Source organism: Aquarana catesbeiana, linkage group LG08 (genome assembly GCF_042186555.1).
Source record: "Aquarana catesbeiana isolate 2022-GZ linkage group LG08, ASM4218655v1, whole genome shotgun sequence".
Lineage (NCBI taxonomy): Eukaryota > Metazoa > Chordata > Amphibia > Anura > Ranidae > Aquarana > Aquarana catesbeiana.
In genome coordinates this window covers 74070732-74214910 of record NC_133331.1, presented here as the reverse complement: position 1 = coordinate 74214910, position 144179 = coordinate 74070732, and the positions used below count along the sequence as shown (strand labels likewise).

General features: G+C 45.0%; 1 protein-coding gene across 1 annotated transcript; it reads left to right on the top strand.

Moving 5' to 3' along the window:
• The first annotated feature begins 67118 nt into the window (after positions 1 to 67118).
• On the top strand, positions 67119 to 131666 carry RIMKLB (ribosomal modification protein rimK like family member B). The gene is made up of 7 exons (XM_073595976.1): positions 67119 to 67294; positions 88841 to 88924; positions 118138 to 118354; positions 126473 to 126703; positions 126928 to 127014; positions 129058 to 129261; positions 131170 to 131666. The coding sequence occupies exons 3-7, from the start codon at positions 118186 to 118188 to the stop codon at positions 131664 to 131666; spliced, it is 1188 nt and encodes a 395-aa protein (XP_073452077.1). The 5' UTR covers positions 67119 to 67294; positions 88841 to 88924; positions 118138 to 118185.
• The last annotated feature ends 12513 nt before the right edge of the window (positions 131667 to 144179 follow it).

The following is a 144179-nucleotide window of genomic DNA, read 5'->3' as shown; positions in this document are numbered from 1 at the left end:
GAGGACGGAGCCCGCAGACACAGCGGGGGACATCGCAGGATCCCGGGGGACAAGGTAAGTAATGCTGCACCAGGATCCTGCAATGTAATCCCGAGTGTGGCTCGGGGTTACCGCTAATGGGACTGAATTTTAACCCCGAGCGACACTCGGGAAAACTGCCAGGGGGGCTACGGTCCTGGCGTGACCTAGCCAGTCTCCAGACCTTAAGAGTTGTAAACCCTCTGGCTTTTTCACCTCCTGTGATGCAGCAGCCCCCCAGAGTCCCCTCTTTACTTACCTGAACCCGGTCTTTCCAGCGACAGGGACAAGCACACCAGCTCCGCCCAGTTTCTCAGGTCCTGATTAGACAGATTAATAGCAATGCAGCCATTGGCTCTCGCTGCTGCCCATCAAATCCAATTACGTGGGGGGGGGGGCGAGTCCTGCTGTCTGTGTCAATGGATGCAGCAGCAGGACACAGGAGCGTGCCCGTAGCAGTGCCCCGAGGGAGGGCATCTCTCCAACGGGGCACTCGAGAAGAGGTGGAGCACCGCTGAGGGACCCCAGAAGAGGAGGATCAGGGCCACTCTGTGCAAAACCAACTGCACAGAGGAGGTTAGTATGACATGTTTGTTTGTTTTTGTTTTTTAAAATAACCTTTACATATCCTGTAATCCCATAGAGAATATGTGGAGGGAGCTGAAGGTTCGAGTTACCAAATGTCAGCCTGGAAACCTTAATGACTTGGAGAGGATCTGCAGAGAGGAGTGGGATAAAATCCCTCCTGAGATGTGTATAAACCTGGTGGCCAACTACAAGAAACGTCTGACCTCTGTGATTGCCAACAAGGGTTTTGCCACCAAATACTAATGCCGCATACACACGAGCGGACTTTACGGCAGACTTTGCCCGGAGGACGGGATTTCGTCGGACAATTCGATCGTGTGTGAGCTCCAGCGGACTTTGTTTTCTCAAAAGTTGGACGGACTTAGATTTGTTTCAAATCTATCCGACGGACTCGAGTCCGGTCGAAAAAGTCCGCTTGTCTGTATGCTAGTTCGACGAACAAAAAGCCACGCTAGGGCAGCTATTGGCTACTGGCTATGAACTTCCTTGTTTTAGTCCGGTCGTACGTCATCACGTATGAATTCGACGGACTTTGGTTGATTGTGTGTAGGCAAGTCCGTTCATTCAAAAAGTCAGTCGAGCAAAGTCTGCCGTAAAGTCCGACCATGTGTACACGGCATAAGTCATGTTTTGCAAAGGAGTCAAATACGTATTTCACTCATTAAAATGCAAATTTAATCATAACTTTTTTGAAATGCGTTTTTCTGGATTTTTTGTTGTTATTCTGTCCCTCTCTGTTAAAATAAACCTACCATTAAAATTATAGACTGATCATTTCTTTGTCAGTGGGCAAACGTATAAAATCAGCAGGGGATCAAATACTACTCCCCCCCCCCCCCCCGTATTAAAACTGGCGATTTTTCACCGCTGGTTACTCAGCATCCTCAACATAAAAAAATCAGCTTCCTCCAGCTGTGCGGCGCTGCGATCTTCCTCACCATGTGACCGATATGCTCTAACCTACTTTTTTTTTTTTTTGTGCTCTCATAAGATTGAATCCCGGGGTACATAGTTGTGTATTAAATAGGAGTTTGCAAAAACAATGTTTAGGAAAAAAAAGGTTGCAAAATAATAAAAGATGACAGGAAAAAGAAAAAAAAGTCGCCCAGCTCTATCCACATTGCATCGTTGTTTTAATCTCTCTGCAAACAGGAAGAAGGAAGCGCCATGCCGGTGTGAATTCTTCATTAGTTCTGCACTTTTGTATGCGCCATCGCAGTACACAAAGGGGAATCGGCGCGCACACGGCACACACAGCCAGTTCCAGCCAGTTTGATTGTAAAGCAGCTGACACTTTGCAGCATAAGAGGGAGGAGGGAGGGGGGGCACAGACACAGGGGGGGGGGAGAGGAGACAGACTGCATAGAGAACACCAGCAGACACAGGGATTCAATATGCATAGAGGAAATAGAACACCGCATGCGGAGAAAAGGAGGGACAGACATAGGACAGGCGGATGGATGGACATAGAGACATAGAAGGGTGATGGCAGAAAAAAGGCTGAGTAGTCCATGTGATATAAGAAAGCCATGCGGCCATTTCAGACGCCGTCTGTTCTAGTTGTGTGCGTTGCACTCTGCGGCGGATCCAGAAACCTGGGTTGGTTTGTAGATAGATGGAGAGGAGGGGGGGAGGAGAGGAGAGCAGGGAGAGGAGAAGCAAAGGGAAGAGAGGGCAGATGAGGAGAAGAGAGGGGCAGTAGAGAGAGGTGAGAGGAGGGGAGAGAGAAGAGAGGGCAGAGGTGGAGAAGAGAGGTGCAGTAGAGAGAGATGAGAGGAGGGGGGGAGAGAAGAGAGGGCAGAGGTGAAGTAAAGAGAGGAGGGGGAGAAGAGGAGAGAGGGAAGAGGAGAAGCAAAGGGAGGAGAGGAGGGATGGGAGAGGAGAAGCAAAGGGAAGAGAGGACAGAAGAGGAGAGGAGAGGTGAAGTAGGGAGAGGGGAGAGGGCTGGGAGGAGAGGGGAGAGGATAAGCAAAGAGAGGAGAGAAGAGGTGAAGAGTGCTGGAAAATCTATTAAAATTTGTGATAGAAGGAAGAGTGTGTGGGGTGTATTGGTAGATAGATGAAGAGGAAAGGAAAGATGAAGTAAGAAGAGGAGGGGGGAAGAGAGGGGAACAGTAAGAGGAGAAGCAAAGGGAAAAAAAGAGAGGAGAGGTGAAGTAAAGAGATGGGAAAGGAGGGAGGATGAGAGGAGAGAGGAGAAAGAAGCAAAGGGAGGAGAGATGGGAGAGGAGAAGAAAAAGGGAGGAGAGGAGAGATAGGAGAGAAGAAAAGGGTGGGGAGAAGAGGTGATGGGAGAGGAGAAGAAAAGGAAGGATAGGAGAGATGGGAGAGGAGAAGAAAAGGGAGGAGAGGGGAGAGGAGAAGAAAATGGAGAAGATGAGAGATGGGAAAGGAGAAGAAAAGGGAGGAGAGGTGAAGTAAAGGGAAGGGAAAAGAGGGGGATAAAAGGGAGGAGAGGTTAAGTAAAGGGAAGGGAGAGGAGGGGAAATGGGAGAGGAGAAGCAAATGCAAGAGAGGGCAGGAGAGGAGAGGTGAGGAGAAAAGGTTTTGAGGTGCTGAAATATCTCTTTTTAATGAGTGATACAAGGAAGAGTGTGTGGGGTGGATTAGTAGACAAATGGAGAGGAGAGGTGAAGTAAAGAGAGGGTGGAGGAGGAGAGCGGGGAAAGGATAAGCAAAGGGAAGAGAAGGCAGGAGAGAAGAAAAGGTTTCAAAGTGATGGAAAATCTATTGAAATTAGTGATACAAGGAAGAGTGTGTGGGTAGGATTGGTAGATAGATGGAGAGGAAATGAGAGGTTAAGTAAAGAGAGCGGAGAGTAGGGAGGCAGAGGAGAGGAGAAGCAAAGGGAAGAGAGGGCAGAAGAGGAGAGGGGAGGTGATGTAAAGAAAGGGGAGAGGAGAGGGGAGGAGAGGAGAGAAAAAGAAAAGGGAGGAGAGGAGAGATTGGAGAGAAGGAAAACAAAGGGAGGAGAGGAGAGATGGGAGAGAAGAAAAGGGAGGAGAGGAGGATAGATGGGAGACAAGACGAAAGGGGAGGAGAGGAGAGGGGAGAAGAGAAGAAAATGGAGAAGAGGAAAGGTGAGAAGAGAAGAAAACGGAGAAGAGGAGAGATGGGAAAGGTGAAGAAAATGGAGGAGAGGTGAAGTAAAGAGAGGGGAGAGGAGAAGAAAAGGGAGGAGAGGAGAAGAAAATGCATGAGAGGGCAGGAGAGGAGAGGTGAGGAGAAAAGGTTTGGAAGTGCTGGAAAATCTCTTTTAATGAGTGATACAAGGAAGAGTGTGTGGGGTGGATTAGTAGATAAATGGAGAGGAGAGGTGAAGTAAAGAAAGGGGGAAGGAGTGAGGAGGAGAGGAGAGAGGCAAGAGGAGAAGCAAAGGGAAGAGAGGGCAGGAGAGGAGATGTGAGGAGAAAAGGTTTAAAAGTGCTGGAAAATCTGGATCTGGATCTGAATCTGGAAAGTGGTGATACAAGGAAGAGTATGTGGGAAGGATTGGAAGATAGATGGAGAGGAAAGGAGAGGTGAAGTAAAGAGAGCGGAGAGGAGGGCAGGAGAAGAGAAGCAAATGGAAGAGGGGGCAGAAGAGGTGAAGAGACAAGGTTTCGAAGTGCTGGAAAATCTGTTGTATTGAGTGATATAAGGAAGAGAGTGTGGGGTGGATTGGTAGATAGATGGAGAGGAGAGGAGAGAATAAGTAAAGAGAGGGGAGGAGAGAGGGGAGAGGAAAAGCAGAGAGAAGAGAGGGCAGGAAAGGAGAGGTGAGGAGAGAATATAAAAGAGGGGAGGATGAAAAGGAGAGAGGAGAGAAGAAGGAAGGAAAGAAAAGGGGAGATAAAGGGGAAGGAAGGAGAAAAATAAGAAGTGGAAGAGAGTTCTAGTTGTATACGGGACACTCTGCTCCAGAGATTGTGGTTGGCTAAAAAGGTTTCGAAGTGCTTGGAAAATCTGTTGTAATGGGTGATACAAGGAAGACTGTGTGGGATAGATTGGTAGATAGATGGAGAGGAGAGGTAAAGTAAGGAGAAGGGGGGGGGGGGGGGGGGCAAAGGGAAGAGAGAACAATAGAGGCAGGGTAGGAGAGGGAGGTGAGGGAGTAGAGAGCACAGAGGGGAGAGGAGAAGCAAAGCAAAAGAGAGGGCAGGAGAGGTGAAGTAAGGAGAGTTGAGAGAAGGGGGAGAGGAGAAGTGAAGAGAGGGCAGGACAGGAGAAATGAGGGTAAAGAAAAGAAAAGAAGAAGGGGGGGGAAGGAAGATGGGAAAAGAAAAAGGAAGGATATAGGGAAATGAAGGAGATGAGTAGGAACTAGAGGAGGGAGTAGAGAGAAAAGAAGAAGGGAGAAGAGTAGAGGGAGGCTGAGAAAAAGAGAAAAGTACTCAGAACAGGAGAAATGAGCAGAGGAGAAAAGGGATACGTATATGAGAAGAAGAGGTAGGTAAGTGGACAGAGGGAAAGGAGAGAGGAAGTAAGCAGAGAAGTGGGAAGGAGAGGGAAGAGAAGAGGGAAGGAGAGGAAGTGAAAGGAGAGGGGAGAGAAAAGAAATGAGTGGAGAAGGGGTAAAACAGATATTAGTGAGTAGAGAAATTGAGAAAAGGGAATAAAGAAACATATGGGTGAGGTAAGGAGATAGGTCAGGGGAAAGGGTAGCTGAGATAAGGGAAGAAGAGAGGAGAGGTGAAATAAGGAGAGGAGAGGGAAGAAGAGAAGAAAGGAGAAGAGAAAATGAAGGAAAGGGGAGAAAATTAGGTAAGGTAAGGAGATGAGAGTAAAAGAGATAAATAGAATAGGTTGATAAGTAGAGTTAGTAGGAAAGGAGAGGAGAACAAAAGAGTAATCTGAAGTGAAAGCTATTTAGGAGAGGAAAAGGAAAGAAAAGAGAAGGGAGGGGAAGAAAAGAAAGGAAAGGAGAGAATGATAGTGAAAGAGAAGTATGGATAAATGGAAAGGAGGAGGAAGGAGATGAGAGGAGAAAGCAGTAGAGGAAAGGAGAGGGGAGAAGAGAGGAGAAGGGAGGCGAAGGGGAAGGACACATACAAAGATGGAAAGGAGAAGGGAGAAAATGAGAGAATGAAGGAGAAAAAAGTAGAGGGGAGAGAAGAGAAGGGGTGCTAAGGGGAAAGACAGATAGATGGAAAGGAGGAGGGAAAAGATGAGAGGACAAGAAAAAAAGAGGAAAGGAAAGAAGAAAAGGGAGTTGAAGGGGAAGGGCAGATAGATGGAAAGAAGAAGGGAGGGGATGAGAGGAAAAGAAAGGAGAAGGGAAGAGAAGAGATGTGAAAGGGAAGGACACAAAGATGAAAAGGAGAAGGGAGGAGAGGAAAGGAAATAAGAAAAGGGAGGTGAAGGGGAAGGGCAAATAGATGGAAAGGAGAAGGGAGGCTATGAGTGTAGAGGAAAGAAAAGGGATAGGAGGGAAGAAAGGAGATGTGAAAGGGAAGGGATGTAAGGGAGGATGTAAAGGAGAAGGGAGGAGATAAGGGAGGGGAAAGGCAAACAGATGAGAAGGAGAAGGGAGGAGATGAGAGGAGAGGAAAGGAGAAGGGGAGGAAGGAAGAGAGGAGATGTGAAAGGGAAGGACACAAAGATAGAAAGGAGAAGGAAGGAGAGGAAATGAGAAAAAAAGAAGAGAATGGAAATGAAGGGGAAGGACACAAAGATGAAAAGGAGAAGGGAGGAGAGGAAAGGAAAGGAAAGAAGAAAAGGGAGGTGAAGAGGAAGGGCAAATAGATGGAAAGGAGAAGGGAGAAGATAAGAGGAGAGGAAAAGAGAAGGGGAGTAAGGAAGAGAGGAGATGAAAGGGAAGGACACAAGCATGGAAAGGAGAAAGGAGGAGATATGAGGAGAAGGAAGGAGAGGAAATGACAAAAGAAGAAAAGGGAGGGGAAGAGCAAATAGATGGAAAGGAGAAGGGAGGAGATACCAGGAGAAGAAAGGAGAGGAAATGAGAAAAGAAACAAAGGGAGGGGAAGATCAAATAAAGAAAGGAGAAGGGAGTAGATACCAGGAGAGGGGGAAGAGAGAAGAGAGATAAGGGTAAAGAGTGAAGGATAGGGAAAGGGATACATAGTTGGGATTGATATACAGACGAGGAGAGGAGATAGGTAAGCAGGAGAGGAGTACAGAAGAGTAAACTGGTGGTAAAGTTGGTTGGCAAAGGAGGAAGCAGATGGGCTTGGTAAATATTTGAGGTAAATTAATAAGGTAGGTAGCCAGATCTACAAAGAGAACCATCCATGGAATGGTGGAAAAGGATGAGAGCTAAACAGATGGGATAGATCATAGAAAGACAAATCCACTGCTAAACCAATCGATCCACAGACAACTCATCTCCACATCTGTACCTGTTTTTCTGGATTTAAAGGACAGCCAGTACAGACAGCTGTTGGTGACTGGAAGGAAAACTTTCTGATAAATGTTATTTTTATAATTTGATTTCCTTCTGTGAGACGGATAGGGATCTGTGCGGAGGTAGAAGGCGTTCATAGCAGGAAATGTGAGGTTGTGATCGGGGCTCGCTGAACGCCAAAGCCAGACTTTTTATGGATGATTGTTTGCAGCGCTTTGTTTCCCTGCCCCGTGTATTCATCCAGTAAAAGCAGATCCACATACAGGAACCTTTCAATGTGGCTCTGAATGTTTTATGAAGATGGGAAAATAAAACCGAAATTCACATTAGAAATAAAGCCTGCGGCCAATTACCGCTCCGCCATGTCCGTGTCTAACTCTGGATGGTTACCAAATGGAACAGACACTGCAGGAAAGCTGCATGTCTGAGACAGAGATCTGCTATAGGGACAGACTTTTTGGGCCCTAAATTTTTTTGAGTCCCAGTGAGCAGGCCATTGAAGCAAAAACTGAAAATTATATAATAAAGTTTTTTCATGTATATTTTGCCTTCTGTTTTCATTGCATACATTATTTCAGACCCAGTGATGTCACCCAATGAAGACGGTTCTGTTAATTCATTTTGAATTAATTTTTTTAATTCAGGCAGTGTGATGACCTAAATATGACTGGTATCAGCCTCCTGCGGTCCCTGTACAGCAAAGCTCAGACTGGGAGAGGAAGAAGAAGCACAAGGAGCTAATCAGTTCTGAGTTGAGAAGAAGGATGCTGATAATACGAGAGAGCAGAGTGACCAGGGTCTTAATGCCCAGGGTTGGGGATGGCAGCTGATCAGTGGTCATATGACTGGTAGCCTGTGCAATCCAAAGATTTGGCTCAGGTGCAAACCTCTGAACCATTCATATCGGGGGCGTTACCAATGATGGGCACCATTCCTCCAACGGATAAAAAGAATGGGACATTATTCCTTCCACTGCCACTAATGGGGCACTATTCCTCCCACTGATACAAATAATAGGGCACTATTCCTCTTACTGATACCAATGATGGGGCACTACTCCTTCCACTGATACCAATAATGGGGCACTATTCCTTCCACTGATACCAATAATGGGGCACTATTCCTTCCACTGATACCAATAATGGGGCACTATTCCTCCCACAGATACCAAAGATGGGACACTATTCCTTCCACTGATACCAATGATGGGGCACTATTACTTCCACTAATACCAATGATGGGCACCAGTCCTCCAATGGATACCAAGGATGGAACATTATTTCTTTCACTGATACCAATGATGGGGCACTATTTCTCTTACTGATACCAATGATGGGCACTATTCCGTCCACTGATACCAATAATGGGGCACTGTTCCTCTAACTGATATCAATGAAGGGGCACTATTCCTCCCACTGACACCAGTGATGGGCACCATTCGTACCACTGATACCAATGATGGGGCACTATTCCTTCTACTGACACCAATGATGGGGAACCCACTAATGCCAATGATGGGATATTTTTTACTCCTACTGCTCAGAGTCTGACCACCCCCCCCCCCCCCCCCATTGGAGATTGGAGACCCCTGCCATAAAGTGTAGTTCTTCATATTTTCCAGGAAAAAATAATTGTGAAATTGTGTCCCTACCAGTGCTGCCAGCTCTGTCATCCACAAGCCAGGCTATTCTGACTCCTGCATGTCTTGTATGATGAAATACAACATTAAGGGCCCAGTTACATCCTTGTGGTGTGTTACGCATCAATGCAGCGCATCCTAATGCACTAAAAAGTGCATACACTTAGTTTAGCAATGCAGTGCACCACATTGCCTGGTGGTGCATTACCATCCATTGAGAAAGGTACAGTGGGGTGCTATCCAGACTATGCTTGCTGTAACCCAATTCAAATATGTGAGACTGGCCTAAAGAGTATGTAAACCCCTAAGCAGCTTGGCACCAAGAAGCCTTTTTCCCAACACACCTGTGATTCTACTGCCAACCGTCACTACAGGACGTAGAGTGACATAGGAACTATGGTGCCCCAGGAGATACACACTATCCCACACACCTATATCTAAATACATATTTGAAATACATACAAAGGATCCTAAAATATATATATATATATATATATATATATATATATATATATATATATATATATATATATATACACCGATCTTAAAAAAATATAGAAGCCGATTGGCTGCAGGGATCAGGGGCCTCTTCCCTCTCCAGGGAAAGAGACCTGCTAGCTGGAAAGAGATCTTGCGGCGGCGGCCATATTTTCAGAGCCAGAAGCTGCTTTCGGTGCCAAAAACAGCCTCAATTCCTAGGACGAAAGCAAAATCCCAGGATTTTGATCGGGATGTACTTAGATCGGGACGAGGGTCCAATTATCGGGATTGTCCTGGGAAAATCGGGACTGTTGGCAAGTATATAATCAGGTGCTCTAAAAATGTCAGTAGAGCAGTGTGTTTGGAGTGGGAGAGACATCAGCATGTTGAGAGGAGAGCGCCATTGCTGGATTGTGGCCTGCTGGGGTGAGCTAAACCTAATGAAAGTCTGTAGCTCTGGCTAGAGCTGTGAACTGGACACATAAACCTGTTTGCTACAGACTTAAAGTGTAAGTAAACCCCCCTATCATTTTCAGCCAGGGAAGCTGCCATTTTTGCCTCTGTTTAATCTACAACTGCCATGATGCTGCTCATGTGATCAGTTTAGACACCAGCCATTGGATGGTTTGACAGTTTGGTTGAGAGCACAACCAATGGGAGTGTTACATTTCCGGCACCTGCCGGAAATGAAACCGTTTTGTGGAAGCTGTGTGAAGTTGGCACCCCATGTTTGTAAAACCTGAATAAAAATATACCATTCGTTTGTGCCGCGTTTGTGCTGGTTTGTGCTGCAAAAATAAACGTTTGTGCCGCTTTGGTTGCGGAGATATTGTGCGTTATAGTTGCTGTAACCCCGCCCATTTTGCACCCCATGTTCCTGAATTTTAAAAACAAACGCGCCATTTGTTTGTGCCGCGTTTGTGCTGGTTTGTGCCGCAAAAATAAAAGTTTGTGCCGCTTTGGTTGCGGAGATATTGTGCGTTATAGTTGCTGTAACCCCACCCATTTTGCACCCCATGTTCCTGAATTTTAAAAACAAACATGCCATTCGTTTGTGCCGCGTTTGTGCTGGTTTGTGCCGCAAAAATAAACGTTTGTGCCGCTTTGGTTGCGGAGATATTGTGCGTTATAGTTGCTGTAACCCCGCCCATTTTGCACCCCATGTTCCTGAATTTTAAAAACAAATGCGCCATTCGTTTGTGCCGCGTTTGTGCTGGTTTGTGCCGCAAAAATAAAAGTTTGTGCCGCTTTGGTTGCGGAGATATTGTGCGTTATAGTTGCTGTAACCCCGCCCATTTTGCACCCCATGTTCCTGAATTTTAAAAACAAACACGCCATTCGTTTGTGCCGTGTTTGTGCTGGTTTGTGCCGCAAAAATAAACGTTTGTGCCGCTTTGGTTGCGGAGATATTGTGCGTTATAGTTGCTGTAACCCCGCCCATTTTGCACCCCATGTTCCTGAATTTTAAAAACAAACATGCCATTCGTTTGTGCCGCGTTTGTGCTGGTTTGTGCCGCAAAAATAAAAGTTTGTGCCGCTTTGGTTGCGGAGATATTGTGCGTTATAGTTGCTGTAACCCCGCCCATTTTGCACCCCATGTCCCTGAATTTTAAAAACAAACGTGCCATTCGTTTGTGCCGCGTTTGTGCTGGTTTGTGCCGCAAAAATAAACGTTTGTGCCGCTTTGGTTGCGGAGATATTGTGCGTTATAGTTGCTGTAACCCCGCCCATTTTGCACCCCATGTCCCTGAATTTTAAAAACAAACGCGCCATTCGTTTGTGCCGCGTTTGTGCTGGTTTGTGCCGCAAAAATAAACATTTGTGCCGCTTTGGTTGCGGAGATATTGTGCGTTATAGTTGCTGTAACCCCGCCCATTTTGCACCCCATGTTCCTGAATTTTAAAAACAAACGCGCCATTCGTTTGTGCCGCGTTTGTGCTGGTTTGTGCCGCAAAAATAAAAGTTTGTGCCGCTTTGGTTGCGGAGATATTGTGCGTTATAGTTGCTGTAACCCCACCCATTTTGCACCCCATGTTCCTGAATTTTAAAAACAAACATGCCATTCGTTTGTGCCGCGTTTGTGCTGGTTTGTGCCGCAAAAATAAACGTTTGTGCCGCTTTGGTTGCGGAGATATTGTGCGTTATAGTTGCTGTAACCCCGCCCATTTTGCACCCCATGTTCCTGAATTTTAAAAACAAATGCGCCATTCGTTTGTGCCGCGTTTGTGCTGGTTTGTGCCGCAAAAATAAAAGTTTGTGCCGCTTTGGTTGCGGAGATATTGTGCGTTATAGTTGCTGTAACCCCGCCCATTTTACATCCCATGTTCCTGAATTTTAAAAACAAACGTGCCATTCGTTTGTGCCGCATTTGTGCTGGTTTGTGCCGCAAAAATAAAACTTTGTGCCGCTTTAGTTGCGGAGATATTGTGCGTTATAGTTGCTGCAACCCCACCCACTTTGCACCCCATGTCCCTGAATTTTAAAAACAAACGTGCCATTCGTTTGTGCCGCGTTTGTGCTGGTTTGTGCCGCAAAAATAAAAGTTTGTGCCGCTTTGGTTGCGGAGATATTGTGCGTTATAGTTGCTGTAACCCCACCCATTTTGCACCCCATGTTCCTGAATTTTAAAAACAAACATGCCATTCGTTTGTGCCGCGTTTGTGCTGGTTTGTGCCGCAAAAATAAACGTTTGTGCCGCTTTGGTTGCGGAGATATTGTGCGTTATAGTTGCTGTAACCCCGCCCATTTTGCACCCCATGTTCCTGAATTTTAAAAACAAATGCGCCATTCGTTTGTGCCGCGTTTGTGCTGGTTTGTGCCGCAAAAATAAAAGTTTGTGCCGCTTTGGTTGCGGAGATATTGTGCGTTATAGTTGCTGTAACCCCGCCCATTTTGCACCCCATGTTCCTGAATTTTAAAAACAAACACGCCATTCGTTTGTGCCGTGTTTGTGCTGGTTTGTGCCGCAAAAATAAACGTTTGTGCCGCTTTGGTTGCGGAGATATTGTGCGTTATAGTTGCTGTAACCCCGCCCATTTTGCACCCCATGTTCCTGAATTTTAAAAACAAACATGCCATTCGTTTGTGCCGCGTTTGTGCTGGTTTGTGCCGCAAAAATAAAAGTTTGTGCCGCTTTGGTTGCGGAGATATTGTGCGTTATAGTTGCTGTAACCCCGCCCATTTTGCACCCCATGTCCCTGAATTTTAAAAACAAACGTGCCATTCGTTTGTGCCGCGTTTGTGCTGGTTTGTGCCGCAAAAATAAACGTTTGTGCCGCTTTGGTTGCGGAGATATTGTGCGTTATAGTTGCTGTAACCCCGCCCATTTTGCACCCCATGTCCCTGAATTTTAAAAACAAACGCGCCATTCGTTTGTGCCGCGTTTGTGCTGGTTTGTGCCGCAAAAATAAACATTTGTGCCGCTTTGGTTGCGGAGATATTGTGCGTTATAGTTGCTGTAACCCCGCCCATTTTGCACCCCATGTTCCTGAATTTTAAAAACAAACGCGCCATTCGTTTGTGCCGCGTTTGTGCTGGTTTGTGCCGCAAAAATAAAAGTTTGTGCCGCTTTGGTTGCGGAGATATTGTGCGTTATAGTTGCTGTAACCCCACCCATTTTGCACCCCATGTTCCTGAATTTTAAAAACAAACATGCCATTCGTTTGTGCCGCGTTTGTGCTGGTTTGTGCCGCAAAAATAAACGTTTGTGCCGCTTTGGTTGCGGAGATATTGTGCGTTATAGTTGCTGTAACCCCGCCCATTTTGCACCCCATGTTCCTGAATTTTAAAAACAAATGCGCCATTCGTTTGTGCCGCGTTTGTGCTGGTTTGTGCCGCAAAAATAAAAGTTTGTGCCGCTTTGGTTGCGGAGATATTGTGCGTTATAGTTGCTGTAACCCCGCCCATTTTACATCCCATGTTCCTGAATTTTAAAAACAAACGTGCCATTCGTTTGTGCCGCATTTGTGCTGGTTTGTGCCGCAAAAATAAAACTTTGTGCCGCTTTAGTTGCGGAGATATTGTGCGTTATAGTTGCTGCAACCCCACCCACTTTGCACCCCATGTCCCTGAATTTTAAAAACAAACGTGCCATTCGTTTGTGCCGCGTTTGTGCTGGTTTGTGCCGCAAAAATAAACGTTTGTGCCGCTTTGGTTGCGGAGATATTGTGCGTTATAGTTGCTGCAACCCCGCCCACATTGCACCCCATGTTCCTGAAGTTTAAAAACAAACGCGCCATTTGTTTGTGCTGGGTTTATGCTGGTTTGTGTCGCAAAAATAAACGTTTGTGCCGCTTTGGTTGCGGAGATATTGTGCGTTATATGTTGTCAAACCACATTGACTTTACACCTTGTTATTAAAGCTTACATACAGAACCTAAACTCAGCTTGGGTTTCCTTAATGTAAAGCTCCTCCCACTGTACTGGCACTGCACTTCATATTGTACCCTGAAAAAGGCACCTCTGCCGGGTTAGCCCCCCCATATCAAAAGTTTTGAAAAAATCTTATGCAGTTTGTTAGATCTTTGTTAGATCAGGTTAGATCAACCGTTGTTTGCGTTAGATCTCACACAGAAGAAGCGATATTAACAGTTATTTGCTGGGGGGGCTAACTCGTCATCAGCCCCCCCTTATCAAAAAATTGACCAAACAGTTAGCTATTTTGGAAGCAATTTGTTGGATCCGGTATGATCAAGTGTTTTTAACGTTAGATCTCACATAATTGGAGACTGATTAAGTGATTAATGTGGGGGGGGCTGGCCCCCCCTTATCAAATTTTCGGCCCAAAAATCATTCAGGCTAATAGCTATTCGTTAGATCCGGTAAGATCAAGTGGTTTTAACGTTAGATCTCACATCATTTCAGAGATATTCCACATCAAAATAGAGATATTAGGTGGTACATATGGACGGGCTGGCCCCCCTTATATTCAGCGCAATGAAAATCACACCCAACTTTTGCTGCGGCGCAAAAACTTTTCCTCAGCTGCGGGGGCCCAACTTATGATCCTGCACACAAGCCCACTGCTTTCAGAAAATACCCCTGACCTGAGCTCATCATTGCACATCCATTACAGATGCTCGTATGTGACATCACATACATCCCATACATCACATACATCACATACATGAACGTGGGCTGGATGCGAGAGGTGAATCAGTAGGATGAGTGTGCCAGGACAAGTAGATGTGTCTCATCTCTGCTTCCTTTTACCACTCTGCATATCACACATATCATAGATGAGAAGAGGGTACAGTGGTGGGAAAAATGAGCAGGAGGGGTTTAGATCTGGGACAGAAGAACAGGAGGGTACAGCCGTGGGGCAGATATGCAGGGGGGGTTCAGTTTTGGTGCAGATGAGAAGGAGGTTCAGTGGTGGGACAGAAAAGCAGGGGGGGGTAGAACAGTGGGGCAAATGTGAAAGGAGGTGTATTGGTGGGACAGATGAGCAGGAGGTTACAGTGGTGGGGCAGGAGAACAGGGGGAACATAGGTGGGGCAGAAGAGCAGGGGGTACAGAGGTGAAACAGATGTGCAGGAGGTACATTAGTAAGACAGATGAAAAAGTGGGTTACAGTGGTAGGGCAGATGAGAAGGTGATTCAGTAGTAGACAGAAGAGCATGGGAATATGGCGGTGGAGCAAATGTGCAGAGAGGTACAGTGGTGGGGCAGATGAGAAAAATGGTACATTGATGGGGTAGATGAGCAGGGGGGTTACAGTGGTGGGATAGAAGAGCAAGGGGGTACAGTGGTGGTGCAGATGTGCAGAAGGTGCAGTGGTGGGAGGGATGCGAAGGGGGTTCAGCAGTGGGACAGAAAAGCAGGGGGGTACAGTGATGGGGCAGATGAGTGGGGGAGGGGTTTAGTGTTGGGCCAGATGAGAAGGGGGTTACAGTGGTGGGAAAATGAGCAGGAGGGGTTCAGTGTTGAGGCAGATGAGAAGGGGGTTTAGCGGTAGGACAGAAGAGCAGGGGGGTACAGCGGTGGGGCAGATGTGAAAGGAGGTGCATTGGTGGACAGATGAGCAGGGGGTTACAGTGGTTGGGCAGAAGAGCAGGGAGAACAGAGGTGGGGCAGATGTACAGGGGGGTACAGTGACGGGGCAGAGGAGAAAGGAGGTACATTAGTGGTACAGATGAGCAGGGGGTTACAGCGGTGGGGCAGAAGAGCAGGGGGAACAGAGGTGAGACAGATGTGCAGGAGGTACAGTGATGGGGCAGAAGAGAAAGGGGGTTACAGTGGTGGGGCAGATGAGAAAGGGGGTTACAGAGGTGGGGCAGATGAGAAAGGGGGTTTCAGTGGTGGGGCAGATGAGAAAGGGGGTTACAGAGGTGGGGCAGATGAGAAAGGGGGTTACAGAGGTGGGGCAGATGAGAAAGGGGGTTACAGTGGTGGGGAAGATGAGCAGGGGGAACAGAGGTGGGACAGATGTGCGGGAGGTACAGTGGTGGGGCAGATGAGAAAGGGGGTTACAGAGGTGGGGAAGATGAGCAGGGGGAACAGAGGTGGGACAGATGTGCAGGAGGTACAGTGGTGGGGCAGATGAGAAAGGGGTTTACAGTGGTGGGGCAGATGAGAAAGGGGGTTAGAGAGGTGGGACAGATGAGAAAGGGGGTTACAGTGGTGGGGCAGATGAGCAGATAAGTTCAGTGTTAGGACAGATGAGAAGATGGTTCAGCAGTGAGACAGAAGAGCATGGGGTACGGTGGTGGGGCAGATTTGCAGGGGGTTACAGTGGTGGGGCAGTTGAGCAGGGGGGTACAGTGGTGGGGCAGATTTGCAGGTGATACAGTGATCTGAGGTGTGAAGGTGTATGAATTGGGGTTGATCTGAGGCGTGAGAGTGCAGGATGTTAATTTCTCACTACTAAAGTAGTTTACAGCATTTACTTTATAAAAAATCCTTTTCGTGATTGAGATTGTGAAGTTGACTTTTTTGTTATAAAATCGGCATGCTCAATTTCTTTGAAAACATTTTTCGGCACACTGCTCAAAAGGCTGCTTACCTCCTGGTCTATCAGTTTTTATTAAAGATGGAAAATGGGCTGTGGAGCAAGACCCGCTGTCGCCCAAAACTATTTTCTCATTTTCAATAATCAAAGAAGGTAAGGAAAAAAGGATGGAAAAGGTAAGAGGAGAGAAGGGGGGGAAGGTAAGGCTGGGGGGTGAAATGGCGTTGGTTCAGGATAACTATGGTGGTTTATCTGTCTCCCAGAAGTGGATCAATTTAGGACACGACCAAAATATGTGAAGTCGTGTTCCTCCATCCCCCTGGCATCTCCAACATTGGTCAGTAGTTGCAGGGTGAGGTACCACCTTGTTAACAGTTTATAGTTGGTCTCTTTAATTTTCGTACAAACCGATGATTTCAACGAAAATCTGAGGACATGTTGTATCTGAGCAAATGTAAATGTACGCCCCAGCTTACTTTCCCATTTGTTCAAGAACGGTAAGTGTGGTTGTTCAGCCGGACAGTTCAAGAGGGCGTATGTTTTGGATAGAGCCTGTAGAAGGGAACCCTCTTTGGAACAGTATGCTTCAAAGGACGTCAGGGGACGATTAAATCCCTGTGCATTAGGCAAAGTATTGAGAAAGTGTTGTAATTGTAGCGCTGTCCACAAGGAAAGTTTGTAGGGCTCATTAGCACTACTGTGGAAGGCCATTGGCCTCCCGTTAGGAAGTGGGAAACCTACCTGTTTGGCTTAGGGTCCGAAACATTTGCGGTTCCAGACCAGGGAGGAAGCATGGTTTTTCTATGATAGGGAGCAATGGGGAATCAGGGAAGAAAGCCGGTTCTGTGTGCTGACCTGGGAGCATATGTGGAGTGTCGTACCCATTATGGGGTGTGACTTCAGCACAGGCGGTAGTTGGTCATAGCACCACAGAGCCCCTGGCAGCAGAATGTCAGTCTGGGCCTGTTCCAGTTGTGCCCACAATTTAGAGCAGCGATGCCAAAATTTATTAATTTTAAGCTACTGCCACAGGGGCCTAACTTCTCATATAAAATAACGAATTGTTATGTATTTATCATAGATTAAATAAAACATCTCACTGATCAAACTGCAACAAGCTTTTATCCCTACTTACATTGCGATTATTACTGATTTCTGCCATGTGCATGCTAGGTTTAATGCAATAATAACTTCATCTAACAATTAACTACTAACTTGGATGTTGTTATTGGCAAAGAATATGAAATCTCTGAAATGATGTGAGATCTAACATTAAAACCTCTTGATCTTACCGGATCTAACGAATATCTATTAGCCTGAATGATTTTTGGGCCGAAAATTTGATAAGGGGGGGCCAGCCCCCCCCCACATTAATCACTTAATCAGTCTCTAATTATGTGAGATCTAACGTTAAAAACACTTGATCATACCGGATCCAACAAATTGCTTCCAAAATAGCTAACTGTTTGGTCAATTTTTTGATAAGGGGGGGCTGATGACGAGTTAGCCCCCCCAGCAAATAACTGTTAATATCGCTTCTTCTGTGTGAGATCTAACGCAAACAACGGTTGATCTAACCTGATCTAACAAAGATCTAACAAACTGCATAAGATTTTTTCAAAACTTTTGATATGGGGGGGCTAACCCGGCAGAGGTGCCTTTTTCAGGGTACAATATGAAGTGCAGTGCCAGTACAGTGGGAGGAGCTTTACATTAAGGAAACCCAAGCTGAGTTTAGGTTCTGTATGTAAGCTTTAATAACAAGGTGTAAAGTCAATGTGGTTTGACAACATATAACGCACAATATCTCCGCAACCAAAGCGGCACAAACGTTTATTTTTGCGGCACAAACCAGCACAAACGCGGCACAAACAAATGGCACGTTTGTTTTTAAAATTCAGGAACATGGGGTGCAATGTGGGCGGGGTTGCAGCAACTATAACGCACTATATCTCCGCAACCAAAGCGGCACAAACGTTTATTTTTGCAGCACAAACCAGCACAAACGCGGCACAAATGAATGGCACGTTTGTTTTTAAAATTCAGGAACATGGGGTGCAAAATGGGCGGGGTTACAGCAACTATAACGCACAATATCTCCGCAACCAAAGCGGCACAAACATTTATTTTTGCGGCACAAACCAGCACAAACGCGGCACAAACGAATGGCGCGTTTGTTTTTAAAATTCAGGAACATGGGGTGCAAAATGGGCGGGGTTACAGCAACTATAACGCACAATATCTCCGCAACCAAAGCGGCACAAACGTTTATTTTTGCGGCACAAACCAGCACAAACGCGGCACAAATGAATGGTGCGTTGGTTTTTAAAATTCAGGAACATGGGGTGCAAAATGGGCGGGGTTACAGCAACTATAACGCACAATATCTCCGCAACCAAATCGGCACAAACGTTTATTTTTGCGGCACAAACCAGCACAAACGCGGCACAAACGAATGGCACGTTTGTTTTTAAAATTCAGGAACATGGGGTGCAAAATGGGCGGGGTTACAGCAACTATAACGCACAATATCTCCGCAACCAAAGCGGCACAAACATTTATTTTTGCGGCACAAACCAGCACAAACGCGGCACAAACGAATGGCGCGTTTGTTTTTAAAATTCAGGAACATGGGGTGCAAAATGGGCGGGGTTACAGCAACTATAACGCACAATATCTCCGCAACCAAAGCGGCACAAACGTTTATTTTTGCGGCACAAACCAGCACAAACGCGGCACAAATAAATGGTGCGTTGGTTTTTAAAATTCAGGAACATGGGGTGCAAAATGGGCGGGGTTACAGCAACTATAACGCACAATATCTCCGCAACCAAATCGGCACAAACGTTTATTTTTGCGGCACAAACCAGCACAAACGCGGCACAAACGAATGGCACGTTTGTTTTTAAAATTCAGGAACATGGGGTGCAAAATGGGCGGGGTTACAGCAACTATAACGCACAATATCTCCGCAACCAAAGCGGCACAAACGTTTATTTTTGCGGCACAAACCAGCACAAACGTGGCACAAACGAATGGCGCATTTGTTTTTAAAATTCAGGAACATGGGGTGCAAAATGGGCGGGGTTACAGCAACTATAACGCACAATATCTCCTCAACCAAAGCGGCACAAACGTTTAGTTTTGCGGCACAAACCAGCACAAACGCGGCACAAACGAATGGCACGTTTGTTTTTAAAATTCAGGAACATGGGGTGCAAAATGGGCGGGGTTACAGCAACTATAACGCACAATATCTCCGCAACCAAAGCGGCACAAACTTTTACTTTTGCGGCACAAACCAGCACAAACGCGGCACAAACGAATGGCACGTTTGTTTTTAAAATTCAGGAACATGGGGTGCAAAATGGGCGGGGTTACAGCAACTATAACGCACAATATCTCCGCAACCAAAGCGGCACAAACGTTTATTTTTGCGGCACAAACCAGCACAAACGCGGCACAAACGAATGGCGCGTTTGTTTTTAAAATTCAGGAACATGGGGTGCAAAATGGGCGGGGTTACAGCAACTATAACGCACAATATCTCCGCAACCAAAGCGGCACAAACGTTTATTTTTGCGGCACAAACCAGCACAAACACGGCACAAACGAATGGCACGTTTGTTTTTAAAATTCAGGGACATGGGGTGCAAAATGGGCGGGGTTACAGCAACTATAACGCACAATATCTCCGCAACCAAAGCGGCACAAACGTTTATTTTTGCGGCACAAACCAGCACAAACGCGGCACAAACGAATGGCGCGTTTGTTTTTAAAATTCAGGAACATGGGGTGCAAAATGGGCGGGGTTACAGCAACTATAACGCACAATATCTCCGCAACCAAAGCGGCACAAACGTTTATTTTTGCGGCACAAACCAGCACAAACACGGCACAAACGAATGGCACGTTTGTTTTTAAAATTCAGGGACATGGGGTGCAAAATGGGCGGGGTTACAGCAACTATAACGCACAATATCTCCGCAACCAAAGCGGCACAAACATTTATTTTTGCGGCACAAACCAGCACAAACGCGGCACAAATGAATGGCACGTTTGTTTTTAAAATTCAGGAACATGGGGTGCAAAATGGGCGGGGTTACAGCAACTATAACGCACAATATCTCCGCAACCAAAGCGGCACAAACGTTTATTTTTGCGGCACAAACCAGCACAAACGCGGCACAAACAAATGGCACGTTTGTTTTTAAAATTCAGGGACATGGGGTGCAAAGTGGGCGGGGCTTGCATTAAATTGAATGTTTAATATCTCAGAAACCGAACCGGCACAAACGCTAATTTTTGCGGCACAAATCAGCACAAACGCGGCACAAACGAATGGTATATTTTTATTCAGGTTTTACAAACATGGGGTGCCAACTTCACACAGCTTTTTGTGGATGGGTTTACTTCCGCTTTAACTTTACCAGTGTGTGCAACTGTGTTACAAGACAAGCCTGTCGTTTTCCTGTTTGACTTACCTTTTTGCTAAATAAAGCTTACTTTAATTTTACTGGGCTGTCTCTGAGCCGGCTGTTCACCCCTCTGATTCCTTTTTGTAAATATTTTAATATATCTTTTCATGTAACAACACTGAAGAAATGACACTTTGCTACAATGTAAAGTAGTGAGTGTACAGCTTGTATAACAGTGTACATTTGCTTTCCCCTCAAAATAGTTCAACACACAGCCATTAATGTCTAAACCACTGGCAACAAAAGTGAGTACACCCCTAAGTGAAAACGTCCAAATTGGGCCCAAAGTATCAATATTTTGTGTGGCCACCATTATTTTCCAGCACTGCCTTTACACTCACTACTATACATTGTAGCAAAGTGTCATTTCTTTAGTGTTGTCACATGAAAAGATATAATAAATTATTTTTTAAAATGTGAGGAGTGTACTCACTTTTGTGAAATACTGTATATATATATATATATATTCTGTTCATCCAGACCTGAGATATACTTAGCTCTGCCACACAGTACAGCCAGTTGGATGACATGACTTGCAGTTGAAGAATACAGTAGTGCTCTTTCTCTGCCTCCAGCCTGCTATCTGGAGAGTAAAGGAGAAGCAAAACACTGATGAGGTCATCTTTCTGCTGCACCCCAATGCACATTGCATTTGTCACAGTGCAGTACTAACTTGTATTTCCATATGCTCCAAAAAATGCTGTATGAACAATTTTGGGCCCACACTGGTGTGTTGGGAAGCCAATTGAAATGAATGGGCTGCTCTAACGCATTGCATATTTAATTCCCACTGGAGCAGACAGCCCAGGCTTGTGTGAATGGGCCCTCAATGTGTTTTTCAGTAATACTTGTATAATTATTCAAAATCATTTTTTATTCCTAATGATGGCAATCAGAGCACCAGCAATATAAGCCAGTCAGGCTGTACTGCACACTGCTGCTACATGTTTCAGGCATTGGGGGAAGGGAGGTGATTAGGCAGCAGCCTTACAGGGGGAAAGCACAAGAAAACATTCATTCACATTCTAATGACATAGCTGGAGACAGGGAGGTGACAGAGGAAGCTGAGTAGCTCCTGGCTATAAATGGGGACAGCAATGTGTGAATCATTGTAACTTTTCAGAAGCTAACGAGGGTTCAGTAGATCTATTAACAAAGACAAAACCCTCATTGATCTGACTTCCAACTGGCTGGATCTACTTTGTTTTGTCAGACACACGTCATGTCAAGTCCCACCTGAAAGCACATTCTACATTAGGCCTCCTATTACCTTTGTGAGCCTCTCTGAAACTAGTTTCACTGCTTTACAAGGACATGACTTCAGGGCTGATCGCCAGCGGTGACCAGGTCCTTGTCCAACCTGTATGTATATAGCACTGCTCAAGCACTGCATCACTCGCCCTGCTGCTCCGTTACCTCTATACCATAAAAAGGGCGCAGGCCCCGTATGCAGACAGGAACATGAAAGCAAAAAAATATTTTTTGGGCTACTGAAGTCCTCTCATTGACTAGGGTTCCTGGTGGGGTTTGGTAGAACTAGTTTCAGAGAGCCATATACTGGTGGGGCTTATTAGAACTAGTTTCAGAGAGGCACACAGAGGAGGGTTCTCTAGCTCAGTGGTGCCCAACCACCGGGGTGTGGCCCCCTGCTGGACTGAGGCCCCTCTTCTGCTGGGTCTATGACCAGTTGCAGAACCCTTTAACCTTCCACAGTGCCTCCCGGCAACTATGGTGCTCCCCAACCTCCTATAGTGGCCCACAGTGCCCATTGACACTAACGCCTTATGGTAGTGTGCATTTCCGCAAAACACATTACATGCGTTTGTACAATGTGGTGGCATTCATTCTGCCAATGAACATGCTGCAAGGCGCTAACATGCGTTGCGTTGCAGTGTGCTTGCACAATTTTTAGTCAGCCTGTAAACAGCTGCAGTTATCTAGTTTGTCACTAGAGGGGCTCAGTTCCAGAATAGGGTCTGGTTACAGAAAGCAGTGTTGTATCATCAGGTGCTAGGCCCCTTTTAGTTAGAGCTCTCCTGTAGTGATGTCATGGGTGAGCCAGGGCCCAATTATAGGATAGGCTGGGAGGAGCCCTAGTGCAGTTAGTGCATGGGAGCCAGAGATCCAATCATCAGGCAGATGTAGCCAGCAAGTGGAGGCCCTGGACAAGGTTGGAGGCTGGGGAGAGGTAGACCTGCAACTAGAAGAGCTGGCTGTGTACTTCCTGATGGAGGTGGGGGCTAGGGCAGGTTGAAAAAGGCCTTTTAGCCCAGGGCAAGAGTTCCCTGGAATTGAGCTATTCCCCTGGAGGGTTTGGGGAAAGGTGTACTCGTGGAAGAGGTGACGGCAGAGATCTCATCTTAATGAGTACTAATTACCCCGGGTGGAGAGAGACCGTTTAAGGAAAGATGGCTTACTGGAGTGCTACATGATGCTTTCACATATGACTACTGCGGACTGTCCACTAAATGTGCCCTGAAAGAAGTAATTTGTGATCAAACACATAGGGCGGAATGGTGTGCTGATGTCATCATGTAAACCAGAAGTGATGAGAAAAATGCCATATTTTCCAGCTGGAAGTATTTGCTATTACGCAAACTGATTTTATATATTGCGAGTGTATTTTTAAGGGTTTTTATGCTTTGCAGTTCTGTCTCTCCTATGTCCCTCTAAATGATAGTTGGAAGGTGAGATGAGGAGGATAAACAGGATACTGTGGCAGTATGGAAGTGGCATGTCCCAGATGAGGATTTCACTGTGAGCCTTCATTGACTTCTCTTTAGTTACAGGGTCATACCCATTGGTAAGCCTACATCTGTTCCTTTAAGGTGGGGGCGCTCACAGGAAGTGGTGGATCTTCGTTCAGCTATATAGATTTTCTTGGCTATTTTTATGACAGGTGGAAACCCCTCACATTGAGTGGGGTACAAGATACAGACTCAGCAGAAGGGTCACTGTTCTAACAGCAGAGGAGCGGGGCAGGGGCTTTTGGCGCCAAAATCTAGACAATTGCAAGCCCCTCTTACAAGCCCATGCATTTGAATGGGCTGCCCTATTGCACCGCACATTAACATGTGATACAATGCGTAGGTTTAACGTACCGCAGCCAAACTGGCTGATGTGAATGGGCCCGTCCAACAGCATTGGTGTTTTACTGCCTATATGGTTTTAGCCCGTAAAAAGTTCACAACGATGTCGGGGTGACCTTGAGGCAATATGATCTTCATTGTGACCGTCATCTCACCTTGACATAAACCAGATAACCCCTCCATTTTCATTGTGTGTCCACACTCCATCAGCCCCGGCGCGGCAGCTGTTTACACCTAGGCTTGGCAGGAAAGTTATACATTATACAGTGTGAGGCTTTGTGCGGCTCCATCTACATCCTTCATCAAACAAAGCAATCTGCACACTCCAATACATCTGTAGGTGAAGGATCGGGGGGGGGGACTGAGAGAATTTCACAGCAAAATGACTGATTTCACTGTCTGAGTATTTTATTAGTAGTTTATTTATTGTTCTTTGTATTTGCGTGTGATTTTATAGGGTATTCTCTTATATAGAAGACTGATTTAAAGGTTGGGGTTTATTTTGTGTATACTTCATTTTATAGCATATTAGATTTTGTGTGGTTTTAGTATAGACCAGTGTCAGAGGCGTAATTAGAACTTTCAGAGCCCAAGTACAAGAAACCATGAAGGTGCCCCCCTGACCTCCCCTCCCCATTTTAGCCCCGGGCTTTCAGTTCTGGGAGGGCGTCTATGGACATCTTCCCAGAACTCCGCTTCCCGCTTGCCCCCTGGGGCACACATCCAGCATGCTCTGTGACTGCTGCAGATCACAGAGCATGGTAAAAAGTCAGCAGCCCTTTACCATGTGATCAGCTGATCACATGTAAACAGATTTGATGGTTATCAGCAGTCCTTTCTTCCCACGCTGTGTCTGTGTGAGGAAAGGAGAGCTGTTAACTGGCAGGACTGTCAGGGCACTGATTATCAGTGCAAAGCCATCAGTGCAGCCTATCAGTGCCCATCAGTGCTGTCTATCAGTGCTGCCTATCAGTGCCCATCAGTGCCTTCTATCTGTGCCACCTATTAGTGCTCAATGCCACCTATCAGTGCCCATCGGTGCTGCCTATCAGTGCCACCTATCAGTGCTCATCAATGCTGCCTATCTTTGCACATCAGTGCCACCTATCAGTGCTGCCTATAAGTGCTGCCTTTAAGTGCCGCCTATCAGTGCCCATTAGTGCTGCCTATCAGTGCTTATCAGTGCCGCCTATCAGCGCCCATCAGTGCCTCCTATCTGTGCCACCTATCTGTGCTCATCAATGCTGCCTATCAGTGCCCATTAGTGCCACCTATCAGTGCTGCCTATAAGTACCACCTATCAGTGCAGACTATCAGTGCCCATCAGTGCTGCCTCTCAGTGCTCATCAGTGCTGCGTATCAGTGCCCATCAGTGCTGCCAATCAGTGCCACCTATCAGTGCTCATCAATGCTGCCTATAATTACCACCAGTCAGTGCCCATGAGTGCAGACTATCAGTGCTGCCTATCAGTCCTCATCAATACTGCATATCAGTGTGCATCAGTGCTGCCTATCAGTGCTACCAATCACTGCCGCCTATTAGTGCCTCCTCAGCAGGACTCTGAGCTGAGAGGGTCTCTCTCATACAGCTCAGAGCCTGCACTGACAGTTCCCCCTCCCTCTTACAGATGGGAGAGGAGAGAACTAATCTGCTCCTTCTCCTCCTATGTTCACCATGGAAAGTGTGAAGCTAAGCAGCTGAATGATCAAATTCAGCTGCTTAGCTTCACACTTTCCGCAGTGCACACAGGAGGAGAGGAGCGGGAGGAGCAGATCAGCTCTCTCCTCTCCCATCCGTAGGAGGGAGGGGGAACTGTCAGTGCAGGCTCTGAACTATATTAGAGAGACCCTCTCAGCTCAGAGCCTCAGGGTCAGCAAATCCACTGGGGCCCCCCGACAGTGTCAGAACGCCAGGGCCCAGTTACAAGTGCAACTTTTGAAGCCCTGGTAGTTTCTGTCACTGACCAGTGGTCTCCAAAATGATGCTCTTTGTTTGCCTTTATCCAGCCCTTGGACAACTTTTCCTCTCAGTGATATGAGGCACCTTTTCTCCCACTGACACCAGCATCGAGATGCCTTTTCTTCCACTGACTCCAATATTCTTTCCACTGATACAAATGATAAGAAGCACTATTCCTTCCATTGACACCAAAGATGGGGCACTGTTCCGCCCACTGACACTAACAATTAGACACTATTCTTTCCACTAACACCAACAGCAGGGCATCATTTCTCCAAGTGACCCCGATAACATGGCACCAACAGTGAGGCACTATTCCTCCACTGACACCAACAACGGGGCATTATTCTTTCCACTGATACCAACAGTGGGGGACTATTCTTTCCACTAACACTAATGATGGGGTACTATTCTTTCCGCTGGCACTAACGATGAGGGCACTATTCTTTCCACTGATAGCAATGATGGGGCACTATTATTTCCACTGACACCAACGATGAAGCACTATTCTTTCCACTGAGGCCAACAATGGGGTACTATTCCTTCCACTGACACCAACAATGGAGCACTATTCCTCCTCCTACTGACCACAGGTGCTATGTCATCTTTCTACTCCCACTGACCACCAAGACAGAGACATTATCTGAACCCAGTGATGCTGGGGCTTTTTCTACTCCCACTGGCCACAATATGCCCCCCCCCCCAAAGTAAACTGGCCCTTTGTTTAGAAAGTTTGAAGTCCCCTGGTGTAGACTATTATATTTAGCAAATGTATAGAGTTAGCGCTAAATTATAAAAACCTGTAAAAAAAATAAATAAATAAAATTAGGAAGAATGTCTTATTCCCAGGTGTTATGATGATACTCTTGATGTGCATCTCCACCATCCAGCACCATAGAAAGTGACCTGTGCCACAATGCCACCAACAAAGGCAGAAATGACTGCTTACCAGCTCCAAATAACCTTTAACTACAAGGGGTCGTTCAAGCTTATGGCTATAGCGCACCCAAGGCCTTTGAGGGTTCCAGGAGCTCTCCTGTTCCTAGCGAACACCATACACACGGCCTGATTGTAACAGGGTTCACCAAAAAATATAAAAGAGCTCCACAATGTGTAAAGTCCTTAAAACCTTTATTCATGCATACAATAAATTGCACTTACAGCAATGTGGACAGAATATTGCCTTGTGCGTGGAGTGTTGGCCTGCACACATCCAAACAACCCATCCTTCCGGGACTCTAGGGTATTGGTGACGTCAGCTCATCGCTCCACCCTACATGTTTTGTCATAGCATGACTTAGTCCAGGGGCACCTTATGCATTTTATTTTATGCGTGAATAAAAGTTTTAAGGATTTTACACCACGTGGAGCTCTTTTATATTTTTGGGTGAACGTTGTTATGATGTGTTAAGGCATTCGCTAGGGACAGGGGAGCTGTGGGAACTGTCAAAGGCCTTGGCTGGGCTAAAGCCATAAGCGTGAACGACCTGTTGTAGTGAGAGGTTATTTGGAGCTGGCAAGCAGTCATTTCTGCCTTTGGTGGTGGCATTAAGGCACAGGTCACTTTCTATGGTGCTTGGTGGAGGAGATGCACATCAAGAGTATCATAACACTTGGGAATAAGATATATCATTACATTACTTGTGGACATTCTTCTTAATTCTAGTTTTTTATAATTTAATGCAACTCTATACATTTACCAATTTTTGACCTGTACATATGTCTTGCAGGAGAGTTGCTTACTTATAGTGTTTAAGTTATTGATTTTAGTGCAGTTTTTACACAATTTCTTTGTATTATTGTAGCACCCTCTACCAATAGGTAGGTGCTAGTAATAGAATTTTTACTAGGAACTGTCAGCACAGGCAAATTTAGGCAGGCCTATGCTGCAAGCTAGGCCTGTCTGTTTTGATCTGGGGGCTGGGAGTGGTCAGAGTAGAAGTGGGTGTGACCACCTGTGCTCTGGTTCTGAGGCGCCTCCCCTGCTTCCAGGGAGAATGTTCTGGAAGAGAGGCAGGGCCTGGAACTAGAAGTGGCAGGCAGCTCATGTGGGAGCCCTGACCAATCCCCAACTGGTATTGGCAGGGGGCGGGCCTCCAATATAAGCTGAGATAACATGCCACTGAGGGGAGATGTCGGCTGAGTGAAGTGGAGGATGGAAAACTAGGCAGCAGAAGGAGGGCACCCCCATCGGGTGCGCCGATCGCAGGAGGAGGCCCAGGGAGAGCTGTGAAGGAACTTTGACTCTACACGGTCATTGGCATTGTCTTTATCATCACACGGTGGCTGATAAAGAACTCCTGGTGCAGAAGGGCAGGTGAAGCTGTCGGAACATATGGTCCGGTCAAGTTCTCCATCAAGGACTCAGGGCAGTGAAAGGTCGGTGAGTGTTACCACAGTGGAAGGCTGGATGTGCCAGGAAGGCTTTGGGGGAACTTTGCTTCTACACGGTTATTAGCAAATTCTTCATCATTTACATGGTGAATGATGGGGAGTCCTGGATCAGAGGAAGAGACTGTGGGGATCTGTGGCCTGAGGGCACAGGATTTGCAAGCTGGGCTGGCTGGGAACAGTAGTCCACCATTCAAAGAAATGCTTCTAAACTACTAGGCCTCTGGGGAGAGGTCCTGCAGGCCTCAGGCTTAATAGTAGAGAAGCAACCACAGCCTGCTTGGGGACTTATTCAGAGTGGGTCCTTCTTGCTCAATAGAAGAAGATGTGACATTACTTCAGTTCAGGATAAGTTTGTGCAGGAGGAAAGAAGTTTCTGGGAAAATCATTTCTGCACGGTCATTAGTGATGTCCTCATTCTCTTCACGGTATTGAATGGGGAATTCTTGGAAGAAAATTGTCTGCGGGAGTTGAGCAGAGAAGGAGCAACAGTCTGCATGGAGATGGAGGAGGATAAACATAACAGTTACAGATGCACATCATATCTTCTAGCTCTAAATATGTTCTAGTGTGTATAATCTCTAAAATATGATGGCAATTGAAACATCCTATGGGCATCCCATGTACCCTTTTCCCCAACCAAGTTGTACCCCCCAATAAAACAAAAACAAAACCAGCAAAAGACTGTTCATTCATGTCTCTGCAAGTGATGTATGGAGTCTGGCACCGGGGTGAATTGGTGGATTGTCTGTTACTAGTGGCAACTACACTGATACATTATATTTAGTGTTTTAAGAAACTTTGGAATTCCAAACCTAGGATATCTGTCAAAGGCCCAATGGGGAATACTGTTATGCTGCGTACACACGATTGGAATTTCCGACAACAAATGTTCGATGTGAGCTTGTTGTCAGAAATTCCGACCGTGTGTAGGCTCCATTTTCCGACATTTTCTGTTGGAATTTCCGACAACAAAAATTTGAGAGCTGGTTCTCAAATTTCGTACACAATTCCGATGCACAAAATTCTATGCTCGGAATCAAGCAGAAGAGCCGCACTGGCTATTTAACTTCCTTTTTCTAGTCCCGTCGTACGTATTGTACGTCAGCGCGTTCTTGCCGATTGGAATTTCCAAAACATTTGTGCAACCGTGTGTATGCAAGACAAGTTTCAGCCAACATCCGTCGGAAATAAATCCACGGTTTAGTTGTCGGAAATTCTGATCGTCTGTACGCGGCATTACAGTTCCTACAGTAGAAACTTAAAGAGGAGCTTAATCACCATGGTTAATTTTGTTTTGTACCCCCTCTTAACTTTTTCGCTGGCTTATCCTCAAATAACATACTCACACATCCAGGGAATCCAGCGTTATCCTGCTATGATCTGCCACTACACCGCCGCACGCTAGACGCCATGCCACCATCTTTTTTTCTGACAAGATTGGGAGTCAGCTGTCTCTTCTGGGTTCTTGCAGCCGGCTCCTGATGACACACCTCTAAGTTTGATCGCCCCCAGCCGCTGTCTATAAGTTAATGCCTTCTAAAACATCTGACATGGATATGCCAGGAGGCTGCTGGAGCACAGGACATGTAATTCCAGCTAAGCAAAATTGAGGCAGGGGGTGGGCCAGAGCCCAACAAATCAAGCATTGTTCTGCTGGAATCTGCCACTTTGCTGCTGCACGCCATATTTTTTTTTTCTGAAGTCTGGTTGGAACTATATGACTATTCCAGGATTCTAATGCCCCGTACACATGATCGGACTTTCTGACAACAAAAACGTGGATTTTTGTTCGAAGGATGTTGGCTCCAACTTGTCTTGCATACACACGGTCACACAAATGTTGGCCAACCATTACGAATGTGGGAACGTGGTGACGTACAAGACGTACGACGAGCCGAGAAAAAGGAAGTTCAATAGCCAGTGCGGCTCCTTCTGCTTGATTCCGAGCATGCGTGAACTTTTGTGCATCTGACTTGTGTACACACGATCGGAAATTCCGACAACAAACTTTTGTTGGCAGAAAATTTGAGAACCTGCTAGCCAACATTTGTTGTCGGAAAATCCGATCATTTGTACAGGGCATAAGATTTGCCCCTTTTTCTGGACATGATTTGGGAGCTCCTGCTATTGTTTGCATATATAACCTTTGATTATCATTCTTGTGATACTGGGTACTCTCTTATGCTGTGATATTATTAATTATACCATTGGGATATGGTCCCCTTATTAAAGACTGTGTTCTGTATGATCATTGGTGGCCTTTTGGCTATTTCCAGGTGTCTTTACCTAAAAGGCAGTGGTCCCATCGTGTTCTTTTGGATGCACCTTCTGGGAAACAGGTTCATGGAGTAAAGTCCAGTGAATTATATTTCTTGATACCTTTGAAAAGATTTTGAGTGGGTTCCTTTGTACGGATTCCTTCACATGTGTCCTGACTCCTGAAGTAGGATTTCCGAAACACCTTGAGCCTACTTGTGAAATGTGTTTGAAATCTATGCACGCTGTGAACCACTAAGTGTAGAGTATTTTAACATGTTTTTGTATATGTTTTAAATGGAATTCAATAAAATAGTTCTTATGACATTTAGCCTTTTTATATATGTCCACATAAACTCCTCTGACTACAAATGGTGTGATGGTATATTTTTTTCTGAAGTCATTGGAAGCCAACTGCCTCTTCCAAGTTCTTGCAGCCGGCTCCTGGTGACACGCCGCCAGGTCTGCCCTCCTCCAGTTGCTACCTGTAAGCCAGTGGTCTCCAAACTGCGGTCCGGGGGCCAAATGCGGCCCTTTGCTTGCCTTTATCTGGCCCTTTGACACCAACAAGGGGTTACCATTCCTTCCACTGACACTAATGATGGGGCACTATTCCTTTCCCTGATATCAACGCTTGCCACTATTCCACCTCCTATTACAAGGGACTATACATCAGAATGACACCAACAATGGAGCACCATTCCTCTCACTGACACCAATGATAGGGTACTATTCCTTCCACTGATACCAACAATTAGCACTATACCCCCCTTTAATATCAAATATAAAGCATTGTATTCCATTGAAGCCAAAGCATTTTCTACCCACAATGGTCACACTCCAGAGAATCTGAAGGACAGTAAACTGGCCCTTTATTTAGAAAGTTTGGAGACCTCTGCTGTAAGCTATTGTCTCCTGGGATATCTGATGTGGCTATCCCAAGAGGTTGCTAGAGCAAAGAACATGTCATTTCGCCTGGGTGTGAATGAAGATGGGGTGGGCAGAGCAACAAATAAAAAAAACTGTGTAAAAAAAAAAAAATCTGCTTCTAAGATTGTGAAAGAGGATGGGGTTGAAAGGATGTAAAGTGCTTAGTGTTTTTGATAAGTGAAGGTCTCCTTTATATCCATGGATGGTTGTGAGAAGTTCATTTTTTAGGGTTTACATACACTTCAAACATGTAGACTGAAACTGAAAACGCTCATGCAATAGCCAAGCATTTTTAGGCCGGCTAGTGTTAACAGGTCCTTAAGCTGACTATTCATGGGGCTGAAGGGGGGTCTTATTGTTCAAATATGAATGATCTGATCCTTTGAACATCCCTTGGGCTAACCATGGTTAAGCAGCTGTCTCATGGAATGTGATTTATGGTAAGGCAAATTCCTCGTTCACATCTCTGAAGTGCCAGCACTTGCCAGTATATATTTCCACATGGCTGATGGGTCATCATGGTCAACATTGAGACCTTTGCTCTCTCTTCCATGAGGAACATAGTCGCAAATATGTGCTTCCTAGTTTGGGAAAAAAATAGGACAATTGGAAGGCAATACCGCCTGCCACCATGCCCCATAGATGTGAATGGGTCCGTGATGCAACCACCTCCAAAGGGTGCGGTTGTGGCGCATTGAAGAGGGATTTAAGGGCCTTTTCACACTGATACATTTTTCCTGCATTTTTTCCTACCAAGAAAAAGGCAAGAAAAATGTTTCCCTTTAAATGAAATGGGAATTTTCACACCACTACATTTCAGGTGAAGTGCATATGAAAAGTCCTGCATGCTGCACCTTTGGTTCCGGTTTTGAAAACTGCACCAAAAACGCATCTTCCCATTGAAATTAATGGAAATTGCGGTAAAATCGTGGTAAAAACACACTGCGATTTTGAGTCACGTGTACATTTTTTACAGGTGCAGGTAATGCAAAAATGCATCTGAAACACAGCAAAATTGTTTTAAAAATGCATGTGTGTTTTTACTGCGATTTTGCAACAGAGCAGTGTGAAAGTACCGTACCGTACCGTGCAGTACAAAAATTAGCCACACTCGAGAGTATATTTGAGAAGTTTATTGAAAGTAATAGTACACACACGTTTCGAGTGAATCGGAGGAATTTGTTGAAAGCTATTCGATCCTCATGTTTCAGCAGAGTGGCAGCATGTCTATAATGTGAGGATCGAACAGCTTTTAATGGGCCTTAGTCACATTGATGTTCCAATTATTTCTATGATTCCAGGTTTGTTACCATCACATCTATTCTTACAGCCCTGAGGAAGGGAGAAGCGATTCCCCCCCCAAAACGCATTGGATTTACATGTTACCTGTGAACTATTACTTTCAAAAAACTTCTCAAATATACCCTTGAGTGTGGCAAACCTTTGTACGGGGCACCGCTCTATACCCACCATCCACCAATAGGAAGCAATGATCACATTGGAAGGTTAGTCCAGTTGTACAATCTGACTCTCAGTGATGTATCTCAGTTGGTCCTTCCATAAACAGAGGTGGATTTTTTCGGTAGGGCCTCTCAACTCCGCTCTCATTCCATGGGGTAAACTTACTTTCATGCAATCAGGAAAAGTGTTTGTTAAGAACTTCCTACAGGTGATCAGAGGATCTTTGCCATTGAGTCAATTTCATTAATGTGTTAATGTTTGTTAACTTGATTCCTGCTAGGAGAGTTCACAGTTAGGGTTTATCTTCTTTATTGCACTTTTGTTATGCGCAGTTGGGAGGTGGAAGATGTTTTCTGACCAGAAAGCTGGACATAGGTCTACATACTGTAGCCCTTTGCTTGCCTTTATCCGGACCCTGGGGCACTATTCCTCCCACTGACATTAACAAATGGACATTATATCTGTCACTGACACCAACGATGTGGCATTATTCCTCCCACTGACACCAATGATGGGGCACTATTCCTCCCACTGACACCAACGATGGGGCACTATTCCTTCCAATGACACCAATGATGGGACACTATTTCTTCCACTGACACCAATGATGGGACACGATTTCTCCCACTGCACCAACGATGGGGTACTATTCATCCCACTGACACCAACAATGGAGTACTATTCCCTTTGCTTGCCTTTATCTGGACCCTGGGGCACTATTCCTCACACTGACATTAACAAATGGACATTATATCTGCCACTGACACCAACGATGTGGCACTATTCCTCCCACTGACATCAATGATGGGGCACAATTCCTCCCACTGACACCAACGATGGGGCACTAGTCCTCCCACTGACACCAATGATGTGGCACTATTGCTCCCACTGACACCAACAATGGGGCACTATTGCTCCCACTGACACCAACGATGGGGCACTATTCCTTCCACTAACACCAACGATGGGACACTATTCCTCCCACCGACACCAATGATGGGGCACTATTCCTTCCACTGACACCAATGGTGGGGCACTATTCCTCCCACTAATACCAACGATGATTGTTTGATCAGTGTCGGTGGCTATAGTGACCGGCATTGATCATTGTGTTCTGACGGTGGCGAAATCTCCTGCTGTCATAATACAATAGCATAGCAGGAGTGATTCAGTGTTGATGGGGGAATCAAGCAATTTTCTTTCCCTTGACTCGTGGTTAAAGGAAAGAAAATTGGGAGGCCATACAGTGACATCCTCCCAGAATCGCGCTTCCCGCGTGCCCCCTGGGGCACACAGCCGGGAATGTCTGCGACCGCTGGGTGTGTCACAGAACTGGGTAAAGGGGCAATGACAGCGGCCCTTTACCACGTGATCACTTCATCCAATGATGGAGTGATCACTTGTCAACAAACCGGTGCATGTCCAGTTCAGCCACCCCCCCCCACCCACACACCAATCGGTAAAGTGTGTGAGGAGAGGAGGAAGCCAATGCAGCATCGCTTGTGGGCTGGATCTGAAGTGCCCACAGTGCTTATCTGTGCCCATCCATGGCTCATTCATACCACATCAGCGCTCATCCGTGCCACATCTGTGTTCATCCATGCCACATCAGTGCTCATATGTGCCACATCCATGCCACATCAGTGCTCATCCATGCCACATCAGTGCTCATCCATGCCACATCAATGCCACGTCAGTGCTCATCCATGCCACATCAGTGCTCATCCATGCCACATCAATGCCACGTCAGTGCTCATCCATGCCACATCAGTGCTCATCCATGCCACATCAATGCCACGTCAGTGCTCATCCATGCCACATCAGTGCTCATCCATGCCACATCAATGCCACGTCAGTGCTCATCCATGCCACATCTGTGTTTATCCATGCCTCATCAGTGCTCATACGTGTCACATTCGTTCCACATCAGTGCTCATCCATGCCATATCATTGCTCATCTGTGCCACATCCATGCCACATCAGTGCTCATCCGTGCCACATCCATGCCACATCAGTGCTCATCCATGCCACATCAGTGCTCATACATGCCACATCCATGTCAAATCAGTGCTCATCCATGCCGCTCATCCGTGCCACATCCATGCCACATCAGTGCTCATCCGTGCCACATCAGTGCTCATCCATGCCACATCAGTGCTCATCCATGCTACATCCATACCACATCAGTGCTCTTTCAGCCACATCAGTACTCATTCGTGCCACATCCATGCCTCATTAGTGCTCATCCATGCCACTACAGTGCCCATCAGTGCCTCACAAAAGTGTAATAGGTAGTCAAATTAGATTTGAAATGTATGCCTCTAGAACACCTGATGGTGCTCCCTGCATGTTGGGCCTCTGTATGTGGCCAGGCTGTGTAAAAGTCTCACACATGTGGTATTGCCATACTCAGGAGTACCAGAATATATTTTGAAATTTTATTTTTGCTATGTACATGTTATGTGTTAGAAATATCTTATACATGAACAATAAAATGCGTTTTTATTTTCCTTCCACGTTTTCCAAAAAGGTGTGGAAAAAAATGACATGTTCAAAAGACTCCATCATGACTCATAGATTATACATTGGGGTGTTTTCCAAAATGGGGTCTTTTTTTGGGCATTTCCATTCTCCTGGTGCTCCAGGAGGTAGTTAAGAAATTAAATGTGTAATTTATGTCCCTAGAACACCTGATGGTGCTCCCTTCAGGTTTGGCCTCCCTATGTAGTCAGGGTCGGTTCACACATGGGCAACACGACTTTAGCGCGACTTTGTACCGCGACTTCAACGCGGCTTCAGCGCGACTTTAGCGCGACTTCAGCGCGACTTCGGCAAATTACGAGGCGACTTGAAGTCGCCTCCATGACAGGCGACTTCGCCTGTGGCCAATCACCTCTCTGGGAGGGAGGGGGGGAGGGAGGGGTTTTCTCTGCAAAGTCGCTTGACTTTACAGAGAGATCCGACTTGCAGGCGACTTACATTGAGTTGAATGGGTACAAGTCGCCTACAAGTCGGATAGAAGTAGTACAGGAGTCTTTTCTGAAGTCGGAGCGACTTCAGTAGTGTCAATTAAGACGCTCCCATTGCCTACCATGTTAACCTAAATGCAAAGCGACTTGGGGCGACTTGGGGCGACTTGAGGGCGTACAAGTCGGATCCCAAGTCGCCCCAGTGTGAACCGACCCTCAGGCTGTGTAAAAGTCTCACACATGTGGTATTGCCATACTCAGGAGGAGTAGTAGAATGTATTTTGGGGTGTAGTTGCAAGTATGCACATGCTGTGTGTGAGAAATAACCTGTTAATTTGACAATTTTGTAAAAAAATAAAATAAAATAAAAAATCTTCATTTTTCAAAGAGTTGTGGGAAAAAATTACAACTTAGAAAAACTCTTATTAGATATCTTGGAATGTCTACTTTCCAAAAAAGGGTCATACTAATGATTCTGGGTCACCTGATCACTGTGATAACCTCTGATTGGCTATCGTAGTGATCAGTCACTGTGAAGCCTGTCCCCATGTTTTCTCTCTCTGAATGGAGGAGAGAGATACATTGTATCTCTATCTCTTCTTGCAGAGAGAGAAAAAAAAATGTGTGTAAATAAATAATAATAATAATAATAATAAAGAATAAAATGCAAAAAAAAAAAACCTAGATCAAAGTTTAATTTAGGTTAGTGGCAGAGTTCTGTCCCGTACACACGGTCGGACATTGATCGGACATTCCGACAACGAAATCCTAGGATTTTTTCAGACGGATGTTGGCTCAAACTTGTCTTGCATACACACAGTCACACAAAGTTGTCGGAAAATCCGATCGTTCTAAACGCGGTGACGTAAAACACGTACGTCGGGACTATAAACGGGGCAGTGGCCAATAGCTTTCATCTCTTTATTTATTCTGAGCATGCGTGGTACTTTGTCCATCGGATTTGTGTACACACGATCGGAATTTCCGACAACGGATTTTGTTGTCGGAAAATTTTATATCCTGCTCTCAAACTTTGTGTGTCGGAAAATCCGATGGAAAATGTGTGATGGAGCCTACACACGGCCAGAATTTCCGACAACAAGGTCCTATCACACATCGGAAAATCCGACCGTGTGTACAGGGCATAAGTGTTAGGGTCAGGGTCAGTATTTTTTTGGGCAGATTTTTTATTTTTTTTTTTAATTAGTATTAGACCCCTTTCACACTGGAGGCGTTTTTCAGGCACTTTAGCACTAAAAATAGCGCCTGTAAAGCGCCTGAAAAAAGCCTAATCTGCAATCCCAGTGTGAAAGCCCGACTGCTTTCACACTGGGGCGCTGCACTTACAGGACGTCAAAAAAAGTCCTGCAAGCAGTTTCTCTGCAGCGCTTTAGGAGCAGTGAAGACACCACTCCTAAAGCACCCCTGCCCATTGAAATCAGTGGGCAGCGCCGCCGAAGTGGTGACGATTTGGCGGCGGTGTTTTGCGGGCGCTTTTTACCCTTTATTTGGCCACTAGCGGGGGTTAAAAGCGCCCCGCTAGTGCTCCAAAATGCGCCGCAAAAACGCCGGTAAAGCGCCGCTAAGACTAGCAGCGCTTTACCGCCGATGCCGGGGCGCTGGCAGTGTGAAAGGGCTCTTGTGTTTTAGGTAGAATAGAAAAAAAAATGTGCACTATTGTTTCTGGGCTGTACTACAGGTACCAACAACAACTAACATACACATATGTGGTATCGCTGTGATCGTCAGGAACAGGAGAATTTATTTTGGGTTGTTCTTTGGTGGAATGTTATAGTAGTAGCAAGAAATATACAGCTAGATTAAAAAAACTAATTATTTTACGATTTTGGGACAGTTTTCCTTTGATAATACAAAAAAAAAAAAAAAATCAGGAGATATCCATTACTATTTACCACCAAATGAAAGCCCAATTTGTCTTGAAACAAAACGCAGTATTATCCACCTGGATGCACAAAATAGATGTGATGATATGTATGGTTTTACTAACACATGTCAAAGTTGCAAAATTGTGCTGAGGCAATAAGGCGCAAAGGGGTTAGCTACTTGACCCATATGTCACTGGACTTCAAGTAGTTATACTGGGATGATATGCAGCTGCAGGCATTATCCCAGTACTGTTTTTTATAGAGCTCTCCTGTTAAAGCAGTCTTAGTGGCTAACTAGACGCTGCATTGCTTTTACAAGCAGTGGGAGGGGGATCTCCCAACCCACCAGGAGTCCTGCCGGCTGATCATAGAGCCCAGCAAACACCAGATAGGCTTTGCTGGGCTCTATGATATAGTAAACCAGAAGCAATGACGTCACATTGCTTCCAGGTTACCCGGATGTAAACAATGCCATTTTTAAAAAAATCAAAAGCATTTGATCTCACCGATCTTGGTGTAATCAAATGCTTTTAAGTGCAGTGGAGAGATTTGGGGGGATCTTATATACCCCAGATCTCTCCATAAAGAGTACCTGTCACGTGCCTATTGCTGTCACAAGGGATGTTTACATTTCTTGTGACAGCAATAAAAGTGTTTAAAAAAAAATTCAAGTGACAGTGTAAAAATTTAAAATAAATAAATTAAAAGTGCTCCTATTTACAAAGGCAAATGCATGCGTTGGTCCTGCAGGCATGCACAAAGCAATCTTCACACACATACAAGGTATCACCATAAACGTCAGCTCATGGGCAGTAATAGCACCAGACCTCTTGTGTAAATCTAAAGTGGTAACCTGTAAAGGCTTTTAAAATGTCACCTATGGATAGAAAAATGTACGTTGTTTGTTGCAGTTGCATGTTTAACCACTTAAAGACAAGCCTCATTTTGGAATTTAGTTGTTTACATGTTTAAAAAAGTTTTTTTTGCTAGAAAATTACTTAGAACCCCCAAACATTATATATTGTTTTTTTTTCCAACACCCTAGAGAATAAAATGGCGGTCATTGCAATACTTTTTTTCACACCGTATTTGCGCAGTGGTCTTACAAGCGCACTTTTTTTGGAAAAAACTCACTTTTTTGAATAAAAAAATAAGACAACATTAAAGTTAGCCCAATTTTTTTTATATTGTGAAAGATAATGTTATGCCGAGTAAATTGATACCCAACATGTTACGCTTCAAAAATGCGCCCGCTCGTGGAATGGCGTCAAACTTTTTCCCTCAAAAATCTCCATAGGCGACGTTTAAAAAATTCTACAGGTTGCATGTTTTGTGTTACAGAAGAGGTCTAGGACTAAAATTATTGCTCTCGCTCTAACGATCGCGGCGATACCTCACATGTGTGGTTTGACCACCGTTTTCATATGCGGGCGCTACTCACGTATGCGTTCGCTTCTGCATGCGAGCTCGTTGGGACAGGGCGTTTTGAAAAAAAAATTTGTTTCTTATTTATTTTATTTGATTTTATTTATTTTTACACTGTTTTTTTTTTTTTAAATATTTGGGTCACTTTTATTCCTATTACACGGAATGTCAACACTCCTTGTAATAGAAAAAAGCATGACAGGACCTCTTAAATATGAGACCTGGGGTCAAAAAGTCCTCAGATCTCATATTTGGACTTAAATGCAACAAGAAAAAAAAAATGTCATTTGCAAAAATGACATTGAAAAAATGTGGCTTTAAGAGGTATGGGTGGAAGTGACGTTATGACGTCGCTTCCGCCCTGCAGTGTCATGGAGACGGGTGGGGGCCATCTTCCCCTCACTCGTCTCAATGCACAGCTAAGGAACAGACGCGATTGCCTCCGGCGCTGCCGACGGCTCCGGTAAGCGGCGGAGGGCGCCGGATCGCGGCGGGAGAGGGGGGGCCCTCTCCCGCCACCGATAAAAGTGATCTCGCGGCGAATCCGCCACAGAGACCACTTTTATCTTGTAGCCGGACGAAAACGGAGATACCGGGGTTATGGCAGCTAGCTGTTGCCATAACAATGATATCCGTCCTCAAAAAAGGGACGTACATCAGCGTGCGGCGGTTGGCAAGTGGTTAACCACTTGCTGACTAGCCGCCGTCATACGGCGGCAGGTCGGCACGATCCCGCGAGCCGTCATAGCTATACGTCGGCTCCCTTAAGCGGGATAGCAGGCGCGCGCATGCGCTCGCTGCACTTGGGGGGTGCCGATGCTCATGACGGGCGGTCGTGATGACCGCCAGCCACGAGCGATTGCAGGCAAGAGAGGCAGAACAGGGACGTGTGTGTGTAAACACACACATCCCTGTTCTGTTCTGAGAGGAGATGCAGATTGTGAGTTCCTCATAGCTAGGAACCACGATCTGTCATCTCCTATAGTCAGTCCCCTCCCCCTACAGTTAGAACACACAGTCAGGGAACACAGTTAACCCCTTGATCGCCCCCTAGTGTTGATCCCTTCCCTGCCAGTGACATTTATACAGTAATCAGTGCAATTTTATAGCATTGATCGCTGTATAATTGTCAATCGTCCCAAAAATGTGTCCGATGTGTCCGCCATAATGTTGCAGTCACAATAAAAATCACAGATCGCCGCCATTACTAGTAAAAAAAAAATAATAATAATAAAAATGCCATAAATCTATCCCCTATTTTGTAGACGCTATAACTTTTGCGCAAACCAATCAATATACGCTTATTGTGCTTTTTATTTCCAAAAACATGTAGAAGAATACATATCAGCCTAAACTGAGAAAAAAATTAGCTTTTTTTAAAAAAAAAACTGAGGATATTTATTATAGCAAAAAGTGCAAAATATTGTGTTTTTTTCAAGATTGTCGCTCTTTTTTTGTTTATAGCGCAAAAAAAAAAACAAAACACAGAGATGATCAAATACCACCAAAAGAAAGCTCTATTTGTGGGCAAAAAAGGACGTCAGTTTTGTTTGGGTACAGCGTTGCATGACCGCGCAATTGTCAGTTAAAGCAATGCAGCGCCATATCGCAAAAAGTGCTCTGGTCATTGAGCAGCCAAATTTTCCGGGGCTGAAGTGGTTAAAGTATGACATGTCTGGTATCTATTAACTCGGCATAACATCATCTGTTATATTTCACCAAAAATAGGTTATGTATTGTGTTTTATTTGCATTAAAATTCAAAAACGTTTTTTTTCCCAGAAAAATTGCTGGGTAAATACTGTGTGACATAAAACATTGCAGAACCCACCAGTTTATTCTCTAGGGCCTCTGCTTTAAACCTTCAGAAAAAAAAAAAGTTAAAAAAAAAACTGCACTGCATACTAGCTCATTATGAAATACTTGCCTTAGAATGAGGCCCCCGTATCACAGGCCGGCCCACGCCGAGGGAGCTGACATTTTGCTCTCGGCGTGTATTCCGGGTTCGCGGCTCCATCGCTGTGAGTGGCCGGAGCCGCGATGGTGTCACTCCTGTGCCTGCGCGCCGGAGTCTTCTTCCCGGCAATGTCCGGTAACGTCTGCTGGACCTTCAGCCGGGCATTTACAGCGCATGCACCGCTGACGTCAGGTGTGTGTAAACCGTACAGGTTTAGGAGATATTCATTTTACCTACAAGTAAGCCTTATTATAGGCTTACCTGTAGGTAAAAATTTAAAAAATGGGTATACAACCACTTTAAAAAATATACAATGCTTGGGGGTTCTAAGATATTTTTTAGCAAAAAATACTGATGGTTACAAAAACAAAAAGGGCCAGAAAAGTGGATAGTTACTAATGTGGAATGTGTGTTTCTTACTAAAGAACATTATTTTTTTTATCAAGCTGTTATGGGTAACGTTCTGCTTTAAGAATGTATGGCACCGCAGTGCGCCTGCAAACAAGATGTTCATTTTTGTACATGATTTGGTTTGCATTCCTGCATTGCACAAGTGTGAACGGAGCCTAAAATGTACAGAGAACTATGGGGGGCTGGTAACATTATTGCGTTAAACAGTGCTAAAGTGTATCTAAACCCGAGAACAAAAATGTATTTGTTGCACCTTACCAGTCCTCAGATGTGCTGGATGCATTAGTTCTCCTTTTGTTTAAAGCGGAAGTAAACTCTGCTTTATATACAGCGGGTAAAATACAGTAAGTATTGAACACATCACCATTTTTCTATGTAAATATATTTCTAAAGGTGTTATTGATATGAAATGTTCACCACATGTCGGTAACAACCCATGCAATCCATACATACAATGACACCAAAACAAATCAGTTATGTGTAATAAAATGGAATGACACAGGGAAAAAGTATTAAACACGCTAACTGAAATTTATTTAATACTTTGTACAAAATTCTTTTGTTGGTAATGACAGCTTCAAGATGCCTCCTGTATGGAGAAACTAGTCGCCTGCATTGCTCAGTTGTTGTGATTTTGGCCCATTCTTCCACACAGTCTTCAAATCTTGAAGGTTCCGTGGGCCTCTTCTCTGAACTCTGATCTTTAGCTCTTTCCATAGATTTTCTATTGGAACCAAGTCAGGTGATTGGCTGGACTATTCTAGCAGCTTTATTTTCTTTCTTTGAGGCTGGGTTTGAGACATGGCTCACAGCAGGGGGTCCGGTGCGTCCCTGTTCTCCATTTCAGAGATGAATCAGGCCCGAATTTTTTGCCTTAATTTGGACCTGAAATGGAGCCAAGGACGCACAGGACTCCTGTGCAATCCGCTCTGCAGCCACCCTGGAGATGTGTGAACCCGGCTCTATTGAGGGCCGGTCACAGTCTCCTGTCATGTGAATTGGATGCAGGGAAACCCTCATCCAATTTGCACTAGTGTGAATCCAGCCTTAAACCAATTGAGAGTTTCTTTGGCTTTGTGTTTGGGATCATTGTCTTGCTGAAATGTCCACTCCCATTTCATCTTCATCATCCTGGTAGATGACAGCAGATTTTTATCAAGAATGTCTTGGTACAGTACATGACAGGTGTGCAGTCATGTTGGAACAGGAAGGAGCCGTCATCAAACTGTTCCCACAAAGTTGGGAACATGAAATTGTCCAAAATGTCTTGGTATGCTGACACCTTAAGAGTTTCCTTCACCGGAAATAAGGGGCCAAGCCCAACCCCTGAAAAACAACCCCACACCATAATCCCCCCCACCAAATGATTTGGACCAGTGCACAAAGCAAGGTCCATAAAGACATGGATGAGCGAGTTTGGGGTGGAGGAACTTGACTGGCCTGCTCAGAGTCCTGACCTCAACCCGATAGAACACCTTTGGGATGATTTAGAGCAGAGACTGTGAGCCAGGCCTTCTCGTCCAACATCAGTGCCTGACCTCACAAATGCACTTCTGGAAGAATGGTGAAACATTCCCATAGACACACTCCTAAACCTTGGGGACAGCCTTCCCAGAAGAGTTGAAGCTGGTTTAGCTGCACTGGGTGGGCCAACTCAATATATAAGACTGGCATGCCAATAAAGGTCATGTGTAAGGCTCCATTCACACTAGCGCGATTTTTGATGCATTTTGCATTTTGCAGAAATGCATGGGAATTTTTTAACATGGGTTCCTATGGAACATGTTCACATCAATGCCTTTTTGTACCTCTGCATTTTTGGAAAGGGTCAGGGACTTTTTTTCATGCAAAATGCAGCGTTTTGCATGTAATAGAATTCAATGGACCAGCATCAAAAACGCAAATGCACCGTTTTTGCAGCATTTTTACAGCGTTTTTGATGCGTTTTTGGCGTTTTTTTTTTTTTAACTGTAAAAACAAAAAAAAAACAAAAAAAACGCAAAACGTGGCAAAAACGCTGTAAAAACGCTGCTCAAAATCGTGGCAAGCATGACAAAAAAAACACCAAAAACGCTCAAAAGCAACATGCATGGATGTGAATCGAGCCTAAGGCCCCTTTCACACTGGGGCGGTGGGGGCGTCGGCAGTACAACAGCGCTATTTTTAGCGCTGCTGTACCGTCGTTCTTGCAGCGGTATTCGGCCGCTAGCGGTGCGGTTTTAACCCCCGCTGGCGGCCGAAAAAGGGTTAAAATCCCTCGTACAGCGCGGCTATAGCCGCGGTATAGCCGTGCTGTCCCATTGATTTCAATGGGCAGGAGCGGTGAAGGAGCGGTGAATACACCGCTCCTTCACCGCTCCAAAAAAGCGGTTTGCAGGACTTTTTTCACCGCCCTGCCTGCGCACCGCTTCAGCGTGAAAGCCCTCGGGCTTTCACACTGAACAAACAGCGGAGGCTGTTTAGGGGCGGTTTGCAGGCGGTATTTTTAGCGCAATACCGCCTGCAAACCGCCCCAGTGTGAAAGGGGTCTAAAGGCAGGTGTCCCAATACTTTTGGTAATATAGTGTACTTACCTATCTATTTACTAATGCTAGCAGCATAAGGATTACAAATAATCAATGTTGATTTGGAGAGTGAAGTTCCAATTTAAGTATGCATGCATGTAAAGGCAGATGTCCCAATACTTTTGGCAATATAGTGTATATTATATTTAATTGTTTTTTTGTTTTGTTTTTTCTATTTTTTCAGTTACTTCCTGGTTTCTGGCATAGGAAAATGATGCCATACATCCCAGGAGTCCTCAGGGGGTTAGGAGGGGTTTTCCCAGCTAAGCACACTCTCCTGCATGCATGCTTGAGCTAATGGCAGACGGGTTCCAGGAAGTACAGTAAATGCTGCATGAATCATTTGCCCCTACTCAAGATGGCCACAGCTAGAAATGCTAGGGGGTTGTTTTTCAAAGTGATTTCTTAACAAAATAAAGCATGGAGACATGGATGGATGGGGGAGTTTGAATATTAAAAATGAATTACCGTATATACTTGAGTATAAGCCGAGGTTTTCAGCACATTTTTTTGTACTGAAAGTGCCCCCCTCGGCTTATACTCGAGTCAAGCACTTTTCTGCAGCGAAAAATGTCATTTTCCGAACCGACTTTGGGGCCCCGTATCTCGGGGACACTTGGTGCTAGGAACCCCAAATTTGGTGTGCAAACCCAGTACCACAACATATCCAAAGCTGGGGTTCCTAGCACCAAGTGGCCCCGAGATATGGGGCCCCAAAGTCGGTTCGGAAAATGTCATTCTCTGCTGCAGAAATGTGCTTGACATTTTCTGAACCGAATTTGGGGCCACTTGGTCTTAGGAACCCCAGCTTTGGATATGTTGTAGTGCTAGTTCCACTGGGTTTGCACACCAAATTTGGGGTGCCTAGCACTAACCCGTGATACGGGGCCCCAAAGTCGGTCAACTGTGTCCATCTGCAGCAATGTCATTTCGGGACCCTTTGGGTCCAGAGACCCCAAATTTTGGCTGCAGCTAGGGGGCATCTAGGAACCCTAAACTACCGAGTTTGAAGTTCGGGAGACCTATGGCTGCAAATGGGAACAGTGATGCTGCAAATGGGCACAGTGAGGCATGCAAATGGGCACAGTGAGGCTGCAAATAGGCATTGTTGACCCTCTTTTCCACTTACAGTAGCTGCGCATTTCTCACCCTAGGCTTATACTTGAGTCAATAAGTTTTCCCAGTTTTTTGTGGTAAAATGAGGTGCCTTGGCTTATATTCGGGTCGACTTATACTCGAGTATATACGGTAAATCGTATTTTTGGTTTGTAGGGCTCAGGTGCAGATGTAGTTCCACTTTAGGTTCATTATTGCCCATGTGCCTTGTCATTTCTCAACAAAATAAAGCATAGAGACATGGATGGATGTAGAGGCTTGCTTTGAATATTAAAAAATAAAAAAAAAATAAAAATAGTGTTTTTGGTTTGTGGCGCTCACACGCAGTGAAGATCTGCTTTAAGATGCTGATAAAATAAAGGTTTTCCAATAGCCCCGTTCATGAGAATTCGACTTCTAATGAGTGGGAATGGCCACAGATGGATCGAAATTCGGCCACTCCCTGCTGAACCGGTTGAATTGCGATCCATCTATCTATCCTAACACTGTGCCAAGCAGAATCAGTGTAAGTATGCAAGTTCAGCTTTCAAATAGAAAACGAATGCAGTCCCATTGTAAGTTGCAACAGATTACATTTGGGTTTTTGAATGTGACTCAGTAAGTTTCGGTTTGCAGACATTCACCTATCCAGCTATAGCTTTCATGTGTCAGACGGTTTTAATGGATTTATACGATTCACTGTCTAGGCTGCTGCAGCCGAACACCCTAAGTGTGTCACTGTGCGCCTGCCTTATGTGCACAATACATGCCAAATGCAACGTTTCCACTTCGGAAGACGCTGTCCCACCCGATGCTGGGTGTGAGGCTTGTACGACGTCCCTGGCTTTTTACAGAGCCCACAGCGCTGCACCCAGGCAATAAAAGGATTACTGCAGCATCCAGCATTGTAAAAGAAATGAAGTGGGTTTATTAGTAGAACACATAATATAAAACAAATGATCCAATCAAAGTCACAAAAAGTCTATTGCGGGTATGGGGCAATAATAAAGCAAATGGAAATCTATGGAATGGACTGGAATGTAGTTCAAAATCAGTGTACAATGCCATCTGAAAGTGGGTGGGATATATTAGGCAAGTAAACATGCTGACCCTGAAGTCGATGTGTTGAAAGCAGAAAAATTTGTCATCGCAGTTTGTTGTGTAGCCGCAGACCAGACAGGTTGCCCGTGCTGACCCATGTCCAGAGCCAAAAGCACCTACAATGGGCACCTGAGCATCAGATCTGGACCACGGAGCAATGCAAGAAGGTGGCCTAGTCTGATGGTCAACAAGAAAATAAGTCCACACTTAAGAACTATCATAGGAAAAATCCAATAAAAAAGTGTCCATAAAGTGCTCCTTAAGTGGATTCATAAAACATCAGTGCTTCATTTGATGCTGTCTCCTACACAAAAAGAACTATACGCCTCTTAGCAGAAAGGCAGCATCCCAGATTATAGAGATCTAACACGCTCGCAGGGGCGGACTGACAACTCATGGGGCCCCCAGGCAATAGAACATTATGGGGCCCCCAGGCTTACAGGTGGCCTCCATGCCAGGAGTAAGTAACAAACAAAACAACACATACAGTACAGCAGTCAGGATGAGCGCCACGCTCACATCAGAGTCCTCCCTTACACCAAAGTCCCAACATTCTCCCTATACATCACAGTCCGCAGAGTCCTACCTTATGGCAGAGCCCCCAGTGTGTCACCTTCTATTAGTGTCCCCTTACACACACCTTTGCACCTTAGGCAGCTGGCAGGAAAAGGCCTTTAAATTAGAAAAAAAAAAATCCACTTGTTGCAGGCTCTGAACTGCGCAAGTGAGTCTTATGCCCTGTACACACGGTCGGATTTTCCAATGGAAAAAGTGCAATCGGATTGTGTTGTCGGAAATTCCGGTTGTGTGTGGGCTCCATCGGACTTTTTCCGTCGGCATTTCCGACACACAAAGTTTGAGAGCAACCTATAAAAGTTTCCGACAACAAAATCCGATCGGTTAAATTCCGATCGTGTGTACACAAATCCGACGCACAAAGTGCCACGCATGCTCAGAATAAATTAAGAGACAAAAGCTTTTGGCTACTGCCCCGTTTATAGTCCCGACGTACGTATTTTACGTCACCGCGTTCAGAACAATCGGATTTTCCGACAACTTTGTGTGACCGTGTGTGTGCAAGACAAGTTTGAGCCAAAATCCGTCGGAAAAAATCCAGGATTTTGTTGCCGGAATGTCCGATCAATGTCCGATCGTGTGTACAGGGCAATAGAGCCAGCGAAATAGTGAACTGCTGTGGTCAGCCTCAGATCTGGCAGTGGGGAGTGTGAATAAAAGCCATGCTTGATGTGTGCCACATCACCGCACAGGCACGCACCCAGACCTGATCCGAGGCCGGGCTCAGCAGTTCACCATTCAGCTGCCTCCGAATGGCAACAAGTGGATTTTTCACGGACATAAGATTGTTAGATCGACTTCTGTTTAGCGGCAGTAGGCACAAATGAAACATACAGTATACATACACACACATTATACATATATACATATAGACACCAGTGACAGCTGGTGCTCAACATTTTTTGGGGGGGCGCAATCAAACTGAAAAAAAAAAACCATCAGTTGCAGCCAGTGTACCTATCAAACGCAGCTGCCGTGCCCAAATGCAGCTACTGTGCCCATCAATTGCTGCCACTGTCCCCATCAAGCGCAGCCACTGTGCCCTTCAAGCGCAGCCACGGTGCCCATAAAGCGCAGCCACTGTTCCCATCAAACACAGCCACTGTGCCATCAAACGCAGCCACTGTACCCATAAATTTCCGCCACTGTACCCATAAATTGCCGCCACTGTACCCATCAAAAGCAGCTACTGTGCCCATCAAACGCCGCCACTGTGCCCATCAAGCGCAGCCACTGTGCCATCAAACGCAGCCACCATGCCATCAAACGCAGCCACTGTACCCATAAATTGCCGCCACTGTACCCATAAATTGCCGCCACTGTGCCCATCAAACGCAGCTACTGTGCCCATCGATTGCCACCACTGTGCCCATCAAGCACAGCCATTATGTCCATCAAGCGCAGCCACTGTGCCATCAAATGTAGCCACCGTGGCATCAAACACAGCCACCGTGCCATCAAACGCAGCCACTGTACCCATAAATTGCCACCACTGTGCCCATCAAACGCAGCCACTGTACCCATAAATTGCCGCCACTGTGCCCATCAAATGCAGACACTGTGCCCATCAAACGCAGCCACTGTGCCGATTAATTGCTGCCAGTATGCCCATCAATTGCCGCTACTGTGCCCATCAATTTCTGCCAGTGTGCCCATCAATTGCTGCTACTGTTCCCCATCAAATGCTGCCAGTGTGCCGTTCATTTGCCACTACTGTGCCCCATCAAATGTTGCCAGTGTGCCCATCAATTGCCACTACTGTGCCCCATCAAATGCTGCCAGTGTGCCCATCAAATTCTGCCAGTGTGCCCATCAAATGCTGCCAGTGTGCATCGCCCGGCACTTACCTGTCTCGCAGCGGGTCAGCTGTGGTGTCCTGCACCCTCCCCTATGTCTTCTTCCGTCCTCTCTATCAGGCGTCCAATCACAGCGCCTGACGCTTCAGCCAATCAGGTGACAGGTAACAGACACGAGCACCTGATTGGCTGAGAGGCAGTTCAGTGTTAGCAAAATGAATTCCTTCGCTTTGCTAACACATAGCTGAGTGAACAGCGAACGCCCAGCATGGCGCCCGCTGTTCACCTTTTTGGGCGCCTATTAGAGCCTAAGGTTCTAATCAGGTGCTTCCCAAAAACACCCCCGCCGCTGTAATTCAGGTACCCGGCGCCCGAAAAGGGACCGGACACCTGAATAGGGGGTGTCAGTGGCGACCATAGATAGATTTATGCAATGCATGAATCTATCTATGGTGATAGAGAGGTACCAGGAGAGAGGGGGCAGCGCCCATGCACCCCTTATGGACGCACCACCACTGATAGACACACAGTATACATATACACACAGACAAACAGTATACATATACACATAGACATAGACACACAGTATACGTATATACACACAGACACACACCATACATATATACATATACACACAATCACATACACACACCAGCACTTTTCACCCAAAAATCAGCCTAAAAGAAACACACTGCTGCCCCCATCACCTGGCATGCTGGGACTTGTAGTGCCCCAGCAGCTCACAGACACTTTAGGTGGTAATGCAGGAGGAGAGGACTGTGTATTGGTGGGCAGGTAATGAGTAGGGAGGTGTAGCAGAGATTGGGGGAGAAGTTCAGAACATCCTTCCTCCAGAAGCATGGCACTTCTCACACAGAAAATCAATCTAACAGCTTCAGAGACAGGAGGAGCCCTGCTAGAGGAAAAACACATCCTCCCCCTCTCTCCTGCTCACCAGGGTAAGTACTGACAAAAATACAATCAGTTCAGCTCAGCAAGCTTACCTTCCAGCAGGTTGCAGCCCTTCCAACACTGCAGGCTGTGTCCCCTCCTCGCTCTCCTCTCCTCCAGCTGTCAGCAATCTCCTGCTCTGAAATCAAAAGAGCCGCGGTGAGGAAGGGGGCATGTACACTGTGTTCCCAATGGCTGAGGAGGCAGTACAGAGGCGGGGCTGCTATAACCTCATTTTTTTAAAAACAAAATGATGTCGGCAAGGGACATTTCATGGACAGATGTAAAAAACCACAGATTTTTACATACCGTCCCTGCTTTTAGTGAGGCTGGCCACTTTGATGGGGCCACCTAGTGGCATGGGGCCCTCGGTCCGTGCCCGAGTGCCTGAATGGTCAGTCCGCCCCTGCACGCTCGTTTTGATTTAAGCCAGCTGAAGTGTTCCACTCCGGTAAGAAAGCTCCTGTATTCTGTGACATCACCACGTACCAGCCTGCAGGACAAGTTCTGGGGCTGTGTGTCTGTGTTTTGCCTTCTTACCTTAATTTTCTTGTAAGTGCAATAAGATACTTTTAAATAAATGACAATTTTTACATACAACACCATGAAGTTTCTCCCTTCCTGAAATCCTTTTTGTTGGAGAGCATCTATAGCAGAATGATCGGTGGAGCCAGAGATATATTAGAAACATATCGTATCGAGGCACGTACCTGGGGAAAAGATGGCACCAAAAAGCACAATATGGGAAGAAAACAAGCCGTTGGATGCAGTGTGATGCTTTGGGCAATTTTCTGCTGTGAAACATTGGCCCCTACCATTCATGTGAATGCTACTTTGACGCATACTACCTACCTAGATATTGTTGCTGACCAAGTACACCTCTTCATGGAAATAGTATTCCCTAATGCAGTAGGCTGTTTTAGCAGGATAATGCGCCCTGCCACACTGCAAAAATGGTTCAAGAATGGTTTGAGAAACACAAAAACGTGTTAGGCCATAGATGGTGCTATTTTCTTTCCTGCAACCAGGGGTTACAGGAAAGAAAATTACTCAATTCCCCCATCAACACAGTCAGTGTTGCTGGTGAAATCCCTCCGGTGGAGCTATTGTGTTCTCCCAGCAGGGAAAGCCCTGGGAGAACATAATGATTATTGCAAGCATTCTGAAAATCCAACATGATGGTTGTACCCAAGTTGATTGATGGATTGACTTGGGTACATTCAGCCTGCCCACAGATGGTTAGAATCTTGGCTGGCTCCTGCTGAACTATGGCCGGCTTATGGCTTCATGTACACACAGCCTAGTTTGACCACCGGCAACGGGAAAACACAAATTGTGGCGTGGTTTTGCCGCGGTTTGTGTTTTCCCGCAGCCGGCGGTCAAAACGTTCCTATCCTGAACGTGATTCATTCTGTGTTCAGTAGAGGGAGGTTTAGGGAGTTTGAAGTTCCTCTAACCGCAGAAGCTCCTAAACTCTGGTAAAAGCCTATCTGTACATTGACATAGAGGCTTTTATGGAGTTGAGTTTAGGAGCTTTGGCAAAAAAACGCCAAAAGCTCCTAAACTCAAGTTTAGGAGCTGTAGTTTACATGAAGCCTTAGAGGTGTTGGTTCGGCTTCCAGATTTTCCAGATCTCAATCCAATTAAGCAACTGTTGGATGTGCTTGAAAAACAAGTCCAATATATGGAGGCCCCACCTTGCAACTTACAGTACTTAAAGGATCTGCTACTGACAGCTTGGTACCAAATACCACAGCATACCTTCAGAAGTCTAATGGAGGCCATACCTCCTCGACTAGTCAGGGCTGCTTTGGTGGCAAAAGGGGGACCTACTCAATATTAGGTGGGTAGTCAAAAAGTTATGGTTGATCGGTGTATACTAAGCAGAAACACTCAATGCCAAGGGGCAGCCGCAAAAGCAGAAAAAATTTTTGGATGAATAGAAAGAAAGATAGAATTGTGTAATTTAAAGTGGTGTTCCGGCCGAAATTATACTTTTTAAATAAAAATACCCCTATAATACACAAGCTTAATGTATTCTAGTAAAGTTAGTCTGTAAACTAAGGTCTGTTTTGTTAGTTTATAGCAGTAGTTTGTTATTTTATAAACTTACAGCAGTCCGTGGCCATCTTAAGTCTGGGCATCTGAAGCCAGACTGTATTTCTTCCTGGATCTCATCCTTGCAGATCGTGCACATGCTCAGTGCAGCACAAGCAGTGTAATAGGTTTCATGTCAGGTTTCCATAGCAACGGCAGTGTCAGAGGAAGTTGCCACCCCTTCCCAGAAGGCATTGCAAACAGGAAATGATGCGATGGGCCGCGGCCAGGGAGGAGGAAGTGAAAAATGAATACAGCAGATATACAGTAAGTGCTAAGAAAAAAATTTAAAAATATCCAATTCGTTTACAGTGCACAGTTTAGTGAGGGATGCTGAAGAGTTGTAAAAGTGGGTGGAACTCCACTTTAAGTTCATTACTGCGCATGTGCTCTGTCAAAAGCAAGGAAGTAAACAAAAGGGAAATTATTCAGTTGATCTGGTCCACGTACCAGACCATGTTACCCTTCATATATTTTTAACAATGAAAGTACACATACTTTATGTAATAATAATTAACTGTGACTGTTAAAGTTTATATCCTTTTATTTAATTTTGCTGAATTCTCAGTATATACAACCTTTGTACTCTAAATAGAACAGGTACTGGGTGTTTACAAGCTCGTAATTTCTTTTACAGTTGTTTGAGATCAATAAAATGAGTTTAAAAAAAAGAAAATGGGAAATTGTTTTAGTATGGAGGAAGAAGTTACTTATTGTCTTACCCCCCCCCCCCAAAAAAAAATCGCAATTCTTCGCCATCCCAGCATGGGTCATGTGACTGAACATTGATGATGGATGAGCAGTGAGGGTGTAGAAATTCTAAACTCAACATCTTTGTAGCTGTTGGAGGAATTCTTTCCCTCCCATGATGTAAAATTGGCCGTGGTTTAGGAAAGGAATCTGTACTTTTTTGATTTGACTGCATATTTGGTAGGATTTAAATTATAATGAAACCTTCTACATTGGCCACCAATAAAAGGAGGCACAGTTGCAATGACCACCAATGTAAAGAGCCCTTCTACACTGACCAGCAATACATGGAGGCATGCTTCCACTGACTACCAATTTAAGAGGTCCTTTCTCCAATGACCACCAAAATATGGGGTCATTTTCCTCTGAGCACCATTGTAAGGAACGCTTCAACACTGACATCCAATATAAGGGATAACGATTGTAAAGGTGCCATTCTACCATGACCACCAATGTAAGAGGGCCATTCTACATCATACATCAAAATACAAAGGCACATTTCCAGTGACCACCAATGTAAGAGCCCCTCATTCGCTGACCACCAATGTAAGGGGTCCTTTCTCCAAAGTCCATCAACATAAGGGGCACTTTCCATTGCAACAAGGATGACCATCGCCAATGACCACCAATGTAAGGAGGAATGGGGTCACCTTTTCCTTGACCACCAGTGTAAGGAGGACCTTAAACACTGAAACTAATGAAAGAATGCACTTTCCATGGATCACCAATGTAAGGGGGCTCTTCTGCATTGAACACCAATAAAAGGAGGCACATTTCCAGTGACCACTAATGTAAGGGGTCCTTCTCCACTGACCATCAGTATACAGTATAGAGGCACGTTTTCACAGACAACTAATGTAAGATGTGCTTTCTCCAATGGCCACCAATATAAGAGGTAATTTTACACCAACCATTAGTGTAAGGGGCCCTTCAACAATGACATCCAATATAAGGGGCACTTTCCATTAACAACTATTGTAAGGGTGCCCGTCTACAATGACCACCAATGTAAGGGGGCCCTTCTACATTATACACCAATATACAAAGGCACATTTCCAGTGACCACCAATATAAGGGCCCCTTCTTCAATGACCACCAACATAAAGGGTCACCTTTCCCTTGACCACCAGGGTAAGGAGGCCCTTCAGCGCTGACAACTAATGTAAGGATGCACTTTCCATGGACCACCAATGTAAGGGGGTGCTTCTACATTGAACACCATTATAAGGAGGCACAATAAGGAAGCACATTTCCAGTGACCAATAATGTAATGGGTCCTTTTGCACTGACCATCAATATATGGAGGCTTGTTTCCACAGACCACTAATGTAAGGGACCCTTATACACTGTCCATCATGTAAAGAGGTCACTTCAACACTGACAACCATTATAAAATTTCACTTTCCATGGACCACCAATGTAAGAGTGTCCATCTACCATTACCAGCAATGTAATAAGGGGGCCCTTCTACACTGGCCACAAGTGTAGGAAGTCCTTTCTCCAATGACTGCCAATATAAAGAAGGCACTTTTCCACAGAACACCAGCATAAGAAGGGACCTTTAACACTGACAACTAATGTAAGCAGGCCCTTCTACACTGACAGTAAATGTAATAGGGCCCTTTAACACTAATAACCATTATAAGGAGGCACTTTTCCATAGACCACCAATGTAAAATGGCCCTTCTACACTGACATCTAATTTGGGGTGGGCCCTTCTCCATTGACACCTAATATAAGAAGGTCCTTCTACGCTGCCAATGTAAGGACTCTGTTGCCCACTGAACCCCAATATAAAGTGGCACTTTTCCACTGACCACCTTCATAAGGGGGGGGGGTGTTTAACACTGAAAATCAATGTAAGAGTGCACTGACAACCAATGCATTGGAGCACTACACTGTCCACCAATGTAATAAAGTGCCTTTTACTCCGACCGCCAATGTCAGGAAAAAACATAGTTTTTATTACCTCTGTTCCTTTTATGGTGGTCTTTATTATTTGTTTCATTTCATTATTATTACCTTTCATTAATTATGGTCTACATTTCACGAATTAAGGTCTACATTTCATGAATTATGGTCTCTAGAACAGAGGAATGGTAACAAAAATTACCTGTCCTGGGTTTCAAATACCTAGTAACACAATATTCTTGTATCCATTATTAAATCTGCGACCTATTCACCATTCTAAACAGTGGGCTGGAGATATAATAACTTCTCAGGAGTTCCCTGAGACCTGAAAGGTAATTCAATGATTCAACCACAGTAAACAGTTTATGAAATTCCCATCAAGGTGTCCAGGTTTCCTCCTACTATTTGCACAATGCATTGGCACTGGATAAACATGGGAACAGATATCAATTACAAAGTAATTAATGCAGCAAATGACAATTTATATAATAATCCATCACACACCATCCAGAGTCTGTATAAATTATATTTAGCAGGAATATCACTTCCATAAAAGAAGAAAAACACTTACAAAAAGTCCTACAAAGTAAACTGAAGTGCTTCATAAGCTCTATGGGATATATTTCAATTTATTTTAGGAAGGCTTTGAACCCAATGACATTGGCCATACAAGCCAGCAGCCTGCCCGACAATCTTTTTTTCCTTCCCTATGTATTTCAATTTATTTTAGGAAGGACCATGAACTCATTGACATTAACCTTAGAAGACCATGGCCTTACCAATAACCTATCTTTCCCTGCCTATGTTTTTCAATGTATTTTTAGGAAGGCCTGCGAACTCAGTGGCATCTGCCTGAAAATAGTGTAAACCTGATCAATAACCTGTTTCTTAACCACTTCCCAACCGGCTAATTCGGACATTTCTCTCCTACATGTAAAAATCTACTTTTTTTTTTTGCTAGAAAATCACTTAAAACCCCCAAACATTATATATAGATCTATACATAGGCGTGCACAGGGGGTGTGCCGGGTGTGCCTGGGCACACCCTAATCACCTCGTGTGGCACAGATTTCCCCTGCTGATAGTTCACCAAAGCCCCTAAACAGGGCTCCTAAAAAGAATTGTAAAAATAAAAAAATAAAAACCTACTGACACCATCCACTGCCCTACTGACAAGTCCCCTGCTCTACTAACAATGTGCATGTTTTATTACATTTGAGGTGCACACCCTAATGCAATAGGCTGCGCACACCTATGGATCTATATATATATAGATCTATATATATATATAGATCTATATCTATATATATATATATATATATATATATATATATATATATATACAATCTCACAAAAGTAAGTACACCCCTCACATTTTTGTATATATTTTTATACATTTTCATGTGACAACACTGAAGGAATTACACTTTGCTACAGTGTAAAATAGTGATTGTACAGCTCGTATAACAGTGTAAATTTGCTGTCCCCTCAAAATAACTCAACACAGCCATTAATGTCTAAGGCCTTGTGTACACTGCTACTGGTAAACAGACATTTAGGAGCTCAGCGTCATATCCAGAGGTTGTCTTTGGGAAATAGACGTATGAGTGCTGCCAGAGGTTGAAGGGGTGGGGGGTCAGCCTGTCAGTGCTCAGACCATACGCCAAACACTGCAAATTGGTCCGCAAGGCTGTCATCCCAGAAGTAAGCCTCTTTTAAAGATGATGCACAAGAAAGCCTGCAAACAGTTTGCTGAGGACAAGCAGACTAAGGACATGGATTACAGAAACCATGTCCTGTGGTCTGATGAGACCAAGATAAACATATTTGGTTCAGATGGCATCAAGCGTGTGTTGTGGCAACCAGGTGAGGAGTACTAAGACAAGTGTGTCTTGCCTACAGTTAAGCATGGTGGTTGGAGTGTCATGGTCTGGGGCTGCATGAGTGCTGCCAGCACTGAGGAGCTACATTGAGGGAACCATGAATGCCAACATGTACTGTGACATACGGAAGTAGAGCATGATCCCCTCCCTTCGGAGACTGGGCCACAGGGCAGTATTCCAACATAATAACGACCCCAAAGACACCTCCAAGATGACCACTTTGTTGCTAAAGAAGCCGAAGTTAAAGGTGATGGACTGGCCAAGCATGTCTCCAGACCTAAACCCTATTGAGCATCTGTGGGGCATCCTCAAACGGAAGGTGGAGGAGCGCAAGGTCTCTAACATCCACCAGCTCTGTGATGTCGTCATGGAGGAGTGGAAGAGGACTCCAGTGGCAACCTGTGAAGCTCTGGAAAACTCCATGCCCAAGAGGGTTAAGGCAGTGCTGAAAAATAATGGTAGCCACACAAAATATTGACACTTTGGGCCCAATTTGGACATTTTCACTTAGGGGTGTACTCACTTTTGTTGCCAGCGGTTTAGACATTATTAGCTGTGTGTTGAGTTATTTTGAGGGGACAGCTAATTTACACTGTTATACAAGCTGTACACTCACTGCTTTACATTGTAGTAGGTTTAAGTCAGGGCTCTGGCTGGGCCATTCAAGAACAGTCACAGAGTTGTTGTGAAGCCACTCCTTCGTTATTTCAGCTGTGTGCTTAGGGTCATTGTCTTGTTGGAAGGTAAACCTTCGGCCCAGTCTGAGGCCCTGAGCACTCTGGAGAAGGTTTTCGTCCAGGATATCCCTGTACTTAGCCGCATTCATCTTTTCCTCGATTGCAACCAGTTATCCTGTCCCTGCAGCTGAAAAACACCCCCACAGCATGGTGTTGCTACCACCATGCTTCACTGTTGGGACTGTATTGGACAGGTGATGAGCAGTGCCTGGTTTTCTCCACACATACTGCTTAGAATTAAGGCTAAAAAGTTCTATCTTGGTCTCATCAGACCAGAGAATCTTATTTCTCACCAGCTTGGAGTCCTTCAGGTGTTTTTTTTAGCAAACTACATGTGGGCTTTCATGTGTCTTGCACTGAGGAGAGGCTTCCGTCGGGCCACTCTGCCATAAAGCCCGGACTGGTGGAGGGCTGCAGTGATGGTTGACTTTCTACAACTTTCTCCCATCTCCCGACTGCATCTGTGGAGCTCAGCCACAGTGATCTTTGGCTTCTTCTTTACCTCTCTCACCAAGGCTCTTCTCCCCGATAGCTCAGTTTGGCCGGACGGCCAGCTCTAGGAAGGGTTCTGGTCGTCCAAAACTTCTTCCATTTAAGGATTATGGAGGCCACTGTGCTCTTAGGAATCTTAAGTGCAGCAGATTTTTGTAACCTTGGCCAGATCTGTGCCTTGCCACAATTCTGTCTCTGAGCTCTTCAGGCAGTTCCTTTGACCTCATGATTCTCATTTGCTCTGACATGCACTGTGAGCTGTAAGGTCTTATATAGACAGGTGTGTGGCTTGCCTAATCAAGTCCAATCAGTATAATCAAACACAGCTGGATTCAAATGAAGGTATAGAACCATCTCAAGGATGATCAGAAGAAATGGACAGCACCTGAGTTAAATATATGAGTGTCACAGCAAAGGGTCTGAATACTTAAGACCATGTGATATTTCAGTTTTTCTTTTTTAACCACTTACCTACTGGGCACTTAAACCCCCCTCCTGCCCAGACCAATTTTCAGCTTTCAGCACTCTCACACTTTGAATGACAATTACTCATGTAATACTGTACCCAAATGAATTTTTTGTCTTTTTTTTACACAAATAGAGCTTTCTTTTGGTGGTATTTGATCATTCCTGGGTTTTTTATTTTTTGCGCTATAAATGAAAAAAGACCGAAAATTTTGAAAAAAAAAAAAATTTTTCTTAGTTTCTGTAATAAAATTTTGCAAATTATTAATTTTTCTTCATAAATTTTGGCCACAATTTATACTGCTACATATCTTTGGTAAAAATAACCCAAATTAGTGGATATTATTTGTTCTTTGTGAAAGTTATAGAGTCTACAAGCTGTGGTGCAAATCATAAAAAATTGATCACACTTGATGTACTGGTGGCCTATCTAATTTCTTGCGAACCGAACAAGTCAGGAAAGTACAAATACCCCCCAAATGACCCCTTTTTTGAAAGTAGACATTCCAAGGTATTTAGTTAGATGCATGGTGAGCTTTTTGAGCACCAGGACAATGACATGTGACGCTGATGTGGCACTGATGACAGATGGCACTGATACGTGGCACTGATGACAGATGGCACTAATACGTGGCACTGATGACAGATGGCACCAATACGTGGCACTGACAGATGGCACTAATACGTGGCACTGATGACACGTGACACTGATGGCACTAATATGTGGCACTGATGACAGATGGCACTGATGACAGATGGCACTAATACGTGGCACTGATGACAGATGGCACTAATACATGGCACTGATGACAGATGGCACTAATACGTGGCACTGATGACACGTGACACTGATGACAGATGGCACTGATACGTGGCACTAATGACACTGATGACAGATGCCACTGATACGTGACACTGATGACACGTGACACTGATGGCACTAATATGTGGCACTGATGACACGTGGCACTGATGACAGATGGCACTGATGACAGATGGCACTAATACGTGGCACTGATGACAGATGGCACTAATACATGGCACTGATGACAGATGGCACTAATACGTGGCACTGATGACACTGATGACAGATGGCACTGATACGTGGCACTAATGACACGTGACACTGATGACAGATGCCACTGATACGTGGCACCGATGACACGTGACACTGATAGCAGATGGCACGTGACACTGACAGGTGGCACTGATGACAGATGGCACTAATATGTGGCACTGATGACAGATGGCACTAATATGTGGCACTGATGACAGATGGCACTTATACGTGGCAGTGGGGACAGATGACAGTGGGGACAGATGACAGATGGCAATGGTGACAGATGACAGTGGGGACAGATGACAGTGGGGACAGATGATAGTGGGGACAGATGACTGTGGGGACAGATGACAGTGGGGACAGATGACAGTGGGGACAGATGACTGTGGGGACAGATGACAGTGGGGACAGATGACTGTGGGGACAGATGACAGTGGGGACAGATGACAGTGGGGACAGATGACTGTGGGGACAGATGACAGTGGGGACAGATGACTGTGGGGACAGATGACAGTGGGGACAGATGACAGTGGGGACAGATGGCACTGACGTGACTTTTTTTTGTTTTTTTTTTTTTTACTAACCGCTGCAGTGGTTCGCTCTCCCTCCTCACACGCTGTCTCTGTGTGAGGAGGGAGAGCTGGCGATGAGAGATGATCTCTTATGTTTACATGTTGAGATCATCTCTCATTGGCACCGCCGATCGCGCTGAAAATGGTCGCTATGATTGGCTGTTTTCAGCAATCTGTGACTGGCTGTGTCCAAGGGACACTGCAGCACAGAACTTCCCCAATATGCGCTCACAGGAGCGCGCATCGCGGAAGTAAACCGGAGGATGTCCAGGGACGGCCTCCTGGCAATTAGCGTCCGCGCTGCAGCCGTCTTTCGGCTATAGCGCGGGCGCAAAGAGGTTAATAAATCTGAAAAAATGTCAACAATTCTGTGTTTTTTCTGTGAATATGGGGTGCTGTACAGTATGTACATTGAGGAAAAAAAATGAACTTAAATGATTTTAGCAAATTTGCAGAGGCCCTAGAGAATAAAATGGTGGGTGTTGCAAAGTTTTTTGTCACACAGTATTCGCACAGCGGCTTTTCAAACGCAATTTTTTGGGAAAAATACCCTTTTAACACAATATAATACCTATTTTTTGTAAAATATAAAAAGATCATGTTGCGCCAAGTAAAAAAATACCTAAAATGTTGCACTTTAAAATTGCGTCCGCCCATGGAATGGCAGTAAACTACGTACATAAAATTCTCCATAGGCGACGCTTTAAACGCCTTTTCAGGTTACCATCTTAGACTTACACAGGAGATATGGTGCTAGAATTATTGCTCTCACTCTGATGTTTGTGACAATACCTCACGTGTGGTGTGATCACCGTTTACATATGCGTGCTGGAGTAATGTATGTGTTCACATTTGCAAGTAAGCACGGGGGGGACGGGTGCGCTTAAAATTTTTTCTTCTTATTATTATTACTATTATTCATTTTATCCAAAACTTTTTTTTACACTGTCTCTAATTTTTTATTTTTTTTTGTATTAACTTTATTGCTATCACAAGGGATGAACATCCCCCTTATGACAGCATGGGCAATGACAGGTCCTCTTTATGGAGAGATATGAGGTCTATAAGACCCCAAATCTCTCCTCTGGCCTCCAATGCAGCCGATCAGACACAGATAGGTCTGATCGGCTGCTTCCCTGACCAGGCGGAACTAGAAGTGGCGATATACTCGCCTCTTGCGGTTTCCGGGGTCACAGAGAGGGAGGAACGTCAGTTCCTCTCTCTCTGTGCAGCCTTAGCCTCTGTTTGCATCGCTCTTGGGCTCCATGATCGGTAGAGCCCGGGAAAGGCAGCAGCGGGAGGGAGGGTTTGAGCTCTTCCGCCACCTGCTGAAGTGATCGAATGGCAAATCACTTCTGCAGTACAGGGAAATGCAGGCTGAAAGTGTTAATTTTAACCACTGCAAACTGAGGATGTCCGTGGATGTCCTACGGTCGGTAAGTGGTTAAAGGCATACTCCACCTTTCCAACCATGTTACCTTGCTGCATTCCTCAACCCATAACCTGCATTCCCATATACTTTACCTACTTGCCTACTGGGCACTTTCACCCCCTTCCTGCCTAGGCCAATTTTCAGCTTTTAGCGTTGTCACACTCTGAATAACAATTGCGCAGTAATGCGACACTGTACTCATATGACATTTTTATCATGTTTTTCACACAAATATTTCTTTTGGTGGTATTTAATCACTTCTGAGTTTTTTATTTTTTGTAAAAAAAATGAAAAAAGACAGAAAATTTTGAGGAAAAAAAAAGTTTCTGTTAGTAAATTTTGAAAATAAGCAATTTTTCTCCTTCACTGATGTGTGCTGATGAGACGGCACTAATGGGCACTGATTAGAAGATGGCACTGATGAGGAGGCACTAATATGCCGCACTGATAGGTGGCACTTGTATGTGGCACTGATAGGTCGCACTGATGGGCATTGATAGGCGGCACTGGCGGGCACTAATGGGTGGCTCTGATGAGCAAGCACTGAAAGGCAACAACGACTGGCATCACTAATTGGCACTGCTGGGGCTGTACTGTAATCAGGGCACTGCCCTGATTACCTGTAAATGTCTCCCCTGCAAGGAGATGCCGCTGATCGTCTCTCCTCGCCACACACTCCGTCAATGTGAGCCGAGGAGAGCCGATAAATGGCACTTCCATGTTTACATGTGACCGGCTGTGATTGGACACAGCCGATCACATGGGTAAAGAGCTGCGTCATCAGCTCTGAGATCGGGGTTGCGCCGTGTCCTAGGAACACAGCATGACCGCTGTGCTGCGCGCCCCCGAGAGTGGCGGTTCTGGGGCGCTGTCATATGACATTGTCCCAGAACGAGAGTGCATCCCGCCCGTTGTCATTTTACTATACGGCGGGCGGGAAGTGGTTAATCATGAGCTTTGACAACACCGCCCAACCTCTTCCAATGAATAAATGCCTTGCACTCACTGAGCAGATGCAAAGATTTCTCTGAGGCTGGGTTCACACCGCAGCTTGCTCAGGCTCACAGCAGGAGTCCGGTGCGTCTCCATTCACAGTTTCAGGTCCAATTTCAGCCCAAATTTTTGGCTGCATTCGGACCTGAAACAGACCAAAAGACGCACAGGGCTCTGGTGCATTTCGCACCGGAGCCGCTGCGGAGATGTGTGAACCGGCTCCATAGAGAGCCAGTCACAATCTCCTGCTATGCGAATTGGATGCGTGAAAATCCGCATCCAATTTGCTGTGAATCCAGCCTTAAGGCAGCTGACCTCCTGTGTTCACAATGCAGCAGGGCAGCCACTCAGCATGGGACCTGGAAGCTAGAGTGGATCACTGGAGTAGCGGTATCTACTACACTGATTTCCAGCTTGTAGAGGGATCTCATACTGTAGGTATACTATATATGTACATATTTACATTGATCCAAGCTGGACCAATGTAACTTTGTAAAAAAGAGATGCGCCGAATGGAAAAATTTGTTTTAAGTTAATAAATTTATTTAATCACAATCGTTATGATTTGTTTTCGGATATCGTTTTGTATACTCTGATTCATTTTGTATATTCATTCTTCCGAATCAATTTGTATTGAGGAAACTATTTTGGAAGATTGGCTATATTTGTTTTAATTTGTTAATTTGTTTTTTCAGGAGATTACTTATGTACTCTTTTGTGTTGGATGGAGGTGGATCCATCAGAATCTCAGAATCATAACATAACAAATGGAACAAAATTAAAAGAGAAGTATTGAATTTTTTTGAAGAATCAGACTTACCTAGCTGTCCCCCACCCAGAGACATTGATAAGGCAGTACAGCCAGCCCTCCTGTACTGGGCCTGGACCAAATCAGTTTAAAGGGGGGCCCAGGAATCTGCTGAGCAGGAGATCCAGCTGTACTGTCTTATTGCAGACACCAATCCTCTTCTGCCTCCCCTTGCAGCACTGCCAGCTTCTCCTCTTCTTTCTTCCTCTGGCTGCACTGCAGGGGGATTAGTTCTACTACATGCGCCCCTTCCATCTGCTGTCCGGTCCCCCCTGTGTGCCGCTTTCCCCCGCAGCGCTGCCAGCTTCCCTTCTCTCCTGCCGGAAGCTGCTGCGGGCGCACAGGGGGATGATTCAGGATGGAGAGCGGGGGAGGGGGCGGTAAATATGTAATTTTCTGGCCCCTTCCATCCTTCCATTCCTGAATGAACACAGCGAGTCATCGACACCAATCACTCCTGTGTCCATTCCTCGTTTTGCTTCAGTTTGTGAATGAGCAGGAAGCCTCGGAGCGCTGTGCAGCTGAATATACAGAGAAATCGACTGATAAATCTATGTTTTCAGTCACTTTCGGTCGAGGCAAGGGGGCCCTGTCAGGTAAGCTGTATGGGCCCCGCGATCGCTCTGTTCTCAGAGCTCAATGAGAAGAGAGTCTCTGCTCTACCCCGCCCCCTGCGCTCACTGGAATACTGGGCTATGGAGGGGGCGGGAGTTGCTGGCTCAGAAGCTTAGCAGCTCGACAAGAGGTTGAGCCAGGTGCCGGTCCAGTGTTGTGGGCAGATCCCGACTTTATTATTGCGATCTTGCCCGAGCCTGGACCAGCTTTTTCAGCCGACTGCTGAAAACAGGTGACAGAAGTGCAGAACGAACTATACTCCTGTGATCCACAGAAGTAAAGTCAAACAAGCTTTGGCTGTACAGTACTTCTCTTTTAATTTCAATTTAATTTGTTATGTTATAATTTGGAGATTCTGATGGATCCACCTCCATCCAACCCAAACTAAGAATCATCATCCTATTTCACTTTTATCCCTTACTGTATTTATTGTAATATGTTTCCATTTCATATGTACTGCATTTTTTATAATGAAAAACGTTAAAGCAACTTAAAAACAAAATGGATCCGAATCAATTTGGATCATTCGTTGTGTCGTTACGTTTTTGGGGTGATTCAAACGTTAAAGTGCTTCTAAAGGCTCAAGGTTTTTTACCTCCATTGGCTCCCACTGCTGTCAATCACAGCCAGTAAGCTAATGAGGACAGAGCAGGGGGTGGGGCTGAGCCATGGCTCTATGTGTCTTATGGACACATAGACCAGTGGCTTGGGAATGAGCATGCAGCGGTGTCATCAGGGCAAGCGGCTTTCTCTGGGTGCACTGCTCTAGGGGGAGGAGCGCCTGTGGGGGACACGAAAAAGAAGAGGATCGGAGCTGCTCTGTGCAAAACCACTGCACAGAGCAGCTATGTGTAACATGTTTGTTATTTAAAAAAAAAACAAAGCTTTAATACCACTTTAATATAAAGTCAGAATTAACAGGGGCCACCTTCACTACCCATAGGAGACAGTATGGGCCCCTTCCTCTTCCGAAGAGGGGCCACCTTCACTACCCATAGAAGAGACAGTATGGGCCCATTCCTCTTCCGAAGAGGGGCCACCTTCACTACCCATAGAAGAGACAGTATGGGCCCCTTCCTCTACCGAAGAGGGGCCACCTTCACGACCCATAGGGGAGACAGTATGGCCCCATCCTCTACTGAAGAGGGGCCACCTTCACTACCTATAGAGGAGGCAGTATGGGCCCCTTCATCCACCAAAGAGGGGCCACCTTCACTACCCATAGAGGAGACAGTATGGGTCCTTTCCTCCAACAAAGAGGGGCCACCTTCACTACCCATAGAGGTGACAGTATGGGCCCCTTCCTGAACCAAAGAGGAGCCACCTTCACTACCCATAGAAGAGACAACATGGGCCCCTTTTCTGTACTGGTGAGGGGCCCCTTTCATTATTTATAGAGGGGACAGTATGGGCCTCTTCCTGTACAGCTGAGGGGCCACCTTCACTACCCATAGAGAAGACAATATGGGCCCCTTTGCATACTGGTGAGAGGCCACCTTCACTATGTATAGAAGAGAGAGTATGGGCTCCTTTCCCTACCGAAGAGGGGTGACCTTTACTACCTATAGAGAAGACAGCATAGGCCCTTTTCACTACCCATAGAGGAGACAGTATTGGCCCCTTCCTGTACTGGTGAAGGGCCACCTTTGCTACCTATAGAGAAGATAACATGGGTCCCTTCTTGTACTTGTGAGGCGCCCTTTTCACTATTCATAGAGGGGGCAGTAAGAGCCCCTTCCTGTACTGGTGAGGGGCTCCTTTCATCGTCAATAGAGAAGACAGTATGTACCCCTTCCTGTACTGTGAGGGGCCACCTTTACTACCTATAGAGAACACAGTATAGGCCCCTTCCTGTACTGATGAGGGGCCCCTTTTACAACCCATAGAGAAGAGGGTATTGGACTCTTCCTGTACCAAAGAGGGGCTATTTTCACTACCCATAGAGGAGACAGTATGGGCCCCTTTCACTATCCATAAAGGAGACAGTATGTGCCCCTTCCCGTACTAGTGAGGGGCCACCTTCACTTTCCATAGAAGGGACAGTATGGGCCCCTTCCAGTACCAAACAGGGGCCACCTTCACTACCCAAAGAGCAGACAGTATGGGCCCCTTCCTGTACCAAAGAGGGGCCACCTTCGCTACCCAAAGAGGAGACAGCATGGGCCCCTTCTTGAACTGATGAGGGGCCCCTTTCACTACTCATAGAGGAGACAGCGTGGGTCTCTTTCCCTACCCATAAAGGAGGCAGTATGGGCCTCCTACCTGTACTGGTGACGGGCTGCCTTCACTACCCATAAAGATGACAATATGGACCCCTTCCTCTACCGATGAGGGGCCACCTTCACTATCCATAGAGAAGTCAGTATGGGTCCCTTCCTGAATCAAAGAGGGGCCACTTTCGCTATCCCATAGAGGTACTTCCTGTACTGGTGAGGGGCCCCTTTCACTAGCTATAGAAGGGATAGTATGGGCCCCTTCCTGTACTGGTGAGGGACTACCTTCACTATCTATAGAAGGGATAGTATGGGCCCCTTCCTGTACTGGTGAGGGACTACCTTCACTACCTATAGAAGGGATAGTACGGGCCCCTTCCTGTTCTGGTGAGGGGCCCCTTTCACTATCTATAGAAGGGATAGTATGGGCCCCTTCCTGTACTGGTGAGGGACTACCTTCACTACCTATAGAAGGGATAGTACGGGCCCCTTCCTGTACTGGTGAGGGGCCCCTTTCACTATCTATAAAAGGGATAGTATGGGCCCCTTCCTGTACTGGTGAGGGACTACCTTCACTATCTATAGAAGGGATAGTATGGGCCCCTTCCTGTACTGGTGAGGGACTACCTTCACTAGCTATAGAAGGAATAGTATAGGCCCCTTCCTGTACTGGTGAGGGACTACCTTCACTACCTATAGAAGGGATAGTACAGGCCCCTTCCTGTTCTGGTGAGGGGCCCCTTTCACGATCTATAGAAGGGATAGTATGGGCCCCTTCCTGTACTGGTGAGGGACTACCTTCACTATCTATAGAAGGGATAGTATGGGCCCCTTCCTGTACTGGTGAGGGACTACCTTCACTAGCTATAGAAGGAATAGTATGGGCCCCTTCCTGTACTGGTGAGGGACTACCTTCACTACCTATAGAAGGGATAGTACGGGCCCATTCCTGTTCTGGTGAGGGGCCCCTTTCACTATCTATAGAAGGGATAGTATGGGCCCCTTCCTGTACTGGTGAGGGACTACCTTCACTATCTATAGAAGGGATAGTATGGGCCCCTTCCTGTACTGGTGAGGGACTACCTTCACTACCTATAGAAGGGATAGTACGGGCCCCCTCCTATTCTGGTGAGGGGCCCCTTTCACTATCTATAGAAGGGACAGTATGGGCCCCTTCCTTTACTGGTGAGGGACTACCTTTACTAGCTATAGAAGGGATAGTATGGGCCCCTTCTTGTACTGGTGAGGGACTACCTTCACTATATATAGAAGGGATAGTATGGGTCCCTTCCTGTACTGGTGAGGGACTATCTATAGGGAAGACAGTATGGGCCCCTTTCATCACCCATAAAGGAGAAAGCATGGGCCCCTTCCTGTACTACTCATGGGCCCCTCTCACCTCTCATTGTGATAGTACACAGCACCCTACACGAGGTTTCCATGTTTACCACCCCCTCCTCCTCCCACCTCAGCCGCTCCGCCCATAGGCACTAGACCAGCCCCCCGACGTAATTGGAAATCCCTCGCTAAAGGGCGGCCTCCTTCCCCTTCGCCCCGCCCCCTCTAGCCGCAGCAGGCCGATCAGCGCTCGCCATGCAGCCGCACCCCCTGAGTCACTCCCTCCTTGCCCCGCCCAAACTCCACGGCTCCGCCCCTCTTCTTTCTCCACCATTCCCGCCAGATGGTCCCAGCCAATGGGTGGGGCCCGGCGCATGATCCGTCCAATGGAGGGGCTCCGGCGGTTTTGGGGGCAGGTGGGCGTGGCGAGGCGTGCTACGCGTGCTGGCGGCGGCGGCTCAGTCTGGTTGTGTGTGAGGCAGAGTGTGGACGTGTCTGTTAGGAGCTGTGAGAGCGCGTTAGTGTGTGAGAGAGCCCGGCGGGGGACTCCGCCCGCATCACTGACCGACCCACTGTGTGTGCTCCGTCCTTCACACGGCACAGAGACGGCGGGGTGAGTACCGGAGGAGGAGGGAGTGTGGTGGGGTGGCGGACATCAACACGTCTGTATTATTTGTCATGTGTGACGGGGGGGGGGGCGGTGTGTAAGATCCCCGTGTGATACCCCCAATACCATAGAGACGAGACACCTTCACAGTATAGACATCCCCATCACAACATGGACCCCCCTATATATAATATGGAGACCCCCCTGAGAGCGGGCACTGTACCCCAAATGTACACAGAGGGCTGATGGACATTCCAGGTTCTCCCCTCAGCATGGACACCCCAATATTATTGCTAAACACCCCAATGTCTGTCCTCAGTATGGACACCCCAAATTTGATTTGGGCACCCCACATATGTGGACACCCCCTGTTCTGTAGTAATTGGTATGGCTGCCCCCCACCGTATTCAGGGGTAGTCGGCATGGATGCCCCCCGTATTCATTATAGGAACCCCGGTATTCAGTGGTGCTCAGTGTAGACACCCCAATACCCAGTATAGGCACCCTTTACACCCCCCCAATATCTGCACTAATGTGCCGTCATCAACACCCCACTATTCACAAAAGGGACTGATATAGGCACCCCTCTATTCAGGATGGACTCCCCTGTATTAATACAGATATAGGTGGAATCAATATTGAGACCCCGATATCAGCAAAGACACCCAGGTATTCCTTTATACTAATATAGATCCCCTTTACACACACAGTGGAACATAGACACCCCAAAGTAATACATCAGTAGAGACACCCTGGTATCTTTGGAATAGACAATACAGGAGTGTATATAATCAATACCCCCCCCCTGTACTCTTATATATCTGCGACCCTGTATTCTCTAATACCAACATAGACCCCCAGGTGTCCAATGAATATCTGCACCCCTGTATTGCCTATTAGTCTGTCGGGATGCCCTGTATCCTCTATTGGCATAGGCACCCCTTAATGAATACCCATATAGGCACCCCTGTGTTGCTAATTAGCATCTATTTACAATCCCTGTGCTCTCCGTTATATCCATGTGGGTACCACTATACCCTCCATTATAGCACCCTTGTATTGCCTCATAACATTGATACGGGCACCCCTGTACTGTACATTGCCATGTGCACATCGTTATTGCCTGTTTATATCCATATAGACACCCCATATCTTCTGTATACATACCCGTGTGTTGGGTATTAGTGTCTGTATGGCCCCCTCAATATCCTCCATCAGATTAGGCACCCATGTATTGCCTATTATCAGCATAGGTGCCCCAGTGTTATATCTATTGATGGCCCCTATATATTCTTTACTAGTATAGGCACCCCCTCTATCGCTTATTGGTGTTAGTATGGGGCACCCGGGTATCATTAAAATCAGCATGGACATCCCTGAATCCTCCAGTATCTAAACCCATCTATTGGTTGGTAATCTGGATAATGGCACCTTTTATATCGTTCATCATTATAGACCCCCATGTGTTGCCTATTAATACCAGTATAGAACCCCCTGTATCCTCCAGTAGTATAAGTACCCCTGTATTGACTGGTAATCTAGAAATATGACCCCTGTATCCTCCATTGGTCCACACACCAGTTTTGCCTATTTATGCCAATATATACCCCCTGTATGCTTCATTGGTATAGGCAGACCAGCATTGCCTATTAGCCATGCATCCTCCGGAAGTATAGATACTCTTTGTTGCCTATATCAATATAGGGGCCTCTGTATCTGCCGTCAAATTAGCACCCCTTGTGTGCCCTATCAGAATATTTTTAGGTGGGTTCCCCATTAGGATCTATAGAGATCCATGTTGCCTGCATCTGTCTACCGATCTCATCTTCCATTGATCCAGGCACCCCTCCTCCTGTCCTCCCCACATGTGTCTATAGACCGCCTGGCTGTCACATTGTTATAACATTGTATCATTTGGCATCCCTTCGTCTGCATGCTCTCCCTCTGACCTCCCTCATTAGTCTCTATCTGTGTCATTTAACATGTATGTGAGGACTGGAGTCACAGCTATACATCGGCTGGTACCCCGTCTACCACTGCGTGTAAATTGGTGGCCCTCATCCCTCTGATTAGTATGAAAACTGCCGTTCATTTGTTCCTAGTCAGCAGTCGTGTCAAGTCTAAATTGACGTCTGTGTTTCCGCCCGTCAGCATGTGTGTTTTAAGTGTAAAAGTCCGCCTCTATATCTACCCCTCCCCCCCCCCCCCTCCATGAAGAAGTCGGCAGCATGTGTGTAAATGGCCTCCCATCTGCATGCATCTAATGTGAAAATTGCCATTGCTGTGTCACCATCAGTGTGATTTATTATCCTCCTCGGGTATGAGTAACATCAGCCTCTAATCTGGTGTCTCTATATCCCCCTATTCATGTATAAACCGGCTTTCTCTTACCCCCCCCCCCCCCCCCGGTCTTTCCTATACGTTGATCTCCTGTCTCTTCCTTTGGCGTTGTACGAATTTCCACCCCCCAGCCAACATGTGATTTGCATAAATCGTTAGTTTCGTTGTGTACATCCCTGTGCCATATTGTGCTATCCAGGGGATGGCAATTTGTAATCTAAGAAAATAATTTCCCTTGTATCCCCATCTGTACATGTGACGGCGAGTTCCATTCTCCCCCGGGGTCCAGAGCTCCCTTCCAAGCAGGAAACGCACACTGCGGACTGGAACGCTTGTCAGTGCAGCTGGAGCCATACGGAGGGAAAACTCTGTCCTCCAAATCCAGGCAGAGAAGGCCAGGGATATGGGGAGCAGGGTTGTACATTATATATGGGGAGCAGGGTTGTACATTATATATGGGGAGCAGGGTTGTACATTATATATGGGGAGAGAAGGGGGCAGTTGCAGCACCATATGACAGCATGGTACAGGCTTGGCGGTATTGTGTGTGGGTGAGCGGGAGGCTGGGTCAGTGCGAGGGAAGGAAGATGTGCTCTGTGTCTCTGTAGGATGACGTTGGAGGGAGGCTTTCTTCTGCTTTAGTTTTCAGAGAGGGGCTGATGATTACTGGGCTTACTTTGAGGTTTTAAGGGTGCTGGGAAGATAAGCATGGGTTTTGAGGGGTGTTAAAGTAGCTGAGATAATGGCTTCAAAGGGTTAATAAGCTGTGCGTTTTACAATTGGCTTCCTATTATGTTACATTGTACACACCTCTCAACGTGTGTGTGGGGGGCGGCAAAATAGTTTGTATTTTTTTTAAACTGGTAAACTCCAATCAGATCATATAAATTGGAATTATTTTAGTGATTAGGGAGTAACTCCACTTTTGTTGAAAGAAAAACAAAATCTATTCCCCTCTGGTACATTGCAAGAATTTTAGCAAACTTTGATGCAGATTCCGACCTTTAGTTATGAAGAAATAACTGCTTGTGTCCAGGTGCAAAGTGAATGGTAGGGTCTTTATAATCAGCTGCTGCACCTGCAGGACTCTGAGGAAAGTGGCAGGGTCTGCATCCCTTTAGACATGAATTCCTGTGTATCTCACCAAAAATAACTTTTTTTTTTTTTTCCCCAGGGAATGCCCAAAATCTGACTTGTATCTTAGTGGGAAAATCAGTGAGCCAATCACACAAGCAGGAAATTACTTATCTGGGAGGCGTCCTGTATTCCATCTGTGTGCAGAACGCCTCCAGGTTTCCATATTGCATTTTACAGAAAATTTAATTGCTGCAGATTCAAAAGGAGAGGTCATTTTTATTATTCCATTACAATGACTTGTATAGCAATTGTATATGCTCCCTTTGCTGTTTTATTTTCCCCATGAAAGTGGAGTTGCCCTTTAACCACTTCAGCTCTGTAAGGTTTACCCCCCCCCCTTTCATGACCAGGCCATTTTGAACATTGTAAAAAAAAAATTTTACTTTCTGCTATAAATTTAAAAAAAAAAAGAAAAAAAATCACATTTCTTCATTAATTTAGGCCAATATGTGTTGTGCTACATATTTTTGGTAAAAGAAACTCCCAATAAGCGTATATTGATGGGTTTGCACAAAAATTGGTGTCTACAAACTGGGATATTTTTATTCATTTTTTTTCTTACTAGTAATGATCAGTGACTGCGATATTGCGGCAGACAAATTATACACATAACTGACTCTTTTTAGGGATAAGTGCTAAAAATATGCACTGTCACTGTACCAATGACACTGGCAGGGAAAGGGTTAACTGTGTGTGGGGGGGGGGGGTTGTACTGTGGGAAGACAGATCTGTGTTTCTGCTTAGCAGAAACAGAGGATCACTGCCTTCCCTTGTCACAGAACGGCGTTCTGCTTTGTTTACATAGGAAGACTGTCTTTCTGCCTGTCTCTCAAACGATTGACGGGTCCCGATGGACATCACCTCTGCTGGATCCACTGGCTCCTGCCGTATTCATGCAGTAGATCTGTATGGGGCGGTCATGAAGAGGTTAAGTTAGGTATTTTTATATAGTGGTGTATGCAGTGCTCGGCATACTGTACATTCACACCAGATGTGCTGGGGTGTGTTTGAGCACATTCCCACAATGTATGGCAACCAAAAAATGGTTCCCTATGAATGTAGTTCACACCAGCTGATTGCTTTGCATTTTCCCGGAGATGAAAAAAAGTACGGCATTGCTCTTTTTTTTTTTTTCTTTTCAGTGCCGTACGTTCAAATGCGCATAAACACAACATACTGCTAGTCAAAAACAAATGCAACACGTGTAAAAGGCACACCAATGCGTTGCCAAAAAGGCAATGCAACAGGCATGCATTAATTGATGCGTTGTGTGAATGAACCCTTACCCTGCCTTAACATGCTTATCTCGCGTGCTTACATACAGTGGGGACAACTAACCCCTAATAGCATTAGAGTACCTGGTAGAAACACATGTAAGTGCAGGGAGAACATGCAAACTGTATGTAGGTGGTGTCCTGGCCAGGATTTGAAGCAAGGACTCCAGTGCTGTGAGGCAGATGTGCCAACCACTGAGCTCTCCCCTGTATATACCAATACAACAATAAATGTAAGGAGTGTGTAAGTGTCTACATTTTGCCTTGGGTTCATTTACTTAAACTGGAGAGTGTAAAATCTGGTGCAGCTGTCATGGTAGCCAATCGGCTTCTAACTTTAGCTTGTTCAATTAAGCTTTGACAAAAGCCACACCGATTTCCATAAGTATTTCCTGCACAATTCTGAAGGTTGGCTGCCCCAAATTTAGGCTGGAGGGTAGGCAATACTTAGCACTCTGGCTGTGATGAAACTACAAATCCAGTCCTACGTCGGCCTCTGGGAATCCATGCCTGTTGCTGACAGTGTTGCAATCCCTCATGAGGTTGATAGTCCCACAACAGCTGGAGTTCTGAAGGCTGCTTGCTTCTGGTTTACGGCTGGTGGTGTGTGTGTTTGATTCTGGAATAAGTCATGCTTTGCATATTCCCAATTTTAGTATTTAGAGCTTTTATCCCCCCCCCCCACCCCATCCCCCTTCCGGTTTGGCTTTTTGACTTGTCCATATACAACCAGATTTGAATTGTACAATCAGCCAGTTGTTGCTGAACTCGTGAAGTAAAGGGCTGTCCTCCTGTGTGCTCTGGCTAGTTAGATGGGTTATTTGGCAAGTGGGTCAGCATGCTGAAGTTGTTTGAGATTGCTTTAGTGGTTATATGTTAAAGCCCAACTTTGGAAAATACAAATAGACTACCCTTGCAGTGGGGCCCCACTCTAGAAGTGGTTGTAAACCTCAGACATGAAATATGAACAAAGCATATCCCTCTATAGTGTGTACTTGTCTCAATCCAGAGCACCAAGGGTTATTTCTGTCTGCTGCTTCATTCCACCATCAGCATGAATCTCTTCTGATGTATTTTCCTGACATCAAGAGAAGAAAGGTGACTTTGGAGGGACCTCCAGCCCACACCCTGTTGACAGACTCAGCTCTGCTCCTGTGAGCTGTGTGGAGGGGTGTGTCCCTTCTCTCCAATCAGCAATCAGAGCTCTCCTTATGCACTTTGTAGAGTGTCATTTCAGCTCTGTCCCCTGCTTTCTGAAAGCTCAGACAAGCTTTATAAATTCTGGACCTTTAAGGGCTGTAGATAAGACTGAGGATAAACGGGTACAACTCATGTAGGCGTATGTGTTTCATCCCTGTGCATCACCTGACGCTAGTCACTTCTCTGGGTAAATGTAAGTGTTCACAAGCACTTTTAACACTGCAGGATGAGTCATGAGGTGTATTTACCTTACTCCTTGCTCCATCTTGTGGCTGGGATATAGAAAATATATATATATTTATTGGACCACTCATAACCCAGTGTTTCAGAAAAACAACATGGCATAGTGATATAGATAGATATAGATATATGCAATTAAAAAAATCTATATCTAATTTTTTTTTAATTGCATGTAATGAAATGTAACCCCCTACAATGCAATTATTGTCAACAGGGGTGACAGCGTGTACATATAAACTCCTGAAGTATACATCTGTGTGTAATATGGGTCTTTTAAAATATTGAAACGGTTCTATTGGTTAGTGATTGGCTTCAACTTTTTAGTTTTTTGTTAAACCTGATAGGAGCTATTTACTAAAATATCCAGATTTTCCTGCAGTGATCATGGAGCGTTCTGTCATGCCTGGTGACCGGGGGCTTCTATAGATGATGTGTGATCTCATTCTATTTCAGTGACTCTATTGAATCGTCACACGCTGCAACTATTACGAAGCAGTTTCTGCTCTGTGGATGACTATATGGTTCAGTAAGTGAGCCAGTGACTTGTGGGAACATATCGTGAATTTAATATCGACTCTCCATTTTGCTTCAGCTGCTGAAAACGGCATTTTTTTCAGCAAGAATTCCAGTTTTTACTATGGCAGCCACCCACGGCTAATTATATGGCAGTTCCCTGGGTCTCTGCCACAAGAACCTGAATGCATTTGTGGGTGACAGGAGCCAAAGCGCATGCAGAGCAGTGCGGATTGTTGTGGTGAGGAAGATGAAGTACCAGTGCTGGAAAGGAAACCTGTACAAACCAGGTGCTGTCTTTTCTCTGCTCTGTATAAATTGAGTCCACCCAAAACTGAAAGTTCAATGTATGATGGCTGTAGTATCGTGACGCCACCTAATGGTTTGTGTTGGTAACTACAGCTATTATCACGTATATTACTTTGTGTATGTTTAGGTCTACAACACATGGGCGATTTTCCTGTGGCAAGAATCACCAGATTTTTGTAGCTAGAATGACAGGTGTGTTTGTGTGAGAATAGCGGCGGTTGCTCAGCCTGTGTAAAATAATGACCGACTCACAGCGTCGGTCAATGTTTGCATGTATAGTCGCACGGTTACTGCAGTTTTCCTGTGGTTGGGGGTGTCTGAGCCAGAACACAGATGTGATCAGACCCAGACAGCATTCTCTAACCACAGGTAACCCCATGGTGTCCAGTTATATGCAATCAGTAACAGCTGCTGTCAGGTGCTTGTATAAAGTAATGACAGGCTGTCATTACAGCCGCAACAATATGATTCTTGCCATTAGAATTCAGTGCACGTCAGTGAACGCCTGTGTGTGAGGCCTTATTTTGCTTTCACGGTCATCTGTACATGTCATGATCTCATTAAAGTGGTTGTAAAGGCAGATTGTGTTTTTACCTTAATGCAATCTAAGTATTGGGGTACATTTTCTGCATGCAGGGCCCCCCTTCTATATTCGCTCAAGCCCGATCCAGTGATGTACCTCAGAGCAGAGGCTCTGTCCCTCCTCACTAGCTCAGACAAGCAGTGGAAGCCATTGGCTGTCTATCACAGACAGTGAGGGAGGAGTGGGGGCCGAGCCCCGCTCAGTGTTGTAGGTCTTGCTATGGGGGCACTCGGTGGGGGGGTGGGGAGCCAGGAGTACCAGTGGGGGGGACAGGCAAGTACAAGTCATAATTCCACAACCTGACTTTTTTCCTTTGCGGTTGCTTCATTGGCTAGTGGGGTTTTTGTGGAGCCACTGTCCATCAATGTGGGGGTGCACTGGCAGCACAGCAACTATACTACAGACAGCTTTGTGGCCTGCCCAACTTTCCATCCACATGCCTCTGACAGGGGAGAGAGACCAGCAGGAAAGATCTGATTTGTAATGCATTAGCAAGGAATTGTGGAACATGTAGTGCCACAGGCGTCCATGGGTGTGCGTGCTCCCAGAATCGAGATTAGGGGGTGATCTGCACCTACAGTAGTGAGCTGTCCAAAGCGAATAAAGTCAAATAGGAGGTTCAATAAAGGTACTGAAGAGATTATGTACAATTAGAGCTTGTAAAGTCCCATTTAAAAGAAGAAAATAACAAACGTTATACTTGCTCTGTTGCAGTTGGTTTTCCACAGAGAAGCCCAGATCCTCCTCTTCTGGGGTCCCTCTTTTGTTGCTCCTCCCTCCTGTCAAGTGCCCTCAGTCAGCAGCTTCCTGTAGGGGAAGCCGAGTCACAGCTCCGTGTGTCTATTTAGACACGCTCCCTCTCCTCTGATTGGCTGACTGACAGCGGTAGGAGCCAGTAGTGGTGCTACTGTGTCTCAGCTAATCAGGAGGAGTGTTCCGGACGGCTTAGACTTTCATGGACATTGCTGGAGAGAGATGGGGCTCAGGTAAATAATGTGCTGTGGAGACTGCTACACACATTTTAGCTTAATCCATAGAATGCATTAAGATAAAACTTCCTTTACAACTCCTTCAAAGTGGTTATAAAGTCAGCGCCCCTGACTACAGCAATAACCCCCCCTTCACAACTGAGCCTGACCTCAATCCAGCACTGTGCATGAGAGCAGAGGCTGTCTCTCTCCCTCCTCGTTTTCTCACATATAGCAATGCTATTGGATCCCACTGCTGTCACAGTGGTTAGGGAGCAAGGGCGGGGCCGAGCCCCTGCTTTGTGTGTCTTATGGACACACAGAATGGCTTGGGAGCAGGCATGCGCGAGTGCCCCCATAGCAAGTATGTGTGTGTAATATATTATATTTTTTGTGTGTGATGATAATATACAGTATATATAATTTTTTTTTTTTCTCTCTCTCTCCATTCAGTTGCATCTGACGCTAAGCAATTCTATAGGCCAGCTCTCTGGGCACCATATGTTCTTGAGAGCCTTTTCCAATGGAATTTTCCTACTTCATCCCTCCCCAATTGCTCACGCTTGGTACCGACGTGCAGTATGTGATAGCCAATTTGCACACATACTAATGCCTATTTAGAGAGGAACCAGTGAACCTACCAGCATGTCTTTGGAGTGTGGAAGGAAAGTGGAGTACCCAGAGAAAATCCACACAGGGAGAACATGCAAACTCCACGAAGAGTGTCCTTGCTGCTATTCAAACCAGGAACTGTAGTGATGCAAGACACAAGTGCTAGTTATGAATTCCCCACTAATACAATATTTAATACTTGGTGTAATGCTTTGTAACCAAAATGCACTGAGGGGTTTTTGAACTTAGGACAGCTGGTTAAAGCTGGCTGTAGACTGTGCTATTTTCTTTCCTGCAACCCATGGTTGCAGGAAAGAAAATGGCTTTTTTTTTTTTTCTTTCCCCCATTAACAGAGGGAATCCCTCCTGCTGAGCCATTGTGATTTCCCTGTGGGGGGAAGCCGTCCCCGCCAGCAGAACAGTGACTATTACCAATGGCAATAATGAAAAGTCTTGACAGGCTGGGTGTGCCCAAGTTTATCGCTTAATCAACTTGTGTACAATCCGCCTGCTCATAGAGGGTTGGAATCTGGGCTGGTTCCTGCTGAACCGTCAGATTCAAACTATCTATGGCTTGCTTTAAGGGCAGTAATGAGGTCTTTATGCCTTTTTAAGAGTGGCTTTCAAGGACCCCAGTGCTGCAAGGCAGAAATGCAGACCATTCAGCCCCAAGTGCCCTTTTATCATTACAACCATAAAAGTGTGTGTGGTTTGTTTGTTTTTTTTTTGTTTTTTTTTTTAATGCAAGCAATGTAAAAGTACCTAAATGTTACCTAAAAGGTCACTGTAAGAGGTCAAATCGATTCAAAATTTAAGCAAATCGATTTTTTTTTTTCACTGCGCCGGTCCTGAGGAGCATCGGGCAGGAGTTTTTAGGCGGGGCTTTGGCCTAGTCCGCAAGGCCGGACGCCGTGGCCTCACCTTAAAACTCCTGCTCACAGCTCCTCGGGACTGGCGCGGTGTCCAAAAAGAAAACTCGATTCGTGAATCGAGGGTGTTTTTTTTTTTGTTTTTTAAACAAAATCGCAGATATATATAATTTTTTTTTTTTTTTTTGTGAAAATCGCCCAGCCCTAACTAAGCAAAGCTCAAACAGCAGCAGGAGAAACCCGGTGGGTGTACTGCAGCACTCTAGAACATGCTGATGGGAGAGAGCCATGTTCATCAGGCTGCTGCTTCTCCTTTCTCTGTCCAGTCACAGGCGGGGGAAGGAACAGGACCTGTAAGTGTTGGTGAACTGCAGCAGAGGGAAATTGGGTCTCCTGCCCTGCCAGGCAGGCCCATGCTGTGTAGTAGAGATGTGTAATTATTCAGTCAGGGTAGGCAATTACAAATCTTGTGTGTTTATCTGTTTGCTTTAGTTGAGTTTTAATATTAGATTTCGTTTTTAATGAATGTTTGAAAATGAAATCAGGTCCTATGTAGGGCATGTCTGCCTCTCCAGTATTTCAGTGTTGCTAGAAATTTAGCATTAAGTATTATAAAAAAATGCCCTCAGCTTTTGCTCAGAATTGTTCCAGCACATATTGAAGTAAATTTGCATTTTACTTTTCTGAAGAAAGCATGACTGCTATGATAGAAGATGATGTAGGTCACATGAATGTCCTGCAGATACTGCTGATTGATTCGCTAATAGCGGCAGTCGGCAGGGCATTAACAGCCTTTTAATAGGATGGGTGGCATTGAGCGCTGTAATGTCAGCATGCCATAGATCTGCTCCTCTATCCCAGCAAGGGGGCCGTAAGGCTGATCTGCAGGGGAGCTTCATGGGGCAGAAGTTCTGTAGTTGGCAGTGACCAGGCTCATGTGTTGGAAACTACTGTCTTTGCGTTTTGATAGAATCTGCTTTATGGCCTTTATTTAGTAAAGTGCAAGGTGTGCATCCTAGAAATCTTAGTGATACTAAAATGGTTGTGTTTTTTTTTTTTTTTTTCCCCCTTCTAACAAGTATGCCTATACTTGCCTGTTATGTGCAATGGCTTTGCACAGAGCTGCCCCAATCCTCCTTTTCTGGGGTCCCCCACCGGTGCTCCAGGCCCCTCTTCGTTGGGTGCCCCACAGAAAGCTGCTTTCCATGGGGACACCCGTGCAGGCTCGCTCCCGAGTCCCGCTGCTGCATCCATTAACAGACAGGGGGACTCGGCACTATTCCTGTCTCACAGCTTTTGATTGACAGCAGCAGGAACCAATGGATTCTGCTGTTATCAATCTGTTCTAAGAAGATTGTGACAGCAACTGGAGCCGCTGCTCTTGTGCACATCACTGGATCGGATGGGCTGCGGTAAGAAAAGGGGGGGGGGCTGCGCTGCAGCACAAAGTTTTTCACCTTAATGCATTGGGGTGAAAAACCTTAAGGCCCCTTTCACACGATCTGCCTGTGCGTTTTTTCAGGCGGGTCTGAGCAGGCCACCCATTGACTTGTTTGGTCAGGTGGATATCAGTGGAGATGTGTCCACTGACGCCTGCCATCTGATCCGACAAGATCCACTGAAAGCAGACGGGTGGCGATACGCTTGCCATTCGTCCATTGGATGAAAACTGACATGTTGACCATTTTCATCCGATCTTCCCATGACAGGTCCGTCCCTGCAGTAAGCATAGACGGACCTGTCATACGCCTGCTCAGCTGGGGATTAACAGCAATCCTCCACTAAGCTAGCGGAGCCCGCTGAGCGGATCTGCCCCATGTGAAAGGGGTCTAAGGCTTCAGAACCACTTAAAACTCCAAACAAGAAATGTAATGTATTGCAGCTTACCAAATCATTAAATGTGGTGGCTGCATTCTTTTTTGGCTTTTTTCCCCCCCTCTGTTTTCTGGCCAGTAACATTCCACCTGTATTGGTGAGACACAACTCTGGATGAAGGAGCACAGGGGGCAACTTCAGACAGTGGCATTGTCAATCGGGGGGAGGGGAGTGTTAGATGGCCTAGCAGATTTGGATACACTAACAGATTGAAGCCAAACTCCAGCTGATACTTTATAAGTGGTTACAGCAGCAGTGGGGTTTTTTTGTAAAGGTTTTATGAGCACTTCTTTTAAAAAACATCACTTACTGGCTAAATCACCAGATGAAAATAGAAGAAAGCCTAAACAAAAACAAATGCAGCCAACACATCTAAGAATTAGTAAGCTGCAGTATATTTGTTTGATTTTGGGGTTAATGCCATTTTTTAATTCTGTGCTGCCATGTTGATAAAAGTACATACAGTATGCTGCTCCATGGTCAGTGTTTCTCCATGGCTTAGTGTCTAACCTTTAGAAAGTGGTAGCTGGAAAGCAAACATTTTTCATCGAATTGACTGCAGTGCAGCCTGTCTGGCATGGTTCCCAAAGTAAATTTAGTTGTAGTTATCAAGCTGGATTGGAGGAAGGTTTTGCCTATGGCTGGATGCCAGTCATGCGTCTGGCTACTGCTGGGAGATGAGTGACCCTATGGTTAGGACCCCATCACCTTCAAATAAGTCTAACCATGGCCTTTCTGCTGCTCCTCTCTACTGGCATGGACTTGTGTGCTTAGGAGCTGAGGCACTCAGGATTTTAAATATAAAGCCTCTGCAGTTTGTATTTTTTGTGCAATAAACAGACATTTTGAGAATTTTTTTTTTAACTTTCTGCTATAAAACATCCAATAAAATTGTAAAACAAATTTCTTCATAAATGGGCCAATATGTATTCTGCTACATATTTTTGGTATAAAAAAAATTCCAAATAAGCGTACAATTGGTTTGTGCAAACATAGCGTCTACAGATGAAGGTGTGTTGGATTTTTTTTTTTTTTTTTGATTAGGACTTACATTGCTGCGATATTGTGGTGGACAATCTGACACTTTGTGGGACCCAGTGACACTAATAGTGATCAGTGCTAGAAATATACTTTCACTGTACTGACGCTGAAAGAGAAGGGGTTAAACATCTAGGGCAATCAAAGGGTTAACGGTGTGCCTAACCAGTGTTTGTGTGTACTATGTGAGCTGTTTTACTAAGGGAATTGATGGCTTTTCTTTCCCTGCTTTGCTCCGTCCAGCCTCTCTCCTCCGCAAAACAGCGGATGGCGGCGGACATCCATTGGCTGGCAACCGCTGATTGGCTTCTGCTGTGACAGCAGAAACTGTGCGCCTCCTACCTGGAAGTGCAGAATCGCGTATATACAGAACAGTCATCCTGTAGCAGTAAGTTGGCTGTGGAGTGGTCGTGAAGTGGTTATGTGGCTGTTTGCCCGGGCACATCTTGCCTTTACACAGCAGTTTGATGTACCCCTCACCTAACCATAGCTTTTGGGGTCCTCGGTTGATTATTGTGCTTCTGTTCTTTGTAATGTACATGTTCAGCCTTGCTAAGGATACTTGGAAAATATCCATAAAACATGGAGGCAGTTTTCAGCTCCTGGAAAAATCAGTGCATGTAAATTATGCAAAACAGAAGGGCGCCCGGTCTGTATGCCCACGTTCAGCTTATCTTTGATTTTCAGCTTGCGTAAACAAACCAGGCAGATGGTCATGCATTGCTGCTTACATAAACATCTGATTTTTATGGCTTCTGTACCAGGAAGGCTCCAGAATTAGTGGGGTAACTCCATGTCCTTGTAATGTCACCTAGTTATTGGGTAACCTGTTTCTTTGATAAACATGTCCTATTCCATCTTCTACGGTAAAGGGTAAGTTCTCCTTTTATCAGAATAGTGCCTATTCAGGTTGGGGGCGCCTGTAGATTAAAACAATCTGTGCAGCTCTGACCAAAGCCAAATAATGCCTTTGCTATAGGTGTAGGCCATCTACGCACCTCCCAAAGCCTAGCTGAAATACTCCCAGAGATGGCTTCCATCCTGTTTTTTTGCTAGGAAGTTGCTATGGCACTTCTAGCTGTAACTGCTCACCCTCCATCACATGAGGGAGCTCTAAAATCGTTGCAACAGAGGAGAAAGAGCATATACAAAGGGGGTTGAATTAGTTGAGAATGTCGTAGCAACAGGGCAGGACTGGATGGGAATTTTTCAGTCAGGCTTTGGAAGAGTATGTAAAGAGTGTTAATGGCTTACAATCTATAGCAAGGGTATTTTAACTTTGGTCAAAGTTGTACAGTTTGCTTTTATCTACAAATGCCCATTATCTGCTGCTTAGGCCATGGGTGTTTGACCTGCGTCCTCCCAGCTGTTGCAAAACTACAAGTCCCATGAGGCATTGCAAGGCTGACAGTTACAAGCCTGATTCAAAGGCAGAGGCGTGATGGGACTTTTAGTTACGCAACAGCTTGAGGACCCATGGCTTAGGCAGTTTTTTGGTAAAGGTCAAGTAATCCTTTAACCACTTAAATAACAGACCAATTCTGACACTTCTCACATGTAAAAATCTACCTAATATTTTTTTTTTTTTTTTTTGAACTCCAAACATTATTTGTCTATATCTATAGTTTTTTTTAGCAGAGGCTCTATAGAATAAAATGGGCGTTGGGATTTGGATTTAAAAAAATGCACTTTAATTTTATTGCGTGCACACACAATATAATACCGGCATTTTTGGTAAAATTATAAAACATGTTAAATTGAGTAAATGGATGTCTAATGCTTTAAAATTGCGTCCACCCGTGGAATGGCACCAAACTACGGTACTTCAGATTATCCATAGAGGACACTTTAAACACCTTTACAGGTTACCAGCCTAGAGTTAGAGGCCTGGCACTAGAATTATTGCTCTCGCTCGGGCTTCCGTGACGATACTTCAAATGTGTGTTGCGATCGCCGTTCACTTATGGGTGCAGGACTTGCGTATGCATTTGCACATAAGCACGGGGGCGCTTGCTAGCACATTATGTGACCCCCTGCAAATGATGCCTGCAGACTCTGGCTCTGTGACTGGCCGAAGCTGCGTGTCAAAGTGACGGCGGTGCACGGCGCTCGTGAAGAAACGGGGGGGGGGGGGGGGTGTTCACAGCGCATGAGTCGATGACATCATTGGTGCAGTATACAGTAAATGTCTCCTAAATGGCGCACATTCAGAATATATTTACAGTGCCTTAATAGGTAAGCCTTATTCTAGACTTGCCTATAGTTACAACTTGCAAAGGGAGGTTTACAACCTCTTTAACTTTATTGCTATCACATGGGATTAACCGCATTCCTTTATAGCGGCATGGGCCATGACAGCTCCTTTTTATAGAGGGATCTGGCCTCCAACGCAGCCGATCAGACACAGATCGGTTTGATTGGCTGCTTTTTCTGCCTAACGGCCAGGTAAACAGAGGTGGAAGTGACAAAAATCCTTATAGCTTCCAGTTTCTGGGGTCACAGAGGGAGGAATGACTTCCATTCCTCTGTAGTGTCGCCGCTAGTCCCATTACTCCGGGGTTTTGTGATTGGAGGGCAGAGCCTGGGACCGCCATCTTCACTATTAAGAAATCCAGGTACAACTTTATTCCAATAAAAATCAGGTGCACAATCCTAAAAGTATCCACATTTTGAGGGTCCAAAAACACCCCCTTAAATCAGGGCTTGATTTAAAGCCATGTGGATAGGTTGGAAGTGAATTGGAGCATTAATGTTTCTTCCAGTTGATTACAAGCCTCGGGTCTTGTTAACAGCTAGTTTGGCAGCTCTTCAGTGGTGTAGTGCTTCAGATCTTCACATTCCATTGTCTAGCAGGGGAGGAGACCTTATTTTTCACTGCCGCATTTCAGTGACAAATTATAGGTACTTGTATACCACCATCAATTTACACAGCACTTTACACATACTGTGCATTCACATTAGTCCCTGCCCTCAGGGAGCTTGCTGTCTAACGTGCCTAACATTCAGTCATACATGCACACACTAGGGCCAATTTAGATAGGAACTAATTAACCCACCAGCATGTCTTTGGAGTGTGGGAGGGAGAACACGCAAACTCCAGGCAGGTATCGCTGTTTGGGATTCAAACCAATGACCCCAGTGCTGCCAACAAAGGTCTCGTCCCTCCCCCAGCCTGTGATTGGGCAGTGAAAGGAGAAGCAGACTAAGCTACTGTTAGACCTCATACACACTATTAGATTCTCTGCAGATTTTTTTTCTTCAGATTTAACAAAACCATATCATGAGGTCAAACCTTAAAGTGGTTGTAAACTCAAGAAAAAAAAAAACAACCTGCAAGACAAAGGCATTATGAGCTAGTATGCATAGCATACTAGCTCATTATGAAATACTTGCCTTAGATTGAAGCCCCTGCAGTGGTCCTGGCACACTGCTCTGCCCGGTGACATATCTCCCGGAGTTATTTCCAGGTATCGTGGGCTCCAGCGCTGTGATTGGCCAGAGCCGTGATGACGTCACTCCTGCACATGCGAGCGGGATCCGCCAGTAATGGCCTATCGGCTGCAGCAATGGCACGAACGACCAGTTGCTTCAGTGCGCATGTGCTGATAACGTCAGCACATGTGGATACAGGGGATATCTCCTAAACCGTGTAAGTTTAGGAGATATCCACGGTAGCTACAGGTAAGCCTTATTATAGGCTTACCTGTAGAAAAAAGTGGTCTGTAAGGGATTACAACCACTTTAAAGCCTCGTACACACGAACGGATTGCTGGCCAACAAAGTGTCAGACTTTTGTCCGAAGGGCGTGTGCCAGGAACTTGTCCTGCATACAAACGGTACACAATTGTCAGCCAACAAACACGAACGTAGTGACGTACTATGTGGAATTTCAGCTATTGAGCGCCATCCTTTGGGCACCTTCTGCCAATGTCATGTTTGGTGAGCATTGATTCCGAGCATGTGTGTTTGTACTTTTGTGTGACGGACTTGTATACAGACGATACAAAAATCTGACAACAGACCGCTGTTCATCAAATTTACTAGCCTGTCATCCAACATTTTGTTAGCAGAAAGTTGGCCAATAATTGTCTGATGGAACGTACTTAACTGTCGGATTTTAGGTGAACAGTCTGTCATCACACAATTCCCTGCTGAAAATCCGATCGTGTGTACGAAGCTTTAGAGTTTCAGTTTGTATTCTATCAGGCAGGCCCTTGCACTACATGGTTTTGGTAAGTTTGAAGACAAATCTGCAGAAAATCTAATAGTGTGTATGGGGGTCTGACTCTGCTCTTTCTGTCAGCATGCTTCTTGCACTGCAGCACAACTGGTTCCTTGTGCTTATTCTCACCTTCCAAGTATGAGCTCTGCTGTACTGAGCCTGCAAGATGCTGGTACCAGGTCACATTTGTGCTGTTATTGTCAAACATTGAGTGAAGGACTCAATTAATTTGTCTTTTATATCTGAATGGAGTTCAGCTTTAATGTGTTGCACATTCGACATCAATAACATGGTACGCTTCAGTAATAGTAATGTCGCACACGCCAAGGTTCTGGTTATGAAATCCTCTTGGCTGGCACAGACCATATTATGTAGATTTGTACAATCACACAGCTTGCAATTATAGATCTTTTGGAAGGTTTGACAATAGTTTTATATAACCTTAACAATTTTTTGTGATTGATTGGTTCTTTTGTTCCCCACCCCCAGCATGGGTATAGATTTCTGTACAGTCAACCTAACCTTGTAATATGGGATATTAGAGCTGGAGACGTGTGTGTTTTTTTTTTTTTTTTTTTTTTTTCTTTTTTTTTCTTTTCCTGCAGTCAGTAGAATGCATCCGCTTGCTTTCTGAAAGGTCTGCTGGCTCCTGAATTAACTTGTCGGCACCTGTCTGGATTGTCATCCTATACTTTATCATGTTCAGCCGCTGTAAATGTGCGCATGTTACAAAAAGCAGAATTTTTTTTTTATGTTTAAAGCAGAATCAAACTTAGGGGAAAAAGCATAAAGATGGCCTTGGTGAGCCTCGTGTCATAATGTACATCATATTCACATCATATGGCAAACTTGACTACCAAGCTATCCCCTCTAGCACTGCGGTGTCGGCGCTCTCAGCCATTATGGAGAGTTTCCACCTTTTTCCGGCCTTCCTTTTTAGGTTCAAACTCTTAGGCCTCTTGATTGGCTGGGCCACAATGACGTCACTCCCACTCATGCAGTCTGATCCTGGTTGACAGATTTCATCTATCACAAGTTTTGCTAGTGCTGCTGCTCCTCTGAAAGGCGATTCACGATCCGCTGACAAAGCACCTTGTCCCCATGTTGATGAGGATAAGGGACTCTTCCCCACAACCATTGCCTAGTGAGTGTGAGGGTAGCTTACTGGAATCTGTAAGCCAAAAGACCCCCCCAGACCCCCCATATGAGTGTGGGTTAGGTACCCCCCCGCATTCCTCAAAAGTCAATAAAAACACAATTCAGTTTTTTGACAAGTCCTTTTATTTAAAATATTAACCACTTGCGTAACAGCCATCAGTTTTACTGTGGCAAAATGGCACAGCTGGGCGAAACAACGTTTCCTTACATCACCTTTTGGCCACTAGGGGTGCTCTTCGCCGGAGCATGTGCCTAGAGCCAATGCGGGAGTGATGACCACCGGGCACAGTTAACCTCTTCCATACCAGTGACTTTTACACAGTAATGAGTGCATTTTGATAGCACCGATCACTGTATGATTGTCAAGTGTCCAATGTGTCCTCCATAATGTCTCAGTCCCGATTTAAATTTTTTTACTAGTAAAAAAAAATTTAAAAATGTCATAAATCTAGCCCCTATTTTGTAGACGCTATAACTTTTGCGCAAACCAATCAATATACGCTTATTGCTATATTTTTGAAAAAAAAATTAGAATGCATATCGGCCTTAACTGAGAATTTTTTTTTTTTGATAAAAAAATGGGATATTATAGCAAAAAGTAAGATTGTGGGTTTTTTTTTCTAAATTGTTGCTCTTTTGTTTATAGCGCAAAAAATAAAACGCAGAGGTGATCAAATGCCACCAAAAGAAAGCTCTATTTGTGGGCAAAAAAGACTTAACCGATGAATCTTCCTTACTGCTGACAGGGATGAGTCTCTGTTCGGATGCTGGCAGGTGCCTGCTCCTAACACCACAAATCCCACACAAAAATGCATAATACCCATGTAGATGCAATTTTGATATACTTCTATTGAAGTCTAAGGACCACAAAATCGCACCAAAGTAGCGTGGGAGCCTTCCTCAAAGTCACAATGCAGCCGCGCTGCATTGATGTAAAAGGGCACCATTGGAAGCAATTTTGTTTCCACTGTCATGTGATTCATGCAACCCAAATCAAATCCGTGTGATCCAGGCTTGAATGGCTGTGCAGGGGGTGTGTCAGCACTGTTATCCCAGCCAGAAAACTGACCACGCTAGGATGGATGTGCGCTCATGCTTAGTGTGGTCAGTTCTTATGAGGAAAGCAGGACTGGCAGGAACACCAGGGATTTCACACACAGGAAGCAATGCAAAGAACAGGATACTTTCTCATATCGGGAATATGAAATGTTGGGGTAACATTCCTTAATTGTTTGAAACGTTTATAGCTTCAGTCTACAAGCTGATTTCTTTTCTTTTTTTTTTTTTACAAATTCCAACAAATCATAAAAACTGAAATCCAAGAAAGAAAAAACAATTGCAAAGTGTGAAAATGTAAAGCAGCAGGAGGAGCAAAGCTGCGTTATGTTTTTTAAAATGGGAATAAAAATGTAATTCTGACATCAATCAGGAAAATGGGAAATGATGAACATTGTGATGTGATATCTGCCCTGCAGAGAGAATTGAGGGGTAAAGGCCCCCCTGTGTACCGTCTGTCACTGGCTGTGTGTGAGCAGTATGAAGAAATATTTTCTGTGTACAGTGAACGGATCAGGACACGCTCTGTATTCTCCAGAATGTAAAGCCGGCTATACACATAGTTTTTTTTTTTTTTTTTTTTATCACTAAAGTTGAAAACATGCCAATTTTGACCCCATGAATGGCTGGAAAAAAACTTTAAATTTCCTTGAAATTCTGCTAGTGTATGGCCAGCATCTTAAAGTATATGTACCCATTTAGTTTTAAATAGAAATGGAAGGCCAAATCATTCTGTATAGATATAAACATTTTTATAAATACGTCCCCCCCCCCCCCCCCCCTTCCCTTCCCTTTTTTTTATAGGCGTTCACATAAGCTCTGTTCTCGGCTGCATTAGAACTGGGGGGGGACCAGCAGCACACTGGGCTTCCCAGTAGAAGGCTGTGCAGTGGGGAGATGTCAGGACTACTGTACCATGCCAACCGGTGCACTGTAATTGGGGTGTAATTAGGTGAACATTGACACCCACGTGGTTTTGAACTTGGTGCAGGAAACACACACAGAACATGGGTTTCCTGCACCGTGTTCTGCTGTGAACCGACCCTTAAAAAAAAAAAGTAAACGTAGCCTTTTAAACTAAACCCATCAATACTCGCCTTTCACAGGTGCCGACATCTTCCGGTTTCAAGATCTTTGGCTGTCTTGGCCAGTATGGTGTAACTCTTCATTCCTCCTTCTTACTGATCACCAATTCCCTCCTCTCCAGTGTATGGGGATGCGTCTGCCACTGACCTCCTCCCAATGGATTGGGGGTCTGCTGCTCTTCTACCAATGGATCGGATGGGGGGGCATCTGCCACTAACCTTCTCCCAACAGGTAGAGGTGTCCACCCCTGACCTCCCAACGGCCGGGGGGGGGAGGGGGGGGTGTGAGTGTCTGCCACTGACCTCCTCTCACTGAATTGGGCTGGGGGGAGGGGGCATCTGCCACTAACTTCCTCCTAGTGTGGCAGGGCGGTAAAAATTTTTTTTTTTGTTTTTTTTGCTGTTTCCTACTTGCTGATTATGAGGTCTCATGGGTTTCATAAAGTGTTTTTTTTTTTTTTTTTTGCAGGGGTTTGTTAAAACCCAGAAATATCAATGCACTTTGCAGGCGTATCCAGAGCAGTGCCACGGTTCCTTCAGACATCTTTTTTTTTTTTTTCCCCCATGTGTCCATCTTCAGACATAAAGATTTATTTTTTATAACTGTAATTACTTCAGAGGAAAAGGGTGTCTGATTGGCTTTCATTATTTCTTTTGTTAGATATTTGGGGATGTTTTAGTGATTGGGATATAGAAGCTCATCCTGTCCTCCAATTCGATTGCTTAGGTAGTATAAACTTGACATTTGGATAAGACATAATAATGGCCAATCCGGGCATTGCCGCAGATCAGCGGAGTCAGCCGTAATCTGAAGATAACAGGAAGCCGATAACGGCAGGACTATTGATGACAGCAATGGAAATAGATTGCTGAAATGTAACTTTTTAGCTGTCTGTATTGTCTGCTTCCTGTTATGTGAAGACCGTGTACTGGTGAAGTTGCTACATTGTAACGGGAGTTGTTTACCAACATGTGTGGGAATATTTTTATGTAACGCAGGATGTTGTGACTTAATTGGCTGCACATTGCATCGGCCCTTCGGCTCATTATTTTTCCTTTTCTGTCTTCTGCAGGTTTAATAGCTTTTAGAAGAATCGGTGTTCCCAAGTCTCAGCAACAGTCCAGGCTCCAGCCCACCCCTCCAGCTGCAACTCAATGTAGGTATATCCCATAATGCTTTACAAGTAGTTGGGGCATCTGTGCTTAACTTTTTTTTTTTTTTTTTTTTTCCCCACAGTAGTTTAGTGTCACTATAGTAACACTACTATGGGGGAGGGAGTGTTTATCAGGGATTTTTTTTTTTTTACTTTTAGTTGCTGTTAGTGATCACTGTTACAGCAATGTTTTCAATGTCGTAAATGGGTTACATAACAGCTGTGATTACTACTGATCTGTGATTGGTTACAGCTAATTACATGGTACTTTGGCCCAGGCACCATGCACATCTGCCTGCCGAATTTTCACAGCTGCCACACTTATGGAGTGTCTGATGCCTGCGACCTCTGCTGTTAAATTTGGTGGCTCTTGTGTCCAATGAATGGGACCATCATCTGGGAGGCATCCAACACACCTGAGTGTCAAATGTGAAGATGTTGCCTGACTCTTTGCTCGGCAAGAGAATGAAGATCTGCTGAATGGGTAGGAGAGAGAGATTATGGCTGAACCTATGGGCAGTAACCCCGTGTGTTTTGGTTTTTATTCTTTCCTGTGAAAGCCGTCCGACCAGCTCACTAGCTGCTGAATTGCTTTCAGGAGGGGACGTCCCCCTGAACCCTCTCGACGATGTTTCTTGGGCTTGCTGGTTTTTTTTTTTTTTTTTTTTTTTTTTTTTTTTTTTTTTTTACTGGCGCGCAAGAAACGAACCAATGGTGTGGCCTGCTGGTCAGAGGATGACGGCGAAAACACATTATTTTTTTGCTTTTAAAGGTAAGAGTTGATCCTTTTGGCCCCTGATCTCTCCATAAAGAGGACCTGTCATCTGTTTACATTCCTTGTAATAGGAATAAAAGTGATCGAAAAAATGTAAATTTGAGGGACAGTGTAAAAATAAAATGAGATTTTTTTTAAAAAAGCGCCCCCACCCTTGTGTATGCTTCTGCACGCGAGCACGGATGTCGCACACGCATATGTAAACGGTGTTCGCACCACACATGTGAGGTATTGTCACGAGCGAGAGCAATAATTCTAGTGCTAGACCTCTAACCATTAACAGGTAACCCTTGATTTTTTATTTGTCGCCTATGGAGAGTAGTTTGTCGCCATTCCACGGACGTGCACGTTTTTAACCCCTTCCCGCCGACCGTACGCAGATATGCGTACTCGGCTTTCCGGGGTTATACCAGGATGATGCCCGCAGCTGCAGGCATCATCCCGGTACCGTTGTTTACTGCGGGCGATCGGCTACCCGTGTATAACAACCGATGCTGCTAAAAGCCGCTCGGCTGTTTTACCGGAGGAGCGGGAGGGGACATCCGCCACCTCCCGCCGCTGTTACCGGGCCTCCCGTGCGATCGGGAGGCCCGGTGTCCGTTCGGCTGCCTTCGGCGGCTGGGGGCGGACTGGAACGAAGCTGCGAGCGGCTTCGTTCCAGCCTTCTTGTTGTAAACGCGGAAGCGACGTCATGACGTCACTTCCCGTTTACTCGGCTGCCAATGGCGCCGAATTTTAAAAAGTACACAGTATTCAGAATTGCCGTTTTCGGCGATCTGAATACTTTGAAGTGTAAAGGAGGGATGGGGGGTCTTTTAGACCCCCCCATCCCTCCATAAAGAGTACCTGTCACCACATATTACTGTCACAAGGGATGTTTACATTGCTTGTGACAGCAATAAAAGTAAAAAAAAAAAAAAAAATTTTAAACACAATTTATAAAGTACAAAAATAAATAAAATAAATAAAAAAAAAAAAAAAAATTTTTTAAAGTGCCCCTGTCCCCGCGAGCTCGCGCAGCGAAGAAAACGCATACGGAAGTCGCGCCCGCATATGTAAACGGTGTTCAAACCACACATGTGAGGTATCGCCGCGATCGTCAGAGCGAGAGCAATAATTCTAGCCCTAGACCTCTGTAGCTCAAACCTGGTAACCGTAAAAAATGTTTAAAGCGTCGCCTATGGAAATTCAAAGGTACCGTAGTTCGTCGCCATTCCACAAGTGCGTGCAATTTTATAAAGGGTGACATGTTTGGTATCTATTTACTCGGCGTAACATCATCTTTCACATTATACAAAAAAATTGGTAACTTTACTGTTTGGATTTTTTAAAATTCATGAAAGTGTCACTTCCAAAAATTTGCGTTTTAAAACACCGCTGCACAAATACCGTGTGATAAAAAATATTGCAACAATCGCCATTTTATTCTCTAGATTCTCTGCTAAAAAAATATATATAATGTTTGGGGGTTCTAAGTCATTTTCTAGCAAAAAATACGGATTTTAACTTGTAAACACCAAATTTCAAAAATAGGCTTAGTCATGAAAGGGTTAAAGCATGATTTGTTTGGTATCCATTTACATGGCTTAACATCTTTTTATATTTTACAAAAAAATTGTATTGGGTATGTTTTTGTTTAATTCATAGTGTATTTTTAAAAGTGTTTGAAAAACTGCTGCACATGTACTGTCTAGCAGAGGGTCTCTGGGGTGTATGTATTCTAGCAAAAAATACCAATTTAAACTTGTAAACAAAGTGACAGAAAAGGCCTGGTCTTCAAATTATTAACCAGGTTTTCTTTTGCAGGCTTTTCATTTTTAAACCGGTAAATGTATAGACAGAGATGCAGTACTGCCATTAAAAAAAAAAAAAAAAATTCCAGGTGTGGATATTTTTTATAGATGTTACATTGGTCTAGCTTTAAACCCATGTAACTATGTATATACCATACCTGGCTGATGAGCCTTCAAGCTGGAAATATCTGTAGACACCGCTTCTATTGATTTCCACTAGCTTCTGGATCCTGTGCTGAGCCTTTGCCCTGCTGTGTTCTGAACACAGGATGACAGGCGCCCTTCAGAGAACGCTTTGCATTTTCTGAATGAAGGTGGGGAATATGAAATTACCCGCCCCACCTGTCCACATATTGTGTTTTGATAGTATTTGTTGGCCTGAAATTTAGCGATTAATAAATCTGATATCAAGTTTACATAATGTCAGATTAGGAGCAAGGTGTGCTGCCTGGACTGTCAAGTACAACGCTGTTGCCTCTGTTTTTAATTACAACTAATCTCCTGGGAAGCCGCTAAGCAAACACCTTTTAACGTGCAAACTCTTATATGTGCGATTTGGTCACTTGTGACACGGGCTGGTTAGGGACCTTCATTTTCTACCAGTAAAGTGACAATAAATCTCAAATCTATATAAATCTGCTACTTAATGGCCCTGTAATATAGTTTTCACTTAATAGTCTTTCTGCTAACATCCTCTGTTGCCTCCTGAACTTCTCCTTTTCCCCCTCACTTCTGTTTGTTTGGAACAAGCAGTGCACATTAGCTGTACAAAAAAATTGTCCACTGCTCTCACCTATAATTGGCCCTTACAGCAAGGAGAATTGGAAGGCAACGTATAACAAAAAAAGACCAAGGTAAAAATCCAAGGAGAATTCCAAGCTCTACTTACCGACCAGCCTGCGACCAACCAGGTTACCCTGCATGTTTAGGAGAGATTCCTTGTACCTTCAGATGAGCTTGCCTGTAGGTACTGGTGATCAAGCGGTGTTTACTACCGCTTTAAACATTAGATTGTTAGCACGCAGTAAATTGAAAGATCTAGGGCTGGTTCGGAATGATGACCCTTTCCTCTTCTGAGGGGTTACAGGAAGCCAATATATTGTGGCTTTTAGGTGCTTATAAATTGGACCTTTTTTAAAAGTTAATGTTTTAATGTGTTCACAGCCAGACTAAAATTCTGTCTAGTTTGTGGAGTTGAATTTTTAAATCTTTGTCAGACCTGACTGATGGACTGGATGGAACAAGCTGTAAAATGATGGTACTACCAAGCATGACACAACGTTCACATGATTGATTCCCTTAAAGTGGATGTAAACCCAATGTCATCCTTTCTAAACTACTGCCATAGGGGTTACCTATGAGGATATACATGCATCCTGCATGTATCTTTACCTGTCAAATGTCTCCCCTCTGTCTGTTCTTAGACCCGAAAAACTGCATATTCTGTGGGTGGGTCTGTTGTCTGGAGCTCGGTGGGTGGAGTCATGTCAGTAGACTCCCCGCCCACCTCTACACTCCCCTTGTCAATATGCATTTTCTCCTGTGTATTTCTAACACTAAACTTCTGCTATGATCTCTAACATCCAGTGAAAAGACAGAAAAGTAACCACATGACTTCAGCATGCCAAATCATGCTGAGGTGTGGAACAGCCAATCCTTGCAGAGCTGCTGAAGAAAGGAGTGGGAGGGGATTAAAAAATACTGCATGTCTTTTAGGCTAGTGCACGAGATATGTAAATCACCTGTCACTCACAGCAAGGGGGAGGATTTGACAAAGTTTTTCTGTTTGTCAAGATTTATCTCACTAAACAATAAGAGGATTGCTCAGAGATGGATTACCTCTGTGGCAAGACTGGGCTCAAATGATAGGAAATCTTATACTCTACAGTTTGATATTAAAAAAAAAAAGGGTTTACATCCACTTTAACATCTTTGAAGGCAAAGGTCACATGTTGCACTCTTAAATAACAGCATGATTGTATGCAATTAGAAAATTCAGATTTCTCCTCCCTATCAATACTCTGTAGTTCAGCCACAATTCTGTACCACAGGTTTATCAAGACACTCTCTGAAGGTCCCAGTGTTCAGAACTGTAGATAATAGGGGTTGATTTACTTAAACTGGAGGGTGCAAAATCTGGTGCAACTCTGCATAGAGACCAATCAAATTCTTACCTCAGCTGCTTCAATTAAGATTCAAATATGGAAGCTGATTGGTTTCTTTGCAGACTTTGTGTAATTCAGTTTTTTTAGTAAATCAACCCCAATGTATAAAGCTGAAGTCTCGCCTGATTGGAGATGTTCGGTTCCTAGTCCCGAACACATGTCTGCCAGGAAGCTGTCACCTGTACTGGACCAATCTGTGGCCAAGGCATTCCCCTCCCCACCGCTGTGTGTGTATACACATCCTGTGTATGCATGCAGCTGCAGAGCGCATAATGCCCCAGCTGCAGTTTAGTCCAGTACAGATGACCACTCTCTGGCAGGCATAGGTTCAGGGACTAGGATCCAAACACACCCAAGCTCATCCCTAATGCTGATGCTCGTTTGCAGTGTGCCTTGTAGAAATATCAGCTGCAATATGCAGTTTTCAAACCATATCCGACCCTTTAAAAGGTTTCTTGGGTGATGTTACACTGTTCACTACCTGCTGCACAGCGGAAGGTGATCTTGGCCACTGTGCCCAGAAAAGCCTGCTGAGTAAATACATTTCACAACTAGGTCATTTAGATACCAGAGACCTGCTTGGCACAGTGTGGCTACAGTGTATCACCTATAAATATTTCCACATAGTTGTATGCAATCGTGAAGATAATCTTTGTTTCTTTATCGTACATCATGGGACACAGAGCCTAAGTAATTATTGGGTTATGGCCACCTTCAGGTGTTGACTAGCGGCTTTAATCACATCCTCCATCCAAGGGGTTAGGAAGCGTGCTAGATTCCCCTTCCCCACCTCAAACCCTTTACCAAGGGAACAATGGGCACAGGATGAGGTTAATACCTCAGGCGATCACGTAGAAAAACAAGCCAATTTTTCCTCTGCGGAGGAAACAGTTGATGAACCTTATGTACCATCAATCTCTCAGATTGTGAGGTTGCAAACTTACGGAGATGGTTTGTTCCACTTTCATGCTACCCCTAACAGAGTCAGCTGAAAGTTCGGTCCCTTCCTTGGGTTCTTTAAAACCTTTACAGCCTTTTTTTTATGCGTTTTTGGTCCATGCATTACTGGAAAAGCTTATTTATGCTGAATGAGATCATCCAGATAAGCATTTTCTCCCTCCAAAGTGTTTCTCAGTTCTCTATCCCATGGAGGAGAAATTCACAAAAGATGGAAAGTACCAGCAGTAAACGCTGCGATTTCCAGCATCAATAAAAATTTAACTTGTCCAGTAGACAATGCACAAATGCTTAAGGATCCAACAGATAAGTTGGAATATTTGTTAAAATCCTCTTTTCCTGGCAGGTGCCGTTTCTCAGCCTGCAGTCACTGCAATAGGCATCTGTCAGTCCCTAAAGGACCAGTTCAAAGAGGCCCTTGGAGGTCCCTGCACAATGGGCCCGTGAGTTAGCCAAACTACCAAAGGCGCTATGTTTTACCACAGACGCCATGAAAGACTATTCACCAAGCGTCCCGCCTTGCGCTAAAACACATGCGTAGGACCCTGTGGTTAAAAAGTTAGTCATCCGAAGCATCTTGCAAAAAAGCTTCTGACTAGTTTCCCTTGTCACGGGGAGGATTTGGTCAAATACATCCTAATGATTTTTTTTATATTTTTTTATTTTTTTTCCCAAAAGAAGGTATGAATGTCCTTTTTATTTAAATGGACTCCTTCCCCTGCACCAGGGGCAGCTGCCTCTAGGCAGTGGCGACGGCCTCCACCGTCAGACTCTAGAGGAGAAAACATTAAGCCCTTGTATACATGATTGAAAATGCGTTTTTCCTCCGCCCTGCAGGGCCTAGATGGAAAATTAGCGACGTTAACCGAATCAGCTATCCAAAGTGATAGGAAGCGTGTTAGATCTCCCTCCGCCCCCTTAGACCCCTTATCAAGGGAACAGTGGGTAGAGGATGAGGAGTTACCCTCGGGTCATCAGGAAGAAAGGCAAACTGATTACTCCTGCGGAGGAGACAACTGGAGTTGAACCTTTTTTCAGCCTCGCAATCAGATTGCTGGTACAAATCTTAGAGATGGTTCGTGCCTCTTTCAAGCTACCTCAAGTAGAGTCAGCTGATCTGTTTCTTCTTAGGTTCCTTAAAACCTTCACTGCCTTTTTCATGCGTTAACTTTACATGTACAGATCCACACAGAAATTCAACAGATCCATTCTAGATCTGAAAGAATCTAAATCAGTTCCTGAAGATTCGCTCCTTTCTATGGAGTCGATCAGGTCAATGGTTTCTATCCTACAAGGAGGAAAACTTATGGCGTCTATCGGCATCAGGGATGCTTGTCTATATATTTCCCTCTCACCAAAGGTTTCTGCAGTTCGAAGTAGAACAGCATTACAGTTTGTAGCCTTGCCCTTCGGGCCAGCTACAGCACCCCGGGTATTCACAAAAGTGCTAGCACCACCTCTAGCCAGGTTAAGGGCACAGGGTATAAACAGTCTTGGCATACCCAGACGATCTATTGCTAATAGACCAATTGGTGTTTGGAGTAAGGTGTACACATTACAACCAGTTACCTGGAAAAGTCTGGGTTGCGTTCTCAACCTAGAGAAGTCTCCCTTAAAACAGCTAAAAAAAGCTGGAGTATTTGGGTCTGATCATAGATACAGCCCAGAAAAAAGGTGTCCTTGCCCAGGCAAAAAACAACTCCATAAGAGTTGGTGCAGAGGGTCAAGTCAAAAAGAGATCCCTCCATTGGCCTTTTCATGAGGTTGTTAGGAAAGATGGTGGCTTCATTCGAAGCAGTTCCCTATGCCCAGTTCTATTCGAGACTGTTGCAAAACAGTGTTCTATGTGCTTGGAACAAAACGATCCAAGCTTTGGGCTTGCCAATGCGGCTGTCCCCAAGGGTGTCCCAAGGCCTCAATTGGTTACTAAAGAATCTGCTAAAAGGTAAATCATTCAGACCACTTAACTTGAAAGTGGTAACGACAGAGAAGACAACTGTCCAAGGACAGTGTTAAAGAACTAAAAGAGCCTTGCCCATCAATCATCCTAGAGATTCGGGCAGTGCATCTGGCTCTGAAAGCCTGGACTTCCAGGTTAAGGGATTGTCCTGTCAGGATCCAATCCGTCCGTGCCACGGCTGTGGCCTATATCAATCACCAAGGGGGCACCAAGAGTCTCTCAGCGCAGAGAGAGGTGAACCATATTCTAACTTGGGCAGAAAGAAATATTCTGTGCCTATCGGCAGTCTTCATTCTGGAAATGGAGAATTGGCAGACGGACTACTTAAGTCGCCAGCAGATTATCCCCAGGGGACATATTTTCAGGCTGTTTGTCAAAGATGGGGGGACCCCGGACGTAGATCTTCTAGCGTCCAGTTCAACATAAAGTTAGTCAACTTTGTGTCCAGAGCAAAGGATCCATTCACATGCAGAACAGATGCGTTGGTGATACCGTGGTATCAGTCCTCACTGATCTATGCATTTCTCCCTATTCAATTGCTGCCTCGACTTCTTCTTTTCAGGATCAAGCTGGAAAGAAAACCGGTAATTCTGGCAGCACCAGCATGGCCCATAAGGTCATGGTATGCTGAAATCGTAAAGATGGCAGTGGAGGATCCATGGTCCCTTCCACTAAGGCCAGACCTGTTCTCACAGGGGCCAATATTCCATCCTACTTTACAAACGATAAATTTAACGACCTGGCTATTGAAACCCACATTCTGAAGAAACGTGGGCTTTCCGGGTCAGTTATCTCTACTTTGATTAAAGCAAGCAACCCAGCTTCCAGAACTATACTTTAGAGTTTGGAAGGCTTATGTTTCCTGGTGTGAATCCAAGGGTTGGCACCCTCAAAGATATATCATAGGCAGAATTCTTGCCTTTCTACAATTAGACGTAGAGATGAAGTTGGCCTTGAGTACTATTAAGGGCCAAGTCTCAGCCTTATTGATTTTATTTCAGACTGCTTGCTACGCATTCTTAGTCCGGGTTTTATGCAAGGGGTGATGCGTATTAATCCGCCAGTTAAATCACCTTTTAAGCCCTTGGTACTTGAACTTAGTTTTGTCAGTGTTACAAAAACAGCCATTTGAACCAGTGCAGCATATTCCCTTTGTCCTTCTGACAAGGAAGCTGGTATTTTTGGTTGCTATTTCCTCAGCAAGGAGGGTTTCGGAATTGCCTTTTTCTTGTAAAGAGCTATGTTTGATTATTCATGAGGACAGAGTGGTGTTACACCCTTGTCCAGGCTTTTTGCCAAAAGTGGTTTCAGGTTTTCACCTGAACCAAGATATTGTCCTGCCATCGTTTTTTCCAAAACCATGTTCTAGGGAAGAAAAGTCACTACATTTGTCTTGATGTGGTGAGAGCAGTGAGAATCTATTTAAAGACAACTGCTCAGATTCTTAAGACTGATGTCTTACTCTGCCAGAGGGTCCTAAGAAAGGACAGGCAGCGTCTAAATCCACTGTCGCTAAGTGGATTTGGCAAGTTAGAATTTAAACTTATAATTTAAGGAGTAAGATTCCCCCTTTTCATGTTAAGGTGCACTCTACGGGGGTGGTTAGTGCTTCTTGGGCAGTGCGTCACCAGGCCTCCATGGCTCCAATCTGTAAGGCCACAATTTGGTCTTCAGTGCATACATTCTCGAATTTTATCAGGTGGATGTAAGGAGGTATGAGGATATTGCCTTTGGGCACAGTGTGCTGCTGGGGGTACACTGTGGGTTGTCTCTCCCTCCCCTCAAGTAGCATTGCTATGGGACGTCCCATTAAGTAATTAGGCTTTGTGTCCCATGATGTATGATAAAGAAAATAAGATTTTTATTACAGCTTACCTGTAACATACTTTTCTTGGAGTACATCATGGGACACAGAGGGTCCCTCCCCTCTTTTGGGATTTAAGTATATTGCTTAGCTACAAAAAACTAATGTGCTCCTGGAAGGAGGGGTTATATAGGGAGTGAACTTCCTGGATTGGGTATACCAGTGTCAACACCTGAAGGTGGCCTATAACCCATTAACCCATATAACCCATTAATATAACCCATTAAGTAATTAGGCTCGGTGTCCCATGATGTACTCCAAGAAAAGGATTTTACAGGTAAGCTGTAATAAAAATCCTATAAATGTATGTAGTGAGGAATTTTTACACTTTAGAGTTTCATGGTCTCTTAGCTCGTTAAAGCTGGCTGAATACAAACGCACGTGGCAGCACAGCAGTGATCCTTATTTTTTATTAAATAGAACGTCTGTCCTGCTGTGAACACAAGAGTTTGGCTGCTCGGCACAAGCGGCATTCAGAGAATTCTTTCCATTTTCTGAATGAATGCAACGCATTCTTTGATTGGACGAAGTGCAGAGGTGGGGACAGTGACGCTAACTGTCTAGGTATTACTGGGGACATGCTTCAGGGGACTGCAGCCCCTTTACAAATATTATTTCTACATTTGTGCTCCTTACAGTCCGTTTAAACAATTTACTGAAGATACTCTTCTCAGAAAGATGCATTAAAGTATCAGAGGGAAAAAGTAAGATGGTGTAAAGGAACCAAACCATTTATCTACTATAGAACAGTCAAATATTTCTACTTCACTGCAGTGCATAAGCAAGGAAAGCCTAATGGTCAGCAGAGGCCCCGAGGGCTCCACAGTAAGTTTCACAGGACTGTAGGTTGGCCACCAGGGCTCTAGAAAGATCATATTCAGTAACAAACCACTCTTAATTCTACCTTACTGGAAAGATGTTTGTCGGTCAGTATGTCAGGTTTGGTATGTGCATGGCCTTGAGCGCTGTCAGCTGTTTCTGATAAGTTCACAATTTGGGTTTGGGAAGCGGAGCATTTGGCATTAGTGGTTTTTTTTTTTTTTTTTTTTTTTTTTTTTTATAAACCCTTTCTGTAATTGATTTATAGCCAAGCTCCAGGAGTTCAGCCACTTTCTAATGTTCTGAATTACTAGGGGTTAGAGTTCTAAAGGCAAAGGTATGTGGTTTTTTGTTTTTTCAATCCATACTTTTTATACATTAAGGTATATTTCCCCCCCTTACCTGAGAACAATCTCCATCCAGCGACGTCAATGAGAGCAGAGGCCCTTTCCCTCCTCATTGGCTCAGGTCAGGGGGGCATGGCAGTCAGCGGTGATGGATTAACCAACTCTCTACTCAGGGAGCTGTGAGAACCAAGGGTTCGGTGGTGTTGGATCGCTCGGTTCTCAGTCTTAGAGCTGGTGGGGGTGGACTGATGCTGCATCCACCTAGGCAAGTACGATTCTTAAAACAAAACCCCATACTTCTTTTAAACAACTCCCAGCAAATAAAAAGATTTGTCTAGTTCTGCACTAAAAATGACAAAAAATCTCTGCACATGAGTTCGGGTTGAGTTGGAAGATTGCACTGTGTGTGACCCTACCAGGCTCTATTGCAGTGCAGCAATCAACAGGTTTGTTGGAAGATGGAGACATTTGGGTAGCTTGAAGGCAATGCCTTAGTAGACCGGTGAGCTGACCACAGACCTGAGGTGGAGAGCTGGTATAGCAGTATCTCCTTTCGTCATGATGCAGTTTGGTAAATATGACTCTTGAGGCAGCTGGGCAGAATGACACATTTTGGCAGATATGGTGAACGTGTAAATATTACAAACGTGTATAGTCATTTGGCTGGAGGTACTTTGAATTACTGCTGCTTGCTAGCTCCTGGTAATCCGTGTGGTTAAACCTGCATTGTAGGTTTGCCGCGTTACAATCCTAGTAGATCTTAACGTAATCCACTCGGCATGGTTTAGGACTATATACACACCTACTGAATGATGGGCCAGCTGCCAGCAGCAGTGTGTAGGGCTCTTTGATAACAGGAAGTCATGTGACGCTGACGAGGATTTGCTGCGGATGTCATGACGTGCCCGTTCAGTAAAAGCCAGGCGGTAATCTTGTTGTCTTTGTAATTGAGGCTCATTGATGTGTGTGACGCCTTCATACGCTGCGCATGGCCTCTCCAGGTTCCCTTCTGCCCCCAGGGCAGGGAGGTGTGTCTCTCCAAAATTACATGAAACGCTGACACATAAGTGAGAGCTTTTGTGCATGAGCTTTCTGGCTGCTTTAACGTGCTGTAAGCCTCACTTTTTAATTGTTGCTGTGTAGTCACAAACTGAGATGTGAATCAGGGCAGAATAATTGGTGGTAGTTATAGTAAATACAGGGTCCTGGATTTAATATCTGGTCTTCTAAACTGCTAAATACCTTTTCTCATCAGTATATAGCAGAATGGTGAAATCGCAATAAGCGTATATAGATTTGCGCAAAAGTTATAGCGTCTACAAAATAGGGAATAGTTTTATAACCTTTTTACTTTTTAAATTTTTTTACTGGTAATGGTGGCGATCTGCGATTTTTATCGTGACTGCGATATTGCCGCGGACACATCGGACACTTTTGACACATATTTGGGACCATTCACATTTATACAGCGATCCGTGCTATAAAAATGCATTGATTACTGTATAAATATGACAGGCAGTGAAGGGGTTAACACTAGGTGGTGATCGAGGGGTTAACTGTGTTGCTAGGGAGTGATTCTAACTGTAGGGGGCGGGGACTCACTAGGGGAGGAGACCGATCGGTGTTCCGCTGTACTGGGAACACATCATCGGTCTCCTCTCCTCTGACAGGACCGTGGATCTGTGTGTTTACACACACAGATCCATGGTCCTGCTGTGTTACCGGTAATCACGGGTGCCCGGTGGACATCGCGGCCGCGGGGCACGCGCACCGGGTGCCTAGTGACACGGCGGGCGCGCGCCCCCTGGTGGCCTAGGAAAGCGAGGACGTCATATAATGTCCGCCTGCAACTAGAGCTGCGCCGCCTGGCCATCAATTGACAGCCGGCGGTCGGCAAGCAGTTAAAGGATAAGTCCACCCTAACATTGCTACATCTAGAGACATCCACAATATAAGAAGAAATCGCTATACATTTTTTTTTTTTTTTTTTTTAGCCGATTCGGTCTTGCCTCCAGCAGCGGAAGATCTGCAGAGGACACAGCCAACAATGGCTGTAAAATTAATGGACAGGGACGTCGTCCATAGATTTACTATGGGGCTTCCATTAGCTATGTCCTCTGCACCTGCCTCCACAGCGAATCTGACAGCCCAGTTTGGGATCGGGTCAGATCGGCTTAAAAAGTGTGTGTGTATATATGTGTATATATGTGTGTGTATATGTGTGTATGTGTATATATATATGTATATATAGATAGATAGATAGATCTTTCTACTTTACAGGACTAGTCTTAGATCATGCATGTCTGTATAGCCGCGCTGCCCCATTGATTTCACCGCTCCGAAGATGCTGCTAGCAGGATTTTTTTTTCCCGTCCTAGCGCACCGCTCCAGTGTGAAAGCCCTTGGGCTTTCACAGTGGAGACACAGCAGCGGCTGCTTCGACTCGGTTTGCCGGTGCTATTTTTAGCGCAATAGCGCCTGCAAACCGCCCCAGTGTGAAAGGAGTCTTAAAATAAGTGGGAGGTGACACATTCATAAATCTACATGGTATATCCCTCCCCCATTGTGTTTGGCTGGTTAGTGGGCATGTAAAAGGGAGTGGGCTGTCATTTTCCACTGTGCATACACCCACATGTGACTCTATAGTCACATGGGCTGCTCAGATGTGATGGATTGCCGCATTGCATGAGTGAGAATTCTCATGAAGCTATCCTGCAAATATGCCAGTACATTGTTTTGCTGCTTAGTGATTGTAAAGGCTTGTGTGTGTTTCCTATAAAAATAAACATGTTATACTTGCCTGCTCTGTTGCAGTGGATTTGCACGGAGCAGCCAAGATCCTCTTTTTGGGTGCCTCTTCTGTGATCCTGGCCCCTCCCTCCCGTTCAGTGCCTCCAAAGCAAACCGCTTGCTATGGGGAATTCGAGCTGAGTCACAGCTCCCTGTGTCCTTTCAGATGCGGAGCCCTGACCCACCCCTGCCCCCTCTCTCCCCTGATTGGCTAGCTCACTTTGACAGCAGGAGGAGCCAATGGCGCCGCTGCTGTTTCAGCCAATCAGGAAGGAGCATCTGACGGCTTAGACACTCGTAGACATCGCTGGACAGAGGGACCTCAGGTAAGTGTTGGGGGCTGCTACACACAGAAGACAATGAATTAAGATAAACCTGACTTTACAACCCCTTTAAACAGGAAATCTATGCAATGTCGCATTCCTGCTAAGGATCACAGATTGCTGCTTTTACTAGTAAAAACAATAAAAAAATAAAGTCCCTAAATCCCATAGTTTGTAGACTTGGGATTGTAGACTTGCATGACCGCGCAGTTGTCAGTTAAAGCGAAGCAATGCCGTATCTCAAAAAAATGGCCTGGTCATTAAGGGGGAAAATCCTTCAAAATAGTCATCGCTAAGGAACTTTCATGAGGATTAAAAATTGTAAAGAGGTCCACACATTAATGACAAACAATATTAAAATGTGAAGAAAATTTATTTTGCTCCCCCATGATAGAAGCCCAATTTGTGGGCATTACTCATGTTGAACTCAGTTGTGGTTTTTTTTTTTTTTTTTTTTTTTTTTTTTTTTTTCCCCCCCCCTGCCAAAGGATTTGTATGAATCCATCCAATGATGAGATTTCCACAGCCCTCTCACTCCAGAGCTGTTTTTTTTTTTTCTCCCTGTTGCCGTACAGTAAGGGTTCTCTCAATGGTAGACTCTGCCAGTGGATCCGCCTGCTTAACAGGGGAGCTCTCTGCTGGTGTTCGCTAAGCAGGCGAATGACAGGTCCGCTCCGCTATGTAGAGCTGATGCAGCCCACTTTTTTTTTTTTTTTTCTAGGGGCAGTCAGATATAAACGGACCCTTTGTCCCTTTACATCTGACTGCCATTCAATTCAATCCACCAGACTGATGGAACAGGTCCCTCATCCGTCTGTTTTTGGCTGATGTGATCGAATGTTGGGGGTGTAAACACAGGTCAGTTTACATCCGCCACTCCATAGAGTGTCTTTGGCATCACTTCCTCTCCAGCTGTGGCAACTGAATTGCCTCTTGAAACAAGTCTCAAACAGTAAGGAGAGCGTTTCCTTCAGGACAGACAGGCAGCCTTTTAGCAATCCTGCCTGCAACTTCAACCAGCAACCGAATTGCTAGCAATGTCGTGAATCTGACCTCAGCCTGTTACCAGGTCTTGTCCTCCTTCCAGCCTGTGCCTGAACAGAAAACAGAAGATTGATGATCTTATGTTATCGTTCTGTTCTCCCTTCCATTCAGCATGTACCTTGCAGCACATGAGCACTGCCACACATTTTAGTGGCTTCTTTGTTCCCCCTCTACGGCTTGGTCTAAGTAAGCTTTGATGTATAGACTACAAGAGGCTATTAAGTCAGGTTCAGGTACTTAAATCTGAGCATAGCCCCCATCCCCCCCACCCCCCATCAAAAGATGGCTGGTCCATGTCCGCTCCACTTACGCAGAACACACACACACACACACACACACACACACACACACACACACACACACACACACACACACACACACACACACTTCTATGGGTGGTCAGATGTAAATCTACCTGTCTGTTTACACCTGACTGCCCTCTGTCTAATCCGATTCAGTAGACTGAAGGGTAATGGATCTCCGTCCATCTATTTTTAGTAGACAGGTTTGGATGCCCGTTGACGCCTGCTGCTCCATAAAGGTGATTGGACGATCAGATCAGGTCCACCTGTGTGAAAGTACCCTTACACCGCTTGCATTATAAGGAAATGCCTTTAAATTGGTCACATGCCTGCTTTGTGTAATGGTTTTGTACAGAGCAGCCCTGATCCTCCTCTTCTTGGGTCCCCTGCCAGCGCTGTGGGCCCCACTCCCTGCCAAGTGCCCCCATAGCAATCTGCTTGCTGTGGGGGCACTTGCGCGTGCCTGCTCCCGAGCCGGCTTTCTGCGTTTATAAGGGCGCGGCCCACCCCTACCCTCCGCTCCCGTCTCACTGGCTGTGATTGATGGCAGCGGGAACCTATGGCTCCTGCATCTCAGCCAATGCACATGGTTGGATCGGTTTTAGGCAAGTATGAGAGGGGAGCTGCACACTGAAGGTTTTTACAGTCGTGAATGTATGAAGGGTAAGAAGAAGAAAACCTTCAGTCTTTACAACCACTTCAGTGATGTATTAAATGGTTGGAGCTGCATCAAAGTTGTTCTAAAACGGACAACGAAGATGCCTGTCATTCGTCTATTGAGATGAATGGGACCTTGTCGCAGCCATGAGAGACAAGCTTTCCTCAGTTGTGGTGCTGCGATGTGAACTTGCCATTTGACAAAGTGGTAGGAGAACCTCCTGCATGCCTGCTAACTGCTGCTATAACTGCCCTCTGCATAGCGATCCGCAGTGATGGGGATTTCAGAGGGCAGTTAAGTATTATCGCCGGTGTGAAAAATGCTAGCAAAGGTTTGCACAGCTTGATGGTTTTTTTTTTTTTTTTTTTGGGTACTCCAGCACTTTCCTTTTGTAATCCATAGAATATCAGAACTTGAGTGGAAACACACTAAAATGTCTTTACAGTCCATCTACAAATCCCCCCCCCCCCCCCCCCCCGGGTTATCTTCTCCAGACTTTAAGTACAGTGAGAATTGCCTGGAACTGCATTACTAACTGGCAAAACCAGAAAAGGTTCAACTTCTGAAAGAAATATTTGTAATCAAAACAAACTTGTTAAAGTGTAAATCTCTGTGTGCTGAGGGACTGAACTCAGCGACCTCACTTTATCTGGGTTATACTAGGCCATATGTGCTGAGCAGAGGCTGGAGATAGTTTGATTACTGATTGCACGTGGAACACGCCATTTATTGCTTCAGAAATGTCCTGTGGAACCCAGTCACCCGACCATTCGTTTCAACAAAAACGCTCCCAGGTTATGAGCATTTTATGCTGTGGTTGCTTTGGGTGGGGTTTTTCTTTGACCTCATTGAACCGCTGACAGGTTTAGGAAAGTTGCATAGGACAGAAAAAAAAAACCTTTTATTGGAAGGGAAAGAACAAAATCCCCTATTGTGGACTTTAAAGGCACGAAGAACTGTTAGCAAGATTATTCAATATAAAAAGTACAAAACATGTTAAAAAAAAAAATATGTAATGGGACAGATTTACAGTGCTGTCATCATATCATAATATAAGTGATGCATAAGGGAGTCTTGCACCCGACGCCTTTCAAAGATGTGTATCTCTCCTTCAGGGGAATAGTTCAGCAAGAATATTTAATATGATATAATGAAGTGACAACCCTTGCAGATTTAAAATCATATGGATGCAGAAAGATGCTCCCGGTTTGCTTAAGCTGGAAATTTAAAAGAAATGGAGTGCCTCAAAGGAAGGGAGGTGCCTGGCCCAAAGTTGCTGACCCAGCTCCCCCCACACACACTAACCGACCCGGAAAGGGGGGAGGCCAGAGGACCCACTGAGGCCAAAGAGGAAGAGACCCTATAGTGCTCTTTGACTGTTCGCTCCAGCATCCAGAGCAAGACTGGTGTCTTAACCCCCTGAGGAAGATACAAAATTCCCTTGTATTGACACAAGTAGTGGAAGGGGACAGGACGGCACGCTTAGCAGATCAGCTGTTAGGAACGATCAGCATACCATCCCGTTACTGGCCAGTTTCCACCATTCGTATTTTGCTTGATGTAGAATGGCGCACTGAAGTACCTGGATATTGTGAGTACCTTGTGTAGGACTTATTTTTTGGTTCAATAAATTGTGTAAGCATACTACACTGAAATCCCTTTTTTAATTGATTTACTGAGGCACATGAGTGATTGATCCAGGATCCGGGACGCACTGTTGAACCCAGTAGTGGATCCAAAGCGTGTATTGACCAAGAGCTTAACAGCAAGGTCACACACCTTAAGGTGAACCTTCATTACATGGGGGGGGGGGGGGGGGCACCTGAGTGAGAACACAGCGTCTGATTATCGCATCACTTTCACAGCATACTGACTCGCATGGAGTGTGGAGCACCTGTAAATTGGATCAATTTGAACTTTGCACAGTGCACCTAAGCACTTTTATAATTCCAGAATTTCGATCCATTTAGATTTCCACTGACTTATTTGCTTTAATATTTTTTATCGCTATATAAATGCACATTGTCATTTTATTATTTGGCTATTAAGCACCTGTCTTATATATTTTTCTTCATATATTTTATACATTATTATTACCACGGTGTAGAGGAGATATTTTTTACCAGTTCAGAGGATTTTTGCTTATACCTTTTGATAGCGCAGCGTTTTTAATGTGATTTCTCCCTCACCTGCTAGCTGTTACAATATGAATATACCACGGCCTATTCATTTTACAGTGTTTGTGAATAGGAAATCTACAAGTACCAACAGCATTTGCGGCTCTGTAGTTCCTAATGAATTACCATGGTGCTATTGGGCGCTGTGGTAGTTTATTGAGCTTCCTGTCACAATTGTTTGACTAACACTAGAGCATGCAAAATCTGGTGCAGCTGTGCGTACACCAATCAGCTTCCAGGCTTTTTTTTTTTTTTTTGTTTTTTTTTTTTGTTTTTGACAAAGCTTAATTGAACAAGCTAAAGTTGGAATCTGGCTACCGTGCACAGCTACACTAGATTTTGCGCACTCCAGTTTTAGTAAATCAACCCCAGTGTAACTGCCTGCCTGGGTACAGCCAGATAAAGTCTGGAGGACCGTGGCATTATACCCACATCATGGGGGCAATGCTTCACAGGTCCCTAACAAGAAAAATAAAACATATATTTTTTACCTGCAAAAGTGCGTGTTTTTTTTTTTTGTAAAGGTGAACTTGTCCTTAAGGGTTGTCTGGTTCTGCATTGGAGAGCGCACAGCAGAGCTCAGTCTTGCTAAGGTAAAGGCAGAACAGGAGGGGTGTGGGAGAGCAGAGTTGACAAATTAGCTCATGAGTGCTGCTTCTCCTTAACCGTTTTACTGCCCATGCTATAGAAACTACCAGTGGAGGCTTTTGGGGGGGGGGGGGCGCTTCCAGCAGCTTCAGCGGTAAGACTCCATTCACACTTGCGTGACTCCAAAGTCCTTCAATTGCACACTCTGGATTAAAGTTGCATAAAAGCAGCGTTGGCACCTTTTCAAAGTCGCACCAATTTTCCATTGAAAAGAATAGGCTGTGACTTATATTGCGACTTTGATGTTCATTGAGATGTGAATTGAGCCTGAATCTGGCAAGCTGACTGTCAGATGGACTGTGATCTGGCTGCGGGATCACTTCCTCACACCCGTCACTACCAGTCCCCATCAGAGGCCCCTACACATGAAAACATTGGTTGTGCTACACATTGTATGTCACCCTGCACTTTGTGGAGTGAGTAATTCTAGGCCCATTCATGAGCAACTCTAAACTGCTGGCCTGGAGTTTTATTTTCTTTCGTTCATTGACGGACACAGCTCCTTTAATTCTTGACCTTAGGGTTATCACGCCACCTTCAGGAGAGGACTAGGCAGAACATTTAACACATGTAGTAACAGCAAGACTGCACAGCACCGCCCAGGTGGGTGGTCCCTCTGGCTATAGCCCCTCACCCTGCTTCCTGCAGCTCCAGTTTTTTTTCTGCCTAGTGTAGAAGGACCTGGCTCCCTGAGGGGACCATTGGCCCTGGGATTTTTTTCTACAACTTTTGATCCTGTGATCTACAATCAACAGCCGGCTGGGTGACAGGCTGGATAATATAGATCCTTGTAGTCTCCCCAGCCTGGCCATTGAGCGTGAGCAGACCCTAGCTATGCAATGGTTCGGCCACGACATGCCCCTTCTGCTCCAGAGGCGGCCGGTGAGCTATATGCTCCGGGGCACACATGACCGGGCTACTGCTGTCAGTGTGCCGTGGCCAACAGCCACCCCGTACTGCTCGGGTGATGGGTCTGTAGTGGAATGCGTCCAGCAATCCCAACAGGAAGGGTAAGTATGGCTCTCCCTGCCTCGGCAGGATAGAGCAGCTGGGCATTCCCTGGGAGGTCGACTAGGGGGTTTCCAACTCTTTTCTCTCTCCTTATCCCTCATTCCCTCCTCCCCGTTCTGGGACCGCTGTGTGACTGGGCATGAGGTGCAGTGTCTGTACCTAGGCCAGGGGGGCTGCGCTGGCTGTTAAGGCCAGTTTTTACTTTTCTTTCCCTTTTTTTTTTTTCTTCGCTGTGAGGTGCCTGAGTAAATTTACCACAGAGGCCGCCGCCATTTTCCTGTAGTCTTATGCAATGTATGGGCTGTCAGCCGTTTTCTAGAAGGTTCGACAGCCATTTTCTTGGTGCTTTTCTTGTGTTGACGGCTGGTGGCCATTTTATTGTAGCCTCAGCTCATTTTTACCTCTATTGCAGGGTCTGTGTACCTCCAGAACAGCGCGGTTTTCACTCTGAGCACTTTGTGACTAAAACAGGGCAGAGCGGTCAGCGGCAGCACTCGGTCAGGGTGGTGAGTCCTGCGGAGGGGCCCCTCAGTCTGTGTGCCGCTAGGAGGGTGGGATTTGTGTACCTTGCCTTAAGTCCCTAAGTTGTGGCAGGTGAGTGAGGGTCAGCATGGCGTCAGAAGCTGGCGCTTCTTACCCAGACATCCTGCTATTGCAACCGGCTCACCTACAAAAAATGCGGTGCCTATGGACGCTTTGTCGGCGGTCCTGGAGACCTTTGTTGCCAGGGTGGAAGCAGCGTGCGGGTGCAAGGGGGGTAAAAAACGCCCCCTGACACCACCCCCCCGTCTTCTGGGGAGAGCTCTGATTCAGACTCTGGTCCCGTGGTGACTGGCGGCCCCTGTTCTGACATGTCAGAGGATGCGGACCAGGACTGTTCGGACAGTGAGAATGACTGTCTGGGTTAGCGCAGGAAAAAGCGCTAGTAGGAGCACTTATCACTGCGGTGCGGGATACCCTGTAGATACAGGATGCAGCAGGAACCTCTGCTGAGGTGGCGGTCCCTTTTGGGTCCCACAAACCAGCCCGCATGCCTGAAGTTCATTGACGGACACAGCACCCACCCCTCCTATTTATGTTTGTACTGCTTTTTGACAAACTGAGCTGCAGGAAGCAGGGTGAGGGGTTATAGCCAGAGGGACCGCCCCCTGGGCAGTGGTGTTCACCACACCACTTTTTTACATGTGTTGCATGTTCTGCCTAGTCCTCTACTGAAGGTGGCGTGCTAACCCTAAGGTCAAGAATTAAAGGAGCTGTGTCCGTCAATGAACTTCAGAGAAAAGGATTTTACGGTGAGTACAAAAATCCCTTTTTTTTTTTTTTTTTTTTTTTTTTTTTTTTTTTTTTTTTTTAAGCTTCGCCTTTGGAAGATATAGGGTACTGAAGTTTGTCACTACTTCACAGGTGCACGCAATTTTAAGGTTTGACATGTTTGGTATCCATTTACTCAACATGACCTCATCTTTTATATTTTACTAAAAATTGGGTTAACTTATTGCGTTTTGAGTGCTTGAAGACTAACTTTAGTGTATTTTCTTTCTTACTGAAATTTTACATTTCCTATACTGTTGCATTAATGTCATTAAAAAGTCTAAACACTATTTTATAGAATGTCTGCTTTCAGAAAATGTTTTTGGGGGTTTTATGTAATCTTCAAGCCTAAATGACTTTAAACCTGTGCACAAAACTGCTGGAAGTGAAAGGGTAGTGGAATTCCAGGCTAAACAGAACTAGTCCTAAAAATGTTCCCTCCTCCTAACTATGCAGACTAACCTGTGTAAAAGATGCATATACTTATTTTGAGCCTGTCCCAGTATTGTCCTGTGATCCTACTCCCCTGTGCCAGCTGTGGAGGCTCCAGGGGAGTAGAGGGGTGTGGGGACAACGGATGGGCCATAGGAGGCTATGGATGACGTCACCACTGCCAGGTATTCCAGACATCGACTGCTGTCTCCACTCCCTTGCAGCCATCGTTGGCTTGCACAGGGGATCACATGACTGGACAGGGGTGGGCTGAAAATAGGTAAGTATATACACCTTTCTTACACAGGTTAGTCAGCATAGGTGTTAGGAGGTGGGGAGGAGGAGCTTTTTGAAGACTAATTGGGTTTAGAAGTCTAAACCTTGACTTGATTTCTACATTAACTGCCCAGGCTGGGGGGGGGGGTTATATCCTGTACGTGTTGCTAAACTATAGGGTGGAAGGGCAAAAGCCTGTCCACTGTGTGGCAGTTCAGTGTAAATCAGGTCGGGATGGACAAATACTGTGTTTTTATCTGTGTATATAGCAGTTTGCCTGGGTTTCAGCTTTAATCTGGCACGACCCTGTCTGCAGATCTCTCGGATTCAAAATGCTCAACGGGTTTGTCTGCTGCGATGAAGCAGAGGGCCCCCAGCCAATAAAGTAATGCAATGTGCTTAACTATAAACACTGCATTCTTGCAACATGGTTAGATTACCCATAGACAATGCGAAGAGCGTCTTGGCAGAAGGAGATGAATGTTGGCACTCTTTGGGGGACATTTTTTAGGCACAGTGCCCACCTAACCCACTGGTTTTGATACACCATTCTACTCCAGATTTGGGGAGGATATATGGTGCCCAGAACCAAAGCCAGTGCCCTATTTGTTACAATCAGTAGGCTTTTCCCAATCCAAACCTAAAGGGTTGGATCTTCTAGTAGGGTGACTCCATAGAACAATGAACCTTTTTAAAGAGTGAGGGGCACTTAAGTGATCTGGTAACAGGGCCACAATGAAATATGGGATTTTACTAACCCCCCCCCCGACCCAGAACTACAAATGTAAACCCTTGCTGTCCTAAGCCCCTATAAGACTGCTTACACATTGATGTGCTGAGGTTTACTCGCACCACAGGTGCAGCTCAGTGCACCTGCGGGTTAGCTGCATTCTCTGCTGCTGGCATGGGCTCCATGCACTCTAATGCTCTGGGATGGCGTGTCCACAACCCATTGATCACGATCTGGGCTTTCTGACCTGCCATCCCAGAGCAATGGGCATGTGCTTTCCTGGTTTGAGGTTGTAGGCCACATCAGCGGACTATGGGTTGAGCACCCTTTCCATAGAACATTCAGCGATGACTTGTCACCTCTGTCTGCAGTGGACTACTAAGGACGGTGCTACATTAATTTCTGTACGTCCTCTATGGACTGAAGAAGAGGGCATTGGCTAGCCAAAAGCCATCCTTGATAGTTGTGTAGGAATTTTTGGTGCGCTTTAATGTTAGCTTACCTGAGGGTGGACCCTCCTAGACAACATTGTTCAAACGCTTCATGGCTGCTTTAATTCCAAAGAAGTAGTATTGAACTGCAATTACTTCAAGACCACTGAAAACTGATATTTCGATTTCATGTTGAGTATGGTAGAGGTCTTTCCTTAGTATCTATATGATGGCAGGAACTGACCATGCCACCACCTTTGCAGTTTAATTCTTCCTTCTGGGGTAGTCTTCTTCCTCTTGCTGCATCCTGCATAATAATATAAGCTGATGGGTAAATCAAGAACAGAGAGGCATAATCCCCTCTCCCCACCTTAGAATGTCTGATGGCCAGTGGGAAGCTTGAAAGATCTATTGATTGGAGTTGCTCAGCTACCAGAGAGATGGGTGATTAAACTTTCTGCTAGGAACTCCAATATAGATTTGGACTCCAGTAACCCATTAAGGTATTTATAGATATATTTTTTTTCTTTTTTCATGTCAGTTTCGTGGCACGGATGGTGCTGTTTGGGGTGGGAGGCAGGCGGTGATTTACAAAGCCTGGAGTTGAGATTGAAGAGCACTGCATCTGCTTGGAGGATGGGACCTGCATGTACAACGTGGCTGTTAAATATCTTCTCTGTAACCCTTTATTGTCTTTGTATCCCTTCGTGCATGCTTCTAGCATGGGGGGAGGCAGACAATCGTGGTGGGGGGGAAGCTGCCTGGCAAGGTTAACCCCCTCCCTGCCACCGCCTTGCTTACAAAAGGCTATATCAGGTTTCCAGGCTCCTTGTCGACACACATGGTGGAGGGGGTGGGGGGAAGCTGCCTGCATTGTGTTTCAGCTTCAGGGACTGTTGAGACAGGAAGGGGCTGTCTGCCTTCTTTATGTCGGGGAGGCTGGGCTTTGTCTACGGTGGTGATCCCGCCAGCATTGTGCTGGTTAGCAATGTGTCCAGGGCTACAATCTTATTCATTTTTTTTTTTTTTTTTTACTTTCTCCCCTTCACAAGAGCCTTTGTATCGGCAAGGCAGGGGGTGGCTGCTTCCAAGCATCTTTCTATACTGTGATTAATGCTTTAGGGCCCTGCCTGATGAGGAGTGGACTGGCTTGTAGGGGTGTGGTTGCTTCCAAGGGGAGGGGGGGATGCTGCAGAGTCCCTGCATGTCTTTTGTGTGGCTTATTCCAGGTTTCAGGCAGGATGGATGGGGGAGGGGGGCGTGTGGCTGCCTTCTACCATTACACTAAGTCCATTGTCTGCCCTCTTGCATCCTTTTGCGGCTGGGGGCTGTAGAACAGCTGCGTCAGCACCGGCAGCCTGCGTCGCAAAGAAACCGAATATCATCAACTGTAAAATCCAGCATTTTTCTAACCCAATGTGAAGCCTGCCTCTAACGGTCTATATGGGCAATATACCAATCAACTGCTAGCATTACACACTTCCTACTAAGCTTTATTTAAAGGAAATCCTGTACTATCTGTTCAATGAATACACAATAAAACGTAAGTCATTTGTTAGCGTCACACATTTTTTTTATTCTGTTCCAGATTCCACTTTAATATACTAATTTTATAACTTCTCTGTAGCTTCCTGTATATTGCACATTGCATTTAACTTAAGCTAAAGCACTGCTACAAGATCAATTTGTTACATCAATACACAGGGTATATTTTTACATTGCCTAGCGCCTATTTTTAGCTTGCCTGAGCTAGCAGTTTCCCCCTTTCTGAACAATGACTTTACAGGGAAATGCTGTATCGGCCTGGTTTGCGGACTGATGCAAAGATAGATTACGATTATACAGGATTTATATAGCGCCAACAGTTTATGCAGCACGTTACAATGTAAATGGGGGGAGGGGACGCAGTATGATTTCAATACAGAGGGGAATAGGAGGGCTCTGCACATGGGGCTTACAATCTATTTAAAAAATACATATAATTTTAAATTCTATATTTAAAAAAAAAAAAAAATTTGTGTACTGTCTGTGGCAGGGTTTTTCCTTTTTTTTTTTTTTTTTTTTTTTTTTTTTTTTTTTTTTTGCACTAACATACAATTTTACAGGACAAGCTTCCGGGGTATGTCCCCTTCAAGGTCCCAGCAGTACTGATTTACAAAAACTTTAGCAGAAAGTTAAAAAAAAAAAAAAAAACAATCTGAGGGAAAGGGGGGAAAAAACACACACAAATGTACGTGGTAAAATAAATATAGTTGATGGGATAAGACAGAGGGAGCGCTATAGACTTATCACTATTGTCAAAAGTATTGGAAGACCTGCTTTTATACGCACATTAACTTTAATGGCGTCTTATTCCGTAAGGTACAATATTGAGTTGGCCCACCCTTTGCACCTATAACCGCTTCCTGTCAACAAGGTTTAGGAGTGTCTACGGGAAAGTTTGACCATTCTTTCAGAAGCTTATTTGTGAGGTCAGGCACAGATGTTGGATGAGAAGGCCTGGTTTGTAGTCATCCTGAAGGTGTTCTATTGGGTTGAAACCAGGACTCTGTGCAGGCCAGTCAAATTCCTCCACCCCAAACTCACTCATCCATGTCTTTATGGATCTTGGTGCACTAGTCCAAATCATTTGGTGGAGGGGGGATTATAGTGTGGGTTTTTTTTTTTGGGGGGGTTGGGCTTGGCCCCTTAGTTCCAGTAATAGAAACTCTTAAGGCGTCAGCATACCAAGACATTTTGAACAATTTAATGCTCAGAACTTTGTGGGAATAGTTTGTAGATGGCCCCTTCCTGTTCCAACATTACTGCACACCAGTGCACAAAGCAAGGTCCATAAAGACATGGATGAGCAAGTTGCTGCAATACCACTCATTGGCTACAAAGATTGAAAACCACAGGCTTGGACTAGCTAAAAGCTGCCCTAGAGCCAATGCTGTCCCAGCCAGAAGGGTGAAATGTCCTTCATTCTACTCATCCTGCTGAAAGATCTAAAGAATATATTCACTTTAGAACAAAGTGCACATGTGGTATTTCTCTCTGACCTAGTTGCACCCATTTCCCCCTCCACAGATGCCAACTTGCCTCAGTCTGATGGCCAAGGCCTCCAGTATTTACATCCAGCGCTCAAGAGTCCCTGTCCTGGCCTGTGCCTGCTCATTACAGCCCCAGACTTCTGAGACTTTTCTGACTGTCTCCTGTACTTGGTACACAGCTCTTTAGAAGTCTATGGGGTTGTAATGTGCAGGTGCTGCTAGGATAGTGAGACTTGCCACCCTAGATGCAAAACATGTAAGTGCTCATGCCGTCTCTTCTGGTCATGCCTGCACAGTAGAGCCGGAGCTCTAAAACGCAGGCATGGTTCGAGAGAAGACTCCTGGATGTCAGCCAAGGAGGCCATTGGAACTGGATCATAGGAGAAGTGAGGTATGGGAATACAGTGAGGAGGAAAAAGTATTTGAACCCCTACTGATTTTTGTACATTTGCCCACTGACAAAACATCAGTCTATAATATTGGTAGGTTTATTTTCATTGAGACAGAATAACAAAAATCCAGAAAAAGAATTTCAAAAAAGTTATAAATTTGCATTTTAATGAGTGAAATAAGTATTTGACCCCTTCGCAAAACATGACTTAGTACTTGGTGGCAAAACCCTTGTTGGCAATCAGAGGTCAGATGTTTCTTGTAATTGGCCACCAGGTTTATACACATCTCAGGAGGGATTTTGTCCCACTCCTCTTTGCAAATCCTCTAAATCATTAAGGTTTTGAGCCTGACGTTTAGTAACTCGAACTTTCAACTCCCTCCACGTTTTTTCTATGGGATTAAGGTCTGGAGAGTGGCTAGGCCATGACAGAACCTTAATTTGCTTTTTCTTGAGCCACTCCTTTGTTGCCTTGCCTGTGTGTTTTGGGTCATTGTGCTGAATACCCATCTACGACCCATTTTCAATGCCCTGGCTGCGGGAAGGAGCTTCTCACCCAAGGTTTGACCGTACATGGCCCTGTCCATCGTCCCTTTGATGCGGTGAAGTTGTCCTGCCCCCCTAGCAGAAAAACGCCCTCAAAGCATAAGGTTTCCACCTCCATGTTTGATGGTGGGGGTGGTTTTCTTGGGGTCATAGGCAGCATTGCTCGTCCTCCAAACAAGGCGAGTTGAGTTGATGCCAAAGAGCTCGATATCTGTCTCATCTGACCACAACACTTTCACCCAGTTCTCCTCTGAATCATTCAGATGTTCATTAGCAAACTTCAAACTGACCTGTGCTTTCTTGAGCAGGGGGACCTTGTGGGCGCTGCGGGACTTCAGTCCTTCACGGCGTTGTGTGTTACCAAGTGGTTTCTTGGTGACTGGTCCCAGCTGCCTTAAGATCATTGACAAGATTCGCCCGTGTAGTTCTGGGCTTAATCCTCATCGTTCTCATGATCCTTGAGACTTTGCATGGAGCCCCAGACCAAGGGAGATTGACAGTTATTTTGTTTCTTCCATTTGCAAATCACACCAACTGTTACCCTCTCACCATGCTGCTTGGCGATGGCCTTGTATCCAATTCCAGCCTTGTGTAGGTTTACAATCTTGTCCCTGATATACTTGGACAGCTCTTTGGTCTTGGCCATGGTGGAGAGATTAGAATCTGCTTCTGTGGACAGGTCTTTTATACAGGTAACAAACTGAGATTAGGAGCGCTCCCTTTTAAGAGTGCTCCTAATCTGTTTACCTGTATGGAAGACACCTGGGAGCCAAAAATCTTGCTGATGGGTGATCAAATCCTTATTTCACTCATTAAAATGCAAATCAATTTTATAACTTATTTTGAAATGCGTTTTTTTTTTTTTTTTTTTCTGGATTTTTTTTTCTCTTACTGTTAAGATAAACATTAAAAATAGACTGATCATTTTTGTCAGTAGGCAAACGTATACAAAATCGGCAGGTAATCAAATAGATTTTTCCCTCACTGTATATATTAAAAAAAAAAAAATCATACGCTCCTAGATGGCTGCAGCATCGATCCTAACTGCACCTGTCCCCACCAGCTCTACTCGGAGAACCGAGCGACTAAACAGTGCTGATAGCTCAGTTCTCCCCTCTACTCTCAACAGGGAGCGATGACTGTTAGCGACTCTCTGCTCCTCCAGTGCTCATTGGAGTGCAAAGCTGTGGAGGGTGTGGCAGAGGCTGGATCAGGCTTTGAGTGGCACGCTGAGAGGCAAAGCCAGCTGCCAGTCCAAGCTATCTGGGTGCATTCCTACATTAAAGTCAGGATCTCGCCAGAGCTTGGAGCAGCTGAGTGACTGCTAAAGTCCGCTGTCTGCCGAAAATGGGTTAGTTACAAGAGTGCAGAACTAGAGCTCTGGCCCTACTTCTCCTTTAATGCTTCTGAACTATAAACCCAAAGCAAGCATGCTATAAACTGGTCAGAATTAATATACTTGTGCTCCGTCCCAAACTCAGTCATGAAATCAAAACAAATGGGATGCAAGTAGACAACTGCCGTTCCCAAAAGGAGCAGTCAGCAATGGCAGCCTACATTCCCAGACTACCCATAGACACAGGTGTTTAGGAAAAAAATACATATTAAGAATGGCCATGTTTCTCTCTGGATCACAGGAGGTGCAGTTCATTTTTGCACTCCTGTGACCCGATTTAAGGTAACAGCTGGCTAAAGCCTGCTGTTGGCTGATGTCACTCAGCCGGTCCTGGCTCTGGAAAGATCCCGACCATATGGACCGGCACCTGGCTCTGCCTCTCAGCAATCCGCTGATGCAGCATTCACCTCGGTGACTATAAATGTGTTTTAATTTAAAAAAAAAAAATTAACTTCTTTACCTGAAATAAAAGGTGTTAAGGCATCTGCCCAGCCTTGACACTATAGGAACAATACTGATGAGCCTCTTATGCAGGCAAACACCACTTGCCTAACAGAGTGGGCACATGGCTTATTCGCACGACAGGTGCTTTCAGTCAAGATGGAGAAGCTCTGTGGGTTAAGCACTTCCAGTTTTAGGATGTTTGTATTATTGACCACAGAGAATGCCCAACCGTCACCTAATCATTGCAGCAAGCCAGGTATGGCTACCCCAAGACTGAAGCATGGGCAGTGAGACGTTGGCTGTGATCATCCTTGTTCAACTGAGATGTCTGTGGCCCATGCACACTGAATCATTTTCTCCCTTTTCTCTGTAGAAAAGACTGGTTACTCCCAAAGATTTTAGTGTATTGGAAAACCTTTGTGTGGTGATTAGAAGTGTGCGTTTCACTTTAGATTGTTGATCCAGGGCGTATCTAGTTGCCTTTGGGATAAGGATGAATCCCCCCACCGTCTCAGCAGTTTGGCTTAGTTTTTGGTTTTGCCCAACTTTCCAATTCTGCTTTTTAACAAAAAACCTTGTTTTTCTATATTTCAGACCACGTCCTAGGGCGACCTCCGTCTGTACATACCAGGGCCTTTGAAGATGTGCAGCTCCGGACGTATCTGGTTCCTGACAGACAGAAGGATAAAAGATGACTACCCTCAGCAGGAGATACTGCGAGCCCTCAAAGCTAAATGCTGTGAGGAAGAGCTGGATTTCCGATACCTGCTTATGGATGAAGTGGTCCTGACCATTGAGCAAGGCAACCTCGGTGAGTTCATTGTGCAGTTTTTGGTAAGACCCCCTAATTGTTTACACCTCTGGTATGTCTGTTGCATTGCACAGGGTCACTATCCTAACATGCCCTGTGTGGGTGGAGGATAAGTTGAATAGGTGGGTGTGCAAGAGGGGCGAACCCCTCTCCCAAGAGCCCCCCAATTGTAGAGATGGTGGTTTAGTGTGATTTGAGTTTTTGCAGTTTGGTATGTCAATCTTTTGTTTTTTACATTCTGAGCCTGGGGGGGGGGGAGATCAATTCACTGTTTACTGATGACCATTATCGCCAAAGGTAAAAGTGATGAGAAGTCAAAAATTAGTTGCCCCCAGAACAAGAAGTGAGGAGAAATCTCAGTGTGGACACGAGTTTCAGGGACAACTGACTAAGAGGGGAGTTTACCACCACTTTGGGAGATTTCCTTTAACTCCTTGTCTCTAGGACAAGTGTATGGAATGGGATGCGGACATCCACCACTGACCCCATTGAATTTTAGTAGGTGTTCCTGGGACCTGAAAGTGACCTGAAAATTGTTTCTCGGTTTCCTTTTTGGGCAGAAAAGTTAAAGGCAGTCTTAAACAGTCAACTTCAGCATGGTATATTCAGATACTTTTTGTACATGATGCCCAGCAGTTCCCCACGTCTAGTCACTAGCTTGTTTACAGAGTTGGTCAGCCGTTAACCATGGCATCCCTCACATTCCGGAACTTGGCATTTTTAGAACCACAGCATGCTTGAGTGCCTTTGCCTGTCTTCTCCACACCCCCCTCCACTTTGCCAGTCTTAAGCCCAGACTCTGCACTCTGCATTCTGAAACACAGCCAGCTGTATGACTGAGTGGAAAATGCAGGAGTAGCATCACTGTACCACAGCCATACCTTCCCCTCTGTATAAACCTTCTACCAGCTGTCCCTGGAAGAATGAGGAATCAGAGCAAGACGCTCTGTAGAATGTAATTGCTGTTTTCTGAAAGCATCGGTGGTTGGTCCGCTTGGCCTGTTATCTAATGCAAAACTTTTGTTTCAAGGTCGCACATTTGTTTGGTCACAAGGTTGGCTTCTTTACTAAAGCTGGAACGCCGATATTAAGTTTTTGAACTTCAGCTGTTTTTAGAAAGATGTCCTTGCAGCTGATGATAGTCAAGTGGAGACTATTCTGTTCATAACGGCACATGGAAATTCTGTGTTGGAGTGAAGCTGTAGTGAGTGTTTAGTGAGCATTTACGCTGTGTAGTTGTAATGTTTGTTTAAACCATCCCTTACTCTAGGGGAAAAATAAACTGAGAGCTGTCACCCTCTAACAGAATATTTGTCCAGCGTACGACTCCAATCATTGTGCTCGTGCAGAGCCACCACTGGTATCCAACACTTCTGGTTTTAGATGGGGTCTCCCGCAGATCTCTGTATTTAACTAACTGTACCATCTACTGTATCCCTCAGACACCTTGGTGAAATATCAGGGGTCTAAACTGATCTATGATGTCTCACTTGAGATAGAAAATGAGATTGAGGACACAGTCCTCATTCTCGATCTCTGCAGCTTCAGCTGCACAGAATGAACAGGAATGGCTCTGAAGAGGCTCCTGTCCACAAACTAAAGCATAGCAAACAGTCTACTATGCTTTAGTTAAGAATGAACAGTGTGAGTGGTTACAATCACTCACTGTGTTCCTTCAGAAAAGGAGGGGGCCGGTAAAACACATATTTACTGACCCGCCGCGCTCCCCATCCTGAAGATCCCCTGCAGTGGCCAGCGGGATAGGAGGGAAGACCACTGATCCCCTTTCCTCTGACAGCAGCAGAATGCCAGCAGAATAGAGGGTAGGAAAGGCAGGCTTTTGGCTTTTGCTGGAGGGAAAAGGATCGGTTCCAGTAAATGCCGCTGCTTGCCGTGGGTTGGCAAGGAAGGGTCACAGTCTACCAGTCACCTGCTCGAAAAAAAAATCCATGGGTGCCTGACCCACAGATTCTTGCCTCTCCAGATCGTCTATCATTCACAGCCAGCTAACAAATACCCAGTGCTTTGCAATATAGGGGAGCATGTGATCTCTTACCAATGTACGGTGCTTCAGCACTGTCACATGATGGAGGGGGAAAAGTTACCACTTCCTTTTAGGCACTAAAACTGGACATTCAGGATTTGGCTCTCTAGATCCTCCTACAGCCTGCTGACCTCTGTAATTTGTCCTATAATGCCATGGAGGTCAGCTGAAGGAACCAGTGAGGCGGGACCCAAGAGCTTGATGGTCCCAGAAGTGTCAGTTTCTAAGTGTTTTTCGAGGGACCATTTCTACTGGAGGGAGCTGTTTGGCATATCTGGCGGGAAAGTTAAGGCCTAACTCCAGGTTTACAATGACTAGTTTTGATCAAGCTGGCCCTTTTTCCTTTTACTAACAGATGTGCCTGCTACCGACAGCTGTGTAAACTGTATGTTGCATCAGCTGCATACAATGCTGTATTTTGGCAGCAGGATAGAGACTGTATCTCTCTTTTCTGGAACAAAGTCAAAGGTTTGCTCAGCCATCCACTAGAAGCTTTGCATTGTCTCAATGCATATAAGGCTTCCTCTGATTGGCTGAGGCGGACGAATGATGTAACGTTCCCCACCTCAGAGGAAGCTTTGTATGAATTCGGAAAGTAAAGCTTCCTGGGAATGGCTGAGCAGCGTTCAGGGAACAGGATAAAACTGTCCTGCCAGAGCACAGCGCGGTTTGCTTTACGTAGTTGAATCTACATACAGTATATTCAACGCTCCCAGCAGGGGTGTGTGGCAAATTTGTGTTACTGATATGTAAATCTAGACTTTGTCAAAAGTCAACATCCAAAGCTGGCCACAGATGGATCGAAATTCAGCTGCCCAAATTTTGACCCAATGAATATGAATGGACTGGTTGTACTGAAGTTGATCTCTCGACTATTAGATCTATCAATATTCTATTCTGACAGCATGGAAACCTCCTGCTGTCAGAATACAATAGCGCAGTGGGAGGGATTACCCCAATACTGACTTGGGTGGTTGATGGGGGATTCGAGCGACTTTCTTTCCTTTAACCAGTAGTTCAAGGAAGAAAAATTGCATAATGTATGGCCAACCAAAGGCCTCACTGAGAACCCATATGGAACCTAAAGATGCCACTCAAGGCTCTAGTAGGCTGTTATCCTCTACTGCTGGGAGTGCATGCGGGGAAGAGCTCATCTTGGCTCTATGAAGGTCAGTGAAGGAAAGGGGAGAATGCCATTTTGTAATGCCCATCTCATATCGTGTTTTGTTATTGAGATGGTTGCTGCTATCTTGCCTTTTAGTATAGCAGAATGAAAATTAAGCCCTGTACACACTAGCCGAATTTAGGGAGTCGTCGGCCGGTTCAATAAAAACTGTCCGACATTCGGTCTGTGTGTATGTCAGTTGGTCCGACAGAAGCCGGCTAGGCTTGGCCAGTTTGTCAGAGGTGCATGCTGGAAAACCAACAGCCTCTCCCCCCTGTCAGAACAAAACAGCTTTGCAGAGGAGATTTCTATACTAATATTGGATGGTTAGTACAACGGCTCCGACTGGAGTATGTACCAGGCTTTAGTCAGGCTATCAAGGGTAGCCTACAAACCAGACACTGCTGCCCTTCCTGTGATCATCCTCTCTGCATAGGTCAGAACCCAGAGGGAGACTGAGATGAGGCCTTAGGCTGCCAGTGAAGGAAAGAAGAAAATCCAGAATTCCACACGTTACACAAACCCCATTTATCAAGACCAGCTTCGGCCTACACCTTCCACACATTTTGCCCCACGCAAGAGCTTATGCATGCCTGAAACGCATCGGGATGCACAGCCTGGATGGTGTCTCGGCTGAGGCTGCTCTTCTGATGGGTTTTGTGTTGTGCAGCATTCAGGATTTTCTCCTTTTTCTCTGCTATCAGCCTATGGCTTCATCTTAGTCTCCCTCTGGGCTCTGACCTATGCAGAGGGACGACTATCACAGGAAGGGCACCAGTGCCTTTGGTTTGTAGGCTGCCCTTGATGGCCTGCCTTTATCTTCATTATGCTATGCTAGAGGCAAGATGGCAGCAATCATCTCATCACCAATACACCATGATTGGAGAAAGGCATCACTAACCCTCATTCCTCCTCCTCTGCATAGGCAACAATCAAAAGCACACGGCTAAGAATTTCGGTAGCCACCACCCAAGTGTGTTGCCCCGGGAGTGATTGGATTGTGCCTCAAGGGCTCACATCTGTGCTGTGGACAGCACAGACACTTATCAGTCATGGTACTTGGCGTCTCAGTGCAAGAGTCTGAATGTGTCCCTTTTGGCTGTGTCAGCACATCCCAGCCATCTCCCTTCACCTTTATCAATCTCTTTTTCTGCTCCGACAAGGCTTTCCTCCCATCAGCATTCTGAGCACTGCTCCCATCAGCTGCAAGCCGTACAGAAGCTGCATTGCGGCAGCCATAAAAGTGCAAATGATGTGAAAGCAGGAAGGGTGCCTCTTCCTTGTAGTTAATGCAGCAGAATGCTTCTCCTTGCTGTGCCGGTCTTGGGCTTTTTTCTTAAAGGAAACCTGTTGTGATTAAATGATGCATGTGCTAGTATGAATACACAAGGTGCTGCTTATATACATGGCACTTGTCAAATTTCTGCTTCATTGTACTAGGGGCCCCAAAGCAAAGCTCAGCTTGACCTGGTCAGAGCTTGGGCATAGTGACCTCGTGCTATGCGGATGCTGCGCAACAGGTCACAAAGGTGCCTGTATTGTATTCTGGGATGTGGAGAGGCAACAAGGGTCAGCATTTGCAAATTGCTGCTTTCAGAGTTTTGAAATGTCAAGTTCTCATCAGAGTGTGGGTTAGTCTTTGAACTTGGAGGTTCAGTAACATGTTACCACGGGGCGATCTCTCGAATACTACAACCTACCTAGGAACGCCCACTCGTCAAGACTGACACGCCCATCAAGGCATTTTGATATTTGAATAATTCATTCCAAGTGCCAACCTACTGCTGCATCAAGGCTGATTGCTCCTGAGTAGTATTGAGGGAACTGATTTTCAGATGGCTATGTACATCGCCTTGCTGGCCCCTCCCCACCACCCATGATCTGCCTGCATTGCATAGAGAAGCACAGAAGGTATCTAATGAAACTGAGTCCAGAATTTATACAGCTTGTGTGAGCATTCAGAAAGCAGGGAGCTGAAATTGCTCAGTGAGCTAATTGGAGGGAAGGGACCCACCCCCCTGCACACAGGAACAGAGCTGAGGCTTCCAATCACAGGTTGTATGCTGGAGCGCCCTCCCCTGTCACCTTATCTATGGTGTCAGGAAAACTTGTCAAGTGATAGAGGAAGGAGGCAGTAGACAGAAATGACACTTGGTGCTCTGAGCTGACAAGTACACACTATAGAGGGATATGCTTTGTTTATATTTCATGTCTGAGGTTTACAAGTACTTTAAACTTTGGTCAGAACCTTTCAGTTATTGGAGAATGAATTGGCTATGGTTACATAGGTTGATAGATGCAACTCCAAGTTCGACTGACCAAAATCATTGGTGGGCATGCCGATGAGGTCATCCTTCTGCTATCCCCTGCTGTAAGCATGTGCACAGCAGCAGAGCCCTGATTGGCCCAGAGTGCCGCCACTCCCTCTCCCAGTCTGAGCCTTTCAGTGCAATATTGGAGGCCGATTATCAAGACCTATTTAGGTACTCAAGCTGGCCCTTTTTCCAGATTGAGGGGTATGATTAAATGTTTACAAACCCAGTCTGAAGTCAATGCTTAAGCTGTTGATAACCCACCTAAAAACATGTCAGGCAGCAAAACCGGTGGTGCTCCTGGGGCTTACAATGTTTGTGTTAATGGCATGCTCATGTCAGACATCTCTTGGCCCCCCACTAATCAATAGCCAATAGGATCAGCTTCCAGTCAGTTGACAGCCAATCACAGTTGTCCCAGGATCACCGATCCTTCGCCCAACCAGGAGTTTTGAACTTTTTAAAGGGATGCCGGGGCAGGAAGGGGTTAAATCTGCACTTGTTTCAATGGTTCATTACAATCCGGATGCAGAAATGATTCACAAAAACTTTTTCTCACCAACAAATGAGGATTCATCTAGCACAGCTTACAATATAGAGGCTTAGTGGGGACACAGGAGCAGAAGACAAAGTCAGAGGTCACTGAGCCCACAACAATGGAAGGTTTAGTCCAGGCCAGGGCGGCAGCTTCTTTCTATTAAAGCATTTTTGCATGGATGTGTTGGAAGAGGCTTACGTGCCGGTGCATTCTCTATTATATGAGGAGGCTGACCGGCAGTTTCCTGTTTGAGCGCTGACCTAGCAATCACTTTCTTCTTGAAATTCCCATGCACGAGAGAGTTAATCAGTCTTGTGGCATCTGACTGCAAAATCCTGCGTACACACGCACACTACGCCTGACCTCGGGGGGGCCTCCGTGTGAACTCACATTTCCCCAAAATGGGAATTGTTTTGTAAGATCGTCATCCCCCCGTGGTCTTCTGGGTAGCCAAGCGCTTTGCTTTCTAACAATTGTTTTCGTTGGCAATTCTGCATGGAAAAAATAAACAAATACATTTCATCTTCAGAATTTTTAAAGTAGTGCGCTTCAGAAACGTAGACATGAGAACTCGGAGGAGGAGATGGGTCCAAAAAAGAGCAGTTTTCTTTCTCATGGAAATTTTTTAGTGAGGAGTTTTCCTCCAGTGGAAAATTTAAAAACTGCTAGATTTAGTTCATTTGCATATTCATGAGCCATTAGCTTTGCTTTTTCCCTTTTTTTTTTTTTTTTTCCTTCCCTGAAACCTACACTAACTTTATAGGCACGTATATATGTGGACACCTCGCCAAATCCAGTTCAGGTTTTTCTGGTGGAGGTTTATTAAAGTAATTCCAAAGTTTCAAGGTGTTTTACCTTCACTGTACAGCAGCTCCTCCTCATATTGACCTAAGCCCCCATCTCCAGCAAAGTGTACAAGAGCCTTGGCTCTCTGGGGACTCTCTCCCCATTGGCTGAGACTGCATCGGAAGCCATTGGTTTCCGCTGCTGTCAATCACAGCCAATGGGGAGAGGGGGCGGGGCCAAGCTACAGCTCTGTGAATACACAGCCAGGGCTCAAAGCGCACCTGCTTGGGTGCCCACATTGCAAGTTGCTTGCTCAGGGGGCACTCTGTAGGAGGGAGGGGCCAGCTTGGGACTGCTGGGATGATCAGGGCTGCACAGAGCAGGTAAGTATAACATGTTTGTTTTTACAAAAAAGCCTAGTTTACATGCGAGGTTGGGGGGGGGGGGGGGGGGTGGACGGACCCCGTGGTTAAGCCATGCTTTTAACAGCCACTTCAAAGGACCGCGACCCCCTTAGAGGCAAAGGCTAAGGGCGTACGCATGCCACTTTGCTTTGTGGCTGTGACAGGAATATCACCCCTCAAGTGAATAGGGCTGCTGTGCAAGTTTCCCGCAACTGCATGCTAGTGCGAGGATCAAGGGGTTAAAGCAGGTGGTACAACATATAATCCTTTCACTGCCTGTCAAATACTCTCTGAAGATGGATGTGAATGCAGATCACTCTTCTGGGGTGCACCTCGTGTGCTCAAAACCTTACTCAAGCTTTCTGGCACTTTAAAGTAGAATTAAACCCTATCATTTTCAGCCAAAGAAGCTGCCATCTTGGCCCCTGTTTAAGCTGCAGCTGCCATGGTGCTGCATGTGATCAGTTGGGACACTGGCCATTTGACAGTTTAGTTGAGGACACAAGCAAATGTGACAAGCCCCTTTCACACATGCGGACCGTTCATTTTTCATCACTTCAGTCTTTTTTTTTTTTCAAAGAGGGGCTGTCGTGGAGGCGTTCCAGCAGTTATATGGGAAATTCTTGTCCCCGAAGCAAAATTTAAGTTGGCCGAACACTGATCAGCCATTCACAAGGACCTTTGTATTTTCTGGATGATTACAAGGCTTCCTCTGGCTGGGGTGGATTGACATCATTCAGTTGCCTCTCCACCTCAGCCAGTCAGAGGAAGCCTTGTAATCATTCAGTCTTGGGGCACGGGTTTCCTGTGTTTAATGTAAGCTCTGATCTTGACACAAATTTAAAACTTTCCTTTTTCTCTTTTCGCAGGCCTGCGTGTGAACGGAGAATTTGTTACGTCCTACCCACAGGTTGTGGTTGTCCGTGTGCCTACCCCCTGGGTGCAGAGTGACAGTGATATCACCGTCCTTAGACATCTGGAGAAGATGGGCTGTCGGCTAATGAACAGGCCACAGGCTATCCTCAACTGTATAAATAAGTTCTGGACTTTCCAGGAGCTGGCTGGCCATGGTGTACCCCTGCCTGATACATTCTCCTACGGTAAGTGTCTGCTTTGGTCTGGATGCTTTGCCCATGCAAAATCAATTTTACAGGAGTATTGTTCTTTCGACTTGGCAGAAAGATAATTTAAACTTTTGCAAAAAGTTACAACATCTTTATTAGAAATTCTGTTTCTTCTGAAAGCTTAAATTTTTTACTAAAGGGGCCTTTTTAAAGAACAGTGGTCTCACTACATTTATACTGATATTTGTTTTTATTTAAAGGTGGTCATGAAAACTTTTCAAAGATGATCGATGAGGCTGAAGTATTGGAGTTTCCTATGGTGGTGAAGAACACTCGGGGTCACAGAGGTAAGCGTATTAAAGCCTCTGGTTTCCTGGCTGTGTGGAGACATCTTTCTGGGTTAGTTTACAGAAATCTGTTCCCCTGCTGCATCTACACTGGGATCTAAGACCACTGATGGGTCAGACTTGAGAAATTAACCGGTGACTGTCAGTCATCGGCTCTGTTCTGCCCCTCCCTAGCTAGAGTGTTGGGCTTTTGGAGGGGGCAGCAGTGGCTGGCTGAGGCTCTCAGCAGCATGTGGAGGGGGCTGAGGCAGCTCATGGTCAGGGATCTGGGTGGATCCGGACATAAGTCAGGATCTCTCCAGAGCCTGGACCGGCTTTAGGCCGCTGTATATGGGTCACAGGAGTGCACAACTAAATGTACACCCGTGACTCACAAGAGAAGCAGGGGGCCAAAAGAGCTTTGGCCCTAACGCTCCTTTTAATGGGGTAGACATTTGGTCATGTAATCCCTGCTGAAAGGAGCAATCCGAGTCACATTGGCTGATTACCTTTTCATCAGAGATAATGTGACAAGTGCCTTGGATTTGGTTATATGATCAGCATACTGCCATTCTCTCCCAGAAAAGGTGAACACTTCAGCTTTTCCATCCCTTTTTTTTTCCTTCAATCTTCTAAAATAGCTGCAAATTAACTTCAAATTCTTAGGGTTTTTTTTGTTTTGTTTTTTTAAAGTGTTATGCCAGGAAGTGTTACAGCTTCCTGTATAGCTGTGATTAACTGTCACTTTGGTTGGGAGTCCATCCTGCTGGTTTCCATTTGTTATTGTGACCAAGAACTGTGACAGCTCAGTCATGGGGTTCAGGGAGTTTGAGCATGTGGCCAGTACTACATGGATGGGTATATATAGCCCACCTTTTGCTGCCACGTGTACAGCGGGTGGGAAAGGGGTTAACATTTATGCTTATATTCACTGCTGTCAGACTGGCTTCTGGTGAAAAAAGGCATTTTGAAGGTGTCATAAAATACCTGAAGCCATTATTATACATGCCAGCTCAGTCAAGATAATACCCATCTCTGTTTTAGCTGATTGTGACTGATATTTGGGGGTTTCTGCAGTGAAATGATAAAATAGAGATGTAGAGCTCCGGATCACAATTAAAGTCAGAATCCTATATATAGGCATTTTTATGTTTGTGTTTTTTTTTTTTTTTTTTTTTTTTTTTGTTTTGTTTGTTTTTTTTTGGGGGGGGGGGGGTGCATAAGTGGCTCTTCTGTAAATACAAAGCTTCCTCTGATTGGCTAAGATAGGCCAATGACGTAACTATCTCATACTGAGCCATTCAGAGGAACCTTTTGTATCTGGAAAGTTTGTATCTGAAATATAGTTAAATATGGTGGCACTTATTCTAGAATGTATAAAACTTAGCCCTTTTGATTTTTTTTTTTGTTTGTTTCTCCTATATGGTGTTTCTTGTGGAATCTATTGCGTGTTCTTTGGTCAAACTGGCCATTTTTTGACTATCGTATATTTCTGAATTCTTTGTCTTTTAAACTTTGTACTGCGATACCAACTCAATAAATTGTAACTCAATTGTAAATAGGGGGAAAAAAAAAAAAAAACCTCACTGTTCAGAAAATCTTTTACATTTGCTAGAGAACACATGCTTAAGGGGTTCCTTGAAGCTCCCATTAGGGCACTGGTTCTCAACTCCTGTCCTCAGGACCCACTAACAGGCCAGGTTTGCAAGATAACTGAAATACATCACAGGTGATCATTTGCTGCTCAGTGATTGCAGTATTCTAGTCTGCATCTCCCCAAGGTAATAATTAAAATTTGGCCTGTTAGTGGGTCCTGAGGACAGGAGTTGAGAACCACTGCATTAGGTCTTTAAAAAGGATGGTGGAATTCATAGTTGAGCGAAATACTATTTCCTATACAGATAGCTTTGTATAAAGTACATGCAAGTTTGCAGTAGATGACCAGAACATCATTGCATGTGCTCTTTTATGATCCTCTTTCTTTAGAGGGCTGAGCACCTGTTGGTTTAAGCAGTACCTTTTTTTTTTTTTTTTTTAATGTCTTTGTATTTTTTTTCTTTCTAGGTAAAGCTGTGTTTCTAGCTCGGGACAAGCACCATCTGGCAGACCTGAGCCATCTCATCCGCCACGAAGCCCCGTATCTGTTCCAGAAGTATGTACAGGAGTCTCATGGACGGGACGTTCGAGTCATCGTCGTGGGTGGTCGCGTGATTGGCACCATGCTGAGGTGTTCTACAGATGGAAGAATGCAAAGCAACTGCTCTCTAGGTGAGCAAGGACTGAGCGCAGCGTGCGTTTATCATACAGGCTCATTAAGCAGTCTGACAGCTGCAGTGACTATTAGTTGCCTGTGGCAACTAATGGCCTTCCACATAGGCGAATTGTGGACTTAATTCTCATTTAGCATAGGTTAACAGAGGCTGACTTTTTTTTTTTTGGCATGTCACTGTTTACTTACCGGTAAACCTGAACCAAGCTTGCCTTTCATTACCTGGCATGGCTGCACGCTCCTTCGAGAGGAGAGTGTCAGATGATACAGATCAGGAGTGGAGCCATATTGGCTTAATTAACAGATGTACAGAGCTTGTGTCTAAAGGTACTAGACACTTGTTAAGTGACTGTTGCTTTTTGTCCAAGGGAGAAACTTATGTGTTAGAAAATAGGTTATCTTACCTTTAGCAAATATGTATTGTTAGCATCTAATACTGCTATCCCTGACATAGCCCATTGTTTCTGCTGTTTGTATGAATGGTGGCTACCGTGCTTGCCCCCTTTCCTTGGGCACCAGTCATGTAAAATCCCTGCAGTAGCTGGCTGCAGTTGGAGCACCTGGGAGTCTCAGGCTCCTAGTCTGCCCCGCCCTCTAGCAATAAGTGATGGCAGAGCAGTGTGCAAAAAATGTGGGTGGAGTCAGAAGGCAGACTGCCACAGCCTAATGTGCCACAAACTGGCTGACAGTCCCTCCTATTGAATGCTTAATTTTCTATTGCCTTATGTTAACTGTGGTTTGATACAGCGGTGTTTAACACTAAAGGTCATGTTGGTGCTTCCTCCATCCCTCCCTGTGAGGGAAAATACAAATAACACATTCAATGTTACTTAAGCAAAGGTAAATAAGTGATGGTGAGATTTTATTTCTAAACCTCCCAGGGTTTAGCTTTAGGTATTGTAAACTGCTGAAATACAGGCAGTCAGAGGTGTCGGCACATACTAGCAGCTTTCGGTAAGCTCCACTTCACCCAGTTGACAGACTGTTCCGGTTTGGCTATCTTCATCACTTCAGGATAAGGCTTGGGATGGGGCACTATAATTTCCATGGGGCACTACGGGACTGTGGCACTATTCCTCCCACTTTGGGCACTAAGGGAATGGGGCACTATTCCTCCCACTTTGGACACTAAGGGAATGGGGCACTATTCCTCCCACTTTGGACACTAAGGGAATGGGGCACTATTCCTCCCACTTTGGACACTAAGGGAATGGGGCACTATTCCTCCCACTTTGGACACTAAGGGAATGGGGCACTATTCCTCCCACTTTGGACACTAAGGGAATGGGGCACTATTCCTCCCACTTTGGACACTAAGGGAATGGGGCACTATTCCTCCCACTTTGGACACTAAGGGAATGGGGCACTATTCCTCCCACTTTGGACACTAAGGGAATGGGGCACTATTCCTCCCACTTTGGACACTAAGGGAATGGGGCACTATTCCTCCCACTTTGGACACTAAGGGAATGGGGCACTATTCCTCCCACTTTGGACACTAAGGGAATGGGGCACTATTCCTCCCACTTTGGACACTAAGGGAATGGGGCACTATTCCTCCCACTTTGGACACCAAGGGAATGGGGCACTATTCCTCCCACTTTGGACACCAAGGGAATGGGGCACTATTCCTCCCACTTTGGACACCAAGGGAATGGGGCACTATTCCTCCCACTTTGGACACCAAGGGAATGGGGCACTATTCCTCCCACTTTGGACACCAAGGGAATGGGGCACTATTCCTCCCACTTTGGACACCAAGGGAATGGGGCACTATTCCTCCCACTTTGGACACCAAGGGAATGGGGCACTATTCCTCCCACTTTGGACACCAAGGGAATGGGGCACTATTAATTTACGGTAATTACCATCTGCCCCGCCACCCTCACAATGTTTTTATTTAACAGGAGGTATCGGAATGATGTGTACGCTAAGCGAGCAAGGAAAACAGCTGGCCATTCAAGTCTCCAACATCTTGGGAATGGACGTGTGCGGTATCGACCTGCTGACCAAAGAAGACGGCTCCTTTTGCGTGTGCGAAGCCAACGCCAACGTGGGTTTCATCGCCTTCGACAAAGCCTGCAACATGGACGTGGCCTCCATGGTGGCCGACTACGCCATCTCTCTCCTGCCAAGCCGACTGACCAGACGAATGTCCCTCCTCTCCGTCGTGTCTAGCGCCAGCGAGACCAGCGAGCCGGAGCTCCCGGGGGGAACCTCAGTCTCAGGAGTTGACGTGCCCGCTCCACTGCATCATCACGACGCCGGAGACAGCATGAGCGCCAGCTCAAGCTCTGTGGACAGTGATCCTGACACTGCCACGGAGAGGGAGCTTCTCACCAAGGGATCCATCTTTAACATGAACCAGCTTCTCGCCAGTGAAATCAAGCTTTTGGTGGAATAGATGGGATTTGGGGGGGGGGGGGGGGGGTGTGAAAAGTGGGTTGGGAATGGGGGACGGGGAGGAGGGGGGGGGGTTGGGGGGGGGCGCCTGTTGGGGTCAAGCACGTGTAAATATTGACAGGGCCATTACTGCTGGTGTTGAGGGGTGGGTGGGGAGGGATGGATGGGGGGTTAATACCGGATCCCTGTTGTAAATGAGGCTGCACCACTGATCTATGAGTTGGGGAGTGTGGAAGATGGGAGGTGGGGAGACTTCTTCCATATTACCTTGGACATGATGTTTAAAGGGGAAGTATATCGGCATATTTTTACTATAAATAGTTTAACCAAAATTTAAAGGTCAAATCCTCCCAAAAATTGGTGTGACCCCTAGCTGGCTTGTTAAGTCTCTAGATCGTGGCCTCCATCACCTTCCACCTGTGGAAAAGTCCATCAGAGATGGGGTTACAATAGTAATAAGGAGCCAACCTGCAGTACAGGGTATTATCTGAGATCCTTAACAAGCTCTAGGGGGCAAAACCATATCCACGATACTGAAGTCTGTTTTGGCTCATTTAGTACTTTTTATTCTCACATACAACTACAGTTTCCAGTTTGTATATGAATTTATCTGCTGCGGCTTGAGCATTTCCGCTTTCGGAAGAGTTAAGTCGTTGGCTTTGGCATGTCATTGGGTGTGCGTGCTTCTTTTTTTTTTGTTTACAAGACGTGCGTTGCAACTTTTGAGCATTACCACACCTTTTGGGGTGTTATTTTTTTAATAGTTGGGTTATTTTATTACTGCTTCTCCCAAGATTGAGTTGCATTTGGGTGTCTCGTATAGCTTAAGTACCCTTTGACGCTGTCACTTGACAAGACCATAGGCGCAGATGGCTGGGGCGACCTTGCTCATTGTCACCTTGTTCTGGCAGGAGTCAAGTTTAGGTGTCATAGTTGGAACAGCTCAGTTTATAAAATTCCCATTTTTCTTTCACTCCTTGAGAGTTAAAATATACTTCACCTTTATACAACAGGTGTAGGCAAGAGAGCATGGTCTTTATCAAATTTGAAGGTATGTTCGTGACTGTCAAATAACGTGTCCATTAAAGGGACCTATTCCCTGAAATTGAGCCAGTTTCAAGCTAGCGAAGAGTTGGGTGACCTTTTTTTGCTCTCCAACTGTTAAGGAATGCCATAATTAAGATGAAGGTGCTTGTTATAATGTGGATTAAGATCTCAGAATTGCTATGAAAATTGGTGGATAGCTTGTCCTCTGGGGAAGTGTTTCTACTCTTTCCACTTAACAAAGGGAAAGCTTGACCACTAAAATGTAACGCCTCAGCACTCATGCTGTCCCACGTCCGATGGTGTATGTGTAGTGCCCAAACGGATGCTGCCCTCCTCAAGGGGGGTAACTTCAAGCGTCACTGTAAAGAGACACGAGGGTACAACCTAGTGCATGAACGACACCAAATGTATAACAAGTGCCATAAAAACATGCGGTCTGAGGGTCGGCTTTCCAACCGTAGCTGTTTTGGCATTGCCTAAGATGGAGTTGAGTTTTGATATGCTTGTACCTTCTCGTGTTTGTTTTTGGCACAGTAAAACTTGGTGGTAATACACCAGATGTTTCCAGGTGAAAGAACTTTGATCTGCAAGTCCACCAAACAGCTTTCACTTGGTAACGAGACACAGGAGGGTGCAAACGCCTAATGCATTAATGCAGCCCAATTTTATTGTATAAAAAGTGGCAAAACATGAGCTCTGAGGAAGGGGGTTATGTCCCCGAAACGCATTGGCTTTCCAACCACAGCTGTTTTGGCATTGCCTAAGCTGGAGTTGAGTTCTTGTATGTTTTGTAACTTCTCATGTTTGTCTTTGGCACAATGCAATTTGGTAGTGGTAATGCACTAGGCGTTTGCGCCCTCCTGTGTCTTTTTACTTGAATCTGTTTGGGGTACTTGCAGTTTAAAGTACTTTCACCTGCAGAGGATCTGAGGGGCTGTTGAGTTCTGAGTGCTTATCAGAAATAGTAATGACAAGATGAGGCTGGTTATGAGGGTAGGTGCTGCCATAGGACCAGTTGGGGATCCATAGCAGCACAGCTAACCTACTTTTTCATCTCAGCATGGCAGTGACAGATGAGGAGTCAGGTTTCGCACAGCTCCTGCCATGAAAGGCAATGCTAAATGTCCACCCTGTCATTAAATGGGAAGAGTTTTTAACTTTCTCTTTTGGAATCGCTTGAAAAGCAACCCAGAGATCCAGGAATAGCACTGCCTTGTTGGCACTTGCTCATTAAAGATTTTATCAAACCCATCCTCCTATCAGACCTTAGTCCACATTGCTCCTTTTATGACCACTTTTGTGCAAGTCTCAGTATGCTTTGTCCGCCACTTGGGCTTCCTTAACATATGGATGGCTAGAGGTTAACCAATGCCACTTGTTGGGCTTCACCACCTGACCTGCTGTCTTTACTCTCCTTGTATTGCAAGGTATGTTCACTGTAATCTGGAACAAGGACTTGGGCATTCTAAAGAAGGGAGATTTCAGTATTTTGGCACGCTGGGCACTTAGAACAAGTGAAAGCAGTAGGTGAAGTGGCTGGAGAGTTATTTTTCATCCTCCATTTTATCCTCCTGACTCGCTTTGTATCTAGTAATGACACACTGAGGCCGGGGTGGCCTGTTCTTCTGTATCCCTTCTACAAGTTGCATGTGCATGAACAGGTATTCGACTATTGTTACAATAATGGCGTACAAGGTGCAGGGAAAGATGGTTAACACCAGCAGCTGTGAAAGCAATATTCCTAACAAGCATATGGAGGCTTTAAGATTAGGCAAGGATGTAGGAAGTCTCCTCCTAGACTATGGGTGGGTATCCTTGGCACTTGGTTGGGTTGAAAGTACAAATCCCATCCTGCCTGTGGTGATTGATGCCTGTGGCTGTCAGTCTTACAGTATCTTTGGGTTTTGTGGTCACTGCTGGAGTACTGATGTTGCCACCCTGTTCTAGACCTTTCCCTCATTTGATACCCTTACACAGAACATTGAGCAGTATTATATGTACATAACATGCAGATCTTGTCTATATAAGGCGCTTGCCAGTCTTCTCTATTCCAGTCAGACTGTTTACTGCTTGAATGTTACATATTGTGGGTCCCAAACGCAGTAATTCCTCAGCAGCTTTAGCCTTTTAATTATCGGAACCTGCTTGCATGAATATCACTTGGTAGCTTTTCTGGCTTGACAAAGACTTGCGATGGTTCCTCTCTAGGATTCGGCAAGTGGTTTGGTTAAAATTTCACATGGTTCTTTAATACCGCATAACTCTCAACCTTAAAGTGGACTTGTCATTTAGTCATATGAGGTAGCCATTGTGTGATCTGGGGTAGTAGCCTATTGAGGTAAAGGCATCACAGTACACAGTGGGATTTGTTCCTGTACTTGCGTTAACCCCTCCATGGAGTTGCTTTTGACACTCCAGGTGTCTATCGGTGTTATTAAACCATCCAAGGATGGCACCCTCTACCATCCACGTGGAAGTTCAAGTTGCTTGTGTCTTGTAAGGTATCTCCCCCCCCTTTTTTTTTTTTTTTTTTTTTTTTTTTTGGTTTAATGGAACCCAATCCAATGTTGGTATGTTCAGACTTGACACACAGACTTGTGTATGGCCCCCTTGGTGCACAGAATACGACTTTTTTATATTGCCCCTCTTGGTGGCATCACCAGTTCTTGAGAAATCTAAATCACCAATATGGCTGCCTCAATTATAAGAGAAAATTCTAGTGTGATAACATGGTCAGGTGGGTAAGATGAAGTAGGGGTGTTAATTTGACCGACCTCTTGGCCCTTGGCAAGCGATCAAGTGGTCTCACGCTTAGTAATAGTAGCTTATGCTCCCTCCATTGCTCACCACTTGTGTGCAAAGTAAATCCACTCGAATCTCCTGAAGTCCAAAGCATGAAAAAAATCACATCAGATTATTCCTTTACTTTGCTAAGGCTTTGGGGATGGATCTGATTAAGACCCCTTGTTGACCTTGCCCACCTCCTGTATACATTTTTATGGATCTGTGCTTCAATCATTGCCTGCTTTTTGATATACTTCCCTCTTTTTGGCTATGTCCTCCCCTTGTTTCATGAAGAACCTTTTGCTGCTCATTACAGAAGAACTTTAGTTGGCTTCTTCTCTTGAGCTGTAAAGCTGGACTTGTTTGGGTGTTTGAATCCCTTGGGAGAGGAGTAACATCTGAAATGGGGTCTGCAGCAAGCGATCAGGTTCTCCCTTACATTGGAGGCTGATCAAGACCCTGTTCTCCTTAAGGACACTTATACCCATCAAGGGTAGCTTGGGGAGTGTAGTAGAAGAGGGAGTTGCCTAAAAACTTGGCAACCTCATAAAAAAGGTCCACTTACCTGCACCAAAAGCAGCCTTATTCTACCTTGCCGAAACTCCTGTACTGCTCACTTCAGGTTCCCTGATGCCCCCCTACGCTATCCCTTTCTTTATATATATATATGTATATATGTGCCCACAAGGCTAATTGGTTTACTTGTGTGTAATGCCTTTTACCACCAGTATGTTCCTGAGGGCACACTGCTTTAGTCCAACCTCATGTCGCAGTGTCACCGGCTGCAAAGGAAGTTGCGCTCCTTTCCTCACTTTCATTTAACCCTGTTACTGCTGCCGTCCTGCAGTGAAAGCGTTAATAGCAGTGTTACATGATGCTGTTTTTATTGCCTTTTGAAATGTGTACATTTTTGTTTTTTCCTTTTTTTTAAAAAAAACCCGGATTGCTGCTTTTTTATTTTTTTTGTTGCACTGGATGGAGGGCCTGAGTGGGGACAAAGGGAGGAGGGGGGGATATAGTTATGAGGCAGGCCAATTTTTAAACCGTTCCTGTTTCTCCTTTTACTGCTAGGCACCAGACCCATTCATCAAGCTTGGCATGTGTTGTCTTTATACTGTGGAGGAAGCTATGTTAGGTCTTAGACTTCCATTTTACCATGTCCCCATAATGTAGTATCTGGTTTCTAGTGGCCTGAATTTTGAACATTTTTAAAAGTAACAAATGTTTTAAGAAGCCAGTGGTTCGGAGGCCTAGGTCTAAAATGCAATCTTTCATTAATAAGTTCCAGTTATATGGTTACTTCCCATCACCATTAATCTAGCACTCGTACAATGGTTTCTGATATGATGGTAATATTTGGGCTTTTGCTCTCCATACACCCTGGTGTCTTCTGGAATGATGGCCATCGCTAGCAGGAAAATTGGGCATTTTAGCATTTTTACCCTTTGGGTCTGGTGCAGCTCAGCAATACATGTTACTTTTATAAAAGCAATGAACAGACTATAGGGTGTTTGGAGATTGGCTGTTACTCCATAATGTTTACACTTGTGCAAGAAGGGACCTTGCAATCCTCCAGCAGAAGTCCTTCCATTCATTGCCTACTTGTCTTTTCTGCTGAAGTCTTAGGTTTTTGATTCTTTTTTTTTTTTTTTTTTTTTTTTTTTTTTTGCACAGATAGGGGGGAGGAGGACCAAAGTCAAAAGTTCAGTGTCTGCAGCTAATTTTCCTTACATTCCTACCTCCTCCCCCTGCCCCTTACTTTTCATTAAGAAGTTGAAAAGCCATGCCCATCTAAACCTAAGAAATCGTTTTTTTGGTGAGCGGTAAGATATGAATGTCTTGTCATCATTCCAGCCTCCTCGCCTTGGCCTGCTGTCTTTGCCACTCTACATAAACAAGGGGGATCAAATGAATTTCTATCGTTCATAATTCATCTGACTTCTCCGTTCACCCAGAACAGCAAGTCAACTTTTGCATCAAGGAGAACAGAGCTGTAAATGGAAGCATTGTGACTTGAGGACATTTAAGTTTTGCCATCCACCAGGCCAAATGTGTAGTTTTGGATGGAAATCTTTTTAATATAAGAACTTTTAAAAAAATTACACTACAGAGGGCATCAGGTTCTTCCCTTTTCTCCACGCCTCCTCCAGTGCATTTTTGTTTTTGTTTTTTTTGTTTTTTTAATTATTTAAGCCAACAGCCACGAATTAAAATAAAAAGCTGGAATGTAATAAATTTTCAAGTATGGAATGATTACTGCCTGTGATGTCTTACTGCCTAATTTCTTCATTAGGTTTGATAGGAGGGTGGGGACAGCCTTTTTCTGTTCATCTAGGTTTGGTTTACTATCTGTGATCTTGCAGTCTTCGGAGCGTCGTTCATGGGGTTACAAATATACCACAGCCCCCCATTCACTAAGAAGCAGAAAAACGTCTTGTGATAAGACAGTGGAGGAAGAATTATAGAAAGTTGGAAGTGTTTCCATCCTTGCTACAAATTAGATTTTATCTGTCAATTTTCAAACTTGTGCTTGATGAATGAAAGCCTAGAATTTGGTTGCCATGGAATCAATGAAGACAGCTCTTAATTGTATAGCTGTAATAAATGGCTTAATTCCATCGGTTTTTGCTTTACAGCCGTCGGCGCCATCTTTCAGGAGTGCTGAAGATTGTGTGAATCTCGAGACTTACCTTGACATCAGCCCTGCTGAGAAAGTGATTGTTAGAAATTCTGCTGCCTAAGATACCCATTTCTCTAAGTATCTACAGAAGGATACTCAGTTGTTTTGGGCTAATTCAGAGAAGGACTCGAGCCTCATAATGTTTAGCTCTCTTGGGCAGGAAGGCTGTAAACGGCAGAAGCCCTCTTCACTATCGGTGGAAAAAGATTCCTTCAAGGAGAAACCTATTAAAGTTTACTTGTATAATATTAATAAGCATTGCATACTTGATTTCATAGAAACTAAACCAACCCACCTACCCTCTAACTTTTAGTCATGGTTCTCAAAGCCTTGCATGTGGCCAGTGATTTCATGATGGGCTTTATTTACCCATAACTTGATAAGAAAAAAATGTTCTTTAGTAAAGAACATACATTCCCCATTAATTATGCTACCAACATTGGTGTGTGCTATAAATTGCCTTTAGCATTGCTCCCATTTCTGTTTTCTGAAGGCTGCCATTTTGTTGAAGCCCAGAGCAGCAGTAAATCTTTAGCCTGTCCGTAGATCTGCCTCTAGATTTTAGACAGTGCCAAAAAGCAACAGAGCATGTGTGCAGCAGGGTAAGGCAATGTATTACTAGATTTAAGCAGTATAGGCACTTCAATGCTTTACATAGCTATACCTGCAAAAGAGGCCATCCTGAAGTGATCTATCTGGACTTAATTTTCTGATTTAAATTTCCACTTTAAGGTTTTCCCAAGGACAAAGATAACAGCCCATAATTGGGATACATATAATGCAATGACAGTGATTGGTATCTCTCTTGGGAGGTAGGAAGACTTATTTATGGTCCCCAAGGGTCACGAGAGACCTATGTGCAGTCTACCACCTATCTCTGACCCTTTACAATTAAGGCCCTCACTGTATGGAAAGAATCTAATGGAAGCTGCAGTAAATTAAGTTGATTTCTAAGATCGTACTGACATCTTAAATGTTGGGTTTTGAGTGAATCCTACAAATAAAATCATTGCTGCAGATAAATAAAATGCATTGGGGATTTCTTCAAATGGTTGTTAACCTACTTCTTCTAAATGCCCCCATCCACCCTGTAACATTATAATTGTGCCTGTGTTCTGTATAAAATCTGCCCAATTGTACCTATATGAGCATGGCTCCAGTAGAGCTGCACAATCGTTAAGAATCAAAATCGTGATTCTTTTCCCTTCCTGATTTTCAAAGCAAGCATTTCAGGATTCTAACAAGTGCAGAATTCTCACAGCTTAAAAAAAAAAATCCAGGCAGCCTGCCAAGTTTTATCACATCTAAGATAAGTATAAACAAAGTAACATTTCTTCTTGGATCAAAGGTATGAACTTCGCCTGTAGATGAGGGAAGTTTAAAGACCAAACCTTTTTCTGGCACTTGCTGCTTACAAGATAAAAGCAATATTTATTGCTAGAAAATTACGCAGTATATGTGTGTGTGTGTGTGTGTGTGTGTGTGTGTGTATATATATGTAGATATAGATATATATATATATATATATATATATATATCTATCTATCTATCTATATCTATATATCCCAATTTTTTTGTATAGTGTGAAAGATTGTTATGCTGGGAGAATCGTGATCTTTATTCTAAGCAAAAAAAATCGTGATTCTCATTTGTGATTCAAATCGTGCTGCTCCAGGCTAGGCTACCAGCTGATAGTGGGGGCTCTCTCCTCTCCGGCTCACAGCTGCATTTGGCAGGGCTGAGCCATACCACTGATGTCAGCTGGGGAGGAAGGGGAGAGAGCCGACAATCAGCTGAGTGCCTGGAGCCACGCTCATATAGATACAATTGGGCAGATTTTTTTTACAGAACACAGGGACAATTATAATGGTACAGAGGGGATGGGAGTATTTAATAGCAGATATAAGAGCAGTGGAGGGAGGGGGGAGAAGGACACAGACAGCAGGCTGTGGATGACAGAATTGCGCTAACTTACCACAGTGTCAGCAGCCATGATTATTGGGGTTTGGTTTGCAGGGGGGATGGCATAGCCAGGCAGGATCAGCCAGATATTTCAAGTGATACGGGGATCCAAATGGCACAGCACAAGCACTGTGCTGTATAACATTAACATGCTTTAAGGGAACAGGATCTTTTTTTTTTTTTGGGGGGGGGGGGGGGGTGTTAACAGACGCTTTAAGTCTACACTGATGGTCCAAGTTGACCTGGTTAACATATGGTCACACAAGTGTCTGAAGTTTTGAAAATGATTGACTTAAATAAAAAGTTTGTATAGTTGATTTCGTAAGAAAAAATAAAATTTGCAATGTGATTTTAACCAATATCCATATTTTATTTGACCTGCATGATTTACGATGAAAGTGAATAATAAAACTGAATTTGCCACCTGGGCTTTAAACATTATCCTTTTAATCTCCGTGGGATCACTGGCCACATCTTGAGGACTCTATAGACACTGCCTTGACTGTTCTACTTGGCAATAAATATGTTTAAGGTGGTTGTTGGTTTAGATTTACGTGACTTAAGTAGTCCAGCTATGTAAATGTCTTTTAATCCCGTTACATTTATTATATTCTGTAATGATTTCTGAAGACTGAATCATCAAAGGGTTGTAAACTTTCTTTTGCTTGTTTTTTTTGTTTTTGTTTTTCTCTAAATTCTAGCATCTATCTTGTGAGTTTGTAGCTTCCCACCAAGCTCCTGGAGGGTGATGTTGCTAGAGCCACTCTGGACAACTGACCACATGGAAGCAGTGGTTGAGCCCAGTGGTTCTTTGTCGTGGGTGGTCTGACCAGTGAACAAGGAAGGCAGAACGTGGCAATTAGGAGGAGCTATAGGAGTGTGGGGTTCCGTCCAGATGCAGGAACCGGCTGAGGCTGCAGAGAGGAGCCAAGAAGTCTGTTAACATCACTGGATGGTGGCAACAGGAGGCCTGTAGTTAACATTGGATGAGGAACGAGAGAGAAGCGTTTGCAATTCTACAAGGGGAATGTAGACTTACTATATGAGACCAGAGAAAGATGTCTCTGCTAACAGCTTCATGAGGTACCAGAAAGCTAAGACAACTCTATCAATTTAAACTGAGGGAGCTGTTCTCTATATGCAGTGTTATCACCAGCTGATGAGCCAGATGCAAGTATACATCTAAAGCTGTCTAAAGATAAGCTATCATTCAACCACTGTGATAACATGCTACCTCACTCTTTGCTATGCCAGATAAGCTTTTTTCTTTTTTTTTGTGGGGAGCATGCAATAATTTCCATAGAAACGGTTCTCTTGAATCTTGGTTGAGAGTCTGGCCTTTCATTTCTAACCTAGGAGATTTTTCTGACATATCCCACAATGTTCATTTACACTGGTTGATGAATGCTCTAGAAAAGTAACAGCTCCTCTTTAAGACTTCTTTATGAGGTCATATGGGGTGCAGCCTCCATAGCAAGCAGAGAAATGCGGTATTGGCTCAGTTTACAAAGGCAGCTAAATTATCTATGCTGCAACCTTTTAAAGTGAACCTGTGGAGCTACAAATAGAGCTGCCATCGCTGACCTAATTTTAAGTGGTGACTGTCCTGGATAATCCATCTATCCATTGCCTAGCCCCATTGCAGTTTTATGGGTAATGGCAGAAACCCTGCAGGGAGAGACCCTATTGACTTGTTCTTGATGCAGACCTACCCAATGTGTATACATACCTACTATATAGCCATAAATGTAGGCACCTCTCCAAACAGAGTTTTTAGGTGGTTCTGGTGAAGCATATTGAAAATGCTACAGCATTCAAAAACATTTGTGCCCTTTTAAACTTGTGGCAGCTGTTTGTAATTTTTTTCCGTTCTAGCATGGCAATGCCTTTATAAACAGCCAGCTTCATAAAGACATGGTTTGGGGTGGAGGAACTTGAGTGGCCTGTACAAAGCCCTGCCATCAACCCTACTGAGCAGTTGTGGGTTGAATAGGAATGCTGATTGCAATCCATTTGTCCTTGCCCAACGTTGGTACCTTGCTTCACAAATGTTCTTGGCTGAATGGGCATCAATTCCCACAGACGCACTTAAAATCTTACTATGTAAATGTGCAGATGTCTGCCTTCTTCTTTTTTTTTTTTTTTTTTTTTTTTTATATCCTGGTTTTTCCTCCTGGCTATCCCTTCACGCAGAGTAGCCTAAGCTGATTATCTGCAAACCAGCTCCGATTACCTATAGAAATAGAAAGCTTCTCAAATTGATCAGGGTGGTATTGGGACTGTCCACATTTCCTTCCCATTCACTGTTGCAGCATTTTAGTTTAAACCAATTTTTCAAGGTCTGCATATTTATTTCTTGGTCTGCAGAGGGGTCCTCTAATCTAGAGTTTACTCCTACTGTGGAGAGAATGTAAAATAAAGTAGTGCTGTTTTTTGCTCTCCATGCTTGCAAGAAATGTGCAGTTCCTTCCAACCTGTGGTCTACTCTGGCACAGAAAAGCTGGGTACAGTCCCTTATGGCTTGTGTACCATGGCTCCCACTATATATGCAAGCCTTGTTTTCCCTGCCCTTCTAAACAAGCAGGGCTGAACTCAAATAACAAACCTATATGGGGATGGCGCATGTGGGTGGATAATCCCAGCAACTAATAATCCATAAGCTGGAATAGCATGTAAAAGTCCTAACAGTTTTTTAAAATTGGCCCACATGCTGATGGCAGCTCCTGTGAGACTTAAGCCATCTCTGCAGCAACATAGTACAAAAGAGGGTGCCGATCTGGGTGTAGCATAAAAAAAGTATGCTACACACATCTACACCCTCTCTCGTTTTTGTTGTATCTTAACTCTCAGCAATGATGTCCCCTTGCTGATCAAAATTTGGTTTGATCCATAAAGGTGCAGATCATGTCTCAACCCTATTCATTGATGAAACGAGATGGCTCCAAATCTTTTTATCATCTTTAGATGATCTGGCTAAAGACCACCATTGGGCCAAAACACGCTCTGTTTAAAAAAAAAAAAAAAAGCTACTTGAGGTTCTCTTTGGTTTTTCTGTATTTTGAACACTTTAATAAATGTAGGCGATTGTAACAGACTAATGCCTGCAAGGGGCCCATAACAAAGATAATTTTAATTTAATGATTCCCTTGTTGAGATAAAATGCAGACACGGTCTTATGCCAGGAACTGCTGGAACATGTTGACCTGAGATGTACACTTGCATTTGACCATCGTGTCCTTCAGCCGGTGATAATCAAGCACTAGAACCAGCTCCAATGAGGCCTCAAGTTTTTAGTTCACTGCAAATAAGTACAAAATGTATAATTTAACGAAGTACACAACTGCTGACTGAAAACCCAAATGTTGAACTGACCGTACTTTTGTTTCTGCCTTTGGCTCTGTGTTGTCATTTGGATGACCGTAAAGGAAATGGTTTCTGCAATTTGGACTAAATTGGTTAGAATATTTTTTTTCTCAATTCATAAAACCTTTCAGACAATCTCTATATAACAACAAAAAGGAGCAGTTATTGCCATTCATGGTTTCTAGTGGTTTAAAGACCATCTTCATCCAAAACGAATACTAGTCTATGTTCAATCACATGTTGCTTTCTTATATGTCTGAAATATTCCATTGAGGACACCCCCACTAGATTCCCCAGCTATATTGTAACTGTAGTGGATGCTACAAAGCCAAATGATAACATCGTGGTCCAAGAGCAAAACCCCTGACAAGCAACTGATCTACATTTAATAAGATGCTTAATTTCTAATTCTGTTTACTCAAGCTCATGATTCAGACATCATTGTCCGAGAGTGCATCTGTCAGTGACCTCCACTACAGCAACACAGCTTGGTCAAGACCACACTTGGCCTCCTTATTGTATAGTGAAGGCGCTGTGTAACACCAATCCCTGCAGCCAAGTCTAATGGGCTCCTTGCACTGGCCCGTCCTCTGTCCACCCTGCTGAACATTATAAGCCTTTAATCAATTTAGGTTAGGTACACTAAATTTAATTTAATAAGCGAATACATTTTATTGA

What these genes read in the sequence shown, in the direction of transcription:
- RIMKLB (XM_073595976.1), top strand. Translation starts at nt 118,186, where the DNA reads ATGTGCAGCTCCGGACGTATCTGGTTCCTGACAGACAGAAGGATAAAA. An exon ending in CATTGAGCAAGGCAACCTCG is followed by an intron (nt 118,355 to 126,472) that starts GTGAGTTCATTG and finishes CTCTTTTCGCAG; the next exon opens with GCCTGCGTGTGAACGGAGAA. An exon ending in GCCTGATACATTCTCCTACG is followed by an intron (nt 126,704 to 126,927) that starts GTAAGTGTCTGC and finishes TTTTATTTAAAG; the next exon opens with GTGGTCATGAAAACTTTTCA.